At 38.3% G+C, this 144,179-nt stretch overlaps 3 protein-coding genes across 5 annotated transcripts in view; 1 reads left to right on the top strand and 2 right to left on the bottom strand.

Annotated features, from left to right (window-relative positions):
• Window positions 1–37,464: 37,464 nt before the first annotated feature.
• On the bottom strand, window positions 37,465–68,599 carry LOC100376798 (zinc finger homeobox protein 3-like). 2 transcript variants are annotated; one of them, XM_085500356.1, is made up of 2 exons: window positions 68,499–68,599; window positions 37,465–50,288 (listed from the first exon to the last, which is right to left on the bottom strand). In XM_085500356.1, the coding sequence occupies exon 2, from the start codon at window positions 50,216–50,218 to the stop codon at window positions 40,877–40,879; it is 9,342 nt and encodes a 3,113-aa protein (XP_085356482.1). In that variant the 5' UTR covers window positions 50,219–50,288; window positions 68,499–68,599; the 3' UTR covers window positions 37,465–40,876. The 2 variants fall into 2 exon arrangements, 1 of the variants encoding a protein (XP_085356482.1); XR_014929709.1 differs by lacking the exon at window positions 37,465–50,288 and adding an exon at window positions 66,256–66,333.
• Window positions 68,600–69,390: 791 nt separating this feature from the next.
• LOC100376190 (thiamine-triphosphatase-like) lies at window positions 69,391–86,761 on the top strand. Of its 2 annotated transcripts, XM_002741443.4 has the most exons (3): window positions 69,391–70,083; window positions 73,309–73,401; window positions 86,136–86,761. In XM_002741443.4, exons 1-2 carry the CDS (start codon window positions 69,522–69,524, stop codon window positions 73,371–73,373), a joined length of 627 nt encoding a protein of 208 aa, XP_002741489.1. In that variant the 5' UTR covers window positions 69,391–69,521; the 3' UTR covers window positions 73,374–73,401; window positions 86,136–86,761. The 2 variants fall into 2 exon arrangements, with proteins under 2 accessions (XP_002741489.1, XP_006824983.1); XM_006824920.3 differs by lacking the exon at window positions 73,309–73,401.
• Window positions 86,762–127,845: 41,084 nt separating this feature from the next.
• LOC100376343 (uncharacterized) overlaps window positions 127,846–144,179 on the bottom strand; it is a 124,826-nt gene continuing 108,492 nt past the window's right edge. The window contains exons 4-5 of the mRNA XM_002741444.3: window positions 130,008–130,097; window positions 127,846–129,633 (exon numbers count right to left, since the gene is read on the bottom strand). Of these exons, the coding sequence (XP_002741490.2) occupies window positions 128,890–129,633; window positions 130,008–130,097 (834 nt within the window). The 3' untranslated portion in view covers window positions 127,846–128,889. The remainder of the gene's footprint in view (window positions 129,634–130,007; window positions 130,098–144,179) is intronic.

Below are 144,179 nucleotides of genomic sequence, written 5' to 3' on the forward strand. Positions count from 1 at the left end.
GGGAGGGTAATAAGACCAACTGCACCACACTTTGCTCGAGGGGAGGGTAATAAGACCAACTGTGTCACATTTTACTAGACGGGAGGGTAATAAGACCAACTGTGTCACATTTTGCTAGAAGGATGGGTAATAAGACCAACTGCATCACACTTTTCTAGAGGGGAGAGTAATAAGACCAACTGTGTTTCAACTTTGCTAGAAGGGAAGGTGATAAGACCAACTGTGTCACACTTTGCTAGAGTAGCGGGTAATAAGACCAACTGCATCACACTTTGCTAGAGGGGAGGGTAATAAGACCAACTGCACCACACTTTGCTCGAGGGGAGGGTAATAAGACCAACTGTGTCACATTTTACTAGACGGGAGGGTAATAAGACCAACTGTGTCACATTTTGCTAGAAGGATGGGTAATAAGACCAACTGTACCACACTTTGCTAGAGGGGAGGGTAAAAAGTCCAACTGTGTCACACGTTGCTAGAAGGATGTGTAATAAGACCAACTGTACCACACTTTGCTAGAGGGGAGGGTAAAAAGGCTAACTGTGTCACACTTTGCTAGAGGGAGGGTAAAAAGTCCAACTGTGTCACACTTTGCTAGAAGGGAGGGTAATAAGTTCAACTGTGTCACACTTTGCTAGTAGGTAGGGTAATAAGACCAACTGTGTCACACTTTGCTAGAGGGGAGGGTAATAAAACCAACTGTTTCACGCTTTGCTAGAAGGGAGGGTAATAAGTCCAACTGTATCACACTTTTCTAGAAAGGAGAGTAATAAGACCAACTGTGTTTCAACTTTGCTAGAAGGGAAGGTGATAATACCAACTGTGTCACACTTTGCTAGAGTGGAGGGTAATAAGACCAACTGCATCACACTTTGCTAGAGGGGAGGGTAATAAGACCAACTGTGTCACACTTTGCTAGGGGGGGGCAGTAAGACCAACTGCACCACACTTTGCTAGAGGGGAGGGTAATAAGTCCAACTGTGTCAAACTTCCCGAGTTGGTAGGGTATTAAGACCAACTGTGTCACGCTTTGCTAGAGGGGAGGGTAATGAGACCAACTGTGTCACACTTTGCTAGATGGGAGGGTAGTAAGACCAACTGTTTCACATTTTGCTAGAAGGGAGGGTAGAACGTCCAACTGTGTCGCACTTTGCTAGAAGGATGGGGAATAAGACCAACTGTACCACACTTTGCTAGAGGGGAGGGTAAAACATCCAACTGTGTCGCACTTTGCTAGAAGGGAGGGTAATAAGTCCAACTGTGTCACATTTTGCTAGAAGGGAGGGTAAAACGTCCAACTGCGTCGCTCTTTGCTAGAAGGATCGGGAATAAGACCAACTGTACCACACTTTGCTAGAGGGGAGGGTAAAAGGTCCAACTGTGTCACACTTTGCTAGAGGGGAGGGTAATAAGTCCAACTGTGTCAAACTTTCCGAGTTGGTAGGGTATTAAGACCAACTGTGTCACGCTTTGCTAGAGGGGAGGGTAATGAGACCAACTGTGTCACACTTTGCTAGAAGGGAAAGTAATAGGACCAACTGTGTCACACTTTCCTAGAGGGGAAGGTAATAAGTCCAAATGTGTCACATTTTGCTAGAGGGGAGGGTAATAAGTCCAACTGTGTCACATTTTGCTAGAAGGGAGGGTAAAACGTCCAACTGTGTCGCACTTTGCCAGAAGGATGGGGAATAAGACCAACTGTACTACACTTTGCTAGAGGGTAGGGTAAAACGTCCAACTGTGTCGCACTTTGCTAGAAGGGAGGGTAATAAGTCCAACTGTGTCACATTTTGCTAGAAGGGAGGGTAATAAGTCCAACTGTGTCACATTTTGCTAGAAGGGAGGGTAAAACGTCCAACTGTGTCGCACTTTGCTAGTAGGATGGGGAATAAGACCAACTGTACCACACTTTGCTAGAGGGGAGGGTAAAAAGTCCAACTGTGTCACACTTTGCTAGAGGGGGGGGGTAATAAGACCAACTGTGTCACACTTTGCTAGACGGGAGAGTAATAAGACCAACTGTGTCACACTTTGCCATAGGGGAGGGTAATAAGTTCAACTTTGTCACACTTTGCTAGAGGGGAGGGTAAAAAGTCCAACTGTTTCGCACTATGCTAGAAGGGAGGGTAATAAGTCCAACTGTGTCACACTTTGCTGGAGGGGGGTAATAAGACCAACTGTGTCACACTTTGCTAGAAGGGAAAGTAATAGGACCAACTGTGTCGCACTTTCCTAGAGGGGAAGGTAATAAGTCCAACTGTGTCACATTTTGCTAGAAGAGAGAGTAAAACGTCCAACTGTGTCGCACTTTGCTAGAGAGGAGGGTAATAAGTCCAACTGTGTCACATTTTGCTAGAACGGAGGGTAAAACGTCCAACTGTGTCGCACTTTGCTAGAAGGATGGGGAATAAGACCAACTGTACCACACTTTGCTAGAGGGGAGGGTAAAACGTACAACTCTGTCGCACTTTGCTAGAAGGGAGGGTAATAAGTCCAACTGTGTCACACTTTGCTAGAGGGGAGGGTAATAAGACCAACTGTGTCACTCTTTGCTAGAAGGAAAAGTAATAGGACCAACTGTATCACACTTTTCTAGAGGAGGGGGTAATAAGACCAACTGCATCACACTTTTCTAGAGGGGAGTGTAATAAGACCAACTGTGTTTCAACTTTGCTAGGAGGATGGGTTATAAGACCAACTGTACCACACTTTGCTAGAAGGTAGGGTAATAAGACCAACTGCATCACACTTTTCTAGAGGGGAGAGTAATAAGACCAACTGTGTCAAACTTTCCGAGTTGGTAGGGTATTAAGACCAACTGTGTCACGCTTTGCTAGAGGGGAGGGTAATGAGACCAACTGTGTCACACTTTGCTAGATGGGAGGGTAATAAGACCAACTGTTTCACATTTTGCTAGAAGGGAGGGTAGAACGTCCAACTGTGTCGCACTTTGCTAGAAGGATGGGTAATAAGACCAACTGTACCACACTTTGCTAGAGGGGAGGGTAAAACGTCCAACTGTGTCGCACTTTGCTAGAAGGGAGGGTAATAAGTCCAACTGTGTCACATTTTGCTAGAAGGGAGGGTAAAACGTCCAACTGCGTCTCTCTTTGCTAGAAGGATCGGGAATAAGACCAACTGTACCACACTTTGCTAGAGGGGAGGGTAAAAAGTCCAACTGTGTCACACTTTGCTAGAGGGGGGGTAATAAGACCAACTGTGTCACACTTTGCTAGAAGGGAAAGTAATAGGACCAACTGTGTCACACTTTCCTAGAGGGGAAGGTAATAAGTCCAAATGTGTCACATTTTGCTAGAGGGGAGGGTAATAAGTCCAACTGTGTCACATTTTGCTAGAAGGGAGGGTAAAACGTCCAACTGTGTCGCACTTTGCCAGAAGGATGGGGAATAAGACCAACTGTACCACACTTTGCTAGAGGGGAGGGTAAAACGTCCAACTGTGTCGCACTTTGCTAGAAGGGAGGGTAATGAGTCCAACTGTGTCACATTTTGCTAGAAGGGAGGGTAATAAGTCCAACTGTGTCACATTTTGCTAGAAGGGAGGGTAACACGTCCAACTGTGTCGCACTTTGCTAGTAGGATGGGGAATAAGACCAACTGTACCACACTTTGCTAGAGGGGAGGGTAATCAGACCAACTGCATCACACTTTTCTAGAGGGGAGAGTAATAAGACCAACTGTGTTTCAACTTTGCTAGGAGGATGGGTTATAAGACCAACTGTACCACACTTTGCAAGAAGGTAGGGTAATAAGACCAACTGCATCACACTTTTCTAGAGGGGAGAGTAATAAGACCAACTGTGTTTCAACTTTGCTAGAAGGGAAGGTGATAAGACCAACTGTGTCACACTTTGCTAGAGTGGCGGGTAATAAGACCAACTGCATCACACTTTGCTAGAGGGGAGGGTAATAAGACCAACTGCACCACACTTTGCTCGAGGGGAGGGTAATACGACCAACTGTGTCACATTTTACTAGACGGGAGGGTAATAAGACCAACTGTGTCACATTTTGCTAGAAGGACGGGTAATAAGACCAACTGTACCACACTTTGCTAGAGGGGAGGGTAAAAAGTCCAACTGTGTCACACTTTGCAAGAGGGAGGGTAAAAAGTCCAACTGTGTCACTCTTTGCTAGAAGGAAAAGTAATAGGACCAACTGTATCACACTTTTCTAGAGGAGGGGGTAATAAGACCAACTGCATCACACTTTTCTAGAGGGGAGTGTAATAAGACCAACTGTGTTTCAACTTTGCTAGGAGGATGGGTTATAAGACCAACTGTACCACACTTTGCTAGAAGGTAGGGTAATAAGACCAACTGCATCACACTTTTCTAGAGGGGAGAGTAATAAGACCAACTGTGTTTCAACTTTGCTAGAAGGGAAGGTGATAAGACCAACTGTGTCACACTTTGCTAGAGTGGCGGGTAATAAGACCAACTGCATCACACTTTGCTAGAGGGGAGGGTAATAAGACCAACTGCACAACACTTTGCTAGACGGGAGAGTAATAAGACCAACTGTGTCACACTTTGCCATAGGGGAGGGTAATAAGTTCAACTTTGTCACACTTTGCTAGAGGGGAGGGTAATAAGTCCAACTGTGTCACATTTTGCTTGAAGGATGAGGAATAAGACCAACTGTACCACACTTTGCTAGAGGGGAGGGTAAAAAGTCCAACTGTTTCGCACTATGCTAGAAGGGAGGGTAATAAGTCCAACTGTGTCACGCTTTGCTGGAGGGGGGTAATAAGACCAACTGTGTCACACTTTGCTAGAAGGGAAAGTAATAGGACCAACTGTGTCGCACTTTCCTAGAGGGGAAGGTAATAAGTCCAACTGTGTCACATTTTGCTAGAAGGGAGAGTAAAACGTCCAACTGTGTCGCACTTTACTAGAAGGATGGGGAATAAGACCAATTGTACCACACTTTGCTATAGGGGTGGGTAAAACATCCAACTCTGTCGCACTTTGCAAGAAGGGAGGGTAATAAGTCCAACTGTGTCACACTTTGCTAGAGGGGAGGGTAATAAGAACAACGGTGTCACACTTTGCTAGAAGGAAAAGTAATAGGACCAACTGTATCACACTTTTCTAGAGGAGGGGGTAATAAGACCAACTGCATCACACTTTTCAAGAGGGGAGTGTAATAAGACCAACTGTGTTTCAACTTTGCTAGAAGGATGGGTTATAAGACCAACTGTACCACACTTTGCTAGAAGGTAGGGTAATAAGACCAACTGCATCACACTTTTCTAGAAAGGAGAGTAATAAGACCAACTGTGTTTCAACTTTGCTAGAAGGAAAGGTGATAATACCAACTGTGTCACACTTTGCTAGAGTGGAGGGTAATAAGACCAACTGCATCACACTTTGCTAGAGGGGAGGGTAATAAGACCAACTGTGTCACACTTTGTTAGGGGGGAGGGCAGTAAGACCAACTGCACCACACTTTGCTAGAGAGGAGGGTAATAAGACCAAATGTGTCGCACTTTGCTAGAGAGGTGGGTAATAATACCAACTGTGTCACACTTTGCTAGAGGGGAGGGTAATAAGTCCAACTGTGTCATACTTCCCTAGTAGGTAGGGTAATGAGACCAACTGCGTCACACTTTGCTAGAGGGGAGGGTAATAAAACCAACTGTTTCACGCTTTGCTAGAGGGGAGGGTAATAATTTCAACTGTTTCAAACTTCCCTAGTATTTAGGGTATTAAGACCAACTGTGTTACACTTAGCTAGAGGGGAGTGTAATAAGTCCAACTGTGTCACACTTTGCTAGAAGGGAGGGTAATAAGTCCAACTATATCACACTTTGCTAGATGGGAGGGTAATAAGTCCAACTCTGTCACACTTTGCTAGAGGGGAGGGTAATAAGTCCAACTGTATCACACTTTGCTAGAGGGGAGGGTAATAAGTCCAACTGTGTCACACTTTGTCCCAGGGGAGGGTAATAAGACCAACTGTGTCACACTCTGCTAGAGGGGAGGGTAATAAGTCCAACTGTGTCAAACGTCCCTAGTAGGGAGGGTAATAAGACCAACTGTGTCACACTTTGCTAGAGGGGAGGGTAATAAGACCAACTGTGTCACACTTTGCTAGAGGGGAGGGTAATAAGTCCAACTGTGTCAAACTTCCCGAGTAGGTAGGGTAATAAGACCAACTGTGTCACACTTTGCTAGAGGGGAGGGTAATAAGACCAACTGTATCACACTTTGCTAGAGGGGAGGGTAATAAGACCAACTGTGTCACACTTTGCTAGAGGGGAGGGTAATAAGTCCAACTGTGTCACACTTTGCTATTGGGGAGGGTAATAAGTCCAACTGTGTCACACTTTGCTAGAGGGGAGGGTAATAAGTCCAACTGTGTCAAACTTCCCGAGTTGGTAGGGCATTAAGACCAACTGTGTCACGCTTTGCTAGAGGGGAGGGTAATGAGACCAACTGTGTCACACTTTGCTAGATGGGAGGGTAATAAGACCAACTGTTTCACATTTTGCTAGAAGGGAGGGTAGAACGTCCAACTTTGTCACACTTTGCTAGAAGGATGGGGAATAAGACCAACTGTACCACACTTTGCTAGAGGGAAGGGTAAAACATCCAACTGTGTCGCACTTTGCTAGAAGGGAAGGTAATAAGTCCAACTGTGTCACATTTTGCTAGAAGGGAGGGTAAAACGTCCAACTGCGTCGCTCTTTGCTAGAAGGATCGGGAATAAGACCAACTGTACCACACTTTGCTAGAGGGGAGGGTAAAAAGTCCAACTGTGTCACACTTTGCTAGAGGGGAGGGTAATAAGTCCAACTGTGTCAAACTTTCCGAGTTGGTAGGGTATTAAGACCAACTGTGTCGCACTTTCCTAGAGGGGAAGGTAATAAGTCCAAATGTGTCACATTTTGCTAGAGGGGAGGGTAATAAGTCCAACTGTGTCAAATTTTGCTAGAAGGGAGGGTAAAACGTCCAACTGTGTCGCACTTTGCCAGAAGGATGGGGAATAAGACCAACTGTACCACACTTTGCTAGAGGGGAGGGTAAAACGTCCAACTGTGTCGCACTTTGCTAGAAGGGAGGGTAATAAGTCCAACTGTGTCACATTTTGCTAGAAGGGAGGGTAATAAGTCCAACTGTGTCACATTTTGCTAGAAGAGAGGGTAAAACGTCCAACTGTGTCGCACTTTGCTAGAAGAATGGGGAATAAGACGAACTGTACCACACTTTGCTAGAGGGGAGGGTAAAAAGTCCAACTGTGTCACACTTTGCTAGAGGAGGGGGTAATAAGACCAACTGTGTCACACTTTGCTAGACGGGAGAGTAATAAGACCAACTGTGTCACACTTTGCCATAGGGGAGGGTAATAAGTTCAACTTTGTCACACTTTGCTAGAGGGGAGGGTAATAAGTCCAACTGTGTCACATTTTGCTTGAAGGATGAGGAATAAGACCAACTGTACCACACTTTGCTAGAGGGGAGGGTAAAAAGTCCAACTGTTTCGCACTATGCTAGAAGGGAGGGTAATAAGTCCAACTGTGTCACGCTTTGCTGGAGGGGGGTAATAAGACCAACTGTGTCACACTTTGCTAGAACGGAAAGTAATAGGACCAACTGTGTCGCACTTTCCTAGAGGGGAAGGTAATAAGTCCAACTGTGTCACATTTTGCTAGAAGAGAGAGTAAAACATCCAACTGTGTCGCACTTTGCTAGAGGGGAGGGTAATAAGTCCAACTGTGTCACATTTTGCTAGAAGGGAGGGTAAAACGTCCAACTGTGTCGCACTTTGCTAGAAGGATGGGGAATAAGACCAACTGTACCACACTTTGCTAGAGGGGAGGGTAAAACGTCCAACTCTGTCGCACTTTGCTAGAAGGGAGGGTAACAAGTCCAACTGTGTCACACTTTGCTAGAGGGGAGGGTAATAAGACCAACTGTGTCACTCTTTGCTAGAAGGAAAAGTAATAGGACCAACTGTATCACACTTTTCTAGAGGAGGGGGTAATAAGACCAACTGCATCACACTTTTCTAGAGGGGAGTGTAATAAGACCAAGTGTGTTTCAACTTTGCTAGGAGGATGGGTTATAAGACCAACTGTACCACACTTTGCTAGAAGGTAGGGTAATAAGACCAACTGCATCACACTTTTCTAGAGGGGAGAGTAATAAGACCAACTGTGTTTCAACTTTGCTAGGAGGGAAGGTGATAAGACCAACTGTGTCACACTTTGATAGAGTGGCGGGTAATAAGACCAACTGCATCACACTTTGCTAGAGGGGAGGGTAATAAGACCAACTGCACAGCACTTTGCTCGAGGGGAGGGTAATAAGACCAACTGTGTCACATTTTACTAGACGGGAGGGTAATAAGACCAACTGTGTCACATTTTGCTAGAAGGATTGGTAATAAGACCAACTGTACCACACTTTGCTAGAGGGGAGGGTAAAAAGTCCAACTGTGTCACACGTTGCTAGAAGGATGTGTAATAAGACCAACTGTACCACACTTTGCTAGAGGGGAGGGTAAAAAGCCCAACTGTGTCACACTTTGCTAGAGGGAGGGTAAAAAGTCCAACTGTGTCACACTTTGCTAGAAGGGAGAGTAATAAGTCCAACTGTGTCACACTTTGCTAGAAGGGAGGGTAATAAGTCCAACTGTGTCACACTTTGCTAGAGAGGAGGGTAATAAGACCAAATGTGTCGCACTTTGCTAGAGAGGTGGGTAATAAGACCAACTGTGTCACACTTTGCTAGAGGGGAGGGTAATAAGTCCAACTGTGTCATACTTCCCTAGTAGGTAGGGTAATAAGACCAACTGTGTCACACTTTGCTATAGGGGAGGGTAATAAAACCAACTGTTTCACGCTTTGCTAGAGGGGAGGGTAATAAGTCCAAGTGTTTCAAACTTCCCTAGTATGTAGGGTAATAAGACCAACTGTGTCACACTTTGCTAGAGGGGAATGTAATAAGTCCAACTGTGTCACACTTTGCTAGAAGGGAGGGTAATAAGTCCAACTGTGTCACACTTTGCTGGAGGGGGGTAATAAGACCAACTGTGTCACACTTTGCTAGAAGGGAAAGTAATAGGACCAACTGTGTCGCACTTTCCTAGAGGGGAAGGTAATAAGTCCAACTGTGTCACATTTTGCTAGAAGAGAGAGTAAAACGTCCAACTGCGTCGCACTTTGCAACAGGGGAGGGTAATAAGTCCAACTGTGTCACATTTTGCTAGAAGGATGGGGAATAAGACCAACTGTACCACACTTTGCTAGAGGGGAGGGTAAAACGTCCAACTCTGTCGCACTTTGCTAGAAGGGAGGGTAATAAGTCCAACTGTATCACACTTTGCTAGATTGGAGGGTAATAAGTCCAACTGTGTCACACTTTGCTAGAGGGGAGGGTAATAAGTCCAACTGTATCACACTTTGCTAGAGGGGAGGGTAATAAGTCTAACTGTGTCACACTTTGTTCCAGGGGAGGGTAATAAGACCAACTGTACCACACTTTGCTAGAGGGGAGGGTAAAACGTCCAACTCTGTCGCACTTTGCTAGAAGGGAGGGTAATAAGTCCAACTGTGTCACACTTTGCTAGAGGGGAGGGTAATAAGACCAACTGTGTCACTCTTTGCTAGAAGGAAAAGTAATAGGACCAACTGTATCACACTTTTCTAGAGGAGGGGGTAATAAGACCAACTGCATCACACTTTTCTAGAGGGGAGTGTAATAAGACCAACTGTGTTTCAACTTTGCTAGGAGGATTGGTTATAAGACCAACTGTACCACACTTTGCTAGAAGGTAGGGTAATAAGACCAACTGCATCACACTTTTCTAGAGGGGAGAGTAATAAGACCAACTGTGTTTCAACTTTGCTAGAAGGGAAGGTGATAAGACCAACTGTGTCACACTTTGCTAGAGTGGCGGGTAATAAGACCAACTGCATCACACTTTGCTAGAGGGGAGGGTAATAAGACCAACTATGTCACACTTTGCTAGATGGGAGGGTAATAAGACCAACTGTTTCACACTTTGCTAGAGGGGAGGGTAATAAGTCCAACTGTGTCACACTTTGCTAGAGGGGAGGGTAATAAAACCAACTGTTTCACGCTTTGCTAGAGGGGAGGGTAATAAGTCCAACTGTTTCAAACTTCCCTAGTATGTAGGGTAATAAGACCAACTGCATCACACTTTGCTAGAGGGGAGGGTAATAAGACCAACTGTGTCACACTTTGCTAGGGGGGAGTGTAATAAGACCAACTGTGTTTCAACTTTGCTAGAAGGATGGGTTATAAGACCAACTGTACCACACTTTGCTAGAAGGTAGGGTAATAAGACCAACTGCATCACACTTTTCTAGAAAGGAGAGTAATAAGACCAACTGTGTTTCAACTTTGCTAGAAGGGAAGGTGATAATACCAACTGTGTCACACTTTGCTAGAGTGGAGGGTAATAAGACCAACTGCATCACACTTTGCTAGAGGGGAGGGTAATAAGACCAACTGTGTCACACTTTGCTAGGGGGGAGGGCAGTAAGACCAACTGCACCACACTTTGCTAGAGGGGAGGGTAATAAGTCCAACTGTGTCAAACTTCCCGAGTTGGTAGGGTATTAAGACCAACTGTGTCACGCTTTGCTAGAGGGGAGGGTAATGAGACCAACTGTGTCACACTTTGCTAGATGGGAGGGTAGTAAGACCAACTGTTTCACATTTTGCTAGAAGGGAGGGTAGAACGTCCAACTGTGTCGCACTTTGCTAGAAGGATGGGGAATAAGACCAACTGTACCACACTTTGCTAGAGGGGAGGGTAAAACATCCAACTGTGTCGCACTTTGCTAGAAGGGAGGGTAATAAGTCCAACTGTGTCACATTTTGCTAGAAGGGAGGGTAAAACGTCCAACTGCGTCGCTCTTTGCTAGAAGGATCGGGAATAAGACCAACTGTACCACACTTTGCTAGAGGGGAGGGTAAAACGTCCAACTGTGTCACACTTTGCTAGAGGGGAGGGTAATAAGTCCAACTGTGTCAAACTTTCCGAGTTGGTAGGGTATTAAGACCAACTGTGTCACGCTTCGCTAGAGGGGAGGGTAATGAGACCAATTGTGTCACACTTTGCTAGATGGGAGGGTAATAAGACCAACTGTTTCACATTTTGCTAGAAGGGAGGGTAGAACGTCCAACTGTGTCGCACTTTGCTAGAAGGATGGGGAATAAGACCAACTGTACCACACTTTGCTAGAGGGGAGGGTAAAACGTCCAACTGTGTCGCACTTTGCTAGAAGGGAGGGTAATAAGTCCAACTGGGTCACATTTTGCTAGAAGGGAGGGTAAAACGTCCAACTGCGTCTCTCTTTGCTAGAAGGATCGGGAATAAGACCAACTGTACCACACTTTGCTAGAGGGGAGGGTAAAAAGTCCAACTGTGTCACACTTTGCTAGAGGGGGGTAATAAGACCAACTGTGTCACACTTTGCTAGAAGGGAAAGTAATAGGACCAACTGTGTCACACTTTCCTAGAGGGGAAGGTAATAAGTCCAAATGTGTCACATTTTGCTAGAGGGGAGGGTAATAAGTCCAACTGTGTCACATTTTGCTAGAAGGGAGGGTAAAACGTCCAACTGTGTCGCACTTTGCCAGAAGGATGGGGAATAAGACCAACTGTACCACACTTTGCTAGAGGGTAGGGTAAAACGTCCAACTGTGTCGCACTTTGCTAGAAGGGAGGGTAATAAGTCCAACTGTGTCACATTTTGCTAGAAGGGAGGGTAATAAGTCCAACTGTGTCACATTTTGCTAGAAGGGAGGGTAAAACGTCCAACTGTGTCGCACTTTGCTAGTAGGATGGGGAATAAGACCAACTGTACCACACTTTGCTAGAGGGGAGGGTAAAAAGTCCAACTGTGTCACACTTTGCTAGAGGGGGGGGTGTAATAAGACCAACTGTGTCACACTTTGCTAGACGGGAGAGTAATAAGACCAACTGTGTCACACTTTGCCATAGGGGAGGGTAATAAGTTCAACTTTGTCACACTTTGCTAGAGGGGAGGGTAATAAGTCCAACTGTGTCACATTTTGCTTGAAGGATGGGGAATAAGACCAACTGTACCACACTTTGCTAGAGGGGAGGGTAAAAAGTCCAACTGTTTCGCACTATGCTAGAAGGGAGGGTAATAAGTCCAACTGTGTCACACTTTGCTGGAGGGGGGTAATAAGACCAACTGTGTCACACTTTGCTAGAAGGGAAAGTAATAGGACCAACTGTGTCGCACTTTCCTAGAGGGGAAGGTAATAAGTCCAACTGTGTCACATTTTGCTAGAAGAGAGAGTAAAACGTCCAACTGTGTCGCACTTTGCTAGAGGGGAGGGTAATAAGACCAACTGTGTCACACTTTGCTAGGGGGGAGTGTAATAAGACCAACTGTGTTTCAACTTTGCTAGAAGGATGGGTTATAAGACCAACTGTACCACACTTTGCTAGAAGGTAGGGTAATAAGACCAACTGCATCACACTTTTCTAGAAAGGAGAGTAATAAGACCAACTGTGTTTCAACTTTGCTAGAAGGGAAGGTGATAATACCAACTGTGTCACACTTTGCTAGAGTGGAGGGTAATAAGACCAACTGCATCACACTTTGCTAGAGGGGAGGGTAATAAGACCAACTGTGTCACACTTTGCTAGGGGGGAGGGCAGTAAGACCAACTGCACCACACTTTGCTAGAGGGGAGGGTAATAAGTCCAACTGTGTCAAACTTCCCGAGTTGGTAGGGTATTAAGACCAACTGTGTCACGCTTTGCTAGAGGGGAGGGTAATGAGACCAACTGTGTCACACTTTGCTAGATGGGAGGGTAGTAAGACCAACTGTTTCACATTTTGCTAGAAGGGAGGGTAGAACGTCCAACTGTGTCGCACTTTGCTAGAAGGATGGGGAATAAGACCAACTGTACCACACTTTGCTAGAGGGGAGGGTAAAACATCCAACTGTGTCGCACTTTGCTAGAAGGGAGGGTAATAAGTCCAACTGTGTCACATTTTGCTAGAAGGGAGGGTAAAACGTCCAACTGCGTCGCTCTTTGCTAGAAGGATCGGGAATAAGACCAACTGTACCACACTTTGCTAGAGGGGAGGGTAAAACGTCCAACTGTGTCACACTTTGCTAGAGGGGAGGGTAATAAGTCCAACTGTGTCAAACTTTCCGAGTTGGTAGGGTATTAAGACCAACTGTGTCACGCTTCGCTAGAGGGGAGGGTAATGAGACCAATTGTGTCACACTTTGCTAGATGGGAGGGTAATAAGACCAACTGTTTCACATTTTGCTAGAAGGGAGGGTAGAACGTCCAACTGTGTCGCACTTTGCTAGAAGGATGGGGAATAAGACCAACTGTACCACACTTTGCTAGAGGGGAGGGTAAAACGTCCAACTGTGTCGCACTTTGCTAGAAGGGAGGGTAATAAGTCCAACTGGGTCACATTTTGCTAGAAGGGAGGGTAAAACGTCCAACTGCGTCTCTCTTTGCTAGAAGGATCGGGAATAAGACCAACTGTACCACACTTTGCTAGAGGGGAGGGTAAAAAGTCCAACTGTGTCACACTTTGCTAGAGGGGGGTAATAAGACCAACTGTGTCACACTTTGCTAGAAGGGAAAGTAATAGGACCAACTGTGTCACACTTTCCTAGAGGGGAAGGTAATAAGTCCAAATGTGTCACATTTTGCTAGAGGGGAGGGTAATAAGTCCAACTGTGTCACATTTTGCTAGAAGGGAGGGTAAAACGTCCAACTGTGTCGCACTTTGCCAGAAGGATGGGGAATAAGACCAACTGTACCACACTTTGCTAGAGGGTAGGGTAAAACGTCCAACTGTGTCGCACTTTGCTAGAAGGGAGGGTAATAAGTCCAACTGTGTCACATTTTGCTAGAAGGGAGGGTAATAAGTCCAACTGTGTCACATTTTGCTAGAAGGGAGGGTAAAACGTCCAACTGTGTCGCACTTTGCTAGTAGGATGGGGAATAAGACCAACTGTACCACACTTTGCTAGAGGGGAGGGTAAAAAGTCCAACTGTGTCACACTTTGCTAGAGGGGGGGGTGTAATAAGACCAACTGTGTCACACTTTGCTAGACGGGAGAGTAATAAGACCAACTGTGTCACACTTTGCCATAGGGGAGGGTAATAAGTTCAACTTTGTCACACTTTGCTAGAGGGGAGGGTAATAAGTCCAACTGTGTCACATTTTGCTTGAAGGATGGGGAATAAGACCAACTGTACCACACTTTGCTAGAGGGGAGGGTAAAAAGTCCAACTGTTTCGCACTATGCTAGAAGGGAGGGTAATAAGTCCAACTGTGTCACACTTTGCTGGAGGGGGGTAATAAGACCAACTGTGTCACACTTTGCTAGAAGGGAAAGTAATAGGACCAACTGTGTCGCACTTTCCTAGAGGGGAAGGTAATAAGTCCAACTGTGTCACATTTTGCTAGAAGAGAGAGTAAAACGTCCAACTGTGTCGCACTTTGCTAGAGAGGAGGGTAATAAGTCCAACTGTGTCACATTTTGCTAGAAGGGAGGGTAAAACGTCCAACTGTGTCGCACTTTGCTAGAAGGATGGGGAATAAGACCAACTGTACCACACTTTGCTAGAGGGGAGGGTAAAACGTACAACTCTGTCGCACTTTGCTAGAAGGGAGGGTAATAAGTCCAACTGTGTCACACTTTGCTAGAGGGGAGGGTAATAAGACCAACTGTGTCACTCTTTGCTAGAAGGAAAAGTAATAGGACCAACTGTATCACACTATTCTAGAGGAGGGGGTAATAAGACCAACTGCATCACACTTTTCTAGAGGGGAGTGTAATAAGACCAACTGTGTTTCAACTTTGCTAGGAGGATGGGTTATAAGACCAACTGTACCACACTTTGCTAGAAGGTAGGGTAATAAGACCAACTGCATCACACTTTTCTAGAGGGGAGAGTAATAAGACCAACTGTGTCAAACTTTCCGAGTTGGTAGGGTATTAAGACCAACTGTGTCACGCTTTGCTAGAGGGGAGGGTAATGAGACCAACTGTGTCACACTTTGCTAGATGGGAGGGTAATAAGACCAACTGTTTCACATTTTGCTAGAAGGGAGGGTAGAACGTCCAACTGTGTCGCACTTTGCTAGAAGGATGGGTAATAAGACCAACTGTACCACACTTTGCTAGAGGGGAGGGTAAAACGTCCAACTGTGTCGCACTTTGCTAGAAGGGAGGGTAATAAGTCCAACTGTGTCACATTTTGCTAGAAGGGAGGGTAAAACGTCCAACTGCGTCTCTCTTTGCTAGAAGGATCGGGAATAAGACCAACTGTACCACACTTTGCTAGAGGGGAGGGTAAAAAGTCCAACTGTGTCACACTTTGCTAGAGGGGGGTAATAAGACCAACTGTGTCACACTTTGCTAGAAGGGAAAGTAATAGGACCAACTGTGTCACACTTTCCTAGAGGGGAAGGTAATAAGTCCAAATGTGTCACATTTTGCTAGAGGGGAGGGTAATAAGTCCAACTGTGTCACATTTTGCTAGAAGGGAGGGTAAAACGTCCAACTGTGTCGCACTTTGCCAGAAGGATGGGGAATAAGACCAACTGTACCACACTTTGCTAGAGGGGAGGGTAAAACGTCCAACTGTGTCGCACTTTGCTAGAAGGGAGGGTAATGAGTCCAACTGTGTCACATTTTGCTAAAAGGGAGGGTAATAAGTCCAACTGTGTCACATTTTGCTAGAAGGGAGGGTAAAACGTCCAACTGTGTCGCACTTTGCTAGTAGGATGGGGAATAAGACCAACTGTACCACACTTTGCTAGAGGGGAGGGTAATAAGACCAACTGCATCACACTTTTCTAGAGGGGAGAGTAATAAGACCAACTGTGTTTCAACTTTGCTAGGAGGATGGGTTATAAGACCAACTGTACCACACTTTGCTAGAAGGTAGGGTAATAAGACCAACTGCATCACACTTTTCTAGAGGGGAGAGTAATAAGACCAACTGTGTTTCAACCTTGCTAGAAGGGAAGGTAATAAGTCCAACTGTGTCACATTTTGCTAGAAGAGAGAGTAAAACGTCCAACTGTGTCGCACTTTGCTAGAGAGGAGGGTAATAAGTCCAACTGTGTCACATTTTGCTAGAAGGGAGGGTAAAACGTCCAACTGTGTCGCACTTTGCTAGAAGGATGGGGAATAAGACCAACTGTACCACACTTTGCTAGAGGGGAGGGTAAAACGTACAACTCTGTCGCACTTTGCTAGAAGGGAGGGTAATAAGTCCAACTGTGTCACACTTTGCTAGAGGGGAGGGTAATAAGACCAACTGTGTCACTCTTTGCTAGAAGGAAAAGTAATAGGACCAACTGTATCACACTTTTCTAGAGGAGGGGGTAATAAGACCAACTGCATCACACTTTTCTAGAGGGGAGTGTAATAAGACCAACTGTGTTTCAACTTTGCTAGGAGGATGGGTTATAAGACCAACTGTACCACACTTTGCTAGAAGGTAGGGTAATAAGACCAACTGCATCACACTTTTCTAGAGGGGAGAGTAATAAGACCAACTGTGTCAAACTTTCCGAGTTGGTAGGGTATTAAGACCAACTGTGTCACGCTTTGCTAGAGGGGAGGGTAATGAGACCAACTGTGTCACACTTTGCTAGATGGGAGGGTAATAAGACCAACTGTTTCACATTTTGCTAGAAGGGAGGGTAGAACGTCCAACTGTGTCGCACTTTGCTAGAAGGATGGGTAATAAGACCAACTGTACCACACTTTGCTAGAGGGGAGGGTAAAACGTCCAACTGTGTCGCACTTTGCTAGAAGGGAGGGTAATAAGTCCAACTGTGTCACATTTTGCTAGAAGGGAGGGTAAAACGTCCAACTGCGTCTCTCTTTGCTAGAAGGATCGGGAATAAGACCAACTGTACCACACTTTGCTAGAGGGGAGGGTAAAAAGTCCAACTGTGTCACACTTTGCAAGAGGGGGGTAATAAGACCAACTGTGTCACACTTTGCTAGAAGGGAAAGTAATAGGACCAACTGTGTCACACTTTCCTAGAGGGGAAGGTAATAAGTCCAAATGTGTCACATTTTGCTAGAGGGGAGGGTAATAAGTCCAACTGTGTCACATTTTGCTAGAAGGGAGGGTAAAACGTCCAACTGTGTCGCACTTTGCCAGAAGGATGGGGAATAAGACCAACTGTACCACACTTTGCTAGAGGGGAGGGTAAAACGTCCAACTGTGTCGCACTTTGCTAGAAGGGAGGGTAATGAGTCCAACTGTGTCACATTTTGCTAAAAGGGAGGGTAATAAGTCCAACTGTGTCACATTTTGCTAGAAGGGAGGGTAAAACGTCCAACTGTGTCGCACTTTGCTAGTAGGATGGGGAATAAGACCAACTGTACCACACTTTGCTAGAGGGGAGGGTAATAAGACCAACTGCATCACACTTTTCTAGAGGGGAGAGTAATAAGACCAACTGTGTTTCAACTTTGCTAGGAGGATGGGTTATAAGACCAACTGTACCACACTTTGCTAGAAGGTAGGGTAATAAGACCAACTGCATCACACTTTTCTAGAGGGGAGAGTAATAAGACCAACTGTGTTTCAACTTTGCTAGAAGGGAAGGTGATAAGACCAACTGTGTCACACTTTGCTAGAGTGGCGGGTAATAAGACCAACTGCATCACACTTTGCTAGAGGGGAGGGTAATAAGACCAACTGCACCACACTTTGCTCGAGGGGAGGGTAATAAGACCAACTGTGTCACATTTTACTAGACGGGAGGGTAATAAGACCAACTGTGTCACATTTTGCTAGAAGGACGGGTAATAAGACCAACTGCACCACACTTTGCTAGAGGGGAGGGTAAAAAGTCCAACTGTGTCACACTTTGCAAGAGGGAGGGTAAAAAGTCCAACTGTGTCACTCTTTGCTAGAAGGAAAAGTAATAGGACCAACTGTATCACACTTTTCTAGAGGAGGGGGTAATAAGACCAACTGCATCACACTTTTCTAGAGGGGAGTGTAATAAGACCAACTGTGTTTCAACTTTGCTAGGAGGATGGGTTATAAGACCAACTGTACCACACTTTGCTAGAAGGTAGGGTAATAAGACCAACTGCATCACACTTTTCTAGAGGGGAGAGTAATAAGACCAACTGTGTTTCAACTTTGCTAGAAGGGAAGGTGATAAGACCAACTGTGTCACACTTTGCTAGAGTGGCGGGTAATAAGACCAACTGCATCACACTTTGCTAGAGGGGAGGGTAATAAGACCAACTGCACAACACTTTGCTCGAGGGGAGGGTAATAAGACCAACTGTGTCACATTTTACTAGACGGGAGGGTAATAAGACCAACTGTGTCACATTTGCTAGAAGGATTGGTAATAAGACCAACTGTACCACACTTTGCTAGAGGGGAGGGTAAAAAGTCCAACTGTGTCACACGTTGCTAGAAGGATGTGTAATAAGACCAACTGTACCACACTTTGCTAGAGGGGAGGGTAAAAAGCCCAACTGTGTCACACTTTGCTAGAGGGAGGGTAAAAAGTCCAACTGTGTCACACTTTGCTAGAAGGGAGGGTAATAAGTCCAACTGTGTCACACTTTGCTAGAAGGGAGGGTAATAAGTCCAACTGTGTCACACTTTGCTAGAGAGGAGGGTAATAAGACCAAATGTGTCGCACTTTGCTAGAGAGGTGGGTAATAAGACCAACTGTGTCACACTTTGCTAGAGGGGAGGGTAATAAGTCCAACTGTGTCATACTTCCCTAGTAGGTAGGGTAATAAGACCAACTGTGTCACACTTTGCTATAGGGGAGGGTAATAAAACCAACTGTTTCACGCTTTGCTAGAGGGGAGGGTAATAAGTCCAACTGTTTCAAACTTCCCTAGTATGTAGGGTAATAAGACCAACTGTGTCACACTTTGCTAGAGGGGAGTGTAATAAGTCCAACTGTGTCACACTTTGCTAGAAGGGAGGGTAATAAGTCCAACTGTGTCACACTTTGCTGGAGTGGGGGTAATAAGACCAACTGTGTCACACTTTGCTAGAAGGGAAATTAATAGGACCAACTGTGTCGCACTTTCCTAGAGGGGAAGGTAATAAGTCCAACTGTGTCACATTTTTCTAGAAGAGAGAGTAAAACGTCCAACTGTGTCGCACTTTGATAGAGGGGAGGGTAATAAGTCCAACTGTGTCACATTTTACTAGAAGGGGGGGTAATAAGTCCAACTGTATCACACTTTGCTAGATTGGAGGGTAATAAGTCCAACTGTGTCACACTTTGCTAGAGGGGAGGGTAATAAGTCCAACTGTATCACACTTTGCTAGAGGGGAGGGTAATAAGTCCAACTGTGTCACACTTTGCTAGAAGGGGGGGTAATAAGTCCAACTGTATCACACTTTGCTAGATTGGAGGGTAATAAGTCCAACTGTGTCACACTTTGCTAGAGGGGAGGGTAATAAGTCCAACTGTATCACACTTTGCTAGAGGGGAGGGTAATAAGTCTAACTGTGTCACACTTTGTTCCAGGGGAGGGTAATAAGACCAACTGTACCACACTTTGCTAGAGGGGATGGTAAAACGTCCAACTCTGTCGCACTTTGCTAGAAGGGAGGGTAATAAGTCCAACTGTGTCACACTTTGCTACAGGGGAGGGTAATAAGACCAACTGTGTCACTCTTTGCTAGAAGGAAAAGTAATAGGACCAACTGTATCACACTTTTCTAGAGGAGGGGGTAATAAGACGAACTGCATCACACTTTTCTAGAGGGGAGTGTAATAAGACCAACTGTGTTTCAACTTTGCTAGGAGGATGGGTTATAAGACCAACTGTACCACACTTTGCTAGAAGGTAGGGTAATAAGACCAACTGCATCACACTTTTCTAGAGGGGAGAGTAATAAGACCAACTGTGTTTCAACTTTGCTAGAAGGGAAGGTGATAAGACCAACTGTGTCACACTTTGCTAGAGTGGCGGGTAATAAGACCAACTGCATCACACTTTGCTAGAGGGGAGGGTAATAAGACCAACTGCACCACACTTTGCTCGAGGGGAGGGTAATAAGACCAACTGTGTCACATTTTACTAGACGGGAGGGTAATAAGACCAACTGTGTCACATTTTGCTAGAAGGACGGGTAATAAGACCAACTGTACCACACTTTGCTAGAAGGGAGGGTAAAAAGTCCAACTGTGTCACACTTTGCTAGAGGGAGGGTAAAAAGTCCAACTGTGTCACACTTTGCTAGAAGGGAGGGTAATAAGTTCAACTGTGTCACACTTTGCTAGAAGGGAGGGTAATAAGTCCAACTGTGTCACACTTTGCTAGAGAGGAGGGTAATAAGACCAAATGTGTCGCACTTTGCTAGAGAGGTGGGTAATAAGACCAACTGTGTCACACTTTGCTAGAGGGGAGGGTAATAAGTCCAACTGTGTCATACTTCCCAAGTAGGTAGGGTAATAAGACCAACTGTGTCACACTTTGCTAGAGGGGAGGGTAATAAAACCAACTGTTTCACGCTTTGCTAGAAGGGAGGGTAATAAGTCCAACTGTATCACACTTTGCTAGATTGGAGGGTAATAAGTCCAACTGTGTCACACTTTGCTAGAGGGAGGGTAATAAGACCAACTGTGTCACACTTTGTTGGAGGGGAGGGTAATAAGTCCAACTGTGTCAAACGTCCCTAGTAGGGAGGGTAATATGACCAACTGTGTCACACTTTGCTAGAGGGGAGTGTAATAAGACCAACTGTGTCACACTTTGCTAGAGCGGAGGGTAATAAGTTCAACTGTGTCAAACTTCCCGAGTAGGTAGGGTAATAAGACCAACTGTGTCACACTTTGCTAGAGGGGAGAGTAATAAGACCAACTGTGTCACACTTTGCTAGAGGGGAGGGTAATAAGACCAACTGTGTCACACTTTGCTAGAGGGGAGGGTAATAAGTCCAACTGTGTCACACTTTGCTATTGGGGAGGGTAATAAGTCCAACTGTGTCACACTTTGCTAGAGGGGAGGGTAATAAGTCCAACAGTGTCAAACTTCCCGAGTAGGTAGGGTATTAAGACCAACTGTGTCACACTTTGCTAGAGGGGAGGGTAATGAGACCAACTGTGTCACACTTTGCTAGTAGGGATGTCACACATTTCTAGAGAGGTGGGTAATAAGACCAACTGTGTCACACTTTGCTAGAGGGGAGGGTAATAAGTCCAACTGTGTCATACTTCCCTAGTAGGTAGGGTAATAAGACCAACTGTGTCACACTTTGCTAGAGGGGAGGGTAATAAAACCAACTGTTTCACGCTTTGCTAGAGGGGAGGGTAATAAGTCCAACTGTTTCAAACTTCCCGAGTATGTAGGGTAATAAGACCAACTGTGTCACACTTTGCTAGAGGGGAGTGTAATAAGTCCAACTGTGTCACACTTTGCTAGAGGGGAGGGTAATAAGACCAACTGTGTCACACTTTGCTAGAGGGGAGGGTAATAAGTCCAACTGTGTCACACTTTGCTATTGGGGAGGGTAATAAGTCCAACTGTGTCACACTTTGCTAGAGGGGAGGGTAATAAGTTCAACAGTGTCAAACTTCCCGAGTAGGTAGGGTATTAAGACCAACTGTGTCACACTTTGCTAGAGGGGAGGGTAATGAGACCAACTGTGTCACACTTTGCTAGTAGGGATGTCACACATTTCTAGTGAGGTGGGTAATAAGACCAACTGTGTCACACTTTGCTAGAGGGGAGGGTAATAAGTCCAACTGTGTCATACTTCCCTAGTAGGTAGGGTAATAAGACCAACTGTGTCACACTTTGCTAGAGGGGAGGGTAATAAAACCAACTGTTTCACGCTTTGCTAGAGGGGAGGGTAATAAGTCCAACTGTTTCAAACTTCCCGAGTATGTAGGGTAATAAGACCAACTGTGTCACACTTTGCTAGAGGGGAGTGTAATAAGTCCAACTGTGTCACACTTTGCTAGAAGGGAGGGTAATAAGTCCAACTGTATCACACTTTGCTAGATTGGAGGGTAATAAGTCCAACTGTGTCACACTTTGCTAGAGGGGAGGGTAATAAGTCCAACTGTATCACACTTTGCTAGAGGGGAGGGTAATAAGTCTAACTGTGTCACACTTTGTTCCAGGGGAGGGTAATAAGACCAACTGTACCACACTTTGCTAGAGGGGATGGTAAAACGTCCAACTCTGTCGCACTTTGCTAGAAGGGAGGGTAATAAGTCCAACTGTGTCACACTTTGCTAGAGGGGAGGGTAATAAGACCAACTGTGTCACTCTTTGCTAGAAGGAAAAGTAATAGGACCAACTGTATCACACTTTTCTAGAGGAGGGAGTAATAACACCAACTGCATCACACTTTTCTAGAGGGGAGTGTAATAAGACCAACTGTGTTTCAACTTTGCTAGGAGGATGGGTTATAAGACCAACTGTACCACACTTTGCTAGAAGGTAGGGTAATAAGACCAACTGCATCACACTTTTCTAGAGGGGAGAGTAATAAGACCAACTGTGTTTCAACTTTGCTAGAAGGGAAGGTGATAAGACCAACTGTGTCACACTTTGCTAGAGTAGTGGGTAATAAGACCAACTGCATCACACTTTGCTAGAGGGGAGGGTAATAAGACCAACTGCACCACACTTTGCTCGAGGGGAGGGTAATAAGACCAACTGTGTCACATTTTACTAGACGGGAGGGTAATAAGACCAACTGTGTCACATTTTGCTAGAAGGATGGGTAATAAGACCAACTGTACCACACTTTGCTAGAGGGGAGGGTAAAAAGTCCAACTGTGTCACACGTTGCTAGAAGGATGTGTAATAAGACCAACTGTACCACACTTTGCTAGAGGGGAGGGTAAAAAGGCTAACTGTGTCACACTTTGCTAGAGGGAGGGTAAAAAGTCCAACTGTGTCACACTTTGCTAGAAGGGAGGGTAATAAGTTCAACTGTGTCACACTTTGCTAGTAGGTAGGGTAATAAGACCAACTGTGTCACACTTTGCTAGAGGGGAGGGTAATAAAACCAACTGTTTCACGCTTTGCTAGAAGGGAGGGTAATAAGTCCAACTGTATCACACTTTTCTAGATTGGAGGGTAATAAGTCCAACTGTGTCACACTTTGCTAGAGGGGAGGGTAATAAGTCCAACTGTATCACACTTTGCTAGAGGGGAGGGTAATAAGTCTAACTGTGTCACACTTTGTTCCAGGGGAGGGTAATAAGACCAACTGTGTCACACTTTGATGGAGGGGAGGGTAATAAGTCCAACTGTGTCACACTTTGCTAGAGGGGAGGGTAATAAGTCCAACTGTGTCAAACGTCCCTAGTAGGGAGGGTAATATGACCAACTGTGTCACACTTTGCTAGAGGTGAGTGTAATAAGACCAACTGTGTCACACTTTGCTAGAGGGGAGGGTAATAAGTCCAACTGTGTCAAACTTCCCGAGTAGGTAGGGTAATAAGACCAACTGTGTCACACTTTGCTAGAGGGGAGGGTAATAAGACCAACTGTGTCACACTTTGCTAGAGGGGAGGGTAATAAGACCAACTGTGTCACACTTTGCTAGAGGGGAGGGTAATAAGTCCAACTGTGTCACACTTTGCTATTGGGGGAGGGTAATAAGTCCAACTGTGTCACACTTTGCTAGAGGGGAGGGTAATAAGTCCAACAGTGTCAAACTTCCCGAGTAGGTAGGGTATTAAGACCAACTGTGTCACACTTTGCTAGTAGGGATGTCACACATTTCTAGAGACGTGGGTAATAAGACCAACTGTGTCACACTTTGCTAGAGGGGAGGGTAATAAGTCCAACTGTGTCATACTTCCCTAGTAGGTAGGGTAATAAGACCAACTGTGTTACACTTTGCTAGAGGGGAGTGTAATAAGACCAACTGTGTCACACTTTGCTAGAGGGGAGGGTAATAAGTCCAACTGTGTCAAACTTCCCGAGTAGGTAGGGTAATAAGACCAACTGTGTCACACTTTGATAGAAGGGAGGGTAATAAGACCAACTATGTCACACTTTGCTAGATGGGAGGGTAATAAGACCAACTGTTTCACACTTTACTAGAGGGGAGGGTAATAAGTCCAACTGTGTCACACTTTGCTAGAGGGGAGGGTAATAAAACCAACTGTTTCACGCTTTGCTAGAGGGGAGGGTAATAAGTCCAACTGTTTCAAACTTCCCGAGTAGGTAGGGTAATAAGACCAACTGTGTCACACTTTGCTAGAGGGGAGGGTAATAAGTCCAACTGTGTCACACTTTGCTATTGGGGAGGGTAATAAGTCCAACTGTGTCACACTTTGCTAGAGGGGAGGGTAATAAGTCCAACTGTGTCAAACTTCCCGAGTAGGTAGGGTATTAAGACCAACTGTGTCACACTTTGCTAGAGGGGAGGGTAATGAGACCAACTGTGTCACACTTTGCTAGTAGGGATGTCACACATTTCTAGAGAGGTGGGTAATAAGACCAACTGTGTCACACTTTGCTAGAGGGGAGGGTATTAAGTCCAAGTGTGTCATACTTCCCTAGTAGGTAGGGTAATAAGACCAACTGTGTCACACTTTGCTAGAGGGGAGTGTAATAAGTCCAACTGTGTCACACTTTGCTAGAAGGGAGGGTAATAAGTCCAACTGTATCACACTTTGCTAGATTAGAGGCTAATAAGTCCAACTGTGTCACACTTTGCTAGAGGGGAGGGTAATAAGTCCAACTGTATCACACTTTGCTAGAGGGGAGGGTAATAAGTCTAACTGTGTCACACTTTGTCCCAGGGGAGGGTAATAAGACCAACAGTGTCACACTTTGCTAGAGGGGAGGGTAATAAGTCCAACTGTGTCAAACGTCCCTAGTAGGGAGGGTAATAAGACCAACTGTGTCACACTTTGCTAGAGGGGAGTGTAATAAGACCAACTGTGTCACACTTTGCTAGAGGGGAGGGTAATAAGTCCAACTGTGTCAAACTTCCCGAGTAGGTAGGGTAATAAGACCAACTGTGTCACACTTTGCTAGAAGGGAGGGTAATAAGACCAACTATGTCACACTTTGCTAGAGGGGAGGGTAATAAGTAAAACTGTGTCACACTTTGCTATTGGGAAGGGTAATAAGTCCAACTGTGTCACACTTTGCTAGAGGGGAGGGTAATAAGTCCAACTGTGTCAAACACCCCGAGTAGGTAGGGTATTAAGACCAACTGTGTCACACTTTGCTAGAGGGGAGGGTATGGAGACCAACTGTGTCACACTTTGCTAGATGGGAGGGTAATAAGACCAACTGTTTCACACTTTGCTAGAGGGGAGGGTAATAAGTCCAACTGTGTCACACTTTGCTAGAGGGGAGGGTAATAAAACCAACTGTTTCACGCTTTGCTAGAGGGGAGGGTAATAAGTCCAACTGTTTCAAACTTCACTAGTATGTAGGGTAATAAGACCAACTGTGTCACACTTTGCCAGAGGGGAGTGTAATAAGTCCAACTGTGTCACACTTTGCTAGAAGGGAGGGTAATAAGTCCAACTGTATCACACTTTGCTAGATTAGAGGGTAATAAGTCCAACTGTGTCACACTTTGCTAGAGGGGAGTGTAATAAGTCCAACTGTATCACACTTTGCTAGAGGGGAGGGTAATAAGTCTAACTGTGTCACACTTTGTCCCAGGGGAGGGTAATAAGACCAACTGTGTCACACTTTGCTAGAGGGGAGGGTAATAAGTCCAACTGTGTCAAACGTCCCTAGTAGGGAGGGTAATAAGACCAACTGTGTCACACTTTGCTAGAGGGGGTGTAATAAGACCAACTGTGTCACACTTTGCTAGAGGGGAGGGTAATAAGTCCAACTGTGTCAAACTTCCCGAGTAGGTAGGGTAATAAGACCAACTGTGTCACACTTTGCTAGAGGGGAGGGTAATAAGACCAACTGTGTCACACTTTGCTAGAGGGGAGGGTAATAAGACCAACTGTGTCACACTTTGCTAGAGGGAAGGGTAATAAGTCCAACTGTGTCACACTTTGCTATTGGGGAGGGTAATAAGTCCAACTGTGTCACACTTTGCTAGAGGGGAGGGTAATAAGTCCAACTGTGTCAAACTTCCCGAGTAGGTAGGGTATTAAGACCAACTGTGTCACACTTTGCTAGAGGGGAGGGTAATGAGACCAACTGTGTCACACTTTGCTAGTAGGGACGTCACACATTTCTAGAGAGGTGGGTAATAAGACCAACTGTGTCACACTTTGCTAGAGGGGAGGGTAATAAGTCCAAGTGTGTCATACTTCCCTAGTATGTAGGGTAATAAGACCAACTGTGTCACACTTTGCTAGAGGGGAGGGTAATAAAACCAACTGTTTCACGCTTTGCTAGAGGGGAGGGTAATAAGTCCAACTGTTTCAAACTTCCCTAGTATGTAGGGTAATAAGACCAACTGTGTCACACTTTGCTAGAGGGGAGTGTAATAAGTCCAACTGTGTCACACTTTGCTAGAAGGGAGGGTAATAAGTCCAACTGTATCACACTTTGCTAGATTGGAGGGTAATAAGTCCAACTGTGTCACACTTTGCTAGAGGGGAGGGTAATAAGTCCAACTGTATCACACTTTGCTAGAGGGGAGGGTAATAAGTCTAACTGTGTCACACTTTGTCCCAGGGGAGGGTAATAAGACCAACTGTGTCACACTTTGCTAGAGGGGAGGGTAATAAGTCCAACTGTGTCAAACGTCCCTAGTAGGTAGGGTAATAAGACCAACTGTGTCACACTTTGCTAGAGGGGAGGGTAATAAGTCCAACTGTGTCACACTTTGCTATTGGGGAGGGTAATAAGTCCAACTGTGTCACACTTTGCTAGAGGGGAGGGTAATAAGTCCAACTGTGTCAAACTTCCCGAGTAGGTAGGGTATTAAGACCAACTGTGTCACACTTTGCTAGAGGGGAGGGTAATGAGACCAACTGTGTCACACTTTGCTAGTAGGGATGTCACACATTTCTAGAGAGGTGGGTAATAAGACCAACTGTGTCACACTTTGCTAGAGGGGAGGGTATTAAGTCCAAGTGTGTCATACTTCCCTAGTAGGTAGGGTAATAAGACCAACTGTGTCACACTTTGCTAGAGGGGAGGGTAATAAAACCAACTGTTTCACGCTTTGCTAGAGGGGAGGGTAATAAGTCCAACTGTTGCAAACTTCCCTAGTATGTAGGGTAATAAGACCAACTGTGTCACACTTTGCTAGAGGGGAGTGTAATAAGTCCAACTGTGTCACACTTTGCTAGAAGGGAGGGTAATAAGTCCAACTGTATCACACTTTGCTAGATTAGAGGCTAATAAGTCCAACTGTGTCACACTTTGCTAGAGGGGAGGGTAATAAGTCCAACTGTATCACACTTTGCTAGAGGGGAGGGTAATAAGTCTAACTGTGTCACACTTTGTCCCAGGGGAGGGTAATAAGACCAACAGTGTCACACTTTGCTAGAGGGGAGGGTAATAAGTCCAACTGTGTCAAACGTCCCTAGTAGGGAGGGTAATAAGACCAACTGTGTCACACTTTGCTAGAGGGGAGTGTAATAAGACCAACTGTGTCACACTTTGCTAGAGGGGAGGGTAATAAGTCCAACTGTGTCAAACTTCCCGAGTAGGTAGGGTAATAAGACCAACTGTGTCACACTTTGCTAGAAGGGAGGGTAATAAGACCAACTATGTCACACTTTGCTAGAGGGGAGGGTAATAAGTAAAACTGTGTCACACTTTGCTATTGGGAAGGGTAATAAGTCCAACTGTGTCACACTTTGCTAGAGGGGAGGGTAATAAGTCCAACTGTGTCAAACACCCCGAGTAGGTAGGGTATTAAGACCAACTGTGTCACACTTTGCTAGAGGGGAGGGTATGGAGACCAACTGTGTCACACTTTGCTAGATGGGAGGGTAATAAGACCAACTGTTTCACACTTTGCTAGAGGGGAGGGTAATAAGTCCAACTGTGTCACACTTTGCTAGAGGGGAGGGTAATAAAACCAACTGTTTCACGCTTTGCTAGAGGGGAGGGTAATAAGTCCAACTGTTTCAAACTTCACTAGTATGTAGGGTAATAAGACCAACTGTGTCACACTTTGCCAGAGGGGAGTGTAATAAGTCCAACTGTGTCACACTTTGCTAGAAGGGAGGGTAATAAGTCCAACTGTATCACACTTTGCTAGATTAGAGGGTAATAAGTCCAACTGTGTCACACTTTGCTAGAGGGGAGGGTAATAAGTCCAACTGTATCACACTTTGCTAGAGGGGAGGGTAATAAGTCTAACTGTGTCACACTTTGTCCCAGGGGAGGGTAATAAGACCAACTGTGTCACACTTTGCTAGAGGGGAGGGTAATAAGTCCAACTGTGTCAAACGTCCCTAGTAGGGAGGGTAATAAGACCAACTGTGTCACACTTTGCTAGAGGGGGGTGTAATAAGACCAACTGTGTCACACTTTGCTAGAGGGGAGGGTAATAAGTCCAACTGTGTCAAACTTCCCGAGTAGGTAGGGTAATAAGACCAACTGTGTCACACTTTGCTAGAGGGGAGGGTAATAAGACCAACTGTGTCACACTTTGCTAGAGGGGAGGGTAATAAGACCAACTGTGTCACACTTTGCTAGAGGGAAGGGTAATAAGTCCAACTGTGTCACACTTTGCTATTGGGGAGGGTAATAAGTCCAACTGTGTCACACTTTGCTAGAGGGGAGGGTAATAAGTCCAACTGTGTCAAACTTCCCGAGTAGGTAGGGTATTAAGACCAACTGTGTCACACTTTGCTAGAGGGGAGGGTAATGAGACCAACTGTGTCACACTTTGCTAGTAGGGATGTCACACATTTCTAGAGAGGTGGGTATTAAGACCAACTGTGTCACACTTTGCTAGAGGGGAGGGTAATAAGTCCAAGTGTGTCATACTTCCCTAGTATGTAGGGTAATAAGACCAACTGTGTCACACTTTGCTAGAGGGGAGGGTAATAAAACCAACTGTTTCACGCTTTGCTAGAGGGGAGGGTAATAAGTCCAACTGTTTCAAACTTCCCTAGTATGTAGGGTAATAAGACCAACTGCGTCACACTTTGCTAGAGGGGAGTGTAATAAGTCCAACTGTGTCACACTTTGCTAGAAGGGAGGGTAATAAGTCTAACTGTATCACACTTTGCTAGATTGGAGGGTAATAAGTCCAACTGTGTCACACTTTGCTAGAGGGGAGGGTAATAAGTCCAACTGTATCACACTTTGCTAGAGGGGAGGGTAATAAGTCTAACTGTGTCACACTTTGTCCCAGGGGAGGGTAATAAGACCAACTGTGTCACATTTTGCTAGAAGGGAGGGTAATAAGTCCAACTGTGTCAAACGTCCCTAGTAGGGAGGGTAATAAGACCAACTGTGTCATACTTTGCTAGAGGGGAGTGTAATAAGACCAACTGTGTCACACTTTGCTAGAGGGGAGGGTAATAAGTCCAACTGTGTCAAACTTCCCGAGTAGGTAGGGTAATAAGACCAACTGTGTCACACTTTGCTAGAAGGGAGGGTAATAAGACCAACTATGTCACACTTTGCTAGAGGGGAGGGTAGTAAGTCCAACTGTGTCACACTTTGCTATTGGGGAGGGTAATAAGTCCAACTGTGTCACACTTTGCTAGAGGGGAGGGCAATAAGTCCAACTGTGTCAAACTTCCCGAGTAGGTAGGGTATTAAGACCAACTGTGTCACACTTTGCTAGAGGGGAGGGTAATGAGACCAACTGTGTCACACTTTGCTAGATGGGAGGGTAATAAGACCAACTGTTTCACACTTTGCTAGAGGGGAGGGTAATAAGTCCAACTGTGTCACACTTTGCTAGAGGGGAGGGTAATAAGTCCAACTGTGTCACACTTTGCTAGTAGGGATGTCACACATTTCTAGAGGGGAGGGTAATTAGTCAAATTTTGTCCCACTTTGATAGAGGGGAGGTTAATAAGAGATGGGGGGTAATAGGACATATCTTGTCCCAATTTGCTTATGAGAAGAGTAATTAGTCCAACTGCGACGCCCGTTCCTGGAAGTGTTGGTAATAACAAGAACTCTGTCGCTGTTTTTACTGGGGAGCGTAAGAAGACCAACTGCATCACATTTTGTTTGGGAGTGATACGACCCACCACGTCACCCATTTCTAATGAGGGGGGAATAAGACCAACTGTGTAGTTGTTCTAGTGGGGAAGGTAATAAGAGCAACTGAGTTGCAAATACAACTCTTTTTTCGAATTTATGAACAATCTTGTGTAAAAACAATGTAACTAAGAACTACAGCCGACAGAGGGTGATATATGCATGCTTGATATAATTTGTAACTACTATAGGTAAATGTGAGCAAATCATATAATGGAAGCAAAACTCTCCGTAAAGCAAACAAGGTGCCACATTTTAGTTTCAATTGGAATGGACAGAAAGAAGAGCCAGGTGATACTCAACACAAAATCGTTGTATGAAAATACATATACAGCTACATTGGAATAAAAAGTGTAAACAAAGGTTATAGATACGTACACGTGTACGTGAAGAGAACCCTCTACGATTTTAAATAGTAAACCATATTTCAAGAGGAAATATAAAATCTATTGTTAATGGATTGCACAGTAGATAGATCCTCGGCAATATGACTATAGCAATTATAAATCTCGTCTGAAAAATATGGAAATGTCCACCGTTAGGTGCCTGAAATAAACAGGAAGAGGACTGTCCTATATATTTATATAAATGTCTGTTGTTTTATGTTGGTGTTTGAGGATTGAAGGCCTGAGCCGATATAAACTGCGCAAGCAGGCGAGGCCGGGTGGCGAGGGATAATTACAGGTAGAAATATGACTCATGCGATGACTATACTCGTGAATTACACTACATCTTTAAAGCACGACTTTGTAATTGCAGACGTCACGGTGTTATTCACATGCATACGCAGTGATTAAGTCGTGTGACGTCATTGCCAGATAATGAATGTTAAAACATATTTTCAAAATTATACCCTGCTTTATTATCGTATTTTCCATGTTTGGTATACAGTCATACATTATGTTTATAGTGTTAAAAATAAACTATTTAGTGCCGGCGTGACATAATGAACATTGCGTTGGCTAAACTGATATCCATCCATGCGTATGAGTACAGTGGTCAATAATCCAATACCAAATAAACGATTACGTATTAACTATTACTTTACAATAAGTACGTATGTAGTTGAGAATAAATATTGATGTACTGGAATAGCTGATTACGTAAAACAGTTGCTTAAATGACCGAACGCCTGTGGGTGGTCCAGTGAAACTCATAATGTTAAGTACATGATATGCAGCAGAAATAAACCATGAATTCGTCTTTAGGTCCTGTTGCACGTCGAATGATAATCCTCACTTAGTTATATGACTAAGCTAATACGATATTGTGAGTTATAATTATTTGCAATAATATCTAACGGTGTATGTGAATTCTGAGAATTACATACGTAATGGTTTCCGAGAAGATATCTGTAATTAAATAAATGACAAAAGTATAACATATAGTAGAGTATATTTAGAAACACACATAATTTGGTTGAAGCTACTACGCATGATGTATCCTTTCACTAAATCTTATATTTATATTGTATAGACAAGTTGTGTAAACTTAGTATCAAGCAAATATACACAACGAATCATTCAACTTGAAAAACGTAATGTGAACGCACTACGAAGCTAATTTGCATATCCGGGAAATGACACTAGTATTATTTGTTTGTGTAAACTGGCATTTCACGCTAAACTAATCGTTGTCGAAGTTTGTCCTAAAAAATGTATAAAGGATATTCCGTGTAGGTTTTTTCAATGCATTGTTTCTGTTTAGATCTCAGCAACGTGCTTCCAATTTCCAGACATTATTTACAACGACATTCATAAAAAATTATACTAGTTTCATCTTCTGAGGAACTTCAGACCGAGATTGCATGTAGGACAATTATACAATTACGTAAATTAACATATAATGCTACTCGTACGTTTTGAACATGTGCGCATATGTTTGCACATAGCAGTGACAATATATCTATAATTAATCATTTTAATATTGGGCAACAGGATGTGGGTTTTTTTTCATTCATTGTCAATCTGAGTTTTAAGAAAAATGTCAAATAATATGCATGAAATTTCAATTTAGCGGTGGTTTCCATAGACCAGAATAAAAACACATTTCGTTATTAAAAATGGACGACTAAAATAAGAATGTCGAATGTTTAGTACCTTACATATAATGTTTCATCTTACGCACCAATTATGTTTACTCCAATTTATACATCGATTTTCCCCGAATTGAGAATTTCTGTTTCCTAATCTTTGTAACATCGAATGTTAAAGCGCGGTGGTCTTGGCGCGGCGCGTGTTCGAATTTCATGTAAATACTAATGTATTTTACACGCGTTGTATACGTCGCTACGAGTTCCACATCGAACACGACGCGACACGACGACTGCCGCCCTTTAAATACGTAAAATTAACGTTTTTTATTCTTTACTTCTGAGTAACATTGACCTTAAAGTAACTGTCCACAAAAAACATGTCATCCAAATAGAGAGAGTGACCAAGACAAACAATATACACCGGGCACACTATAATAGGCATCAAGTACAACCATGATCTCGTGCGACATTCCATTTTTACAGCTCCATGTATTGATCCAAAGAACATGTATCTGGCACGTTATTGTAACATACTGACTAACAGATGATAATGTAACCCCGGGAAATGTAACATAGTGATTAATACAGATGGTAATGCAACATAGTAACCAAGATAGACAGTCGGTAATATAACATAGTGACGAATATGAAAGTGTCATCCGTCTAATCGTCTGCAACAATATAATTGTATTAGTAACAAAAAAAACAACGTTAGAGACAAGTAGAATGACATTGGGAGAGGCCAATACCAATATTTATCCAACGAGCATGTGACCAATTTTGACCAATAACTGTTTCAATACATTACTGTGACCAATCAACTTGGACAATACAGTATTGTAGTCAATCACTGGTGAGTATAATATTGTGGTCAAAAACTGGTTTCAATACACTACAGTGACCAATCAACTTGGACATACTGTATTGCCCAAGTTCAATTTTTGACCACAATATAATAATCGCAGTGATTGATTACAATACTGTATTACCCAAGTTGATTGGTCACTGTAGTGTATTGAAACCGGTTATTGACCACAATATCATATTCACCAGTGATTGGCTACAATACTGTATTGTCCAAGTCACAAGGTCACAGTAGCGTAATGACTCCAGTTATTGACCACAACATTATGCTCACCAGTGATTGGCTACAATACTGTATTGTCCAAGTTGATTGATCACAGTAGTCTATTGATTTGATTTATTGACCACAATATTATACTCACCAGAGATTGGCTACAATACTGTATTGGCCAAGTTGATTGGTCACTGTAGTGTATTGAAACCAGTTTTTGACCACAATATTATACACACCAGTGATTGACTACAATACTGTATTGTCCAAGTTGATTGGTCACAGTAGTGTATTGAAACCGGTTATTGACCACAATATCATATTCACCAATGTTTGGCTACAATACTGTATTGTCCAAGTTGATTGGTCACTGTAGCGTAATGACTTAGTTTTTTGACTACAATATTATAATCGCAGTGATTGACTACAATACTGTATTGCCCAAGTTGATTGGTCACTGTAGTGTATTGAAACCGGTTATTGACCACAATATCGTATTCACCAGTGATTGGCTACAATACTGCATTGTCCAAGTTGATTGGTCACTGTAGCGTAATGACTCCAGTTTTTGACCACAATATCATATTCACCAATGATTGACTACAATACTGCATTGTCCAAGTTGATTGAGCACAGTAGTTAATTGATTTGATTTATAGACTACAATATTATACTCAGCAGTGATCGACTACAATACTGTATTGCCCAAGTTGATTGGTCACTGTAGTGTATTGAAACCAATTAATGACCAAAATATCATATTCACCAACGATTGGCTACAATACTGCATTGTCCAAGTTGATTGGTCACTGTAGCGTAATGACTCCAGTTTTTGACCACAATATTATACACACCAGTGATTGACTACAATACTGTATTGTCCAAGTTGATTGGTCACTGTAGTGTATTGAAACCGGTTATTGACCACAATATTATACACACCAGTGATTGACTACAATACAGTATGTCCAAGTTGATTGGTCACTGTAGTGTATTGAAACCGGTTATTGACCACAATATCATATTCACCAGTGATTGACTACAATACTACATTGTCCAAGTTGATTGGTCACTGTAGCGTAATGACTTAGTTTTTTGACTACAATATTATAATCGCAGTGATTGACTACAATACTGTATTGCCCAAGTTGATTGGTCACTGTAGTGTATTGAAACCGGTTATTGACCACAATATCATATTCACCAGTGATTGACTACAATACTACATTGTCCAAGTTGATTGGTCACTGTAGCGTAATGACTTAGTTTTTTGACTACAATATTATAATCGCAGTGATTGACTACAATACTGTATTGCCCAAGTTGATTGGTCACTGTAGTGTATTGAAACCGGTTATTGACCACAATATCATATTCACCAGTGATTGACTACAATACTACATTGTCCAAGTTGATTGGTCACTGTAGAGAAATGACTTAGTTTTTGACTACAATATTATAATCGCAGTGATTGACTACAATACTGTATTGCCCAAGTTGATTGGTCACTGTAGTGTATTGAAACCGGTTATTGACCACAATATCATATTCACCAGTGATTGGCTACAATACTGCATTGTCCAAGTTGATTGGTCACTGTAGCGTAATGACTCCAGTTTTTGGCCACAATATCATATTCACCAATGATTGACTACAATACTGCATTGTCCAAGTTGATTGAGCACAGTAGTTAATTGATTTGATTTATTGACTACAATATTATACTCAGCAGTGATCGACTACAATACTGTATTGCCCAAGTTGATTGGTCACTGTAGTGTATTGAAACCGGTTATTGACCACAATATCATATTCACCAGTGATTGGCTACAATACTGCATTGTCCAAGTTGATTGGTCACTGTAGCGTAATGACTCCAGTTTTTGGCCACAATATCATATTCACCAATGATTGACTACAATACTGCATTGTCCAAGTTGATTGAGCACAGTAGTTAATTGATTCGATTTATTGACTACAATATTATACTCAGCAGTGATCGACTACAATACTGTATTGCCCAAGTTGATTGGTCACTGTAGTGTATTGAAACCAATTATTGACCAAAATATCATATTCACCAACGATTGGCTACAATACTGTATTGGCCAAGTTGATTGGTCACTGTAGCATAATGACTCCAGTTTTTGACCACAATATTATAATCGCAGTGATTGACTACAATACTGCATTGTCCAAGTTGATTGAGCACTGTAGCGTAATGACTCCAGTTTTTGACCACAATATTATACACACCAGTGATCGACTACAATACTGTATTGCCCAAGTTGATTGGTCACTGTAGTGTAATGACTCCAGTTTTTGACTACAATATTATAATCGCAGTGATTGACTACAATACTGTATTGGCCAAGTTGATTGGTCACTGTAGCATAATGACTCCAGTTTTTGACCACAATATTATAATCGCAGTGATTGACTACAATACTGCATTGCCCAAGTTGATTGGTCACTGTAGTGTATTGAAACCGGTTATTGACCACAATATCATATTCACCAATGATTGACTACAATACTGCATTGTCCAAGTTGATTGGTCACTGTAGCGTAATGACTCCAGTTTTTGACCACAATATTATAATCGCAGTGATTGACTACAATACTGCATTGTCCAAGTTGATTGGTCACTGTAGCGTAATGACTCCAGTTTTTGACCACAATATTATAATCGCAGTGATTGACTACAATACTGTATTGCCCAAGTTGATTGGTCACTGTAGTGTATTGAAACCGGTTATTGACCACAATATCATATTCACCAACGATTGGCTACAATACTGCATTGTCCAAGTTGATTGAGCACAGTAGTTAATTGATTCGATTTATTGACTACAATATTATACTCAGCAGTGATCGACTACAATACTGTATTGCCCAAGTTGATTGGTCACAGTAGTGTAATGACCCCAGTTATTGACCATAATATTATACTTGCCAGCAATTGTTTACAATACTGCATTGTCCCAGTTGTTAGGTCATAGTAGTGTATTGATCCCATTTATTGACCACAATATCATATTCACCAGTGATTGGCTACAATACTGCATTGTCCAAGTTGATTGATCACAGTAGTCTATTGATCCTAATTATTGACCACAATATTATACTCACCAGAGATTGGCTACAATACTGCATTGTCCAAGTTGATTGGTCACTGTAGTGTAATGACCCCAGTTATTGACCACAGTATTATACTCGCCAGTGATTGACCACAATACTGCATTGTCCAAGTTGATTGGTCACTGTAGTGTAATGACCCCAGTTATTGACCACAGTATTATACTCGCCAGTGATTGACCACAATACTGCATTGTCCAAGTTGATTGGTCACTGTAGTGTAATGACCCCAGTTATTGACCACAGTATTATACTCACCAGTGATTGACTACAATACTGCATTGTCCAAGTTGTTTGGTCACAATAGCGTAATGACTCCAGTTTTTGACCACAATATTATAATCGCAGTGATTGACTACAATACTGTATTGCCCAAGTTGATTGGTCACTGTAGTATATTGAAACCGGTTATTGACCACAATATCATATTCACCAATGATTGACTACAATACTACATTGTCCAAGTTGATTGGTCACTGTAGTGTAATGACTCCAGTTATTGACCACAAAAATGAGTTGGCGAAGCTTGTTTCAAACTATGACTTTGGTACTGGAAGTCAGTATCTACCACACTTGACAAAGGTTTGATATCTGTATAAATGTTTGGAGAACACATTCACTTTTGGCATTTATAGCAAATGAATACCATTCCATTGACATCAATGGGATGAAGTAGACTGTTTATTTATTTTTGCAGGATTGATGTGGCCAAAGTCTTTAATTGTAACTTGTAGCCATGCCAGTTCATTTTAGCCGCTACACTTGGGGGGAGGGGGGGGGGTCAGCATCTTGTGAACATCACATCACCAAAAGTTGTGAGAGGTTTACAAAATGTTAACTGATATTTGTTGGCATTACAAATAAATGAATGAAACAGCATGGCTATGGGTGGAAATTAACTAAGAATATTCACCAAAAATAAAAATTTATTAACTCAAATGCACATTTGTTGAAGAGCAAATACGGTGTGCGAAAGATCACAAAATGATGAGGGATAATCAATTTGGGTTAAAAGAATAAAGAGAAGAAACAAGTACATTTATCATATCACATCATTGCTGTTTTATTACATTGATACCATAAATATAAACTTATCAGCCATAAAAACTAGAAAGGCATTCAAGATCTTCTAAAATAAAAAAAAAAAAACTGAACACGTTACTTTGTGTGTGTGTATATATATATGTATATATATATATATATTGTTGGAGCAACAAACAGTACTTTTGTTCTATTAAAAGCATTAGTGTGTTTTTTTTCTTCTAACAATGCGAAAACAAAAGTGACCACAGACTACATTGTTTTTGTTAATCATAAGGATACTCTTATAGGAATGATCTGAAATGCAGCACTAATTTAATTATAGTTTTTTTCAGAAATACTTGGTATTTCATTCACACAATGCAGACTTCTGCAGATTCAAGGTATTTGTTTTTCTCTCGATTTAATATATCAGATTTTGGTAGAATCTAAAAATAGGATTTTAAAACTTTGATCTCTAAGTTTTCAAACTGTTGTTTTGTTTGAAATAAAATTACAAGTCTGGCCTTAAAAGAGGACAATGCCTTGAAGAATTATGAAAAAAAAAGAAATTTGAGTAAATTTTTTTTTACAAATAAAACAAACCTAAGAATGTTATTCACAATAGTAATATCAATATCACGTTTTCACATTTGTACCACAAAAGATTACAAATTTCCATCTAAAATATACGAATTTTTAAAAACGAGCCTAAATACAATAAACTCTAAACTCTATTTGATAATATGGCACGTGATAGATCAGTTATACTTTGGGAAAATATCTCTATATATTTAAAAAAAAAATAGTGTTAAAATACAGGGGTTATTATCTGTAATATTATTATCAATATTTTAAATTCAAGTATCATTTTTTTTTCAAGAAAACAACACAAGGAGTTGATAAGCCTGGCTTGTGTGATTTACTCAGCAGCACAAGGATTAAAGACACTAGTGCTTCACCCATTCTAGTTTTTCACCACCACACGCACTTTCTACTCAGTTTTTCAATCAATATAATATTTTAAAAGCGATTTTCTATATTTCTCTTCATCTGGTTGCCATGGCAATAACATCCATATAGAGAGGTAGAAAAATATTCCTGTTACTAAAAGTTATTCTCGCTAGAGAACATGCATTGGTCAAAACTAGAATTTGTGAAATTTACACGCCGCTTTACAGATCATTCCAGTGGTAAGAAAAAAAAAATGGTTTGTTATCCTTCCACTGTGTTTAGTTTTTCTAAAAAATACATGATTTTTTTTTTCTCATGAAAATCACAGCATTTCATTTTGTAATCTCGGTTGCTGAAAAATACAATAGATTTAGACAAAAAAAAGTATTTTAAAAATACATCGTACAGCGACATAGAAATAATGTATTTACTGCATTGTAAAGGAATATTAAAACATAAACATTAGCATTTGGCGAGATGGCTAAACATCAATACAACTCTATATAACACTGCTAAAAAATTGGAACTATATGCAATAGACATCACAGAGAAATTATCTTTCACTTTTTTTTTTACACGCGACATTATTCATGAAAATACGAATAAATTTCAGCTGGTTTTTTTTTGTTTTATTTTTAACATTTCTTTTTTTTATCTATCATGTTACAATTTCAACAATTCCAATTTTTCGCATCTTTTAAGATGTCTCAGTATGTATATCATAGACAATGTGATTCATCAGAGAAAATAAAAAATAAAGAAAAGTATTGTACAAAATCACCTTCTGAAATCTTGCTTAGAGCCTTAAAAATAAAAAAAAAGCCTGCCACAGAACAGATACAAATGCACAAGGTGTTTGTTGCACTACAGAAAAAACAAAAAAAAACACAAAAGCTAAAATCGATCACCCGACCGTCATCAACATTGTTCTGTTGTGTAATGGTTATATACATCATTGACCCGCTGCTGTACTTGTACATTGCAACGACCCACTAATTAAACAACAGAATTTATTAATTTAATCAATTTAAAAAATAAATGAAATTTTAAAACTATAAACTAAAGGCAGGCTTCTAAATAACAAGATGTGGGACACATTCCAAAAGAAATGCTTTAAGCAATTTCAAAATTTCTCTACATCAAAGGACAGTTTTTTTGAATAACAAAAAACATTCATTTCTATAAGAACTATATGATTCAAGTACGTGGGAAAATCATTGTAACAAAGCAAGTGATAGCTAAATACTGCACATTGACAGGAACATGTAAGAGTTCAAGTTCAGAAAGATATTTTTAGCAACAAAGTCGCCTGTAATCGTGACATAGAAAATCACATTTTCACATCTCTTTGCACACCAGTGCAAAAATTATAGTATACATATTTCAGTGAAATTTCCTTGTCGATACATGAAGTAACTATTCTCCTGTACAATAGTTTGAAAATCATTGCTTCAAACACACTGGGTTGCAGTCACACACCTACAAATTTATTTGTTTCTACTTTTTAGTGGCATTCAGAATGCCAGAATTCTAATTCAAAATATAGATGTTCTGTTGAAAAAATTTGATAATATATATATATATATTTTAAAAAGCCTCAATTACAGTACACTACAGACCACAAAAAGTACAAGCTTTTTTTTTAATGTTTAAACCAACTAATAGAAGTACAGCATAAATGGGACAACTATGAAAAATCTATGGTAACATCCCACGTATGCTGAACTAGCAGACGCACTCACTTCCACTACAAGTGAAATGCATGCAGTTTTTTTGTTTTGTTTCATTTCTTTTAAAAATACAATATATATCACAAGTTAAGTCTTTCAAGTACTAAAATTTAGCAGCTTTTTGGTTAGCTTCGTGCTTAAGATCAAAATATATAGTCAGCCTTGGTAGGTAGTAGGTAGGTAAGGTCAAAGAAAGTCTATTGTTGTTACCCACGTATACTGGGTAAATCTGCTGGGGGGAAAAAGACTAAACCTGCAATGCTGGCTACAAGACGAACAAAACAAAAATTAATTTTTTTTTTATCTAAGAAAGTACAAATAGAACATAGGATACATATTTATGTTCAGTTTTACAAAAAAAAAAAAAAAATGACCAGAAAAAGTTACATGTAAACATCACATTTCTTCTAAATACTACTATAATGACTGGCAACACCACTTGTGTTCACGAATTCTAGAAACATTCATTCACTTGATTAGATCAGTGTTTTACACGACGATTAGACGACCACAGGCTATGTAATTAATTAATATTCTCCTTTCTCTCTCTCCCAGAATATGCTAAATGAGCAATTAATAATCAACCACTCCATAAAAATAAACTTGACAACATTGTGCCAGTAATGCCTGACTATCTGATATGGTACAAATTACCATTTTCCTATACACTGCACTTGATTCTGGTCATTCAGAAAAAAACTTTCATTTTAAAATTTCCCAACTGCTGGGGTTGGTTGGAACCCGAGTCACGAAAATTTATCAGCCTTTGTCTCAGATTTACTCTTCAATTGAGAAATGGAATGATCTGAAGTGCTGGCCTTGTTGAAATGAACTGCTGCACTGGAGCTGCTTTCTCCTTTACTGTCTGTACTGGATTCCTGAGTAGAGGTGGAGGTACTTGAAGATTTAGATGTTCTATCTTTCTTCTTGCTGCTGCTGCTGCCCTTCTCTGCTTTTCCAATTGTTGGGCTAAATGCAGTGGTGGCAGAGTGGGGACTTTGATGCTGCGATGGAAATAGATGAGACTGGAAACCCATCTGCATAGAGGGATCATACGGGAAAAAAGCCGCAGTCTGATTCGGTGAGTAGAGCGGGTAGACAAATGGAGCTTGGGCGTAATAGGGAGCCATTCCTCCAAAAAAGTAAGACATATAGGCAGCTTCAGCACTATTCATTGATGGGAGAAAATTAGATTGGGATGCTGCGGCCAAGGCTGCAGCATTCTGACTTGTGCTGCTACTACTAGTACTGGCTTCGGCACTCTCTTTCTTCTCTTCTTTAACACTAACTTCTTCCTTAGTGCTGCTGGTGCTAGTTTCTGCTGTGGTCTGCCCAAGGAATGCAGACATTGCTTGTGCCTGTACTGACTGTAGCTGGGCTGCTGAAAGACCAGACATATGACCCTGGCTGAGCAGTGCTGCCTGATGATTGGGAAGGTAACTAGCAGCTAATGCTCTCTGTGCTTCGATAGGATCAGAATGTTGCAACAGCTGGCTTACAGAAGATGATGAATCTGATGTGTCTTTTTCCATCTGCCCACTCACATACTTCTTCACATTGTGGATGTGTGTCTCTGTAAAAACATGATCTCGGATAGATAGTTTTGCAGAGTACTGGACTCCACACAACTTACAGGAGTCACGAGGTCCATCAAAATTGGTCCCTATTAGTCCAAACTGTTTTGCTATGCTAATTTTGGACTTCTTCTCTTTGGCCCGTGCATTCTGGAACCAGACTTGCACCACTCTCTTTGGTAAGCCAATGTCATTACCAAGAAGCTCACATTCGTGCATTGTCGGTGTTCGGTAGTCAGTGAAGCAGCACTTCAGCACCTTCAGCTGCAACTGGTTCATCTGAGTGCGGAACCTCTTTCCACATTCTCTCGCTTGTTTACGTTGTTCAGCATCAGTCAAGTTACTATCTGTAATTCCACTATTTGAGTCATCAGGACCAATGTTGTAGGAGTAGGTGTAGGAGGTGGTTTCAGACATACAGATACTGTCTGTATCATTTACAGACTCTTCTTCATCATCATCTCCTTCCATATCTCTATGCCTCTCCTCATTGCTGAAGCCGGTGCCAACACTTGAACAAGCAGATGAATCAAAATCTTCAGGATTATTCTCGATCAGATCTTTGCTACCTTCCTCTGCATCTTGACTGCTATCATCTTGAGAATCTGAAATCACAATGCAATCTTCTGGTGCTCTACGCATTTTAGCTGACTTATCATCACTCTTAGAACTGGAGCTAGATAGATTTAAAGCTTTTTCACCTTCACCACCTTCATCTACAGACTCAGCTTTCATAAATTCTTCATACAACTTTGATGAGCTTTCTTCAGCTGCAAGCTCTGCATAATCTATAACATCACTTTGCTTCATTAGAGCTTCCAAAGGCTTTCCATTAACTAACTGGTCCCAGTGACGTGCTTTAATATGAGCCTCCAAAGCTGACTTGGCTTTGAAGATAGCACGACAGAAGGGACATTTCTTGTGTAAATGATTAGGTGCTGATAATCTGAATTGGCCTTTTCTTTCACGGGCTCTGGTATTCTGAAACCATACCTGCACCACGCGTTTCTTCAGTCCAACTTGTCTGGCAATCATGTCTAACATGCGTCTGGTTGGGTTGCTGTCTTCTTGGTATTTCTGGTACAGAATCTCAAGTTGTTGAGGCGAGATTGTAGTACGTAAACGCTTGTCCCTATGTTGATGATCTTGATCTGCATTTGATTGTGTTTCTGATGCATTAGAAGCGTCATCTGTTTCAGAGAGTTTCCTCTTGCCAGTTGGAGATGTCTCCGATTTGGGTGTGGAGAAAGCCCCAAAATACTGTTCTGCTGTCAACCCGTTCATGCTACTACCATCAAATGGCATGTACATCATGTTGAATGGACTTGCATGCTGAGGCATATATGATCGAAATGGTTGCATGAAATGGACTTGCTGGTGCTCATGCCACTGCTCAAACTGTGGAAAGACCAATTCACATTTGTCACACTGGTAGTGTACTTGTGGTGGTTGACCAGGCTCTGATTTTATGTCTGACTTCTTTTCTTCACTCTTGCTGGGAATAGGCGTTTCAGCATGGGAACTTGTCGGAGTGGTCGGTGAGGTTGGAGTAGAAGAATCAGCATAACTGTTATTGGAACTGTCATCATCTTTATAACAGTGTTGTTTTTGATGTTTGATGAGTTCAAAGAATCTCTGGAATACCAACAAACATTTGTTGCACTGGTAATTTAGACCGGGTGTGCGACGGTAACGAGTACCACTGTTATCTGTATCAGCTTCAGGTTGAGGCTGGTTCTCAAACATCTTCCTTGCTTTCTGTCTGGCATTCTGGAACCAAACAACAATTACTCTTGGACTAAGGTTCAGCATCTTGGATAACTGTTCCAAGTCATCATCTTTGGGATAGGCATTGTTCTCAAAGAATTCTTGCAGCATCTTGATTTGATAGTCAGTGAATCGAGTACGCCCTGCTCGCTTTGAACTACCACTGGAGCAAGATGTCATGGTCATTGATGATGAAGATTGAGGAGGTGGAGTGTCGGAAGTTGGTGGCATATGCATTGATGTACTACTGATAGGGATAGATGATGTTGGACTGGGTACAATAGATGTTTCTGCAACAGATGATACTATTGTTGTAGTATCAGTCATAATAGTGGGACTGATAGGAGATCTTTCAACTGTGGATTCGTTAATTGCACTGGGTTCTAATTTTGCACTGATCTGGGGTTCAGCTAGAGAGATAGGTTGTGGTGTTCCAATAGGTTCACTACCAACAGATGATGCAGAGCTTTCTGAAGTCACTGTTTCGGTGTCACCCTTCTTTTCAGTGGATGTTGTCATTACATTTGTCTGTGACTCAGGTGGAAGAGCTGTAGAAGGTGGGTTGTTGAAGTTGTAGGGAGAGTCCTTGTTGCGTTGACGCTCTTTGAAGAGAGTATTTCTGAACCAATGTTTGATGACCTTGTGAGGAAGGCCAGACTTCTCAGACATTTCGCAAATTTGGTCTTCACTGGGTGAATTATTTATATCAAAGTGTGCCCGTAGAATCTTGAGTTGCTCATCTGTGATGCGAGTTCTTGCACGCTTTGGTGATTTCTGCATGTAGGCTGTTGGATCGATGTAGGATATGTTCTGCATCGTCTGAAGTTGCATGGGAAGAGAATTTTGTATCATCATCTGGGTTGATGGTGAAGGAACTGCGGGTGGTGGCATAACACTTGTTGTGGCTGAAGCGGTTGCAGCAGATGGTATGATATCAAGCTGTGTTGGAACAACTTGAGCTTGTGGAGTAGCTGCTTGTTGGCTCTGTGATGCCTGAGAAGTTGATACTTGTTGAGCTGAAACTGCACCAGTGTCAGATGGGGTGCCAGGAGCACTTGTCTCTAGCACGGATGTGACCAAATTATTTTTCTCCTCTTGAAGTTTATCATATTCATCTCTGTAGGATTCGGCAAACTTATGAATCATTTTAGTAGGCAAAAATGATTTGTGCACTTGTTCAGCATGTGCTTTGAAGACCCATATACTTGAGAATTCTTTGTCACAGTAATCACATTTGAATTTGTCTTTGGGATCAACATTCGGTGGTAAGCCCTGGGCACTTTCATTAAACTGCTGGACCAGATCAAATCCATAGCTTTCCAAGTAGCTTTTCATGATGGCATAAGATGGACGTGGTGTGTATGTCATGTAGGTCTTTTGCTGGGTGGAAAACTGAGCAGCTGTAGCAGTATCACTTAAGTAGCATTGAGTCTGTTGGTGTTGAATAAGAGTTTCTTGTGACATAAAAATAGAGTTGCAACGGCTACAGCAGTACATTCCGTTGGCAAATCCGGATGACAACATTTGCTGCTGGAAGAGTGCCAGTGTATTGGGATCCATCAATTGTTGTGTGAGTGCAACAGCAGCAACTGCATTTGCTGCAGCAGTATTGGCGGCATCAGTGTTTTGTGCAATCTGAGCTTGTACTAGTTGTTGTGTAGCATCAGCAGCTGCTGCAGCAAGTAATTGCTGCTGGAGACTAGATGTGATCTGTTGCTGTTGATGCTCAGATGCTGATGCAATTGAGCAGGTGATATCAGGGACTTGTCCTATGTGCTGAAGTCCCCCAAAGGCTCCCATGGAGTCTAACTTAGCTGCTCTTGTCTGGTGCAATACTGACCGCATGTGGATGTCTAAAGTTGATCCTTGACTGTACGCAACTTTGCAGATGTTACACTTGTAGGGCTTTTTATCGTTGCTTGGTGCTGGTTCTGAAGAAGAATTTTCATTGACATTCAAGCTTCGCTTTAACTTATGAAGATGTGACACTGAATTGTAGTGCACCAGAAGAATATTCTTTTGTGTGAATGACTCTTTGCAAGTCTCACATTTATAAGGTCGGTTTGGATCCAGATACTTGTCCATAGTATAGGCTGCCTTGCATCCTCTACGATGTTGCAATGTTTTGTGATGATTACTGAGCTCACTCTGTTTGGTAAACCCAACTTTACAACGGTGGCACTTGTATTTACGTGTGGGATCATGGTAAGTTTCTTCAGAAGGCTGAGGCCCATCTTGGAGTGCATCATCATCTGGACCATTCTCTGCATCACAGTCTTGTTCACTTGACAAATCCATTGCCTGGCTGCCTTCATCCTCCAACATAGTGTCAGAGGACAGACTATCTTGAGATTTTTCGTCAAGGGCATCAGGTGTCAGGGCTTGCATGGACATTTCACTCGCAGTTTGCTGAGCAAACACAGAACCACTAGCTAAAGACACAGGAATACCCATACTATTGGCAATCATTACAGCTGCTTCCTGAGATGTGGATGATGGTAAATTCATATACCCACTTGCATTGTTTGCCAAGCTGAAATACTGAGCAACATCAGAGGCTGGTAATTCCAAGTGATTCGTCTCCATGTGCTTTCGAAGGGCTGATAGTGAGCGGAAACTTCTATCACAGATTGTACATTTAGTAGCTGCACGGATCATGTGATATTGAGAGTGAACCTGCAATTTCTCCAATGTTTTAAAAGCCAAGCTGCACTGATTGCATCTATACTTGTAGACATGTCTCTCGGAAACTGGCAGCTGGGGTCGCTTCGCATGAATTTCTTTGAAATGCATTTGTAGAGCTGCTGATGTCTTGAAGTATTGATTGCAGCCTTTCTTCCAGCATAGGAAACCAGGACCTCCAGGAGTTTCTTGCTCCTTTAACGGGCAGACTTCATTCTGGTGTTTGTAAAGACCATCAAGTTGCTGAAACACCTGATGACACTTCTGACATCGATACTGGTCTCCAGACTCAACATCACTTCCCTGATTAGCATCACTAGACTCTTCAATTTTACTAGCAAACATACTTGAACCAGGACTCTGACAGGTGGGACTATCAAGGCCTTGCGACTGGGATGCTCCTGGTGAAAGAAGACTGGTAGGAGACGCACTCGGTGGGTTGCCGGTAGATACCAGCCATTCACTCTGCTCCACGCCAACCATTAATCTTTGTAAGCATTCGCGTGATACACTATGGACCTGTACCAGATGGATTTCTAAGTTAATCTTATTTGTACACATATCTTGACAGAGAGGACATCTCAGTACAGCTTGTGGCTTCACACTGTGTTGTGACAGTACATGAGCTCTGATGCGATCTTGATCAATGCTACTGTACTTGCAGTATGGACATGTGTAGATTTGCGTTGTAGTTGTACGCATATGTGATCCATCAGTACCAGCGGAATCTGAGCTTGGCTTTTTAGGAGATGAATGACTTTGGCTACTAGATGGACTTTTCTTTTCTTCGTTGCTCCCTTCACTGGATTTGTCCTTCTTCGACAGATCAAGGACACCTTCATTTACACCACTGTGACTGGCTGCAGTGCTGTCCTCTGTTTTTTCTGTTTTCTGTCTCTCAAAACCTTCTTCTGTCTTCAGATGTTTCATTGAACGTACATGCTGAATCAGACTGAGTTTGGCCTTGGTGGAGTAATTGCAAATATTGCAGTGATAGTATTTAGATTCTGAGTTGATAGTAATATTGATTTGTTGAAGATGTCTGAATAACTTCAGGCTTGTCTCATGGCGGTAGTTTGCCACATGAGCACGTAGCTTCTCAACACTGTAGGTGTAGTAGTCACAGGCATTGCACTTCACTTGAGTGGGATTGCTGACATTCATATATTTTAGTCGCCATTCATTCTGTGAACCACCTTCTTTGATGTGGTTTACTAACTGCAGTTTCTGGATGTGTTTGTCAGTTTTGCAATGAAGTTGAAAGTTGGCTTTCAGCTGGGTGCTGTAGTTGCAGAGGTTGCAGCGAATGACATCACCAATATGAATCTTCCAGGAGCTATCAGTGGGAACACTCCTGTCTTGATGAATGTGATCGTAGAGAACATCTAAATCATCATTACAGAATTTGTTACATACAGAACACTGAAACATTTTCAATGGTTCATTTTTGGAAGGATCTTCGTCAACTGGTGGTTGATCATCTCCCATTGTAGCTTCAACTTCCATCATCTCAGGTGTGATCTGTCCAGCCATAGCTGCAGCGTACATGGCTTGATCGTATGGATATTCCCCCATCACTGCATGTGGGTCTATGTGAGCATCTGTAGCAATTGAAATTGGGACCATGTTTTGTGCCATAAGTCGATACATTCCCTCATCTGCCTGAAAGTTACCAAGATTCATTTGCAGGTCATGTTGCATCTGAGTGACATTGTGCTGAACTGCAAGCATGTTGTGCATGTGTTTCTCGCTGGTCATGTGGATACGCAGATTTCTGGCAACATTGGTTTCATACTCACACACCTCACATCTCCAGGTTGGCTTAGGTTTTGGCTTTGATGCAGTGGATTCACCAGCTTTAGACTGGGAAAATAGATGTTCAGTGCTTCCAGTAGATACAACAGACGCAGTAGCAGCAGATACTGCACTCCCAGACTGAAGTTCTTGCAAGTTGTTAAGATGCTTGTCAGACTGCATGTGAATACTCAAGTTGCCTTTTGTGGTAGTTGAATAGTTGCAGATTTCACACCGGAAAGGCTTGTAACCACAGGTGTACGTTTCACCTCTTGCTAGGCGGGGGTGTGATTGGTTACTATGACAATAAACACATTTTGTTTCTGCCTCTGGATGTTTCTCTTTCATGTGGGCTTCTAGTGTCTGCTGGTACTTGTAATGCCAATTACATTTTGGACATTTCAAAGTCTTACAAGAGTTGCGCGAGTGCATCATTGTCATATGTCCACCAAGTGACCGAGATGAACCAAGAACCATGTCACATTTAGGACACTCCACGCTACTGGAAACTCTGTTTGAATGGTCATGATGATGATGATGGTGGTGGGTATGATCAGAAGTGTTATAAACAGCTAACTCTTTGGATAGAGAATGCCGCAGTGAATGGTGTTTGTCTGTGTTGAGTTGGTCATCTTCCTCAACTTCACCTGCATTGCATTTTGGTGAGTCCTCAGTGTCTTTGGCAGTACTGCGTTTATAATCAATACAAGTAGAAGTACTGTGTTCACTGGCTAGATCCTTGTTGCTGGATGATCTACTAGAAGACGAAAGCTTCTCCTCTAAGGTGGGTGATTTTGTTTTTGACACCTCAGGTGCCTCTTTTGCAGCAGATGTATCTTCTGGTGTTTCCTTAGTGTTTGACACTGACAGGTTCTTAAAATCAATTAGACTTTCAGCTTTTGAACTTAATGTTCCTTCATTGTTTTCCATGACACCACTACTTGGGCTCATTTCATCATCTTCATAATCTGCAGACAGGTGGTTTACATTCCTCTCCTTTTGTGATATGTTTTTGGGGAGATTTTGCTCCTTAGGAGCGACGGAGTCTCGAGAGTCCTCATTTTGACAGGAAGAAGAGTTGTGACCATGTTGCTTTGGAGAAATCTCGACTGACAGACTGTTGCCCTCAATGTGAGCGGTACTTGTTGTAACAAGTGAAGTGTTAGTACTGGCTGGGACAGAAACTGGATAGATATAGCTAACATTTGGTTGAGAACTACTCAACAGCTGCTGGTAATAACTTTGCCCATTGGTGGTGTAACTACTTGAACTCGTAGCTTGTGTCTTCACTGGCTGAGGCTCCAGGAATGACAGTAATGGTTCTTTCTCCTTTCCTAGTCCTTGAATGATCGCAGACTGATTTTTTCGCGCCATAATGTTTTTCTCTTTCTCATTCAGGCTCAGCTTGTGTTCATTGGCAGCATGCCCAACAAAAGATTTGGCAAAGCCAAATGACAGTTTACAGAGAAAACACATAAGTATTGGTTTAGAGCTATCGAAGATGAGGCTTTTCTCTGCCGGTTTTTCCAATTCGTTCTCTTTACTATCGCCTTCCTTTTTCTTGTTTCCTGTGCGTACATCATAAACACGATAACTCTGCATGATTGGAGTTGTGTTATTTTCAGAAATATTCATTCCAAATTGCGACATATTTGACATGTTCATGAATGTTGGAGTGCATGGAATATGAAGAGCATTTACAATCGGTGGTTGGACTGTCAACTGATTGGTGTGTGAGTTATAGCGCAGACCAAGCCCTTCAAGAGACTTTGGTATACTTGGTGCAATCTCATCATCAGACTCACCAACTTGGTCTATAAGATATGCCGAGCCATCAGGTTGATACACTATTTTACCCTCAAAGTTCTCAATGTCACTGAGTTCATTTTCATCACTGTTATCGTAGAGGTAATCTTCTTCTGGTTTCACTGTGTTGTTCAATGATCCAGAACAACTATGCTCCATATATTTTTGTAAATTGTTGAATCGTTCCATGCACTCGCCGCAAGTTACTCCATTGGTATCCAGCAGAGGGTTAGATGGCACAGAAGGATTTCCATTGCAAGTGGTTAATGATTGTCGCTTCTCCGTTAAACTTTCACTGGTTGGTGGCACTCTGGCTGGAGACTTAGATTTTGGGGTTGAAATTCGTGTTTCGCTTCCTAGTTGTTCGCCATCGCTGAATTCCCCGGACAAGTTGGGAGTATGTGGTACTCCATCCAGAGCGAGGGAATCAATTTCTAGGCTCAATACCTTGGAGGCAGTTTCCATGGTAACATCAAGTGAAATTAACCAATCAAACACCTAGTCATTTCATTTGTTTTGGTATACAATATCCAATCTAGAAAAAAACAAAAGAAAGACCAAGTAAGTAATACATTCATCACAACATGTTATAAAGACCAGAAGTACTCATTGGTCACTGATTTCTAACTATTGATAGCACATTTTTTTTTTTTAAACTTTGAAAATGTTGACCCAGACATATATCAAGAATTATGCTACAGAGTATACTATGGCAGACTAATAAATTTATTTCTGCAATGCCATATGAATATTGTTTCTCAACCAGTCAGCAATATATTCACTTAAGCTATATAAACTTCAGATTGGAGAGTTTAAAGACGACAAAAGGAACTATAATGTGCTATGATAAGATAACAAGATGTTCGCATACAGTACATACACCACTGCTTAAAAAAACAAATTACAAATTATGTAGATTAGAAGCTCAAGCGGAACCATCTTATCAAACTAGACACAAACTAAATAAAAATCTGTTGAAAATAAAAAGATAGTAGGGTACATAGATAATGTACTTTTTCAATAGTGTTGCACACACTTGTATAGATGATATATCTACAATCAAAATAAGTTGTATTTTAATTTTTGGTTTTAACATTCTGTTAGAGATGCATTTTCAATAGAGCAAATATGGTATATGTGAAATAAATAAACCAAGGTTTTTTTTTATATATTTAAAATATTTTTACAAGAAATACAGCAACCACATGACCATAGTAGATATCACCAAACTTACTGGCACAACATATAATGAATTTACAAAGAAATTGATCTACATGGTGTAAAAGCATAGCTTACAATCAATACATACAAATATAGAATTTTTAAGATGGCCATTGGATCAGATCTCCACACAAAATGACAAGTATCTCAAAGTTCTATATAACTATCAACTTGAGTTACCTACGGTAAGTTCAAATTATATTATTCAAAGGCATGGCTGAAAAACAGGTGTGCACAGGCTAAACCCATAATTTGTAAACTGCTCCACCCCTATCGTATGAAGAGATTTTGCAGGAATAAGGCACAAAATAACAAAAAAGTTATTGATTTTAAAAGACACGGTTCAATACTATGAAAACAGATGCAGATATGATAAACATCAGATTACTAGAAATTGACAAAACATCAGTGCGTGTCAACTGTGAAAGACCATCCAACCTCCAAAAATAACTTTATCAAAAAATACATGTTAAAGCAAAAAAATCAACTTAATTACTGATGGAAAATTTCTATGAAGTGGGACTTCATTTTTATTTTTAGGTAAATAAATGATGTGAAACATCACATGGAGTTGGTAGGTGGCGATGACAGCAGCAGTTGTGGTGGTAACTGTCTTCCTTGACGGAGAGTGAACACAATGCCGGACACCACAAATATTGAAACTCCGAGTCAAATTTACTATTGACTAAAAGCCATTCTAATTACGAGTCACAGATGACACCACGAAAGCACCACTTCGATTCCTTTGTTCATCTTTGTTACTCCAGAAAACATGCAAACGAGAACAAAAGCTCCGTAATCCCTTCTAAATACCATACAACATCAGCAACTGTGAAAACAATGCAAAAAACAGCCTTTGCTGTCTAATATGGTAAAATAATAATCATCTATACTCAGTTTGACCTAGACGCAATGGTTATATTAACTTTGTGTCTAAAGCTTGCTATTGATAACAATACAAATTTGGGACTAGTTTTTGAATTAAAATAATGTTGATTTCAGCAGAAACACTCTGAGATGGAATCGATCAAGAACAAAGAACGAGTTGTTTAAGACAAGATGCGTAACAATATGCAGATATCAGTCTTATTTCGCAAGAATATAATAAGTCCTAAATAAAATGGGCAGAAAAACAAGCTATTTTTCATCAAGTTATTACCATTGACTGATTTTCACAATTTTGTTTCTGATTACCTACACTACTTTTTGAAAATGGCATTGTTCAATATTGTGTGTGGTTAAAAGCCTCCTTGAGAGCACAGTCATTCTCCCTGGATCATTTGAATATGAATGTTGGTGTCAGTTGTTCACATTGTTTTGATGGTAGGGCTATTATTTCAACAGAGAAAAAAAAAATCAAATATGGAACCCACTTTCCATATTTGAGGGATTAGCGAGTAAAAACAAATTTCCCAATTGAACATTCAATTTGAATTCGTGTTTGAGTATAAGGGCACTTGTGTAATATTTCCATAAAATAAAAATCTACTTCACCATATCCAAATTATTCAACATTTTTTCTATCTGACCAGTCTGCAGTTCTGTTAGAGACTGAAAAGCGTACTTAAATTAATTCTGTCACTGTAGAAGTTTTTTAAACACCAGACTGATTATTCAATGTTGTAGAGAACTACAGGCTATAACTACACATTACCATCAACATGATTCCTGTAACAAACTAGAATCAGTTAAAGACGATACTAACCCCAACAGTGTTCTCGGACTATGAATAAATACATACAAGTGAAAAATACCCATCCATTTTAAACATGTCAAAAACTAACTGCAGATTATCAGTGACTAAATTTACATAATTACCACAAATTATCCCTCTTTGAGCGAAATCGAAGAAAAAAAAACATGCCAAGTTCACTCTCAGCAACTGAACTGGCAGTCCGCATAAAATCAAAGTTTTCTCCAATTAACGATTATATTGGTATTTCCTAATTTCCAATATACATTTAAAAAGTAGCTATTCTCTGGGGAGGTGTAGCATACTTGAAGATGGTAACACATGCAAATAGCTAAACTAGCAATCAGAAACATGCTACTTTGAGCCAGGTATTTTTTTTTTCACCCTGTGTTTAGGGGCTCAGACAATTGCTTCAGCAATTCAGTAGAAACACTTGAGGCAAATAACGTAACAGAAAGTAGAACACACATTTGTTTAAGATGGAATATATTCTTTAGAAAAAGAGAAATTTCAATTTTTAGCATATTGTAAGAATCGATATTTATTTACCTGTAGGAAGAGTTTCCAGATTTAAAAATACCTAAATATAAATGATCCACAGTAACATGGAGATAATATTTATACTCACAGTACTGAAATATAGATGGGCCTTATTATCAATGATGTTTCAGCCCTGCACAGAACCGCATATTAGAGTGTATATACATGTATTGAAATACACACGCATACATCATATAAACACGCGTACAAGAGCCATTAAAAAGAAAAGCAATTAAAAAGTGAAAAGTATAAAATCCAGTCATTAAGCAAGCCTTTATAGTGCTGTCAAATTAGCATTGAACACTGGCATTTACAGAAATACTGCCTCCAACTAATTTGCAAATATCTAATAAAAAAGTGATAGGAAAGATATGACATACAAGCTTTGCATACTAGGCAGTAGTTGTTATATTTCTATGGTGACTGAAACACAATACATCCTGGAGAGCAACTTGAGACGTGGAGATGAGAGAGCGAACACTGACACACCTAGAGAGATAGATTTCGACAGAATTGTCTCCTCCTCTACAATGCAACTGCAATACTATCATTTTAATCCCTCTAGGGGGAATATAAGACTTTACATTCATCCACTTCATTGTTTTCTCTTGATCTTCACAGCCGCAATCTTATATTTCAACATCATAAATGCATTTTAAATTTTTTTTTCTCTCTCTCTTTATGTTTTCCCCCCCTACAGGCTCCATTGTCTTTTATGGGGACATTATAATGGAGACATATGCAAAGTGTTACGTTGGGCTACATCTATAGATAATTTTGAAATTCAGCAGAGACTTAACAAGCTCCTGACATAATGGGAGAAAATGCATTTCCGTACTTCATTATGAATTATCTTTTGTACATGGATGCACATATGAAAGAAATACATCATATTTTGTTGTAGAAAGGTTTAAATTGGTGTGAACTTATGATCAATAATAATACAAATATGTGACATATAGCATAGCGGTTGGCAAATGTCAAAGCAATTATTCCAAATGAGAGATTTAGATACAGAGAAGAATGGAAGAGTAGGGGGGTGTTGTTGTTGTTCTTTGGTAGAAATAGCCTTTGTCAGTAGAGACATCATTACAGAAATCATTCATTATGAGGAATGATCAAATATAAAATCAGACACTAATCACAGGCATCAGCGGCAGCTACATACAAGGGAAAATAAATTACTCCATTATGTAGATAAATTTGCAATAATTATTGCCGATTTATTTTACTTTAAGTCTGACTGCCGAGTCATCACCCATCTAAAGACATCATGCAGCTTGATAGGCACTGAAGATGAAACACGCAACAACAGATTATGAAAAACACTGAATAGAAACTATACGTGTACTAGGCAATGCGTGATCAATGAACAACGCACAAAGGATACAGAGAGCCCTGTTAAGAAAAGACATTGCTGCTGCAGTGTACTTGTGGCTAAACAATTTTTCCAACACGAAAATAGCTGCGGTGAGATAAAAGCCGACTGCTGGTCACAAGTAAAGTAAGTGGGGAATAGTGAAGTTGCTGCTGCAAATGAATATGAAGAAACTTGAGGACGAAGATGTATAAATTTCAATTAACCTAGTATAAAGGATGCTGCTCTCTGTGTAACATTACTGGTATCAAGTTTGTTCGCTTCATCAAAGCGACTTCCTAAAGACATGAAGCAAATCTGTATGCATGTCAGATCGTAATTTTGATGAAGATTTAAAATGACATCTATAAAGTTTTCAATAGAATGCACGGTGATTTTCCAGCAAATCCGTAAAACAGAAAGAAAAAAAGACCTCATCTCGCTCTCTCAAAGCATGTTCATTTCAGTGCCTTTGTTGTTTTAGATTTAATGGTGTATTAATAGGACTCCGTCTTAACAATTGATTGTGTACAAGGGTCTGAAAAGAAGGTTTTCTTCAAACAATGGTGTATGCATCGTGGAATGCCTTGAACCCCTGTTTCACTCTCACACTTTGTTCAAGCCATTGGTTTTTCGCTCTGTCTGGGCTGTTCCATTGAGCAACAGGGATGACAGCATTTAAAAAAAAAAAGGTCAGCTAATTAGAACGTTTCTTTAGAGTGGGGAGTGACTCGCAGTTTGATTTTTTCAAATGCCAAGAGGGTTTGAATACTAGGAGAATCTTCTCAGCTGTCTACAGAGGCAAATGTACATGTTTTCAACATGATAGCTTGACTGTAATAAAAACCCTCTTTCCCTGCAAGTTATTTTACACTTCCTCCAAAGTGAAAGCACAAGTCATCTATATTTTACTAGATGATTCTGCTATATAAAACTCAAGGTTATACATCTACATATTTTTCGCCTATTATTGTTCGATATGCAACACTTGGAGAGAAAAAAAATCTCATTAATTTTGTTAATGTTAATGAAGGTCAGGGGTCAAATTAATTGTGAATTAATGCACAAACTGTCAACATTTTATTTTGAGGACTACACATTTGTAATAAATACCAAAATTCAGTAACTATTAACCAATCAGGTAACAGTTATATCAAGTGAACAGAAACAAGCAATTTACAACTGAGAGTAGACGACACAAAAAGCATCAGAGAATTGGATGGGTTGCATAGCACATTTGGATTCACAAAACAATACTTGATTTTACATAACAATATTTGTCACTTATGCACTGAAATGAAGCAATGGATGATGTAATCTAGTCAGAATATCATAGTAAAGATTACATCAACTAATGTGGTACCTGTCTGTGCGATGTCATGTGGTACTTGTCTGCGCGATGTCATGTGGTACCTGTCTGTGCGATGTCATGTGGTACCTGTCTGCACGATGTCATGTGGTACCTGTCTGCACGATGTCATGTGGTACCTGTCTGCGCGATGTCATGTGGTACCTGTCTGCACGATGTCATGTGGTACCTGTCTGCTCAATGTCATGTGGTACCTGTCTGCTCAATGTCATGTGGTACCTGTCTGCTCAATGTCATGTGGTACCTGTCTGCTCGATGTCATGTGGTACCTGTCTGTGCGATGTCATGTGGTACCTGTCTGCTCGATGTCATGTGGTACCTGTCTGCACGATGTCATGTGGTACCTGTCTGCACGATGTCATGTGGTACCTGTCTGTGCGATGTCATGTGGTACCTGTCTGCACGATGTCATGTGGTACCTGTCTGCACGATGTCATGTGGTACCTGTCTGTGCGATGTCATGTGGTACGCACCAGAGCAGTGGTAGGTCGTACGCACCAGAGCAGTGGTAGGTCATACCCACGCACACAATGTTGTGCTGTATGCTTATACTCAACCCTGACTAATTTCACATCCTACAGGACTGCATAAATATCATCTTGAATACAATTGAGATAAGATTTTATTGAATGAAAAGTAAGATAGACATGGAGAGAAATACTCTGCCAGAAATATTACCACAAAAACAAAATTTTTATATAAAAGACCATAATGGGGAAAACAAGACTTAGAGTAAAGTCTAGAAAGAGCCTGTAACAATAAGAGGATGAAAAACCAAAATACAATAATGAACTTCTGATGTTTGAATTGTAGATAAAAAAATACTAGAAATACTTGAGAAAGAAGTTAATCAAAACGACCCATATAACCAGAGTCTGCTTTGTTTCAGACTTCATGCGAAGTAGATAAAACCTGAGACATTGCAGCAACAATAACATTAGCAACATTATCTGCCAAGTAACACTTACAGAAATTAGGGGAGATGCACTTCAGGAAACTGTCTCTTCTCCAATTACACTTTTAGGCCCTGTGATCCTACCGACAACGTAGGCAAAAGACAAAGACAGTTGGGGTGAGACTGATCTCCCACTGACTAGTCAATTCCAGTCAAGTTGCGCTTGTCAATCCCACGTTACTCTTCTGAATAGAGGAAAGCGCTCTTCACAAGACACTGTGAATCAAAACTGACAATTATGCTCCTCTCATACTGAGTCCCCCGAAACACAAAGCTGAAGAAGAACAAATACATGTACAAGTCATTGTCTAGGACCTTGGAACATCAAAACGATGAAATCGATCTATGACTAAAGGATGCTTACTTCATCAAGCAGTTTTATTAATAGTGGAATGACGTGCGGGCAACTTTTTAATTTCCCATTTTGCTTGAACGGGTCAACAAAGCCTTGGAGCATTTCACAAGCAACAAGGTTTAAGGAAACGACTATCTCAGTAAAACTGTCATACACACACTACAACACATAATAAATTGACACAGCATCAATATATCCGAGGACAACACAAGGTAACATTTTTTTTTTCCACACCCTCCTCTGGAGTGAACCTTGTTTGCACTAAAAAAGGTCACTCTGGTGGGAGATAGCTGAAATTATTTCCTGGTTCAAACACCAGGGATGAAAATGTAATGGATGCAAAACATATCTTGTCAGAATTTATTAATAAAGTTCATTCAAATGAGATGCACACTGCACATGCAGGTGCAGGTCCAGTTCAATGTGGACCAGACAAGAAGTCAACCTGCAAATGATTTACTGATTGTGAATTTCATAGAAATACACAAATGCACACACAGGTGGGCAATCAAAATATATTTGAAAACCTCCCTAGAAAAGGAAGTGACAAGATCTCTACACAACGGTGATATGAAGCCATGTTTTTTCTTATTCTAAAAACAGTATGATGCAAAGTGTGACTGGTAGCCAATGAAATAAACGGCAATAGGTATGTATGTGCAATATACATACATTGTAGTTATGTGTATAAATGCACCTAGAGTTGTTAACACACAATCTACTTCCTGGATATACTGAGCAATGTATTAATGTTTACATAGCTAGATTCACTACTGTTTTACACTATCAATCATTTTTTTGTGTGTAATTTTTTCTCTCTTTCAATTCACAGTGGTTTAACGAGACTCAGAAATGAACGAGTAAAATGGTGAAAAAGACATAAGCATGAGAATTTGAATGTTACCTCACCAATGAGTGGAGCTTGCCGAGTCAAGTCCATACACCTATACAATTTTCAATAGAGTGTGTATTCAGAGAAATCTTCTGATCACTCCCCTTAACACTACCTAACCAGCCTTATGGTGGGTCATTGTATTCTCATCTAAAGTGGTTAGACGTACATGATGTTTTTCTAGAGATACATAGTGACCTGTTGCTTGGGTCATGAACACTCAGGTCAGGTGACATGCAGTGATGATTTGTCAGGCTACACATACATGTTGACTTCTAACGAATGAACAAAAAAAATGCCCCCTCTCTCTTGTGATAAAATGTAATTTAAACACTTTCCTATAATACACTGATTCCAGAATACCTAGCAAATAACCAAGGTGAGGCAGCTGTTGAGTTAGATTGGGATGATACGCTTGATTATTTTCATTATTGTGCTCTGTACATTTCACAGTTTCAGAAATGAGAAACCATGAATATTGATGACACCGTGACATATGGGAAATTTAATTTTCGCACAAGCCGGAGTGCAAAAAAGTTCCGTATTTATATTTCATAATAGGAGCGTAATTTTGCACAGAGAGCAAACAAGTCCATTATACGAGTTGCGTGAAATGGATGAAAATAAGCAATCACTATCGATATTATTTCTGCCAATCTGCGAGTATGACATTGCAATTATATTTCGTGTGAAATTAAAATCATGCAATAACAAATGCAATGATTGTTTTGTACCGAGTGCTAAAAGTAAAGTATCAAGATCCAAAATGAAACAATCTCAAACCAATTTACTGCGAGCAAGGAGGATGACGCAGATGATCGTCCAAGCGAAAGTGTAGATTATGTCACTTGGATAATGACAAGCGAGATATGCAGTATGTTTAGATAGGAAATTAGCCACAAGTTCTTCCCAGACACACCCTGGTCATTAGAACTGATAACTTTTACTGATAAAATAAATATACCCAACTTAGTCACTGGGGAACCGGATAGCTATCAAGCGAAATAACCCTTTGCTTGGTGCTATAATTGAAACATAAATGGGATATTTGGAAGGCAATTGAGGGGGCACATCATTATCATCATCATCACCATACCACCAACCCCCCTCAATGGCTGGCTCTCGAACAGATGGAGCTGTCATGATGTTGGTAATAACTCGTAGGTCTTGCAGCAGCACATCAGCAACAATTTGTGCAATAGTAAGAGTAGTGATAACAATTCATGCAATTGGTTTTTTTTTTTATGTGTTTTATGTATCTCTCCTCAACACTCGTTGATATTGATAAAAGGGGTAGCAAGTAATCATAGTCGGGGCACGTATCTTCAGCTTAATGAAATGCACCGTTATCATATTTTGCATTAATTTTTCCCAATTTACCCCACGCTTTTATCAATTTCCTTCGAGTTTTCAATTAAAAAACAAAATAGGCTCTGACTAGCGTCTCCCAGAAGAACAAATTACATTTCTAATCTTGATAGAACTTACATGAAAAATCTGGATTAATAAAAAATCAATCAGGTCTATGGTAGCCTCTAAGCCTTAATTGCTCACTGGCCTAATGAAGTGCACGCTCATCTGCTTCCACCTTAACACAATCAATACCTCCCAATTCTTAAGCATATTACAGTGCCCAAGTAATTACGTCAGTAGGTAGTGAGAACATCAATAGTTAAAACCCGGTCTATCGCCATCTTGAATATGTTAGTGATAAAAGCATATAAATTATATAGAACGTGTGAAAAACAAGATGGGCTAGGTAATTAGATGAACTGCTAACAGCTTTTTAGCTCCCTTCCAAGCGAAAATCATGACACCCGGCAAGTTTCTTGCAGGGACCCTTTTCATCCCATGTAGCCATGGCAACAGAAGTGTATAGTATCATTAGTTCTTGAGAGAAGACAAACACAGTGGGGAGATGGAAAGGTCTTTTGAATATACTACAGTGTGACCATAATATTATAAAATACACAACCAAAGGCAGGGTTGGGAAATTAGCATATTTGAGTGGTTTGTCAATATCTAGTGAGTCATGGCTTTACACCGATTATTACAGTGAACAATAGCTTACACTGGCACTATTATCCACTCAATCACACCGAAACTTTACCCCAAATATTTCCCACTTGACAAAAGGCTGAGATCACAGGACAAAAACAACAGTTTTATTTAGATACCCAATGGAAAGCCCATCACCACACTAACATATGACAGTGACACTTTGGTTTGACCTTCAGACAACATGTGCATGACCTGCCCTTGTTCAGTTTCAGACATAAATGACAAGCTGGCAGTTCAAAAAAGAAAAAAAAAGAAAACCCCATTCATTTATGAAGAACTTGCGGAGACCCTCTACCAGCAATGCTTTAAGAATATACACTCTTGAGTTTTAAGTAATCAAACAACAGCGTCCGTCGATTTCAGTGAACTGTGAAGCTAGAAAATCATGGTGTCAACAGTGAAATATGGAGCTAAAAAATCATGGTGTCAACGCAATCATCCACTGAAGTTCAAACTAGCAATGTTTACCTAACATCTAGCTGGGTAAACAGTTCAGCAAATAACCTAGGTGGCAAACACTGGAAAAGTCTGTACAGAACTGGCCAAACAAGGAGGTCAAAAAAAAAGAAAGAGAAAAGGTAGCTTGGGTTTAATAATTCCCCCGAGTAAAGCCATGAGTGTTAATTGTGTAGAATGGCCGGACCACTTTAACTTGGTATGCATGAAGTACTGCCAGACTTGAAAACAATGGCTTTTATATCACTGTACGTGGATGAGTGTATGTCACAGCAAGTCAAAGGCAGGCAAGCATGATAGGCAATCTGACAGGTTATAACAGCCAAAGCGCTGCTGTGCCACGTTAAACGCTAGACAGAGCAACACTTGTAAAGTGTGTGTGTAAGGAAGTAGAGAACGGGAACAAATAATATACCTACTGAATGAAGGTCAAACCTGATGGTTGCTGAACTTGCTGGCAGACGGGGGATCAGGTCACAGCAGCCACAAACCTTTTACACAAATAGTACACAGCACAAAGGTATTCATATAATGCAACTGTCTACCACAATTAACTCCGTGTATTGGTCCTCTTCCAAGCATGTTTCAGATTTGAATAAACAGAGAGCAAGCAAACGCAGGGAGCTGAGCAATTATCACCATGTGCATACATCCCTGTTTAAATTACCAATGAAACTGTATTCATTATTTACATTTGCTAATGCATAAGCTAGGATAATAGTCACTCATTACTGAGGCTTGTTGATTTTCCCTCTGCAAATCCATTAGCCGAACTGGACCAATATTAATTACAATTTCAGGCCACCAGACTAGGTATCTTTTGAAGTCCTTGTATATAATAAAACATAAAAGTCATCTTCCTAGTATAGGATTGGTGATGTATGAAGGTACATAGGTATTTCCATGAACTGAGATGCGGGAGTATGGGTTTCACTGACCACACAAACTCACCGCTGCTACACTGACACTTTATCTAGATCATTTGTTTATAAATTAAAACACCACAGAGATAGAGGTTTACAGTTAGCCTCCCTATTCAAACTGCTATTTGCATATGCAAATAGGATTGGCTTTTATTGCCAGGCTGTCTGTAGCTGGTATTGTTCTCACTGGCAAATCCCACGACCCGCTCTCAGCAAGGGCGCTTTATGCATGATGCTGCACAATTAGGCAAATCACTGTGGCCCCATGAAAAACGTGGCCCATCCTTAATTATGGAATTCTATGGCTATCATTGGAGCACAGATCATTTATTCACAGGCAATCACAAACATCTTTTCAGAAGCTTGGAGGGCACTTAAATGAACTTAATGGTGAATAATTTGCATATGTAAATGCAATTAGCCCCAGCTGCCGTAAATCATGACAAAGGATAGGCTATTTTGCCAATAATACTATCAAGGATGTTATCACCACCGATCAAAGACAGTTCAAAATAAAAGACGGGGGAGGTGGCATTAGTATCTGGTTAACTCCCCGGGGAGGTGACCCTGAGTCTCTACACAGGGGGAGGTTATGTCAGCATAGCTTAACCTATATACTCAGTGTAAAGCCATGCCATCATCCTACCCACCCAACCTATCCACCCCACCCCAACCAAAGTCGGTCTCAGTAATATTTGCAGTGCAATTAATAAATTTTGTCCTTTTATTTTATTTTATTTATTTTATTTTTACTGCTCAAAATATCCAGACTAACCGGTTTGGCAGTAGAAAATATTTTTCACTTGGTAATTAAATCAGTAATAGATCTTTAGAAATCTGCATATCAAAGGCATACAATTAAACAGCTCAACAAAAGGGGCCACCTCTCACACAGGGAATGCCATCTGCATATGCAAATGCAATTAAATTGCCGATTGTGTTTGGTTTAGTGCCCAGTTACCTATTTGCATATGAGCAGATACAGAGAATAAAACTAATTAACTGGCAGGGCGCTGCTATGTCAAAAACAGGGATGTCTGCCTGCTTCAACTCAGCATGCCACAATAAGGTTGTAGGATTACTTTTTTTTTCTTTTTTTTTTTTGCATCATGACCAAAAACAGAGTTGTGAACTCCACTGGTTTTTAATCAATTTTTTTCTTTCATTCTGACAGACTAATGAAAGTCGTTAACAAAGGCCATGATTAAAATCCTTGGTTTTTGTCTTGTAAATCCATGGCCATTGTCATTAAAATTGTAGAGTCAAGCTAACTCACCGTAAACAAAAAAAACAAGAACCCACAAACAGTGCTAAAACTGCAGCTTCAAAAATAAAAGTTAATGTGACATTATTGAAGTGTGGGGGAGGGGGGGGGGGTGTTTACTGGGGCTCTGAACAAAGGTGATTTGAGGACATGAACTGGAAAGGGTTATCATGCCAACAGACAGCCAGAGTTATTTATCTTAGCTGTTGGGCATGGTCAAAAAACCGTGGGAGTTCCCTCTCATCTCCATACATACAAACAAACATACTTCCATAGCCAAATCAGGGAATTGTCAAAAAAAAAAGGTGGTGTCAAAATAGAAACGGATCAGAAAAACAAAAGGTACTGTGAGAACAAAAAAACCCTAGTTTGTTCAGTATAAAGAATGGGTGGAATTTATTGAAAGTGTTTAGTGCGTTGGCAAGGGGGATTATAATAGGCGGCAATGGCAGTGTGAAATTAGACAGAAACTGTACTGTAAACGCAACTCAAGTGTAAGCGTTGGGGAAAACATGGTTTTGTTTTAAATTAAATGAAAGGACGCCAGCACTTGACAGGCAGACTGGAAAACAAAACAAAGGCAGACTTTTTTTTTTATTTCTCAGCAAAGCCTAGAATGAGATTTTTTTTTTTTGTCTCAGTAGACTGGTAGTTTTGATGAATATTTCATGCGACGCAATGTTAGTAGAGTCACTATACAAATTTGGCCTAATGAAAGCAGGAAAGCTTCTGCTTAACTTATGCATTTATATAACCTACGAAAGACGCATGCTATGATTTAAACTGATTCCCATTGGAATTTAGCTATAAGAATCAGCGTATGGTTGTATATTAACTCGGCAGTGTATTTGCTCAAGATTACCATCACAGTGACACAAGGGTCTTTGCATTTTCAAGGTGAAATTTGGAATTTTCATGATATGATAAATCAACTTTCAAATAAAAATATGTATGTGTATAAAACCCAGTGTGTACTTTGTCATCACTCGGACTTGAGACACCTTTTTCGAGCTACATACCATATGCTTACTAAGTGCATGTTTCAAATGACTAAACAAGGTTGATACATTACAAAAATAAAACTTATTTTAATTGGGGTGAGCAAAGTATCAATTAAAAAAAAAAAAACTTGACGGACTGACAGACATGGTAAAGCATCAATTGCAGAATTTATTAGATCTAAATAGGTAAAAAAAAATAAAAAGAATGTGGACTAATTATTAACGTCATCATAAGAATACCTTTTCTCACTGTATGATTTATGATATAAAAAAAAATAATTACTTATGTTAAAAAAAAACTAAACTTACTAGCCATGTGTCACAACAAAATACAGGCCAAGGTCACAGACAAGCATGGCTTCGAAATACATCTCTAGATTACAGAAGGTTTAAAGCACTATTTCCAGTGACCCAGTTGGTGACCATGTTAGCAACTGGACTCACAGTTCGGTTGTTTATATATGCAGGGAGAATCTGTGCCCAAGGTGCCTGTTGTTAAGACTGACAGCCATACTAATTCTTTTCATAAAACAATCAGAGTTCCTCCTGGCTTTTTTTTAACAAGCTCGGCAAGGTTCAAGGCTTAGTGTGACCTTTTCTTTGTTTCTGGTTTGTTTTTTCTTCGGTGATGAAAACATTGGGGCTCATTTGCTATTGATCAAGACCGACCTATCTGTTTGGTGACACAATGAACGGCCGGGATAGTTAAAAGTGTTTTTTTACTACCAGCCATAACGATTTTACCTCATCCTGACGACCTTGCTTTTAATTACAACCTACCCTCAAACTGACAAATTTATGGCTGTTAAAAACATTTTGCCATGGTGTGGTGATCAGTCATATTTCCCTCAATTAGTTTATTTGGCTCTTCCTTCCTGCTGACTCATTTGTTTAATGACTGCAAACAGTGAATCAGTGCTGTTGATTTCAAACTTAATTAATAAGTGTAAACATTTTAATTACACCATGTTTCTGTTTGTTAATGTTGTATATAGTGAAAGGTGGCAACTTGAAAACAGTTATCACCAAGAGATAAAAAAACAAAACCAGTCCCAAACAAATGAATCAAACACAATTAAAAAAAATGGTTGAGGTGAACTTGTACCAACCTGCTAACATTATGTTACAATGCACAAAGGCAGTCGTCATTTCATCATATGGAAAATAACCATGTACTCAAAATGTCAAAAAGAAAAATTAATTCAACACCATGATCCTCTGCATTTATTATTACAGATATATATTTTCAAAATAATTACAAATAATAAAATTAAATTAAATAATTTTTTTTTATATACTTTTATAATATCTATCACTTGAATAATTAGAAGACATCAGATTATCATGAGTTAGTTTTCAATATTTATCCATGGCAGACAACAATCGATTGATTTGTCTGTGCATTTTGCAACTGAATTAATGGCCTGGAATTTGGCAATGAGAATCCCAGAGCCAGTGAACTATTGTCCCAGTCTCCCATGATTTGTATATATTGCTCTCAGAGGCTGACACTGACCAGCATCAGTCTTAATGCCAAGAACATATGGCTGCTGGATTTACCAGCTATGGGGACTGTAATCGACCTCAAGTATTCTTTCCTTAATTAACCGCTGAGTCTGAGACATAATCATAATAAAAATCACACCACTGTCTCCAGTGCAAATTGCAAGGGTTGACATCAGCTCAAATTTCTTCCACCAGGCCTTCCTTGTTTTGGCAGTAAGAGTAACTTGCATGCTGTGCTGATGGAATGAAGTTTACATGAAGTCTAGTGACTTGCACTGCTATCTGACCGGACCTCCAAACATCAACAAACTAAATCTCCATTCCCACATCTCCAGACCAATTCACAGCCTAATATCTTCTCTATTACGTTTTATACATCCAAGCATTTTTTTTTTAACAAGCATATTTTTCGTCCCAAAGGATATGCACAGCCTCACACTGGTGCGGAAGCAGCAAACCAGACCATGATCAAAAGTAGTTTAACACAAACATCAAGTCCATCCTTGTGACAATTCCTGGGCTATTGATCTTGTGGAGCAAGAAAACTTGCCCATTACATAAGAGCCAAGCCGGAAATCAATGCACTTATGTGTGCCAGGCAAATAGACGTTGTACGCAGCCATGCATGAGAACTGATCAAAGTATACACAAGAGTGCAGCCTTCATACTGCACTGCTGGTAGCTTTAGTGGGATATCATATGATAAGGTCAGACTGACTCATGGTTCATCAAACAAGCCATTCAAGTATAAATGACAGCTTCTCATGAAAAAATGCCCATCAGTATTAGAGTGATGCAACAAAAGCATAGTGACACAAACAGTAAACGGAGGGGGAGGGAACAAAAAAAAAATGATGGAGACAAAAAAAATGTTATGTGACACATGTTTGGAAAATAAGATAAAACTTGCCTGCTGCTGCGTTTCAATTTAAACTGTATCATTGCGAGGAATGTTCTATGACCATCCACTGGAACTCGGTGGGATACCTGTGATGAGGAGAAAGTAGGAGGGAATTGGACAAATTTATGATGCTGAGCCAGTACAAGGTTTAGACAGTATCAGGTTGAATATATCTATTACAAAAAAATATGTAACACATGTTTCTAACACTTGGAGTAATTGACAACAATACAGGAGACTGATGATGAATTTGATATTTAATTTAAAAAAGAAATTTTTATATTAAAAAAAAAAATTGCATCATTTATTCTCCTCCCAAGTCAATGGCATCATTTGCATACTTGTCAAAAAACAAACAGACTGATAGATTACACCCAGTATTCATTCTATTGGCTCGGGCAATAAACCTTACAGAGAAGTGTGAAAATGTCATATTTTTCAAGAGTGCTTAGATCATGGAAACCATTTGTAGAGGAAGTCAACACATGTTCTATTTGGATAGTTAAACTGTTCTTTCTCTCCCCCTCCCCCTTGCCCAGGATTAACGCAAAACTATTATTAGTGACATTGACAAAGAAGAGCAGAGTATCGATATCTTGTCTCTTTTGGATAGTAAGTACAATGGATTTGCTCTGTCTCATATTTGGTATCACCTCTGATGTACAAATAATGCTCACTATGAAGCCAATACAGAAGCCACTCGCATATCCCACATTTTATGATGCGCAATCACAACTCCCCACTAGCCGAGCTACAAGTTACAGCCTCATCGAGTCGAGTCACTCATGCGTTACATTGATTTCACTATTAAATGTAGTTAGGGACAGCGGTACAGTGACGGCAGTACACACATGGCAGCGCTACAAAACACCAATCCATCACAGGAATCCACGCTAACAGTTGGTCTCGGATACAACTTGGAGCGTTTCTTAGATCAGATGCCTGTGGTAGGGTTGGTAGGGCACGCATGTTCATGGAAATAATATGCCCATCAATATTTCAGTGTCGTCAGCCCCCAGGGGCATTATGTAAAAACTCAGGCATATAAGCTAAGGTGTAGGCAGCAATCGTAATGAAACAGATATAAAATGCAGTTCAGCATAATGAGGCAGGTCAATCAAAATGGAGAGACTAAAAATTAATTATTGAGTGCACTATCCAATATGTCTTCTCTTTTTTTTATGCTCACAAGCTATATTGTTTTCTCTGCCAAACACAAGGTCACTCCCCATGCTGTGTGACTTGGATTCCCCAAGGTGACAACACTGAGCCCAAAAGCTCAGGAGTGAAATGAAAAATTTGAATGCAAGTGAAAATTCCACTTCAGTAAATTTTGGTAAATTAGCTCAGGCCGTTTCAAACAATATATGCAAACACAATGCATTACTGTGATTAAAAATTTAAGGCGCAAGGAAAAAAATTATTCAACAATGATTGATGGTCTTAGGTTGAATTCACTTGTCCCCGAAAACATACAAAACACGTCTACAAAGAAAGAAATCAACTACCTTCTTAACCACGCTAACAGTTAAGTTGAATGGACCAGATATTTTTCCCCCAGTCGTGAGAACACGATACGGAAGTGACAATACGGAGATACGAACTGTGTTTCTTAAAGAAATCTTTAAAACGGGTAGCAATTTTGAAACAATGATGCCGTTGCGAACTAACGGGCGAGGAGACATTCTTGCGGTTGAATGGGCGCTTTACGTTGTATCTCCACTGGTCCAAAGAGAAACTGACACCACGGCTGAAATGAACACAATCAGATCGCGAAATCCCTCCGTTACTAACTTCGAAATGTACGATAAGACCGGGAAGACACGCTACGGGAAAGGGATTTCACGAAACGTATACACTCAGTAGGTAACGTAAACCCATGAACACAAAAGCAGTGCTGCACAGCGCGGCATGCGATCGACTAGTAGAGACGATCAGTGTACGGCATTTCGGAAACGCCACTGACACGAGTTTCAGGTGAAGCGATTGTGTCAAGAGGACAGCCACTTCGGGTCACATTTTACACATGTTACACATCGAAATACAACCCAAGAAAAACACTAAAGGCAAGTCGAATGAACTGACCATTGAATTTTGTCACATATCACGGCAAAAACGGCGTGGAGGCATCGGAAAACCTTCGACTAATTACCATTAATAGAGACGCTCGTAATTAACGGCGGGCAACAACACGTCGCAATTAAAACATACCCATCAAGCTCGAACACGAACTAACACTAAGAAAACTCACTGTTTGGTTGCTTCAGATTCCGTCATTCGAAGAACTTTCCGCCGCTTGACGAACCGGAGGTCACATGCAATATAAGAACTGAGAAATCGCCGACTCCAACAACAAATGCTAGGTGAAAAATAAAGAGCTAAAAATAACCAAATGAAAATTCGATATTATTATTTTGCTAATTATTCCAAAATGGCTGGGAGGCATCAATGGGCATGCGTAATAAGCGAAAGACAATTTACATCTCATTAACATAAATTCCCACCCTGAGATAAGTGCTTCGCGCAGCGAAATTCGACAATACAATGACGAAAAGCTCACTTAAATTACTATCTCGGATACTGTTTTTTACCACACACAACTTTTTACAGACGATTCACAAACTTTACGCCGGGAAAACCGCGTCAAATCAAATCGGCCACGTGATCACTTTTCGACCTCATTTGCATATTGTATGTCTGCGCGCCGATTTTCCCACCCATTTCCGCCTTGTTAAACTACTCCCCAACTAATTTAAGTTCAGATCAACTTTATGAAGTCTTGATTTCCATTGGCTCGGCGTATCCATTTTGACGGCCGACAGTGATTTGTGCCCATGATTTTGTAAAATCCGCGGGAATCTGTCGCTCAGACGATCCATTAGTCACGTGACATAAATGACCTGAAAAGTCGGCATACCAGTACCTCAGTACGTGAGGAAACCACGCTTACCTCACAGTATCCAGAGTCCCGACCGAGTTGGTGTGCACAATTCCGTATCTGATCACCACAACGAAATCAAACAATGACGTCCGACTGGTTCAAATCTCGGGAACAAATCTTACCCAGTCGCACTAATTACAGAAATGCAAATCACTCAGCTGACAGGTCAAGGGCAGAGGAAGTGACGTAACTATGGCGGGTTACATGGATTTGCTTGTCTATCGTCTGGGCCTCAATTAACCGATAATAGTGTTGTGATCTTATGTTTTGTTGGACTTTTTTGCACAGTTTGTTAGCTGGGATAGAACAACAGCAAATTTGTTGTAAACAAGGATGTCCGAGGAACCTACAAGCGAAACGGGGACTTCAAAAGTGCTGGAGTTAGAGAGAAAATTCAGTATAAATGAGAACAGCGAGCGAAAGCTGCAAGAAGTTGGGGCCTCTTGTTTGCGAGAGAAGTCGTTCGAAGATTCCTACTACGACTCAGTCGATTACCAGCTAACATTATCAGACTACTGGTTACGAAAAAGAGAAGGTAATTGGGAGTTAAAATCACCCCCAGAAAAACGTAAACCCGAAAGCGACGTGGCACAGTATATCGAAACAACCAACGCGGGCGAGATCGTTCAGTACCTGTCTGCCATTTTGAAAACGGATCCAACTCACGCTGGCGACAACGCTGATCAAATTGCAAAATTCGTAGAGAAAACGGGACTGCAGCCATTTGCAGTGTTCAGAACGAATAGAAAGACCTATACTATGGAAGGGGGTTTTCAAATCGACCTCGATGAAACAGACTTTGGCTACAAAGTTGGTGAGATCGAACTTATCGTTCACCAAAATGAAGATGTTGCGGCAGCATTGGAGAAGATCGACACTCTTGCGGAAAAATTAGGTAAGAACAGATCGTTAAAACGGCCGCAAATGTTCACTGACGTTGTCGCATACTACCTAGCAAGTTATCTGTTACAGTTTTAAATGTGTGGTTTGTTTTGCAGCGTGAGAGCTTGTGATTGCGACCCGTTGTACTGTGCGAGATCCCATATGCATATGTCATGGCCTAATGAATGGGTGTGTACAGACTATGTCATTTCATTTGTTAAAAGTTTTACGCGGATAATTTTATTTTGTCCTCTCTAATGAGGAATCACCATTTCCTCCCGTCAGAGCCTTTTTCTATTCGACTCTAGCTTGTCTTTGTTTATTATTTAACTGTTTCGCAGCGTGTGTTTTATTGATTGTTGTGAAAGTGTCAGACACTGTAAAATGTAAACAAAGGGGGAATTATTTTCAGTTTCGCGCCTGGCGTTACGTAACCTCGTCTATTCATCAAGCTGTTTCACACCGAGTCCTAACTGTCGCCAGTTGCGGCTTAACATATGCAGCGTCAACTGAATGTTGATTACAAAAGAGGAAACCCGTTAATTAATCACGCAGTTGTGGAATATAACTGTACTAGAGGAGAATTCTACGCCCATCGGTGCCATGTTGTAATTGACACTTTGCATACGGTGCATTTCAATGATGATGTGTATGAGCTTCATTCATGCAGTGGCAGTGTGATGTTTTACATTTGAAATTGGCCCAGGTCCAAAAAATCTCTGGAGAATGATTCACATAGGGGGATGTTTGTATGATTCTTTCTCACATTAATGTTAATTACTAGTATTTTTCCCCAGGTTGACATATTCAAATCAAGTGTCAGTTTTATGCTAATGAGTATGGGAATAAATATACATTATTTCTTTTGACTGTAAAAAAAGTAGTTGTTTTTTTTTACTTTTAAAAATCCATCTTTAAATTGTCTCCTCCTTTTCCTGTATTTGTACATTCAATAACATGCAGGTCTTGTACTTTACCCAGTATGCAAATAACTTAACATGAACCTTAAATGTGAGGTCAACATGCCACTCTCTACACATTCCTACATTTCTGTTGTGTAGCAATTGCTGCATTGGAGTATCAATTTCAACGGTTGAAATAGAGAAGGGGTTGTGATTGTGATCTGTCACTTCTCTTTCTCCCCTGAAAAAGTGGATCAGTGTTTTTGAAATTTAATTAAATGGAATGTATGTATGCATGTATAAAAGAACAATTTCTTTTTCACACTTAACAATACATGCTTTGATTTGATGATTTGTAATTACATAAACACTTTTATTTCATTGTTTTTTGTTTTTTTGTTTTTTTTTAAAATGATGATCAGGTTCAGATGGAAATATTCACAAAGAATATGATTGTCATGCAAATGCGAGAATGTTCTGATAGTTGATAGTTGTTAATTTCAGTGACAGACTCAGGAGTGAATATTAACGATTATGTTGATTTTCTTTTACACATGATGCTTAGAGTAAATTGAGTGATTTATAAGCAGACCATTCTATCCGTATGAATATTGGATGCTCTTACACAACTTTATGACCACAATTCCACATCCTATGCTTTAAACCATCCTCTTTCCATATCATGCAAAATGTTTAAAAAAAAACATACACACACACACAAAAAAAAATTGTATACACCAATTTTAGTTTTGATAGGAAAAGAAAAATAAACTATTCCAGTGAATTGCTGTTTTTCCAGTCCTGAAAAAATAAACATACCTAGTAAAAAATGTCCTGGGAAGAGTGAGAATGTGCAATGCCGGACATGATTTATGTCTTGTTGCTTTTGTGTGTGTATGTGGTGCATTTCCCAATATTGCTTGGTTGGGCTGTTTGCCATGTTGTCTGATTTCTCCCTATCACCACTGTCTTGCTTATCTCTTTATTCATAACCTATGGTAGGTACATTATCTCCGCAGATCTTGGAATATTGATTACTTGTCAAATTTGAGGCCATTATCACAACACCCCTAGGATTTAATCCCATGTCTTCTGCCCCTTTGTTTATCTCTCCTTTCGGTGGTCCTACTAAAAAACTCGCAAATTATTTCTATTGTTGTTTTTTTTTTGTCTAATCCTCCCCCCTGATTTGGCCTCCCCTGGGTATGTGCTTTCTCAGTATTTGGACTTTAGTTGCTATTATATGTCTGTAAAGAATTATGTTATCTCTACACTTAATCAAGGTATCCAGTAGCTTATTGAGTTTTCTTGTCTGGCCCGTGTGACAAAATTGTCCCTCCATGTGTACTGTTTCCCTTTGTAAACTGTAGTATAATATTTTAGATAATGATATCTCTCTGCGTTTTCTGTTTCTGTGGAATCTTCCTTCAAATGCTTTTTACCTTCCCTGTAAAAAATTGTGAATATGCCTGCCTTGATTAGATAAAGTGCCTGTAATGATTTGATTGAAATGGCTGATATGTAGCTAGTCATAATACTATTCCTATTCTAATATTGTCTTGGAAATTGATTGCCTTCAGCTTTTCTGATTTTGTAAATTATATTCACATACATACATGAAGTATAAGTTAATTAAATTAATTAACAAAACAACAACAACAACAAAGAACAGAATAATTCTGTTTTTGCTTTTTCACAATTTCATTGAATTGTTGGCATGCACTTTCAAGAATGCAGTTTGGAATGTTGCCCTGTTCTACAAATTCAAATAATGATGGCAATTTTTGTGTTCAATCTTAACATGTTTTCCTGAGTTAGGAATGAATTGTTGACGATCTGGTAATCATATTTATGTTCAACAAACCAATATTCTAACAAATAGAATTAATCAAAGCAATTGCGTGTTTGACACGTGATTACTACTAACATCAGCGTAAAACAAATTGGGCTTTTAATCAATATCAAATACTTTGATTTAGTCTGCGATCTCTAGAAATGATTGCGAATGCACAGGAAACAATGGAAAATTATTTTGAGTTCTAATGCGCTGACTGCTCACTGAATATTTCTGTGTTGCATATTTCTGCACAATGTAGCTACTGTTTTATCACCACACCACGTTCAACAAATGTTCATAAATACCTTGTTCTATGGTCAAAAAGATTTTGGAATATACAGGTATTTTTTTTTTCTTCTGAATTTTGTCTGATGTTCATCTACAATATCTATGTCCCTTTCTGAGTTTCTGTTTGCATTTTTCACCTGATAATGTGTGGGTATAGATAATTCAAAATATTTTCTGATGGCCTGTTTTCTCATGGTTTTATGTCTTGTAGAATTTACAAACCTAGAGGCTGAGATTCCGGCTGGTGTTTTACCAGATACTCTGCTTGTTATTTAGGCAGGGGAGAAGAGGTTGTTATCAAAATGTAAGTAAAAGCGAGAGTTGTGCAACACCCTTTCAATATTTTTGTCTTAGTGTTTCTCACTTTTTCTGTAAGGTACTTCACATTTGTCAATTTAAAGTAGTCTCCTATATGGCTTCCTACATAGTATCGGTAAAAGCAATCAAATTATGTAATCCTTTTTTGCTTACCAGCCACATTATTAAAAGCCCAGATCGTAAACTTGACAAGGAAGTTCAGGTTGTTGCCGTGATTGTTAGAGAGCAAAAGACAAATTTCGTAACTCGTATTTGGGATTGGTTTCTCTTGTTTTTGCTTGACAATTGCGCATGTTCAATTTCTCACATGCATGGACTGTGATTTGATTCTAACTGCATGCTGCACACTAGCAAAGATTACACACAGTGTTTGTATAACATACATAATACTGATTGATTCTAACACCAAGACATGTTACTGAAGCTCATTCTGTTAGTTGATCTAATCCAACTTGGCCAATTGATTAGATGGACATCAGCTACACATCACATCAGCTACAAACGTTTATGAAAAAAATACTGGATCCGTCATTGATATATCATAGGACATATTATTAAATACCTTCAATGAAGAGCATCATAATTTTTCCAGTCACAATTTTTGGAAAACGCTTTCAACATTTTTAGTTAATTTTCAACATTTTTGAGCCAAATGAACATAATTCTCCATTTGTTACATAAATCAATCAAAATTGTTGATAGAATATGGAGAGAATTGTGCAGATTTATTTTGTGAATACTGATAAATGACGAGTGCTCAATTTTTTTTTTAAGTGCTGTTAAATCTATACAGTATTGAGATATAGTTAATGCACTTCTGTTTTTTTCTTTTTAGTAGAAATTTAAGGTAAAGTTTCCCTCATTGTTTGAACAATCATTGCTCATATTCAAGGAGTGAGTTCACCCTAGCATGTATGGTTACCTGAGCTGACCTCCCAGTTTAGTGCAGTGTAAATATTTTGAAAACAATCACTGGCATTTTTTTGGAGGGAAAATGATGACTTCTGATCATTGTTCAAAACATGTGGCTGTCATTACGTATGTAAATTTATTCTCACTTTTGTTTTGACACAATGCAACCTGCCAACGTGCTTTCTCAACGCCCATTGTTCAAAAACAAAAAGCATGGATGTGTTTGCCCTTCTAATTCAGCTACTCGTGAATCAAGGGTTTTTCTTGCCCAGCATACATTTTTTCTGTCTCAAATTATAAGAGTTTCAGGGTGTAATACAAACCTATTATTATTATTGTGTATGATGTATGTATTTCTGAACAGAGTCTAGATGATTGCAAAAATATTTTTTGGTTTGTCAATATCCACCATGTAAAGAAGGTGGCACAGGTCAATACTGAATTTAAAAAAAAAAAAAACGTTTTTATTGGCCAATCCGAATATGTTTGGTGGTCATTGAGTATACCTTGTCAACCATAGCAGAAACAGTACTATCTAGTATGTGAATGTTAACAGTCAACCCTCAGTTACCAGTCAACCATAGCAGCAAGCAGAAACACTATCTAGTATGGGAATGTTACCAGTCTACCCTCAGTTACTAGTCAACCATAGCAGAAACACTATCTCGTATGTGAATGTTACCAGTCATCCCTCAGTTACCAGTCAACCATAGCAGAAACACTATCTAGTATGTGAATGTTACCAGTCAACCCTCAGTTACCAGTCAACCATAGCAGAAACACTATCTAGTATGTGAATGTTACCAGTCAACCCTCAGTTACCGGTCAACCATAGCAGAAACATTATCTAGTATGTGAATGTTACCAGTCTACCCTCAGTAACCAGTCAACCATAGCAGAAAGCAGAAACACTATCTAGTATGTGAATGTTACCAGTCTACCCTCAGTTACCAGTCAACCATAGCAGAAAGCAGAAACACTATCTAGTATGTGAATGTTAACAGTCAACCCTCAGTTACTAGTCAACCATAGCAGAAACACTATCTAGTATGTGAATGTTACCAGTCTACCCTCAGTGTTTCTGCTATGATTGACTGGTAACTGAGGGTAGGCTAGTAACATTCACATACTAGATAGTGTTTTTGCTATGGTTGACAGGTAACTAAGGATAGACTGGTAACATTCACATACTAGATAGTGTTTCTGCTATGATTGACTGGTAACTATCTAGTATGTGAATGTTACCAGTCTATCCTTAGTTACCTGTCAACCATAGCAAAAACACTATCTAGTATGTGAATGTTACTAGCCTACCCTCAGTTACCAGTCAACCATAGCAGAAAGCAGAAACACTATCTAGTATGTGAATGTTAACAGTCAACCCTCAGTTACTAGTCAACCATAGCAGAAACACTATCTAGTATGTGAATGTTACCAGTCTACCCTCAGTGTTTCTGCTATGATTGACTGGTAACTGAGGGTAGGCTAGTAACATTCACATACTAGATAGTGTTTCTGCTATGATTGACTGGTAACTATCTAGTATGTGATTGTTACCAGTCTATCCTTAGTTACCTGTCAACCATAGCAAAAACACTATCTAGTATGTGAATGTTACTAGCCTACCCTCAGTTACCAGTCAATCATAGCAGAAACACTATCTAGTATGGGAATGTTACCAGTCTACCCTCAGTTACTAGTCAACCATAGCAGAAACACTATCTAGTATGTGAATGTTACCAGTCAACCCTCAGTTACCAGTCAACCATAGCAGAAACACTATCTAGTATGTGAATGTTACCAGTCTCTCCTTAGTTACCTGTCAACCATAGCAGAAACACTATCTAGTATGTGAATGTTACTAGCCTACCCTCAGTTACCAGTCAATCATAGCAGAAACACTATCTAGTATGTGAATGTTACCAGTCAACCCTCAGTTACCGGTCAACCATAGCAGAAACATTATCTAGTATGTGAATGTTACCAGTCTACCCTCAGTAACCAGTCAACCATAGCAGAAAGCAGAAACACTATCTAGTATGTGAATGTTACCAGTCTACCCTCAGTTACCAGTCAACCATAGCAGAAAGCAGAAACACTATCTAGTATGTGAATGTTAACAGTCAACCCTCAGTTACTAGTCAACCATAGCAGAAACACTATCTAGTATGTGAATGTTACCAGTCTACCCTCAGTGTTTCTGCTATGATTGACTGGTAACTGAGGGTAGGCTAGTAACATTCACATACTAGATAGTGTTTTTGCTATGGTTGACAGGTAACTAAGGATAGACTGGTAACATTCACATACTAGATAGTGTTTCTGCTATGATTGACTGGTAACTATCTAGTATGTGAATGTTACCAGTCTATCCTTAGTTACCTGTCAACCATAGCAAAAACACTATCTAGTATGTGAATGTTACTAGCCTACCCTCAGTTACCAGTCAACCATAGCAGAAAGCAGAAACACTATCTAGTATGTGAATGTTAACAGTCAACCCTCAGTTACTAGTCAACCATAGCAGAAACACTATCTAGTATGTGAATGTTACCAGTCTACCCTCAGTGTTTCTGCTATGATTGACTGGTAACTGAGGGTAGGCTAGTAACATTCACATACTAGATAGTGTTTCTGCTATGATTGACTGGTAACTATCTAGTATGTGATTGTTACCAGTCTATCCTTAGTTACCTGTCAACCATAGCAAAAACACTATCTAGTATGTGAATGTTACTAGCCTACCCTCAGTTACCAGTCAATCATAGCAGAAACACTATCTAGTATGGGAATGTTACCAGTCTACCCTCAGTTACTAGTCAACCATAGCAGAAACACTATCTAGTATGTGAATGTTACCAGTCAACCCTCAGTTACCAGTCAACCATAGCAGAAACACTATCTAGTATGTGAATGTTACCAGTCTCTCCTTAGTTACCTGTCAACCATAGCAGAAACACTATCTAGTATGTGAATGTTACTAGCCTACCCTCAGTTACCAGTCAATCATAGCAGAAACACTATCTAGTATGTGAATGTTACCAGCCTATCCTCAGTTACCAGTCAACCATAGCAGAAACACTATCTAGTATGTGAATGTTACTAGCCTACCTTCAGTTACCAGTCAACCATAGCAGAAACACTATCTACCCCGGTAGTATGTGAATGTTACTAGCCTACCCTCAGTTACCAGTCAACCATAGCAGAAACACTATCTAGTATGTGAATGTTACCAGCCTACCCTCAGTTACTAGTCTACCCTTAGTTACCAGTCAACCATAGCAGAAACACTATCTAGTATGTGAATGTTACCAGCCTACCCTTAGTTACCTGTCAACCATAGCAGAAACACTATCTAGTATGTGAATGTTACCAGTCTACCCTCAGTTACTAGTCAACCATAGCAGAAACACTATCTAGTATGTGAATGTTACCAGTCTACCCTCAGTTACCAGTCAACCATAGCAGAAACACTATCTAGTATGTGAATGTTACCAGTCTACCCTCAGTTACCAGTCAACCATAGCAGAAACACTATCTAGTATGTGAATGTTACCAGTCTACCCTCAGTTACCAGTCAACCATAGCAGAAACACTATCTAGTATGTGAATGTTACCAGTCTACCCTCAGTTACCAGTCAACCATAGCAGAAACAGTATATAACGTAGTTACCATTCTTTTCCCAAACATCAACAAATCTGGGCGCATTTTTTGCCTGTAGTGTTACTATATGTATTAAATAATAATGAAATCGTAGGAACCCAAGAACCATTCTTCTTCCTGTAATTCTCTCGTCTGTTATGCGCAGTTCTGCATTGACATAAAGGTCAGCATTAGTCAGGTTGCTGTCGTTTTCTATTAAATTTTTTCCAGTCAACTGACTCGTTACAAACATGCAACCCTATTATGGTAAGGTGAAACAATAGGGGAGAGCGCATATATCATTAAGAAATTGACATTTTAATAATTCAAACCAGGTGGAAATATACGCATCTTTTGTTTCGGGGTCATTGTTTTTTAAATTATTGAGTATGTTTTAAAATTTGTGCTGAATAATTCATGCTGTTAATTCTGTTAAGACTGAAATGGTATATAATATTTTAGTTTTAAAATTGAAATAATATGAAAAGTTTGCTCATCACATAAATGAAACCAGAAATTGTTAGCATAATATTTATTTGTTGTACAGAATTCCATTGCTTTTTGAACAGGATTGTAGAGAATCTGCTCTTATGTCCCTGACCCGAATATTTTAATTAAAGGGATTTAATTAGGTTGATATATTAATTCAGGATATAACATTCAATGTGCTTTTTTTTTGTATATTAAAATCACAAATTTAAGTATCATAATGAATAGTGTGTGTGGAGTGTGAAGTGGGCTGGAAACAAAATGAAAATGAATGATATTGCTTGCAGATGAGTGTACACGTTCGTTTGTCTGTTGTCTTGATTGTTTAAACAGTGGAGAAGAAATTCAAATATGTTATTTGAATGCTTGGCAACTCGCTTGTATCTCGGCATTTCATAACACATTCATTCTACTGATAACAACTAAGATTTACCACATTTGAAAGGTCGATATAGATACCATCTGCAATTTATTATATTATAAAATGTTGTTTAATAAAGAAAAAACTTTAGAGAAATGAATCAACTTAAATAAATAAACAAGTTTATAATTGTGAAAGACTTTATCTTTACAAAACTTATAGTGATGTTTTGTTTTGTTTTTTATGAAAAAGTAGCACTGGAGACCAAAGAAATAATATACAATGCAGAGGATGCCATATACTTTGAAATTCCGCAATCCATCTGTGTGTTTTCCTTGATGTAAGATTTTGTTTGAAGACCAGTACTCAAATTACCATCTGCGGCTGAATATGTTTCTGAAAGCAGAGAATAAATTGACATGACATAAGTGTTGATAGTCTGAAAGCTTTTGACTTTTTGACTGGTGTCACAGTCGCTGTGTGGTAAAATATGTCTGTGGTATTGCTTCATGGACCCCACCCTCTTCCCAAATACATTATGTAATTCACAGTGATCTGTTTACCATACATGTGTTTTTTGGGGCTTGTGTAACATACGCACAAGTGTAAAATAACTAATCACTGCTCATGTAATATACATACCAGTGTGAAATAACCAATCACAGCATACGTAACATATAAGCAAATATGACATAACCAATCACTGCTCACATGATATATGTACCAGTGTGAAAAAGCCAACCACTGCTCAGGTAACAGACACACCAGGATGAAATAGCTACTTGCTGCTCTTATAAAATACACATCGGTGTGTAAAAGCCAATCGCTGCTCATGTAATACATGTACTCATCACCAATTACTTTATACATCGCAGAACTAGAAACAGGCTTATTCTTGAAATTACTTGTTGGTTGTTCTATACTTTTTGTGCTCTTATGCAGTGGCCATTGCTGACTAATTTTTCGTCCCAAGCCTTGATTTTAGGTATCCTTGCAACGATACAATACGTACAAATCGCTGCCGATACGTTCCATCAAGACAAAAGCGAGGCGTGGAACGCAAATAGTCAGCAATGTCCACCGCATGATAAAAGCGAATTAGCATGTCCATATGAAAAAAAAATTGAGAGGTGGTCGAACTCTCATGCCTGGATAGCCAGGGTATGCATTCACTTTTCTATATAAACATTGTCAATAAATTGCTGCCATGATGTTTATACTATTGATCACAAACACAGCCATCCTGATATTTACAATGCTGACAAGCTGGTGTAGGTTGCTACTTCAGTGAGTTTGGCATATTTTCAGCCAGTACACAGTGGCATTAATAGCACATGTGGTTGATATTTCTCTCTGATAGCCATGACTTCCATGTCCTCAGTAATAGTAAGCACATGTCTCGGCTGTGACAAGTTAAGGACTTGGGCACATGTTCGCAGCATAGTGTAGTTTAAATATTTCTTTATTGCTCATTTAAGCCTTATAAGATATGATGCCATGGTATCAAGTATGTCTAAGCATATCTCTTTGAACAGCAATATTTTTTGCCTTGAACATTCTTCACATTTCTATGTACTTTTCTGTCATTAATTCTTTAATTTTAAATAAATTTTAAATTTAAATGGGCAGATTCAAATTGTTTAAAACAAATATGAAAAAAATAAAGTTGACAAAAGTTTATTTTGGTGTTCAAAGGGTATTAGACGTATTTATCATTGTTTTATTAATATTTTGTTCTATAACACTTGTAAAACTGATTTTAGTGTCTGATATTGATAAAAGTTGGAAATAAAATTGAGGACACACCACTCCCATTTTATAAAATTGCTCTTGCATAAGGACATATATATTGACTGTTTATTGCTGTGATACTGAAATTTATTGCAATCTCTACACTGAGGTCAAATTAAATTATATATTGTATCTTTACACAGCCGGGCAATGAAATTAAGATAAAAAAAAACCTGCATCTGCTAGACAGGTAAAAAGAATCCTATTTAAAAGTAGGCCAAGGGCAGAGTCAATTTTTATGAGAGAGTAAAAGGGAGTCATTTGTGTAGTTTTGATTATCCCTAAGAGATCAACATTGAAGATTTTCTTGAAAATTGTAACCTCAGCCAATGTCAATAAGCACCCTGGTGTTGACTTTCAAAAGGAGATAGTCTTTATCAATAGCTGGTCGTTATGGTAACAGACATACTGATAAGTCTTGTTAGTGACCTCTCAGTTACCTCCAAAAAAGGGTAAAAAACAAAATACCACATTTGATAATCTTCATTTTTTTTTTTTTATTGGGTTGTGATAATGTGTGTGAAGCAGTGTGCGTATCACTCGCTTGCCGCATGGCACGTTGAGCCTGGCCCTAATTAAATATGGCTGCAAAATTTTATATCATCTAGCCGTTGTAATTACATTGAGACAGCAGCAGAGTCGTAATAACTAGAAGAAATCACATCACAATACTTGAATGGGACTGCGCTGATTTCCTGGGGAATCAAAATATATAAAAAAAACAACTGATTAATGCCAACTGCACTAGGCAATTAAGACAAAACATGTTTTTTTTCACTAATGTGCGTTTCTTTTTCAAAGATAATTTTGATTTTCTAAACATGTAATTTTGTAAAACGAAGGGCAGTTAATAAGCCGGTGACCTATTTGCATCTTTTATATTGATTATCAGCTCTCATGCAGAAAATGTCTGCTAGCAGTCGACATCATTAAAATTCTCAATATTTTTTCATATAAATGCATTATTGATATTTCTCACTGTCGTTTTTTTTTTTTTTTTTCAAAAACAGGAAATAGTAAACAGTTCTTTATTATTGAGAATGTATTCTATATCTAAAATATGCAATATGTTTTTTTTTATTAATTCGGTTTTTGGGAATAAGGTTTTGTATGTTTCCTGGAATGATTGTCTTTGCAGTAGTTAGTGTGATTCTAGCTAATTTTTTTTTTTTTTTTTGCGATCCTTAGTTTTTTTTGTTGTGATGTGTCATCTGATGCTTTCTGTTGAATAGCTGGAAAATGAAAAGATTCAGAATGGTGCAAGATGAAGGAGTCAGACTTGTTTTAATGTGCATAGCTAGCATTGCTGAACATTTAATCTCCATAGTGTATAGATCATTCCCACTCATCTTCCTTCCTAACACAATTTAACGCTCACAAATATAAATTTTCACACTTTTAATTTTTAGTTATTTTTATTTTTTTTAAATTTTTTTAGTGTAATAAAAAAAAAAAGGTATTTCTTCGCTGTATTTGACCCACTATTTTGATTCTAATGTGTTGATAAGTGACATCATTTTTGTTTCTAATAAACACTTTTTAATGCCTTCCTTGATAGTATGGGTAGGAATGCATTGTATCTCATTTCCCTTTCAATGTTTTTTTTTTTTTTTTTCCCTTCTTTACCCAAAGTGCTTTGAAGTTTTTCAGTTGTTTTCATCTAAATCCACAGACAATTTAATGCCAGTTTATGATATTTTGTGACAGCTTTCAAACTGCCTGTCGGAGGTCGATTAATTACACTATATACCATATTGCAACAATTTCGGCAAAAATAGTATGTAATGAGGATAGAATTGCTACAGATTTGCCTTTTCTTGTCTTGGAGGAAAATCTTGACTGCTTGCATTGATCAAGGAAATATTATATTTGAGTACAAATTGTACACACGAAAAAAAAATATTTATTTTCATAAGACACTTCTTTATTTGAAATATCGAGTATGTTTCAATTGTAACATTTGTTTAAACCCTGTTCTTATTTATGTTAATGCATATTAATCCCGCTGCATATCAAAAACATTCTGTAATTGCAAAAGATTTTAATTATTCTGCAATTTGTAGTAATTTTTTTTCATAAATTTGCAGTTATGTTATTTAGTACTTTATGTGTAGACCCCCCCCCCTCCCACTACCCCAGATTCTATTCTCTCAGAATGAAATAGATTGAATTAAAGTAGCTATGTTGCTATGTCATTTCGTTCTTTGATTTCAAACATCATGTTCTTTGAAGTCCAGTAATTGGTCAACTTTGAAAACAGCATTAAAAGTAATTCCACATGTAATTGACTTGCTATTTGCACACGTACATTTCTTTACACTGCAAGAAAATCAACCCGTTTGCTTCATTTGAACCGACGTTGTGTAATTTCTTTCATTTAATAAACTAGAATGATTTTTCTTTTCTTTTTAATAATCATTGCGTACCTTGTAATTTAAAGTTACCTCTAACAAAACAAATCAGAATTTTGCTACTACCAATCATGGAAAAATTTAACACTGCAAAAAAAAAAAAAAAAAAAAAAAAAAAAAGGTTAAACAAGGATATGTATGTTGATTCAGGAACTTGGTTGAGTCAGATGACAGTCAGGGAATGCACACTTAACAACATAGCATTAAGTGATAGCTGTTTTAAGGAAAAATTGCTTTCTCTGTCTGGTTTTGGATGCCGGCCACACAAAAGCAGGCATTCATCAGTTTTGATATGAGATGAAACTCGCATATGATCCTCGCATAATTATTACAAAATTCATCGGCACAATAGAGGTGTTTGTCTGCTTCTGATGACTAAATTCTCACGAATGAATAAGGTAGTAAACGTGTTGAATGGTGTGAATGTACTGTTTAGGATGCCAAAGTAACAAAACTTCAGACAGTTTTTTTTAGCTCCGCTGTCGACTTTGTCGAGCGGAGCTTATCATATGAGTGATTGTCCGTCGTCGTCGTCGTCGTCCGTCGTCCGTGTCAATGTTTTACTTTTTCGACTTCTTCTTGAAAACTACAAGCCTGAATGCTTTGATGCTTGGTGTATATGTACCTTGGGTAGACCTCTCTCAGATTTGTTCATTTCATGATGATATCTTCAATTCTCTAATTTTGGTGAATATTTTTGTCATTTTTAGTAAAAAGTGATATTTTCGACTTCTTGTTGAAAACCGCAAGTGCAATTGCTTTGATATTACATATATAGGTACTACATGTGGACCTCTCTCAGATTTGTTCATTTTGTAATGATATCTTTAATTCTCTAATTTTGGTGAATATTTTTGTCATTTTTGGTAAAAAGTGATATTTTCGACTTCTTGTTGAAAACCGCAAGTCCAATTGCTTTGATATTACATATATAGGTACTACATGTCGACCTCTCTCATATTTGTTCATTTTGTAATGATATCTTCAATTCTCTAATTTTGGTGAACATTTTTGTAATTTTTGGTAAAAAGTGATATTTTCGACTTCTTGTTGAAAACCGCAAGTCCAATTGCTTTGATATTACATATATAGGTACTACATGTGGACCTCTCTCAGATTTGTTCATTTTGTAATGATATCTTTAATTCTCTAATTTCGGTGAATATTTTTGTAATTTTTGGTAAAAAGTGATATTTTCGACTTCTTGTTGAAAACCGCAAGTGCAATTGCTTTGATATTACATATATAGGTACTACATGTGGACCTCTCTCAGATTTGTTCATTTTGTAATGATATCTTTAATTCTCTAATTTTGGTGAATATTTTTGTCATTTTTGGTAACAAGTGATATTTTCGACTTCTTGTTGAAAACCGCAAGTCCAATTGCTTTGATATTACATATATAGGTACTACATGTGGACCTCTCTCAGATTTGTTCATTTTGTAATGATATCTTTAATTCTCTAATTTCGGTGAATATTTTTGTAATTTTTGGTAAAAAGTGATATTTTCGACTTCTTGTTGAAAACCGCAAGTCCAATTGCTTTGATATTACATATATAGGTACTACATGTGGACCTCTCTCAGATTTGTTCATTTCATAATGATATGTTTAATTCTCTAATTTTGATGAATATTTTTGTAATTTTTGGTAAAAAGTGATATTTTCGACTTCTTGTTGAAAACCGCAAGTCCAATTGCTTTGATATATTATACATATAGGTACTACATGTGGACCTCTCTCAGATTTGTTCATTTTCTAATGATATCTTCTGTTCTTTAATTGCCATGTGCATTGCTAACAGCGGAGCTATCTCAGCCGACAGGCTGCTTGTTTTTTGTTCAACTGGGTCATTCAAATGTTGGTATCCTATGCTATGTACATATATATGTGACACCAATGTTGTTCTATGCAGACATATAGAAACAAATAAATAGATATTTACCTGATGTGTGTGTTTATAAAATTAATTTCAATGAGAAAAATATTTGCCTTGTACCTTACATGTGCTTTACAATTGCTTTAATATTGTGTGCATGTTTTCCCTTGTACATACTAACACACACCGAAATTGTTTTTATACACACCTCTTAACTTTGTACATCTGTCCTGAGTGAGTACAGAGGTATACCTGCAAGCTTTTCCAATTGTGTACTGTTTCACAGCGAGCAGAATAAACCTGTCTTGTCCATCCTAATCCTAACTCGTATTTTCTTGCGTCACAAAGTTTCTCTATTATTATGTGTACTGTAGACTCGCCTGCTCTGGAGTATATTCGTGATACCTCATAAACTAAGCAGGACGATACCACAAGCAGTATTTGACTGTGAACACACTTGCCTAACTGTGAACACACTTACCTGACTTATGGGTATGCCTGTGGACAAGCTGTGCACAGTTTGCAGTCTACATACATACATACATACAGACTGACATGCCTTGTCTTGAGTATACTTTAGCAAGTAAGCTTCACAAATCATCAATAGATTTCCAGGCATGCACACACATGGTGTTATATCTGAAAGCTTGATTCACACTGTGCATTTGGTGCGCATGCAGTGATAGACAAACACAGACACATGTGATGCTTACTATGCTTGTACTATATAAATAAATGTGAACACCACTTGTATTCTGGCTTTATATTGTTCCACTGCTGTCATGATGACTGTGTTTGTCACAGAGGTTCCGTTGTTTACCTTGGTAAAGCTATTTCAAGGGATGTTTTCTCCATACTGTATTGATTTTAATATCTCCCTTGGATTTATCAGTCCTTCTATCATATAACTAAACTCTCTCTGACTGTAGCAGACATTCCATGAGTGTAATTGTTTAATTTTTTTTAATTCCTATATGTCGTGTTAAAACACTGATTAATCCATACAATATTGGTGTTCTTTGATGCTGTGATGTCATTTATGCAGACAGAATTACAATGATAATTATTACATTTAATTATATTGAATGTACAATTGTTTGCATTCTGTACATCAATTGATTGTTGCATATTGTTCAAATGATACTGAAAGACGTGGTTGTCATCTGTTGAGTTATGGGCTTATATCGGCCATTACATCATCATCTTACCTAGTACTTGTATGTTTGTTTACAGAGTTTTCAAAACCGACCAGGATATTAGGAAAAATGGACGTTTATCTCATGCAACACAACCCTTCGCACTATAATAAGTTACTTGAAGCCCACGTCTTGTTCAACAAACATAGCAAAGCAGTTTAACAGGAGTGATGCCACAATCTCAGATACTTGTATATTGGTTGGAATTTCATCGATGGAGCAGCAGACAATCCCTTATCCGGTATTATTCTTCCAACCATAAAACGAATAATCAAAGAGAAGCCGAGTTTAGGGGCAACGTAGCAATTGATACTGTAGTAGTTACATTGAGATAAACATTTGTCACACACACATCAGTGTGTTAATACAGCGATTAAGCCAGTGTACGCACCACAGATTCTGCTGTAGTTAAAAGGTGCTACAAAGAAATTGATTTTCTAGTATTGACCGCTGTTAATAGTTACCGCCATGGGAGTTTTAAGGAATTTATTCAAGTTGTGATTATGACGTTGTCCTTTGATCTCAAACCAATGTTGGCTCTTTATTATTATTATTATTATTTCAGTACTCGGAATCCACATTCCATTTTTAAATCATCTATGCAAGTATTTTTTTTAAATTTATTTTTACATTTTAGAATGAATATATTTACTATTGCAGAAACAGAGCACTGGGTTTTATTTGATATGCTCTCCTCACATTGGATTGGCACTCGTTTTTATTTTCGAGAAATTATTCTTGGGGCTATTCATCCTTAGTTTGCTTTTTGATGAAATGTGTGATTTCCTATTTTCATTTTTAAAAGCTATGTATCTGTCAAGGGACCCCGATTGCATTACTTTAAACAAAAAAAACCTTCATCAGTGAGACCCCTTGAGATCAGTTCTAAGATGGCATCAGATTAAACGTGGATAAAATGGTTCCTTGGTTGAAGTTCTGTATCCCTTATCTTGTCTGATATGATAAAACCATGTTCATAGCAGAGTATGGGAATGACTATCATCTCTTGAATTAGGCAACAAATATTCACCAAAACAATGACAAACACATGATTCTTTTGTTTTTACGCAACAAAAATTGGCATTTAATAATAATAAAAATTAGAAGATGGTTTAAAATCAATGTTTTTGAAAGCTCATTCTGAATATTTTGATAACTATGAAATTAACACCAAATAAGGCTGGGAACATTGTTAGGATTATGACAGACATTGTATAAGCTTACAAGAGCAGGAAAAAAATAAGATCAGACAAACCATTGTGGCACAGCTAGTATATCTCAGAAATCAGAGGATTAAAATTATTTTTTTTAGATTTTTGGGGGTTTTTTTTGTTTTGTTTTTTTATTTCCCATGAGGGTTTCGTAATCCCACGATTTTGTATGTGCATGGATTCTAAAGAACACGAATCGCATGAGGAAGTTGTTAATGTCAGATTTCCGCCTTTTACGATTTGCTCATATTTTTCTAACTTTTCATCTTGGGATTTCTTATTAAAAAAAAGCAAAAAATGATAATCTCACTGAATTGTAGCCGTTTGTTTTCTTTCTCCTTGTATAATAATTTGATATTCTGCCGTTGCTGTTTGTTCGATTGTTATATGTATTTTCACGTCGATGAGAGAAAAACAGCATTGTCTGTTTCTTTAAATAGTTTTGGATAATTGTGATTCAGCATGATGATGGATGGAGTGTTATGTTCTTTTCTTTCCTGGCAAGTTGACAATCATCCATATGACGGGGAGAAGGTGTGGCATGTGATTTTTTTTATATAATATCTCTTTATCTTTTCTTTTCAATAGCCATCAGAAAAGCATTGTTTCATCAGCACTTTAATCCTGTACACTGTAACATGCTCTACTATGATTTCCCACACAATTGTTAAAAAACAGACTATAGACGCGACACACATATGCAAGTGAAAATACCTGTGTATACGTTTTTTTTTTTTTTTTATAATTAGTAGATTGACAATCATGTCTTTGCAACATGTTACATGTCTCTAGTTGGGAAACACAGTTATGAAAAGCATCAAAAATAACAAAAGATAAAAAAAAAAAAATCCTATGCAATTGTGTTGATCTGAGGGTTTTGTAACAGATTCAAGCGACAAACAGATGTTCACAGAAATAATTGCATAATACATGGATTCTTCTTTGCTTCACAATATCCAATTGGATTTGTAGCGACTGTCTCTGTTGCAGTGAAATGAGAAACTAAATGAAAAAAAAAATTATACAAAAGGTGTCGTAGAGAAGAGTACATGACACAAGTGTTAATTTTCACATGGATGAGACTGGGAGGTGTCAAGGCAATCATATTTTTCCGGGTAAGAAAACTTAAAGCAGTGAAAATCAACATCTCTGTGCAAATTTAAATAAGCGTTGTTTCACTGTTGATTGCTCAAATAAGCAAAACTCTGCGTGACACAAGAAGGAGCAAAATCGACCGAGACGTGCGAGTTAGGTGTAAATAGGTATGGTCAGCGAGTACTGTGCCTGTGTCACTGCGGAGTCGTTAACGTCAGGGGAATCGGCGTAATTGGCCGTATATTGGATAAAAACCAACTCTAGTATAGTTTTGATGCCCAATCACTTGGTAATAAACACTTCAAGTAGCCTACACAAATCACGTTATCAATCTGCGCTGACTCGTTGATAGCTTTTGGTCAACCAATTTTGCCTCCGGCAATAACCCACAACTGATATGCCCTGCTTGCTGCTTGTCTTCCTCTTAGAGAGACTGACTGCAATATTTGGTTAAACGTTTGATTTTAACACAGGACGGTATAATATATGTGATTGCTTTGTTAAATTATATTATATTTTTAAAATAAATGGTATATATATGAAATTATTGCAATGAATTTTAAAATTTATTAAATTCCAAGCAAAATATAAGAATTATATCTTAATATATTTCTTGTCCTCTTTAAATGTGCCAATCTTGCCATATATTAGGCGATAGTGATTTTTACAATGGTGAATCGTACAAAAGACTGTTTCATGGCAAATTTAAGACTTGTTTATCTTTACTCCAATAAATACACTTAAGCTAGATTATATATCTATATTTAGTGTCAGAAAATTCTCTATTTTGAGAAAAGTTTCTCAACACCAACAGGATTAGAAACGTGTTCTATTTTCAAAGAATCTAAAAAAAATAAAAAAAAATATTTATGTTCATTGAAATTACCGCCCTAGTCCTAAATTGGTTTGAAGATTTAAACGGTAGATGAAAGCCAATATTTCTTTGAAACTGTTCCTAGAATTGTGTCTAGATATTACATTTTCAAAGCATTTTTGCAACGCTTCATTTGTTTTCACTATGGCGGTAGCAAAACTACATACTTTGATATTTTCAGAATTCTTTTAATCAAAATGCTGGTAGAGTAAAACAAAAATCAACCCCAGGATAGCTCGTTAGACAAAAAAAAAAATAGTGTGGCCTTGATTACCAACACAAACATGCTCTACGACCATTGTAAAATACAACGCATTTTTCAGGAAAAAAAAAAAGACTACTTTATTTTTAACATCATAGACAATCTTTCTGCTGGTGTCCGTTTATTTTTCTCTTATTGAGAAACATTTATTGTTTTTAGAAAGTGGCAAACAATACGTATACTGGTATGAAAGCATATGGGTATACAATAAATGTCATCTATATTGCCAATTTTTGTTATTTTGAAAATGTAAATGGCTTAGTCTATAATTCAGAGTGCATTTGGCAAAAAGTACTGGTACTTTTCAAGCACCGGTGAAACACTATCTTTTGTTTCCCTGAATCATCAGCAGATGCAATCTGTTTTCTAATATGCATATGCAGCAGCTCATTAATATTTGAGTAGAAATAAAGAAATTGCCCTTTGGCAATTTTGGAACAACTTTAAAAAAAAAAAAAAAAATGCAAGCAATTTATTTCTAGTGTGGAAATCAACCAAAAAATACAGAGAAATCACTGTTTTAAAAATAAATCTGACTAGGATAAATATTTTGCAAGACAATGCTTAAAAATTGGAATTAAGATCTATAAGGTGAAATGTGTTTACATTAAACTGTTCCTTTCTTTGATTTCCTCATCATCTCAATTTTTCAGATTGATTTATGTTCCACGGTGTCTGCTCCTAGTGTCCCCCAGTCTCACCCCTATTTGATTATCATAAATCAACTCACCTGCCTCTAGACCCAACTATTTACCTCTATGTTTACATGGTACAGTAAAAGGTACTATTATGGATAGCATATTGATAACCCATTTAAATGTAGCCTTACCTATCTTTGTAGTTTATGCATGCATTTTACATTGATAATTTTTATCTTTTTCATTCTCATTTTTTTCTTTCTTTTTTTTTATGGCGCATGTCTGATTCATAAATGTTATCAAACGTGAAAGGTTTGCTGAGTCCGCTCATCAGATTCGTAAATTGCTAACTTATTTTCAATCCTGCCTATCTCGTCCTGACAATTTGCTGACTGTCTTTTATAATTTTGTTTTTAAAAGAACGAAGAGATGAATGCAATTAGCAAACGGCCTCGTTTTTTTTTTCCCCCTCGTCTTCTTCACTCGGTGTGCGAATTTAGTAAATTACATTTGCAATCATCACGAAGAAAACACTAGTAAGAAGCAAATTTGCTCAAATAATTTTAATTTTATGAAATTATGTCCCGTTTGCAATTAGAGGAAGGGTTATAATTGCATCTTGCTAATAAAATATGCATTGCTAGCCTGTGCTGTTAATTTGTTTTTGTGCAAATTTGATTGTGAATTGCATGAAGTGGAAAAAAAAAAAAGGGCAGAGGAAAAAAAAAAGTCAGCATGTGTTGTGGGTATTATTTGACACTTTGCTTGGTTGAATAGCTTTAACCTGTACAACATGTCTTTCAGTGTCATGTATATTCTCTGTTATTGTCGCACCAATGTTTGGATCCTAATTTGCATACACATGGCGACTTTGTCTAAGTGGTGAATCCATCAATGGTATTTGCATCTTGTAACCTTGGAAGCAAATTTCCTTTTTCGCTGGTTTGGTCGCAGCACCTTTTGTTTTCATTGTCGCAAACTACCAAAGCTTGACAAATTAAATGCAGCTAATCTTAAAGGAGCTTGTTTTTATGACTTCAGTTTTTGTTGTTCTTAAGGTTTATTTTTCAACTTTTTTTTTTTTAACTACTCATAGTTGTACCCTGATCATGCGTCTGGATGTCCCGATTTCTCAACAAGTGTACAGGTTTAATATGATAGTTTTAGATTTTGATTTCAATTCTCAAATTATTTGAAATAAAAAACAAATGGCGAGGTCAGAAACTCGTCTACAAAAGATCTTGTGTACTGAAAAGGTGACTGATTTGAACTTGTAGATACATGTTCATTTTTATTTTTATTTTATTTTTCAAATTAGAGGTTAATTATTATATTTATTTTGTAATATTATCTAATTTATTATCAGATTTGAAGCTTGTTGACTTGGGTAAAACATTATTCGTCTGGTTTCTGCTAGAATCTTTCAAATCAAATAAGTGATTATCTGTACATGTAAAAGAACAAAGCACAGTTAATAAAAGCTTCTCTCATGACGAGTTATGTTATTCACTCTCGGCACAATTCAAGACCTTTTCCCCTTCCACTGTATATGCATAAACTTGTCTTTGGAGAGAGGAGAGTGATTTTTTTTTTGGTTTTGTGTATTTATTTATTTTTAAAAAAAAAAAGAGATGTTAGTACTGTGACACCAATCTTCTGAAAACTATAATGGAAATCAATAGGCTATTGTCTTGCTGGTTTCAAGGGTGTGGCTAAATGGCTGACACTCAACAACACACCAGTCTGTTTGATAAGATTACGGGTTGTGATATGATAAATATTTATGATATATCTCTGTATGTCTAGGATTCAGGTACATCCCTGGAAATGTTTCTGTCATGTACAGTCACTTTAAATAATTCTGAATCAGTACGACTTGTTGGCTTTGTCGTCATCAGGGGTAAACCTCTTCTTTGTGTTGACAATCGGGGCTGTTCAGCACTTTTGGTGTGTCTCAAGGCTTTGCTCCGCCTGTCTTTGTATTTGAAACAGTGCGTACATATCTTGCTATGATCTCTGCCCTGGTGTTTCTCTCTACTTGCATTCCGTGTACTTAATCCTATGTACTTACAAACCAAAAGATTGCTGGACAGCTTCTTGTCATAGGTTATGATGGTGGGGTATATACACATGTACGTGGTGGAGTAGTCGGCTAACGCACTCATAGTAAAATGACTACTTATGGTTTGCAGACACTTTAAGATTTGTTTACTACCAGCTACATGCAAACAAAATATACTGACCAACCGTGTGTGGAATTATATTTAAGATTTGAAATTCAACTGATTAAAGGAGAGAGGGACGAAGATAGATAATTAGTGGTCGCTAAAGAAATATTGCATCTATCATACGTTAGAATAGGCAACTTAAAATCCATTATACAAGATGGATCATTTTAATAAATTTTAATAGAAGTTCATCATAAGTACTAATCACTTTTCTACCAAATGAACCCCCAAAATTAACGAATGAAATATTTTTGAAAACTAATTAAATAATGGAATTAATTTATAATCATCCTCGTCCTCTAGTATCTATATATGATCTGCTTCAAGATGACTCATACTTAATTGTGTTTTATCGCAAAAATAATCGCTCTTAATGATGTACGAAAGATGATTAGATTTAGTAAGTTAAATTTTTAACAGTAATTAGCAAATTCCTGTGACCTGGGATTTCCAGGTTTGTGTAATTGTATTGGTGGTGCGCCAGTGGTGTGTGGTCAGTGGATACTTTTTTGTTGTTGATTGATAGATGCTTCTCATCGTCCATCTTCATCCATCTGCGTGTACCCAATCAATACAAACAAAGATAGCAAAGGGTTTTAAAGTAGTCATGTGACAACACGATACATGTATGGAGTTCATTGAAATAAGTCTCTTGTATATATCGGCCAGGTGTTCTAAAAAATGGATTCTATGGAGCAGCATCGCTTCAGAAATTAAATTTGTTAATATGTAATTTGGAGATTTTGACAAATTGTAAATAAGAAACTTTTTGTTCTACATCATTTAGTTTTCTATAATTTTTCATATTTTCTGTCATGATGTATTTTACGAAGAATTTACCTTTTCTAGCTATCAGAGACTGCTATTATTTTTTAACACAGTTCCATCACCAGCTGTTATTTGGATAATAGTTCACCGATTGAGAGCATCATATTTGCTCTCACCGCACTCAAGACATTCCTAAACATAAATGGTTGAATTTTTGGTGGCTTATTTGACACTGTAGCACTGAAAGTTAATGAATTGTCTTGGTCTGACTCATCTCATGGCGCTCTGTTGATAGTTGTAACCATTTGTCTATGTCAGAAACGATTCTTACGGTCGTCTCCAACTGTGATATCATTTCTCCCACCCTGTGTGCTGCCTTGTTGTGGTGGTCCAGTAGTGAATAAGAAAAACATGATTATAACTATTTCCAAAAGTAATCAAGACTATGTGATGTGTTATAGTATAGTCCTAGGCTGCCTAATCTAATCCAGAGTTTGATCCAAATAGGGGGGGGGGGGGTCATGGGGTTATTTACTCTGCAAACGTGTCTGTCACTCAGACCAAAGACTTGACTCCATTTTCTGGTTGTCAGATAGAAGCGTCCTCCGCATATGCAGGTGTGATGGACAGCAATTCACAGTAAATTGATTTTCTGCAGTTGGTTGATGTAATTTTAGAGAGGCTTGTAACTTGTATTCCCTCACCGTCTCCTGCCTTGCCAAGCTGTCATGCAGCATAATAAGGTTGCATTTATGGGGGAGGGACCAGGCTTCATCTATTACAATCGGGGTTGGATCTTGTCACCTCCGTGAGTTTTTAAAACAATTTCCTCTTCTTCTCACTCATGAATCATGTGTGAGAATCACGATCGCATATCTTTCTGCCAGTCGATAATTAGCACTCCCTCTTCCCTCCCGAAAAGTCTTCCTTCTTGAGGATTGAATTAAAATGATGCCTTATCTTCAAATTGTTACAGAGTGTCATAATCGAATCTTTGTCGGGACAGTTAAACAAATCATCTAGATGTTGTTAATGATCACAAACAAAAAAGCAATTAAAATATTTAAGATAACAAAAATAGTCTCTCAGTTGAAATTAAAGTTAACTCATTCATAAGTGTATTTTCAACCAAAGATGAAAAATGGCCAATAACATTGAACAAATATGATTATCGAGGACTATTTGCGTGAAGTTCTTGATTGAAACTTGATTGGAAAAAAAAAGTTAAATGTTATTATTATACATCTGTCACCGTAATGCCATAAGTTACAGCATGCCGTAATTTTGCAGTAATTTACGGGGTATTTTTATCCTACCATAAAAGGAAATGCGAATTCCAAATATGGAATGCTTACGCGCATAAGTGTCCTCTAATAATAAAAACAAACATGGCTACCACCAGAGTTTGACTGGATTCAACACAAAGAAGTTCCCTGATTCTGTTCTAAACATTTTCAATTTCGGCATTCCCATGGTGTATTCTTGGAAGGAAAAGATGTATCGATCGATGCGCAGCGGAGGTCGATGCGCCGCATACTGTCTGAGTGCATACTTTAAGGTATCCTCGTAGTAACCTCGTAATATTATACATCTGTCGCTGTATAATTTACAACCTGGAAGTTTGTGGCATCTGCATCTTACCTTATCAGGTAATGATAATTCCAAATAAGGATGTGTGTGGTTTGTGCATATTTCCAACATGGATGGCATGTTACAGAGCAAAATGCTGTGAAGTTTTACGGATTACTTCGTTTTCTACATCTATTGAACACCAAACGGTAAATAATAATAACAGATTATTGTTTGCATCCAAATCAGTACACATGGTCGTATTGACATGTCTGTCATTAAACAAACTGTACTGTCATCAGGCATACTTTGAGTTATTCTTGTAATAGTTTATATTCAGTGCAAAAACAGTTCTCACAAAACTTGTGCAATCTACATTAGAAAACAATGAATAGATAAATTTGAATCATAATAATATTTTATTTCTATTAATAGCCTCAAAACTCATCAATATAAGCATTAAATTCAGATCTGATTAATCTCAGACAAAATTTATTCCAAATCAGAAGCTGTTATAATTTCTTTTTTCCATAACATAAAATATTTTAATAACATTAACTGTAAATATTTATCTGATACAAACTTTCTGGATAGAAAAATTGTCAAATATTTTTATAAACTGATCGGTTACCCCTAAAACAATTACTTTGGCATGGTCAGCTTGGGCTGTAATTTCTTTTAATGACTTGGATAAAAATTGAACGTGTTAGTTAGTTTCCCCCTTGTATTTAACAAATGAATAGACTCTTTCATTGTCGTTATAGGTTTAATATTGATTAGAACAAGCATGTAGATTTCATTGATTCGCAAGTCATTAACAGTGGTGCATATATACTAAGGCGTTGAAACAAATATTATTATAAATTTGACAAATCAGCAGTAAATTTGTGTGAATATGTTAGGATTTGAAGATTATGTTATAGAGTCTAAAATGGTTTTGATAATTAAACATTCTAGGTTGAGAAGGGCTGAGATTGTCTGAGGTTGGTCTCCAAGGTAAAGTACCATACACGGCTGAAAATAAATCAATACTCGTTACTTCATAGCGTATAACTAAATTTGTTTTTCAATTCCATTTCTTTTTAAGGGATACAAATGTATAATGGCTTGATTCAAAAAAAAAAAAAATTAAAAAGAAAAAAAAAGGAACCACCTTGTGTCCCTCAAATTAATAAAAAGTGTGTGTGTTGTATTAGGCTGCACTGTTTAATTGCGGAATTAATTTAGCTAGTTTAGTGCACCGTAATTAGTTAGCTGCATCGACAGCTCATTATCCTAATGGTATATAATAGATTTTATTTTTGTGTTACAGAAATTTTGGCGTCAAAGAAAGTGTCTGGTTATGGAATCGAACTTCCCACAGTCCGATGGTCGCAGTGCCTTTCATTGTTAATTTCACCACAATGTTAAGTGGAACAATAGATGTCATGGTCACCATGGCAACATGCACACACTGCTATTGTTTTTGCATCTTCTTTGTTTTCTTTCATGTTTTTTTTTCCTCCTACTTCTTATATTCTCACTGACCCCAGACATTGTCGTTGTTTTGCTGCCCGCCTCTATTTGTATGTTCGTTTCATTCCCCTACAGTTAATAGGAAACATGCAAATTATTAAGCACACAATTAGAGGCCTATTGTTATAGACAGCATGGGACCTGGCGCGTTTTCAAACGTAGGAACAATGGAAGCGCCGTAAATGAGATACTGCAACAGCATCAAATCTGTGTGTGTATGACGCCACATGTATCGGAGAGAAGAAAAGTGTATACCGAGGTCTTCATACACGGATTAATGTCTGTGCTTCTAATCAAGCATACACGCTGACATATTAATTACTGCCCTATCAGTCTATATAATGTCATATACAGAGTTTTCATTTTTCGAGCACAGCGGACTCCTCTTTTAATAATCTGCTGTGAAGCCAAATTACTCTCTTCCATAATTGAGGCTCAAAATTTAATTAAATTGGAGCAAACTTGGCTTAGGATAGTTCACCACATTTGCCCTGATTTCTATTTCTTCGTTCTCTTTCTTCTTTTCCACCCCCTCTCTTTCTCTCTCTCTCTCTCTCTCTCTCTACCGTTGCACAATTTTCATTAACTTTCATGTCACATTTCATTCAATAATTATTACGACTGTACGTTTCTTTCATCAGCCTCGATAATTCCGTTGATAATAAGATATTCGAAGCCTCAGGCTGTAATAATTTCCACAACAGATTTACCAGCGCATAGTTGTCACATACCACAATCAAAGTCATATTTTTTTTCTTCTCATTATTATTATATATCCCGTGATTTTATTTGCATGAAATACCAGCCTCCAAATGAAGGAGGGAATGTGAGAGAAAAAAAATTGCCCAGAGGTAGAATTAAAGTTACAAAATGAAAGATAAAACTTATCCGTTGAGTAGGCACATGAATTGTTATAAAAGATCCCTTCTGTGACATTTTTAATAAGCACTCCTGAGTTTTTGTTTACAAATATTTGGGCAGGGATTTTGTTTCTTCCCACTTCATTGCCCAGTATTCACACGCCAGCCCTAGGCCTGATTACTTTAGCGAGCGTATTTTTTAATTTTCTCAGGTTTTTTCTCTTAGTGGCTAATAGCAGCAAAGTTTTTTTTTTAATCATGCCAGTGAGCTGATAGCAAGCACAGTTCACTGCTTTTTTATTTATTTTTAAAGCAGTACTGTGTAAAGACAATGAAAACAAAACTCAACAACAACGAGTAAAACTGTCGTTTTTGAGATTTACTTCATGGTACAATGCATATCTTTTAGCATTTCATTACATTATTTTGTAGTGTTATTGAGTCATCACAAAGTGAAAACAAACTATTGATACCTATTGGGATTTCTCTACGAACTGAAATCACACCAGACGTGTCGTTCCATTGGAATGCTGCAATGTAGTGTCCTCACCCCGATGGAGACCTGTCTGAACTTTGTATTAAGTACAGCATCGATTTTGCGGACTTGTAATTTAGTTTTGCTGCCCAGCCTTGTCACATGTGCGTGAATTCTCTCACTTGGTTTTGTCATTATTATTCTGGTCACATAGGAGATTTGATTTGACCCAAACCTAAGCTTATTCAATTCACATATGTTGTAGGAGAAAAAAAAGACTATAAAAAATTAATAACTACGGTACTCCTCAATGGAATGGAGGAACCAAATTTTCATGTCAGGTATGTCCCCATCTTTAATACGATGGATGTTTTCAAACATTTCATCAGAATTTTTCATGGATAGAGAAATTTTTTGGAGAAAGGAGCCGTTATTTCCAGAAGTTTCAAATTCTTGGTTTTGGAATAAATTTTATTATTTACGTAGATGTACATACCACTATGTAACTGCCAAGTTGGTGATTGCAAAGCATTGTGGGTATTTATTTAGAGTTTTAGATAGGATTAAATCTGTACTTGCATAGATTATGTAGAACAAGCTGTTTCGTAAATTTGTACTTATCGCACTGAACTACTTGTTCTGTTTTTACTTATAAACAGATTATAAAAAAATGAAACATTTGACGAAACAAGTCCACGTATGAAAAAAATATTTGTTATAAAAAATATATATATCTGGGTCTCGGCGGGGAACACACAATATAACGTATTGATAATGAGTATTTTGAAAATGAGGCTATTTTACATGCCATCTCTGATAATTGGCATCAGGGAAAATTGCATATGCAAAAATTATTTCTGCATGAACTAAGGTACAAAGATATGCCCCACAGTTGATAATTAGTGCTGCAATTTTTTTCCTCATTGATTTCGCTGATTGCTGACGAACCATTCACGAAGACAGTTGGAGGGTGAAAACTGTTATCTTGTTTGGAACTCACAGAGATGCAGATCATATTCGCCATATTTTTCTCTTATTTTAGTGGCTTTCAAAAAAGAGGAAAATAAAATAAATTTAATAATAATTTCATATTTTTAATCAATTTACTGGAATTATGTCCCTATGTCTCTATTGTATTTGTTTTGTGATTCCTTTATTATTGCCTAGTAGCAGTCACCACCTTCACAGTCGGTTCACTAATTTGTAATTTTGAGCAAGTTGACAAAAAAAAGGAAAAATTGTAGAAAGAACGAATCATCAGTGGGCTGCAGGCAAAAGTCATTTTGTAAAGAGAAATGAGAGGAGGTTGCTGAGTTTGGAATTGTTAATGAGTTTCTTGCCTAACAGCCCAAATCTTCTTCTGTTCGTCAGCAGCGTCATCCATTCAATTGTTAGGCCTGCTAGCTATTTTCCTGTGCGTGTGTGTCTTCGGTGTCCTCTGTATTTATCTCTCCAAATGAAACGGCTCATCACCAAGTTTCCTAAGATTGGTCCCACGTCAAACTACAGCTTGCAGGAAGCCCTACCAGGTATATTCCCTTTGACAAGACGCGGTGCCGAAGATACAAGGGAGAATAATTGTAACTGCCTAATTAAGGTATTGGGAGCAATTAGGACACAAAATTAGAAGTTACTATGTTTAATGCTGCAAGCAGTATACCTGTGACTAGACTTTGCTTCCTGGTCAAGAAATGGGAAACAAACTGAATAAGAAGATGTGATGACAAATGCATATGGCACCAGTAAGCACTACTGGTTCTTGTCAATCACATGAACAGATTGATCTCATTGTTGCGACATGAATAAGCTGAAAGATGCCTACATGGATAGCCGGATCGTTGCTAAGGAGCATGGATTAAGGGCATGGTTTCTCCTCAGGACCGGGTCAAGTTTTTTGTTTGTTATACATATATTATTTACTCATTATGCTGATATTAAACTGGGTGGCAAATTACCTCAAATGGTAAAAAGAAAAAAAAAATATAGAAGAATATCATCAGTGATAATTGGACAAGATGTTGTTGCCATAGCGACCAGAGTGAACAATAGAAATTATGTGATTTGTGCTGTAAATAAATAGGTCTCTATGTGATTGCTTCAATAAAAGAGGGAAAAAAAATTGACATTTAACGATCCTGATCTGACTCACCCCAAGAGCAGAACAGAACATGGATTTTTATCAATAAAAAAAGTGAGAGGATGAAAAAGATAAAGAAGATGAGAAACAATGATGAAAGATTTCATGTAACCATGGCAACCATCAGTAATTATAAGTGGAAAACACAAAAGATATCTGGTTGTAAATTACGCACACCAATTATGCATGTATAGAATTGTAAATGACTGCAGATATTTTGGCAGATTGAACAAACTGATCATTAACTTAACAGGGGTGTTGCATCTCGTCTGAGGGAGAACGAGTTGTTTATTAACACAATCACTTGTGCTCACGGTTTGTAACTACAGTGTTAGGGAACAAAATTGTTAGTATTAAATGCATGGGGTATGGATGTCTAAATTTGTTTCCATGGACACTACTTTGTAATTGACCCACCAACTTTACCGGAGGGGGTGACGGCTGATCCCTTAAAAATGGAAGAGTTCAATATATAAAGATCACCGAGTCAAAGAGACTGTGCTGAACAGAAAGATGAAGATTACAACGGGAATTAAGATAAAGATGAGCGTCATTAAAAAAATCTTGGAAATTATCGATGTAGGCGTATATTGTCCAAATTGCTACATTGTATGAGTAATTACATTCAATGATTGCAAATTATTCTTCTCCTTTCTTTCAGAAGATAATTGAAGAAAAAAAAAAAGTTAAAAAAATGAAGAGTAGGATGTAATGATGGAGAAAAAAATGAATTAAAATGGAAATAGAATCGCTTGCATGATTATCAGTGATTTTCTGTGATTTTGTGCTCTTTTGGTGTGTGAAAGGCCCCTCCATAAGAGCTACTGTCAACTTTCTTGCAATAGCCACTCCCCTCGAATTACCCTTTGTTTGTAGTTCACTGGGAGATGGATTTTTGCAAGTTGACATCCATCTAACTGTATATTTAATAATATAACAGAACATCATAAGAGAATGACTTGTATTTGTGCTAAGAAAATACAAAAAAATAGCATTTTTCTGTATAAGCTGCTAATTCATAATATTAAAGACAAGATGTAGATTTCTTTTTTGTCGTCAATAATCCTTTTTTGTTGGCACTCTAAATGTACAGTTGTTAAAAAAGAAAAAAAAAATTGATTGAAGTCACATTTACTTTAATGAGTTTGAGGTAATTATGAGTGGAAAAAACCCATCCCCATATCTACAGCTGTACACATCGGTTGATATGTCTTTTCTTATACTGGAAACGGCTCCTGTTCCTAATTACTTCAGCAGATTATCCAGGCTTTTATTACGTTTGTTATTAGTAATCAACCAACAGAAGTGGCATGTCAGAAATCCTAACTCCTCCTGTCAATTTCTCACATGGATTTTTTTTTCTCTCTCTCTCTCTCTTTCTCTCTTTGCTTTCGCCTTGTCACCTCAACGTTTAAATTGTGTAAAGCAGCTTTTACATGCTCGGGAAAGCGGATCTGGCGTAATGAGGGTTTTCCTTGTGTGAAATCTCCACATTCTTTTTAATGGCTTCATCCATGCCTAATCTGTATTAAATGTGGCAGTAGCCTGTACACAAATGGAATTAAAGACGTTAATCGTTTGCCATCATTTGAAGGAATAATAAAACTTGTTCACTAAATATTTTTAAACCAATTAATTGGCGCATATGTTTATGTGATCTTTAAATTCAGCTCTATTTACAAACTTATTTCTCTGTTAGATAACAGTTTTATTGTTTTATCAGGATGCATGGTCAGGTAATTATAACATATGTTATTGATTATGGTTACGTACATGTAACTTGGCTGTAACATGATTGGTAGACACCAAGAGAGTGGTGGCCACTGCGGTGCGTCTTTGTTTTCACACGTGCTACATGCGGTGACCCTCCCCCCCCCCATCACCTCATCACTTCGCAGAGAGATATGTAATTTGTAAAATGACGAGAATTCAAAGCAAAACTGAAAAAAATTGTTTATTTCTTAAAACGATTAAAAACTGCATAACTGAGGTGATGTCTAATAAGTCTAATGTGCCGAAAAAAGAATTGTTTTGAGATTTTCCAGTCTCTGAGCTGTAAAACATGATGTAAACATATTACATTACAAGTGTGTTGATCTAGAATTGTTAAAAATACATGTCAATTTCATCTCTGCCACAGCAGTCAAGTATGCATGCATCTTGTATCAATCATAAAAAGGTACCAACTTTGTACATAAAACCAAACTCACTAAGGTATAGACGATTAAAGATTGCCATTGATATTTTTACATAATCATTGCTTGCGTTTATCTGATCAATCGCAGGTCAGAGTGTTAAAAGGGAAAGATGGCGACATTTTAGTATCCAAATCTCATCTGGTTCAAGTGTTCTATAAAATCTTTGTTTTTTGAAGAAAAGAATTTATGAAATATTCTGTTGCATGCAATCATTAATCAATGTAGAATACAATTTTGACGTAAGTTTATTAGTTGAGCCAGTTTTGAGCATAATTCTCGTCTAAAAGTTGACGAGAAGGCATGTTTCAAACGAACAGCCATGTGAGTATTTAACATATTAAATAAATGACTTATTATGTAAGCAGACAAAATAAACAACAAACTATTGGCGGGCCATTCAAATTACAGTCCCATATTGCATTGGTGCAAATCCCTGGGATTGCAGAGCTGCAGTTTAGCAGCATTGCATATCAGCTGATGAAGAATTTATTGTATATCCACTGTCAACTTATATCTCACAAATATTTGGGTGATTTTTTTGTCAAAACTGCAGTTTTCGGCTTTTTCTTGAAAATTGCTGTTCAATGTAGGTGCATTCAGTTGACTCAAGAACAGTACTGGACGGTAGAGCTATCAACATTGACAGGTTACTTGTTGATTGTTTTACATCTAACCTTCTATTTGACCATTATAAAAACGTCTATTTCTTAATATTATACAGTTTAATATTTTACTTGACACTGTATCCTTGTCAGATGCTTTGTTTTTAACAATTAAAAATTTACCACAAGGTAGGAATATCGAGGATTACATCTGCTTTACAAGAGCTGCTATCTAATTTCGTAAAAATCAGCCGAGTTGCTGCCAAGCAAGTATTTTAGCAATCCCAGATTAACTATGTTATCATCTGCCACCCCCACAACAACTACCTAGTCATACCGCTTATAGTGAGGGTGTAAACGGGTTGCAAAATGTAGTGCTATATTCTTTATAATCCGAAACTGAGCAAAGAGATGTAGAAATGGCGTGTATGAATTGAGTGGTACGAACTTTTCCGGCTGATTGTTGTGTAGTATGACAAAGAAAAGTAATCACAAATTAGCTCGGATATGGCATATTTTTTTACTAATGAATCCATACGAGATGTGTTATCAGTAGCAACAGTTTACAACGTCCTGAAGGCTGAGAATATTGCTCGTTTTTTAGAATAATTCCGTCTTCTATTTCTATACTGTCATGTTTGTTGCCTGTAGCAATGTGCATGGAAAACAACAACCATCCAACATCTGACTTGACTACAAAACCACGGCTTAACAATGATTAAAAGAGATCCTCGAACCGCTAAACCCCAAAAGACTCTGATTTCACTTCCTTATTTATCTGATATTCTCCGCCATTAATTAATTACTACCTAGCAGGCAGTCGGAAAGTGCAGCCTCACTGTTGTTATGGAAATGGTTAATCTTAATTAATTTTTTCCATATGTCTTGAGGATGTTAATACTTTGAAAAGTTTTTTTTTTTTTTGTATTTCTCCCCAAAACTTTACAAATGGATGTGTTGTCACTGTTACTTTTTCGTAGAATTTGAAGCTTAGTGGCATAGTGTAGGGAGTGTGTGTAAATGATAGAATGTCAGACTAGACTGGGATATGAATCACTATAACATTAATTAAACTGGTGATGAAGATATGGACATGCGTTGAATGTCTAAATAAGCTATAATGTTCAGTACTACATAACATGTTTTAATTAATTAATAACATACTAGCAGTCCAGACGGATAATGGAATATTTGCACTGTTAATTATTCATCAAAATCATCCAAGTGTTGAGATATATGGGGAGTATTGACAACTGATAGAATGCACACCATCATCGCAATCTGGTTAAAAACTCTTCTGTGTGATGTAACTTGTTGAACCTGAAAAGTGGTCATTTTAATTTCATATCTAAATATGAAGGTGGGCTCTAGTACCATAATAAACATTGAATATTCTCTCCTGAATGAAACCTCACCAGTAAAGAAAATATTTCACCATCATTTCGTGAATGTTTTTGACTCTTCAAAAGTAAACATGGTTGGCTAAAATATAGATTGTTGATTCAACAGAGAAAATATAGTTGACAATATAAATACAAACACCCACCATCCCACCAAATAAATGCTTTTTTCCCATTACTGTTTTTAGCTTATCACTCTCCGCTATGCTTTGCGGATCTTCATAGGAGTAATATTGGCACAGATTATCCAGGATTTTGTGGGTATTAATAAGTGATTGGTCGACCTCATTTTGGTAGGAAATAGTATGGCAGAGGGTATGCACAAACTCAATAAGTCTTTGACTGTAACTGTTTTACATATTTATTCAGTTAAAGGGCGGTGGTTGTCGCGTTGCGCTCTGTTTGATATAGGACTCATAGCGACATACACAACATGTTTATTTACAAAAAAGTTGAACATTCGCTGTATGACGAACGTTACCCCTTAAAATCAAAATGTTTTTAAATCCCGGAGAGGTCACTGATTTTAATAGGGGTTGACCATTTTAAATCCTGGAGAGGTCAGTGATTCCACTAGGGGGTGGACCATTTAAATCCTGGAGAGGTCAGTGATTTCACTAGAGGTGAACCATTTAAATCCTGGAGAGGTCAGTGATTTCACTAGAGGTGAACCATTTAAATCCTGGAGAGGTCAGTGATTTCACTAGGGGTGAACCATTTAAATCCTGGAGAGGTCAGTGATTTTACTAGGGGTGAACCATTTAAATCCTGGAGAGGTCAGTGATTTTACTAGGGGTGAACCATTTAAATCCTGGAGAGGTCACTGATTTTAATAGGGGTTGACCATTTTAAATCCTGGAGAGGTCAGTGATTCCACTAGGGGGTGTACCATTTAAATCCTGGAGAGGTCAGTGATTCCACTAGGGGTGGACCATTTAAATCCTGGAGAGGTCAGTGATTCCACTAGGGGTGTACCATTTAAATCCTGGAGAGGTCAGTGATTCCACTAGGGGTGGACCATTTAAATCCTGGAGAGGTCAGTGATTCCACTAGGGGTGGACCATTTAAATCCTGGAGAGGTCAGTGATTCCACTAGAGGTGAACCATTTAAATCCTGGAGAGGTCAGTGATTCCACTAGGGGTGGACCATTTAAATCCCGGAGAGGTCAGTGATTTTACTAGGGGTGAACCATTTAAATCCTGGAGAGGTCAGTGATTTTACTAGGGGTGAACCATTTAAATCCTGGAGAGGTCAGTGATTTCACTAGAGGTGAACCATTTAAATCCTGGAGAGGTCAGTGATTTTACTAGGGGTGAACCATTTAAATCCTGGAGAGGTCAGTGATTTCACTAGAGGTGAACCATTTAAATCCTGGAGAGGTCAGTGATTTCACTAGAGGTGAACCATTTAAATCCTGGAGAGGTCAGTGATTTCACTAGGGGTGAACCATTTAAATCCTGGAGAGGTCAGTGATTTTACTAGGGGTGAACCATTTACATCCTGGAGAGGTCAGTGATTTTACTAGGGGTGAACCATTTAAATCCTGGAGAGGTCAGTGATTTTACTAGGGGTGAACCATTTAAATCCTGGAGAGGTCACTGATTTTAATAGGGGTTGACCATTTTAAATCCTGGAGAGGTCAGTGATTCCACTAGGGGGTGTACCATTTAAATCCTGGAGAGGTCAGTGATTCCACTAGAGGTGGACCATTTAAATCCTGGAGAGGTCAGTGATTCCACTAGGGGTGTACCATTTAAATCCTGGAGAGGTCAGTGATTCCACTAGGGGTGGACCATTTAAATCCTGGAGAGGTCAGTGATTCCACTAAGGGTGGACCATTTAAATCCTGGAGAGGTCAGTGATTCCACTAGGGGTGGACCATTTAAATCCTGGAGTGGTCAGTGATTCCACTAGGGGTGGACCATTTACATCTTGGAGAGGTCAGGGATTCCACTAGGGGTGAACCATTTAAATCCTGGAGAGGTCAGTGATTCCACTAGGGGTGAACCATTTAAATCCTGGAGAGGTCAGTGATTCCACTAGGGGTGAACCATTTAAATTCTGGAGAGGTTAGTGATTCCACTAGGGGTGGACCATTTAAATCCTGGAGAGGTCAGTGATTCCACTAGGGGTGAACCATTTAAATCCTGGAGAGGTCACTGATTTTAATAGGGGTTGACCATTTTAAATCCTGGAGAGGTCAGTGATTCCACTAGGGGGTGTACCATTTACATCTTGGAGAGGTCAGTGATTCCACTAGGGGTGGACCATTTAAATCCTGGAGAGGTCAGTGATTCCACTAGGGGTGAACCATTTAAATCCTGGAGAGGTCAGTGATTCCACTAGGGGTGAACCATTTAAATCCTGGAGAGGTCAGTGATTTTACTAGGGGTGGACCATTTAAATCCTGGAGAGGTCAGTCATTTCACTAGGGGTGGACCATTTAAATCCTGGAGAGGTCAGTGATTCCACTAGGGGTGAACCATTTAAATCCTGGAGTGGTCAGTGATTCCACTAGGGGTGAACCATTTAAATTCTGGAGAGGTCAGTGATTCCACTAGGGGTGGACCATTTAAATCCTGGAGAGGTCAGTGATTCCACTAGGGGTGAACCATTTAAATCCTGGAGAGGTCAGTGATTCCACTAGGGGTGAACCATTTAAATTCTGGAGAGGTCAGTGATTCCACTAGGGGTGGACCATTTAAATCCTGGAGAGGTCAGTGATTCCACTAGGGGTGAACCATTTAAATCCTGGAGAGGTCAGTGATTCCACTAGGGGTGAACCATTTAAATCCTGGAGTGGTCAGTGATTCCACTAGGGGTGGACCATTTACATCTTGGAGAGGTCAGTGATTCCACTAGGGGTGGACCATTTAAATCCTGGAGAGGTCAGTGATTCCACTAGGGGTGGACCATTTAAATCCTGGAGAGGTCAGTGATTCCACTAGGGGTGAACCATTTAAATCCTGGAGAGGTCAGTGATTCCACTAGGGGTGAACCATTTAAATCCTGGAGTGGTCAGTGATTCCACTAGGGGTGGACCATTTACATCTTGGAGAGGTCAGTGATTCCACTAGGGGTGGACCATTTAAATCCTGGAGAGGTCAGTGATTCCACTAGGGGTGGACCATTTAAATCCTGGAGAGGTCAGTGATTCCACTAGGGGTGAACCATTTAAATTCTGGAGAGGTCAGTGATTCCACTAGGGGTGGACCATTTAAATCCTGGAGAGGTCAGTGATTCCACTAGGGGTGAACCATTTAAATCCTGGAGAGGTCAGTGATTCCACTAGAGGTGAACCATTTAAATCCTGGAGAGGTCAGTGATTTTACTAGGGGTGAACCATTTAAATCCTGGAGAGGTCAGTGATTTTACTAGGGGTGAACCATTTAAATCTTGGAGAGGTCAGTGATTCCACTAGGGGTGAACCATTTAAATCCTGGAAAGGTCAGTGATTTTACTAGGCGTGAACCATTTAAATCTTGGAGAGGTCAGTGATTCCACTAGGGGTGGACCATTTAAATCTTGGAGAGGTTAGGGATTCCACTAGGTTGGACCATTTAAATCCTGGAGAGGTCAGTGATTTTACTAGGGGTGGACCATTTAAATCCTGGAGAGGTCAGTGATTTTACTAGGAGCGGACCATTTAAATCTTGGAGAGGTCAGTGATTCCACTAGGGGTGGACCATTTAAATCCTGGAGAGGTCAGTGATTCCACTAGGGGTGGACCATTTAAATCCTGGAGAGGTCAGTGATTCCACTAGGGGTGGACCATTTAAATCCTGGAGTGGTCAGTGATTTTACTAGGGGTGAACCATTTAAATCCCGGAGAGGTCAGTGATTCCACTAGGGGTGGACCATTTAAATCCTGGAGAGGTCAGTGATTCCACTAGGGGTGGACCATTTAAATCCTGGAGTGGTCAGTGATTCCACTAGGGGTGGACCATTTACATCTTGGAGAGGTCAGTGATTCCACTAGGGGTGGACCATTTAAATCCTGGAGAGGTCAGTGATTCCACTAGGGGTGGACCATTTAAATCCTGGAGAGGTCAGTGATTCCACTAGGGGTGAACCATTTAAATTCTGGAGAGGTCAGTGATTCCACTAGGGGTGGACCATTTAAATCCTGGAGAGGTCAGTGATTCCACTAGGGGTGAACCATTTAAATCCTGGAGAGGTCAGTGATTTTACTAGGGGTGAACCATTTAAATCCTGGAGAGGTCAGTGATTTTACTAGGGGTGAACAATTTAAATCCTGGAGAGGTCAGTGATTTTACTAGGGGTGAACCATTTAAATCTTGGAGAGGTCAGTGATTCCACTAGGGGTGGACCATTTAAATCCTGGAGAGGTCAGTGATTCCACTAGGGGTGAACCATCTAAATCCTGGAGAGGTCAGTGATTCCACTAGGGGTGGACCATTTAAATCCTGGAGAGGTCAGTGATTCCACTAGGGGTGAACCATTTAAATCCTGGAGAGGTCAGTGATTCCACTAGGGGTGAACCATTTAAATCCTGGAGAGGTCAGTGATTCCACTAGGGGTGAACCATTTAAATCCTGGAGTGGTCAGTGATTCCACTAGGGGTGAACCATTTAAATCCTGGAGTGGTCAGTGATTCCACTAGGGGTGAACCATTTAAATCCTGGAGAGGTCAGTGATTTTACTAGGGGTGGACCATTTAAATCCTGGAGAGGTCAGTCATTTCACTAGGGGTGGACCATTTAAATCCTGGAGAGGTCAGTGATTCCACTAGGGGGTGGACCATTTACATCCTGGAGAGGTCAGTGATTCCACTAGGGGTGGACCATTTAAATCCTGGAGAGGTCAGTGATTCCACTAGGGGTGAACCATTTAAATCCTGGAGAGGTCAGTGATTCCACTAGGGGTGGACCATTTAAATCCCAGAGAGGTCAGTGATTCCACTAGGGGGTGGACCATTTAAATCCCGGAGAGGTCAGTGATTCCACTAGGGGGTGGACCATTTAAATCCTGGAGAGGTCAGTGATTCCACTAGGGGTGGACCATTTAAATCCTGGAGAGGTCAGTGATTCCACTAGGGGTGAACCATCTAAATCCTGGAGAGGTCAGTGATTCCACTAGGGGTGGACCATTTAAATCCTGGAGAGGTCAGTGATTCCACTAGGGGTGAACCATTTAAATCCTGGAGAGGTCAGTGATTCCACTAGAGGTGAACCATTTAAATCCTGGAGAGGTCAGTGATTTTACTAGGGGTGAACCATTTAAATCCTGGAGAGGTCAGTGATTTTACTAGGGGTGAACCATTTAAATCTTGGAGAGGTCAGTGATTCCACTAGGGGTGAACCATTTAAATCCTGGAGAGGTCAGTGATTTTACTAGGGGTGAACCATTTAAATCTTGGAGAGGTCAGTGATTCCACTAAGGGTGGACCATTTAAATCTTGGAGAGGTCAGGGATTCCACTAGGGGTGGAGCATTTAAATCCTGGAGAGGTCAGTGATTTTACTAGGGGTGGACCATTTAAATCCTGGAGTGGTCAGTGATTCCACTAGGGGTGGACCATTTAAATCCTGGAGTGGTCAGTGATTTTACTAGGGGTGAACCATTTAAATCCTGGAGTGGTCAGTGATTCCACTAGGGGTGAACCATTTAAATCCTGGAGAGGTCAGTGATTTTACTAGGGGTGGACCATTTAAATCCTGGAGAGGTCAGTCATTTCACTAGGGGTGGACCATTTAAATCCTGGAGAGGTCAGTGATTCCACTAGGGGTGGACCATTTAAATCCTGGAGAGGTCAGTGATTCCACTAGGGGTGAACCATTTAAATCCTGGAGAGGTCAGTGATTCCACTAGGGGTGGACCATTTAAATCCCAGAGAGGTCAGTGATTCCACTAGGGGGTGGACCATTTAAATCCCGGAGAGGTCAGTGATTCCACTAGGGGGTGGACCATTTAAATCCTGGAGAGGTCAGTGATTCCACTAGGGGTGGACCATTTAAATCCTGGAGAGGTCAGTGATTCCACTAGGGGTGAACCATCTAAATCCTGGAGAGGTCAGTGATTCCACTAGGGGTGGACCATTTAAATCCTGGAGAGGTCAGTGATTCCACTAGGGGTGAACCATTTAAATCCTGGAGAGGTCAGTGATTCCACTAGAGGTGAACCATTTAAATCCTGGAGAGGTCAGTGATTTTACCAGGGGTGAACCATTTAAATCCTGGAGAGGTCAGTGATTTTACTAGGGGTGAACCATTTAAATCTTGGAGAGGTCAGTGATTCCACTAGGGGTGAACCATTTAAATCCTGGAGAGGTCAGTGATTTTACTAGGGGTGAACCATTTAAATCTTGGAGAGGTCAGTGATTCCACTAGGGGTGGACCATTTAAATCTTGGAGAGGTCAGGGATTCCACTAGGGGTGGAGCATTTAAATCCTGGAGAGGTCAGTGATTTTACTAGGGGTGGACCATTTAAATCCTGGAGTGGTCAGTGATTCCACTAGGGGTGGACCATTTAAATCTTGGAGAGGTCAGGGATTCCACTAGGGGTGGACCATTTAAATCCTGGAGAGCTCAGTGATTCCACTAGGGTGAACCATTTAAATCCTGGAGAGGTCAGTGATTCCGCTAGGGGTGGACCATTTAAATCCTGGAGAGGTCAGTGATTCCACTAGGGGTGGACCATTTAAATCCTGGAGAGGTCAGTGATTCCACTAGGGGTGGACCATTTAAATCCTGGAGAGGTCAGTGATTCCACTAGGGGTGGACCATTTAAATCCTGGAGAGGTCAGTGATTTTACTAGGGGTTAATCATTTTAAATCCTGGAGAGGTCAGTGATTCCGCTAGGGGTGGACCATTTGAAATTTGGTTTGAAAAACGTTTTTGTTCTTCTGAACACTCAATGATTTCAAATCCCCCCCCCACTCAAAGATAAACAGGAGATTGTCAAACTTGTCACATTAGCTTGAAACTGACAGTTTTTGAGGCATGAAAATCCCTAGATGAATTCTTTTTGACTTATCAACCATGTTTGTATACTTTATCAAGACCAAAGTTCAGCACACATTGATTCTTAAACAAGTGCTATTTCATTATTAAACCACACTTTCAATTCCACTTTTCAATATACTCATAATTCATTTCCCATCATGCTTAGCACTGGTCTCACTTCCTTAGAAAAGTGATTTATATGCTACTGGTAACTGGTTATAAATTTTGTGTTTTATTTTTGCATATTTAGGGATATACATTAGAAATCGGGGGGCATAACCACCAGGTTTACAATAATCCACCCCTTGTATACTAATTGTATAGCACATTCATTATTATTTCTGTTATCTAAATCCAAAAAAGGATACAACATCAATAAACATTATTTATTAATTTCAAAAATGTTACCAGGTGCATGATATTCAACCTTTAACCCCTGACCCTGACTGCATTACCAACTTTACCCCATACCATGAACACATTACCAACTTTACCTTATACCCTGACTATATTACAAAATTTTCCCCATACCCCTGACTACATTACCAACTTTACCCTATTCCCTGACTACATTACCAAATTTTCCCTATACCCTGACTACATTAACACCTTTACCCTATACCCTGACTACATTACCAAATTTGTCCCATACCCCGCCTGACTATATTACCGACTTTACCCTATACCCTGACTACATTACCAAATTTGTCCCATACCCCGCCTGACTATATTACCGACTTTACTCTATACCCTGACTACATTACCAAATTTTCCCCATGCCCCTGACCACATTAACAACTTTACCCTATACCCTGACTACAATACTAAATTTGTCCCATACCCCGCCTGACTACATTACCAACTTTACCCTATACCCTGACTACATTACCAAATTTGTCCCATACCCCGCCTGACTATATTACCGACTTTACCCTATACCCTGACTACATTACCAAATTTGTCCCATACCCCTGACTACATTACCAACTTTACCCTATACCCTGACTACATTACCAAATTTGTCCCATACCCCGCCTGACTATATTACCGACTTTACCCTATACCCTGACTACATTACCAAATTTGTCCCATACCCCGCCTGACTACATTACCAACTTTACCCTATACCCTGATTACATTACCAAATTTTCCCCATACCCCTGACTACATTACCAACTTTACCCTATACCCTGACTACATTACCAACTTTACCCTATACCCCTGAATACATTACCAAATTTACACATATCCTGATTACAAGTCTTGACCCTGAAGTCAGACAACTTGATAGTTGTTTGATCCCTAACATTACTATGTTTTATATGTGTATATATTGCTGGATATGCCTTGCTTTAATATACATCATGTTATCTCTATCATATATACTACAACAAGAGGCACTTAGTATATATCCTCCACCCTCTCCAAAGATAAGCAGTACCATCTTGCTGAACAATCTGTCTGGCGATCAGAGGTTGAATAGGCTGGTTTGTGTATGTAATATCACAGGAGTGCAGAGTTGGAGACAATTTGACCTGAAACGACTGTAGGCATTGTGTTGCTTTATGATTAATACAATCAAGTTTGTAACAGGGTCAGGTTTGAAACTGACACAATGTCCTCCGAGATGAAATTAAATTATGCGCAACCAAATTTAGATAATTAGTTTAGCATTTGTAAATTTCACACAGAAATCTCAACTGTGAGGAGAATGAATAAAAAAAAAAAAGTAAATGTAATTGATGGGACTGAGTTTTTGATTTCTGCTCTGATATTGTATAGATACAACTGATAAGATATCAATGTTAGATACCTGGTGAAGATAATTCATTCTCCACATAAGAAAAGAGAAAGCAGCAACAAAAAAAATTATTGCACTTTTCCTTGGATTATTTTTAGAGGATGAGCCGGGGTGGCAGAGCGAGACTTTTGGCGCCACTCCCCTACCTCTTCAACATAAAAAACTACGTAGAAATTCTCAAAAAATGATTGTGACCTCCCCTCTCATCTTCCGTCTCTGCCACCCCCGAAAAAATATAATATATACTAATTCCATACACAAGGGAAGGATCTGATTTGCATATGATTCATTTTTTTTTTTGTGGGTTAATTGCATTTCAAGAAAAATAACTCATGCTTGAAATTTGTGATTGGAAGCAACTAAATTATGGCCAGTAAATTTGTAAAATAAACACTTTTCTAGGCTGGGTGTTAAACAAACATAAATGAGTATCAGTATTCCATAGGGTCAGACTGTTTTGCCATGTTTTACTGACACTTTGTAAAAGGTCATGGGCCATACTGTTATAAATGACATATGTTTTTTTGTGCAACTGTGTGTAAATTAAATTTTCAACTATTTTTCTTTTTTTTGTGTTTTTCATCATCATCATTACTCACCACTTAAATGTGGATTGATATTAAAACCGTATGACTTTTATTTCATTTTGTGAAATAGTTTTCAACAATGGAAAATATCACATGTTGTTAGTTCTCGCAATTAAAAATGATAGCAGAAGTAATGAGGTACTTTGACGAATTGTTTAATTGTATTTCAAATTACATCATCTACTGTAAAGTACTTTATGTTCACTTGGAATTAATTTTCGCTATTTTCGCTGAAGGAATGATTCAGTGAAAATAAAATACAGCGAATATATCTTTTTTTCCTATATTTCACATTCAACTTGTCAGATATCAGTGAAAATAAATTCCATACAAATCACTCAAAAACACTTTTCAGCGAAAATTAATTCCAGCTAAAATAAAGTATTTTACAGTAGTACACATCTAAATCAGTGAGTGTTTATTCTTAAAAAAATATTTCTTGTGGATTTATTGAACTAAAAGGTCATTTATTTATGTGCATTTTATGTCTTATTTTACATTAATAAAAGTTACATAGTTAAAAAAATATTGTTGTCAACACTTGTGTAATCAACCTTAAAAGAATTCCCTCATTTACGCATGCTCCACTAAATACTCATGAAAATTTCATTTGAATACTTCAAAATAATGTATATAAATTGACTGTTGATTGGATGTAATCATTTTCATAAGAACAAGCTTAAAACTTAATTTTTAATCTAATTAAACCAAAATTAGAAATATCTATCATCGAAAAATTAAACTCATCGTCACTTTTGATTACAAATTATTTAATCGGGTAATGCTATTTGAAAGTAAATATTACTCAAGTACATCCGTGGATGTAGCATTATTTTTTAGGGTGTATTCCAAGACAAGTTTTGCGTTTATGACACATGTCAAAGATGAACTGGACAATACATTCTCGCAAACAGAGGTATTAGTTAAAATTCATACTTTCTCAACCATTATATTTGTCTATAGATCATAAGTATAAATGTTTTTTTGTTTATAAATGGAAAAGATAACCATGCTTTCTTCAAACATAATGAGGAGAAAACTTGATATTAATTTCACGTTATTTTCAAAAAAAAGTATGCATTAAATCTAGTTTACTCATGACAATTCTCTCGTTAAATATTTAGAAACATGCAAATTACACAACAAAGATAGGAATGTCAGAAAATATAGACAGCTCATTTATTCTTAACTAAAAACCTGCTTTAGTACAGACATTACCTTTCCGGGAAAATAAAACATTGTTTTCTTGGAAACTTTGTACTGTATGTAAAGCTAAATTATTAGTTAGCTTTTATGTTTGATTATTTTGCCTGTAGCTGAATGCATTTAATCCAAGTGAATATTCATATTTAACAATATAATGTAGTGTTTCTTTCCCAAATTTTAAATTTAAAACCTAGTGAATACCCTGGCAACAACAAATCAGCTAAAATTACAGACAGTCAAGTATTCTTGACATTATATAAGTTTTAATATTAAAACAAGACATATTCTGATTCTTCTATTTAAAATTACAGTGTTTTAAGATCCCTTAACGTGCCACTGTCTTCACCCAGCTGATTTTCAAATCACATGTGAGAAATCTGTTTTACACTTGTATGATTATACTGTAAACCATTTATTTTCACAATTTTGATATTTTGGGCAAATTCACTGGATTTTAAGTTCACTAATATGCCAATGAAACAATGAGTTCTATTGTTATTTTACATGCTCAAGTGATGGATTGATTTCAACTGCATTTGAGATTTGATGTTTTTTTGGGGGGCAGCCTGTTTGGTGGGATTTTTGGTTTCTTTGAAAGTCTAATTTCCTTTCCCCAGCCAATAGTTATGATCCAAGTATTAAAACATCTGGCTCCTCACCAACTGCTGGTTTCCAAGGCAATATAATTTTAACCGTTTCATGCTCAAAAACCAATCAATTTTGTAAACGTAAAAATTTCATTCAACTCTTTTTCCTTCCAGGTCACCCCATTATGTCCTATCACCATGGTGATTCAAGAAATCAAGGCGACTGGCACAATATTCCAGTTGTGTGTTGCCACAGTGTGGAAATGCATTTTTGTCTATTTCCCCTGAAAAAAGCTGTGATCTATCCTTGTGTGCTTTGGGTTAGCATCATAGTTTACGCAGGGAAGGGGCTACCTGGGAACTTTAATGTGGCATCCCTCTGACATCATTAAAGTCTTCGGAAATGGAGAAGCAATGCATATTAGCATTATGTTTATTCACCATCAATTGTCACAGTTTTCTAATTCACTCCCTCCTTCTCTGTAATAAGTTTTTGAGGTATTTTATTTTGGAAAATAATATTTACACATTGTCAGTTGGTTTTTTGTTAGCTTGCATCATGTCTGGCTTGTAATATTAAAATAAATATGCAGTCTTTCTCATTCCCCACAGACCAAGACTAGTGATTTGTATAAATGTGGTATTTGGAAATAGTCATTTAATTAGTCGATTATACTTAATAGCGAAAATAGTGAAATTAAAACTCAGCAATTAATTATTGCAGTTTGAACCCATTTGAAACATGATTTACACAGGTGCTGTAACTTTGAATTTGTGTTTGTAAACTAGAGAAAGTCAGATGGATGGGATATTTGAGACAAAATTTAATCCACATCTAAAGCATTATGTTAGAATGAAATGAAATTTGGCACTGTGGTATGAATTTGATAATATGGTCATACCGTCTATAGAAGCCTATCTGCAGGTATGGCATTGGTTTCAAGAAAAGTATCTTTGAGTGTGTTTCTATGATTCAATGATGAGATCCAGTTTACACATTTTGATTAATGTATGGGACTTTAAACAAACCAAGAATTACAAATTACAGTATCTAACATTTGTCTTTACATGTATGTATTTTACTGTCAGTGATGCATAATTCTGATGTCCCTAAATTCCATAATTCTAATGTTCTAAATGACATGGACCAGTCAATGTGGTCACTTCTTGAAAAGTGGACAATCACCAGTCAGTGTGGTCACCTCTTGAAAAATGGAAATCACCAGACAGTGTGGTCACTTCTTGAGAAGTGGACATTGACCAGCCAGTGGACATATTGGACAATCACCAGTCATCATTGGCACCTCTTGGAAACTGGGCAATCATGAGTGTGCAGTTTGCCTCTTGACAAGTGTACAATAAACAGTCAGTGTGGTCACCTCTTGAAGAATGGACAATAAATAACAAGTCAGTGTGGTCACTGTTTGAAGGGTGGACAATAATCAATCAGTTCACCTCTTGAAAAGTGGACAATCGCCAGACAGTGTGGTCACCAATTTCCCAATGAAATAGACCAGTCAACATTGGCACCCCTTGAAAAGCCGACAATCAGCAGTCAGTGTGGTCATCTCTTGAAAGTGGACAATCACCAGTCAGTGTGGTCACTTCTTGAAAAGTGGACAATCACCAGTCAGCGTGGTCACTTCTTGAAAAGTGGACAATCAGTCAGTGTGGTCACTTTTTGAAAAGCGGACAATCACCAGTCAGTGTGGTCATCTCTTGAAAAGTTGACAATCACCAGTCAATGTGGTCATCTCTTGAAAAGTGGACAATCGCCAGTCAGTGTGGTCATCTCTTGAAAAGTGTACAATCACCAGTCAGTGTGATCACCTCTTGAAAAGTGTACAATCACCAGTCATGGTGGTCACTTCTTGAAAAGTTGACAATCACCAGTCAGTGTGGTCATCTCTTGAAAAGTGGACAATCGCCAGTCAGTGTGGTCACCTCTTGAAAAGTGTACAATCACCAGTCATGGTGGTCACTTCTTGAAAAGTTGACAATCACCAGTCAGTGTGGTCATCTCTTGAAAAGTTGACAATCACCAGTCAGTGTGGTCATCTCTTGAAAAGTGGACAATCACTAGTCAGTGTGGTCATCTCTTGAAAAGTGGACAATCACCAGTCAGTGTGGTCACTTCTTTAAAAGTAGACAATCACCAGTCAGTGTGGTCACCTCTCGAAAGTGTACAATCACCAGTCAGTGTGGTCATCTCTTGAAAAGTTGACAATCACCAGTCAGTGTGGTCCTCCCTTGAAAAGTGGACAATTGCCAGTCAGTGTGGTCATCTCTTGAAAAAGTGGACAATCACCAGTCAGTGTGGTCACCTCTTGAAAAGTGTACAATCACCAGTCAGTGTGGTCATCTCTTGAAAAGTGTACAATCGCCAGTCAGTGTGGTCATCTCTTTAAAAGTGGACAATCACCAGTCAGTGTGGTCATCTCTTGAAAAGTGTACAATCACCAGTCAGTGTGGTCACCTCTTGAAAAGTGTACAATCACCAGTCAGTGTGGTCATCTTTTTAAAAGTGGACAATCGCCAGTCAGTGTGGTCATCTTATGAAAAGTGTACAATCACCAGTCAGTGTGGTCATCTCTTGAAAAGTGGACAATCGCCAGTCAGTGTGGTCATCTCTTAAAAAGTTGACAATCACCAGTCAGTGTGGTCACTTCTTTAAAAGTGGACAATCACCAGTCAGTGTGGTTACTTCTTTAAAAGTTGACAATCACCAGTCAGTGTGGTTACTTCTTTAAAAGTGGACAATCACCAGTCAGTGTGGTCACTTCTCTAAATGTGTACAATCACCAGACAGTGTAGGCACCTCAATAAAAAATAAGCAACCATAAGTTCATAGAATTTAATGCCATTAAAATCTCTAAGACCTTATTCATAATAGTCTCATTAATTAATGTCTTCTCGTTGATTGTAACGATGTGTGAAATAAATTGTTTGTTTAAATCATCTTTTTAAATGCACATTGCATATAACTTGATCACAGGCCAGTTGTGATAATTAAAATATATATAACAATTTATAAACTTGATACTACTAAAGTTTCATGACCATTAGTCAATGTTTGATGTAATCAACCCTTAATTTAGTGTGAAAATGAAGCTCACATTAGGGTTCATAACTTCAATATCCAAAAATGCTCAGCAAATGAAGAAACTTCAGCTGAATCTCACCACTCTGCTATATATCTGTAGATAACAGTTGTTCATATCTCATACAACCAGGAATTTGTTTGCATAATATTAATACCTTTTCGGAATCCCATGATGGAATCCAAATCCGAGGGATGCAATCTGAATCTGAAGCTAACTTTACACTGATATAAGAGCTGGAGTTCCTTCTTACCTATATAGTTGCAGCAACCACAGACAAATAAAGTCTGGTGAATCAAACTCATTAAAAACAGATTTAATTATAGTTGTTAATGAAGTCTTCATCTCCAATTACATAACTCCAGTCACAGAAACAATTAAATACCGAAAATAACCGATAATTAGGTACCGTAATAGATGTAACGAAAATAATTATCACCGTGCCACCTGAAATGCCCCGACATTAATTACAGAGCATTCATGAAAATTAGTGTTGAATGGATTGAAGTAAAAGGTACATTCAGAGTAATTTGTTGTGCAATATCACTACAATGGCGGGGCTCTAATCAAATGATGGCTGTACAGTTAAATAAATGAAGGTGGGCCTGAAAGGAATTTCTTTTTTCTATTTGCTTTGAAATTTAATCAGTGCCAATTAACTAGCTGATGCAGTTCCCTAAATTCCATGAGCTCAGTCGTCCCCCGGATATGATATTCCCACAATGCATTGCAACAATCATGTGACCTGTATTCTCAAGACCTTGTATATACTGTTAGTAGCTTATCCAGACACTGATAGAACTATGAACAAACTCTTAATTTAAAGTTATGTTCCGTAGAATTGTGGATACTATATTTTTTTCTATAAGGAGAATAGTAACTCAGGTATTATGCATGTCCAAGGATGGATCAGTAATATATATATCGGTATATCAAAATACAAATTTTTTCAAATTTTAGATTTTGGAGGGTGTAAGATATTTATAAAATTGACATGCATATAACTATATTTCACCACAATATAGATATAAATATCACAAACAAGTTTTGTTTGTGTGTGTGTAACAGTTTTGTAGTTTTTAAGTTAATGTCTTGGCTTTACGTTTATGTTTATATACAGTATAATTACCCACATTCCCTTAAAAATATTTTAGGATTGAATTCCAATTTAATTAAATGTAACTTAAGTTCAATTAAACTGTAATTAAATCACAACCCTATAGAGAGTTGCAATTTAATGAAATTTAATTAAACTTTACTTTTCATTGGAGACCTCTGTAGGTGAGGAGGTTTTTTTTTTTATTAAGTTTCACAAAAGTGCTAGACTTCATCAAATATTATTACAAAATGGCTGCCATTCAGGACAGTATAACAAAAATAAAATTTCCACCGATAACAAGTTTAGTGACCCATTTCTGTTCATTTTCAAATTTTCACGAGTCACAAAATTATTAAAAAGAATCAGTGTTGAGTAACTTATAATGTTTTGATTTTTTTATGACATTTCCAATGATATCACTTCTTTTAATTGATTATTTATCAAAAAGATACTGTGGATTGCTTTTATTTCATAAGATGCAAGTTTTAGCAACTCAAAGAAAATATTGTCACTTGTGAAAATTTCACTAGACACTATGAATTTGTCAGCAAAAAGTTATCAAATATTCTTAGCAGGAAAACTGTAATGGCTGACAGTAGTTTCATGTAATCATAGTGTACGACATTTGATCACAACACTCCATATTCAATTGTGCGTTATATAACACTAAGTACAAATACTCTTAATATCTTTAATTTTGGACAGAAAAAATTTGTAGCTGTGAACATTTTTGCAAAATTTGGTTCTCAAGAATGCCATCAAATCGTGGTTATTGGTAACAACAATAAATCATTTTACAATAGAATCTGCTTTATTCAGTATTCAAAATGTAAAAAAAAATTACACAAGTATTTCCTTACTATACAAGTACTATGCAAATATTTTTAGTGATGGTGGACAAACGAACATGCAGTGTATATATAGTATTGTCAAAACGGGTGTGCGTTCATAAAAATTTGACAACTATATATGATTCCGAAATACCTTGAAGCATATAAATACTTCCCATATCGATAACATGTCCAAGCACCTGAATGACGCTCGTGTCCTGGAGTGGTTATATTGACAGCCCTATTCTGGACGGTTATTGAATATTGATAATGTGTTTTATAGATATCAATTGTAAAACAGCAATTACACTCAAAAAAAAAATAGGTGCCAAAAATCGGAAAAAAACAAATAGTCTCTTAGATTAATGAGAGGTGACATAGGTATACATCCGAGGACCATTACAAAGAAATGAATTTCCATATCACAGATTTAATTCAAATATTATACCGATAATAATAAGAGCAATACAAAACTATCATTCACGTAAAATGAAATCAACTAGTGGAGAAACAGGAATCATAAATCACTGTCAAAGCCACACAAAGTAATTATACTTGATGTCAATTTTTAAAAATCCCTTTATCGAAGCATTCAAGTTTAATGGTAATGTTTTTAATATTTACGGGCATTGTAACAACCCTTATATTTTAAGTACGTTCCATTGTATCTCTGTAATTGCTTCCTATCTGCGCAATTCATATGCTAATCTGTGGTGAATGCGGAAGAGTTATTTTTGAGATTTTGCTTTCCTGCACTGAATCGTAACTTGACACCTGGAAGTAGCAGTCTTTGTTGTACCCCTCACCAATTAACCATACCTTCATTACCTTCTGCATTATCTTTCAAAATTGCTTAATTGATTTTCTTTTTCAAAGCGCCGTCCCGAAATGCTTGTGTTAAGCATTTAAATTGGTGCATTCGGACGACCTGATTGCTGTATACGCAGGAATATACGAATGTTAAGTTGTTGATTGGTGGATAAACATCACATGACAAGTAGCGAATGCAAAACATTAGAGACTCTCAACTCAGTTGGGTTATAACATTAACCCCTTTGAGCACCATAACTTTTTGCATCAAAATTTAGATTTCCCTATTTTTAATTAAAAATTTTTTTTTTTTATATCAATTTGCACCAGATTAACATAATAATTAATTAGTTTCAGGTCTTGATCAAAATTCTGAAAAAATTACACGTAACATCACATGAATGGGTAAAACAAAATATCAAAATATTGTATAAATGCGTCTTACTTTGACTATAGACTAATCTGTTATTTAAATAAACACGATCATTTTTAAAAGAGCAAATACGGTAATTGGAGGGATGTTTATATGAATTTATAGATAGCAACGGGTAGGACTATGAAGTTAAATAAAAAAAAAAATCATGGTACAAATAATGACCATGACATTTATGAGTAGCTGTATTGAAAGACTGAACAATGTACATTCAATGACGACACTGATTAAATTTTTTAATTAACAGGACTCGTGTACGTATATGTGCACACATACCATTACCTACCCCACGTACCTCTCATTTGAACGACTAACCAAACAGTCATCTACATGTCAATAAAACAATACACACTCCATGCAATTTCAATCAGAAACCTGTGAAATTGTCACCAGAAATTAATCACACCTTGGCACCATTATTACATACAATATCCATTCATTTTTAGTGTCTCTCATTACGGGTCTTGTACCATTTCTAATTACTTTGCTGTAATAAACTTACTCAACCTTCCATACGCCGGTGAAATAACTACTTTTTTTATTTGCATGAAACATAAAAATAAGAATAACGAAAATTTATTCTTTCCTCGTAATCGCCAACCAAATTTAATTAGCTTTGCATAGAATTTTATTTTCATTGTTTTCGTTATCACAAATCTGTACGCATTTTCCATTCTTTTCAAAATATATTTTGTATTTTCAACAGACCTTGATTATACATACTTTTGAGGATTAACAATCATTCGGTCATACTATTTAACGGTTATCTGTCTTCATGGACTTTTCGTTCATAAATCACGCAAATACTTGTGAAATATTAATTAGGCACATGAAATACGATTGTCTCAGGAACAGATAGAATTTTTTATCATTCATAAATATATAATTAGTTTTTTCTCTCGTTTTTAATATTTATGTAAATAACGTCAATACAATATGTTTAATGTCACTAAAGCAAACTTATAACTATTAGAAAAAAACATTGAAAAGTGAAAAAATGAGGTAGAAAAAGGTATAAATTTTCCTTTTTTTTGTTGCCGTTCCTCACCATTATTGTAAATTACAGTGACTGGTCTTCTGTCCCCAGATACTTCTTCTAGTAAAAAACTAGGCAGATTAAGTTTCGCATGAATTTTTCATGATATTTTAAGTCAATTTGCATCATTTTAATAACTTCGCAACAATCCGTGTTTGGTCTCAGTGGCAACATGAAGAAGAAATCAAACCTACTGTTTAGCCGCGGCGGGAGTGATCCCCATTCAAAAAAAATATTGCATAGATTTGTTGCTACAACATGAATCATCACTATACGATGGAAAATGTATTAAAAGTTGTATTTTGATGTTATTTAAGGTAAATAAGCATTTTTTCCAACTCCATGAAAGCAGAAAATGTGATTTTACACGAGAAAATTTGCATCCAAGTGTATATTACGCATAGTGGGAGAAAATTATTATCAATGTTGAAAACCTTTAACAATATTAACTTTTTCAAGCAGGGTCAATCAGCTAAATGTTTAAATAATTTAAATAATAATACCCGGTAATATAAAACTTGTGACTCTATGATTTTTCTGTATCCTGTCCTACCTCAACGTTATTTTTGCCCAAATGGATGCAATTTCACATTTTCTACATGTACAGTTCTTCGTAATTTTGTGGAAGGCGTCAAAATTTCACCTTTGTGTTAAAATTAAGAGGTAATAACATACATATTTTAGTCATTTTCACCAGGGAATATATGGCTGGGAACATAACTTGTAATAATGTTGTTTGACAGTAAAAATTAGTGAACACATTGAATTATGATTTATCATGAACTAAAATGTTCGTGTGACAAAACAATGATATTCTCTATTATGCCTGTTCAATGATTGTTTTAGTTCGCGCACGAACAATCACTGCATATGTATTATAGTATTTTTTATTTTTCGATGAACGAATGGAAACATTATACTCACACAAAGTACCATTTTTTACTTTGAATAAATCATAATACAATTTGGTTCTCAACATGCTGTATCAAACAACACTATTAAAATCTACCCATAATGCATCTTTTTTAAATGGATGTGTTGAGAGAAGTTGCTTACTTATTGTGAAATTTGAGACAACACACACTCATAAAGAATAACACAACAATGGATATGAAAATAGTTACAGAAATATGATTTCTGAATTTTTAATTCAAAATTTCTTTTTCTACATTTGAACAAGTGATCACTGTATAAAAAGTACAACTCTGGTAGGAAAATAAATTATCATTCTCGTAAGACCTCTGATTCAGCCAATCAAAATGCATATTACAAAGTAAAATACTTGATAAATGGAAAATTTGGTGAAAAAAGAGTTGTGTTTGATATCGCTAAAATAAGATGTCAGGGGGAATGTTAAAAAAAAAACTCTTCAGGGAAAAACTCAAACATCGTAAAAGAAAATATTGATGCAAACCCGCAACACTTAATGATGTCACTGAAGTTTAATTACACAAACACGGGGAAAATGGAAAACATTCCCAAGTGAAAGAATTTACAGTTTTTAAGGTGTGTAATTCAGACTCATTGTCACTTAACCCACTCTAAAATACGAAGTACGTAAAAAGAAAAAGGTAATTCACAGATTCAATGGACGGGAATAGAAAGCTATTAGCGTGGTGCAGAGTTTCAAGGGAGAACCTTTGTCAGGAAAAGTTTGTGAGTTAAGATCATGTGACAAACACACTAAGCTGCAGGTATGGAGGAATTGTAGGTAGAAAGTGAGGCATTGTGGGTAAATGGATAGTTAGCACATTTATACAAGCCAAACTGGGAAGCTGCTTATGATACTCATCAACAAGAGAAAAAAGATCCTTCCTCTGATGTAAATAAACATAAAAGACTTTCCATCTTATCTTTTGTGCAGAGTAAACACAAACAGGTAATGTACATGATTTTCATACTATTATAAATGGATATTACCCACAACCAACACATTTACTACAACTTTGATAATGTGAAAGATTGTTTTGGCTTTCAGCAATATGTGGGAATTTTTAAGGGGGTATGTGTGAAAAAGGCTGAAAAAAGTTTTTATCTGTTACTGTCACAAAGTCCCAACGGTGCTCTCACTATCTCTCTGTGTTTTTTGTCTCCTGTGTGTGCATACATGTCAGGCATGAATGAATGAATCACGCAACAAGTATATATACAGTAGTACACGTCCTAGCTTTAAAACAGGATTTGTGATTTAAAAGAAGGGTAACAGCTACGATTAAAAACGGGTTAAGATACTCAGTCGAATACTGTACTATTATGTAATACTGTAAATGGAAGAGAAATAAAAGAGGGGTGCCAGGTAAAAGAGGGTGTTAGTGCTGTTTTATGATCAATGGGAATGAGGTTATATACAGCTCTCTTACGATCCAATCACAGATGTGCTGTGTTGTGATTTAAACTGGAGGAGGAGGGTCCGTTTGTTTCTATCAAGACACAGATGAAAAAAAAAAAAGAAGAAGACGGGAATAAATGTTTAAATATAGGATTAAAAAAAAGCTGCCCTCCTTTATCCACATAAAAATTGATTTGACTATCATCAAGTCGTATCCATTTCATGGATCCAAATTACACTTAGGATTGGTGAACTAAAATATAGCTGTAATCTGGCTAATATCACACAAAAAAGCCTGGCAATACACACATTTGTATCAGACACACTGACGCAGGCAGCCATATTGCATGTTAATCAAACTTGGTGCAATATGCTTGGGACACATTTAATCGTAGAATTATAAATACTCCATTAAATAGAAGACAATGGTTTTGCGTTAAACAATGCCGAGTGAGTAGTGTGTGTGCCGATTCACAGTGCTAGCCATTGTGACCATATTGATAGAATCTAAAAACAGAATACAGACAATAGTTGACATAAAAGATGAAACATACGATGAAGGGAGTGTGTCAAGCGTACATTTCAATAAGTGTAATAATACTCGTGATAAATTACACGCACAATACAATTTGCATACGATAGGCTAATTAGTACCAGGTCAAATTTGACAGAGGCCTGCTTTGTGTTGATGTTATTTAGAAACAACATGACTATAGCGAAATCAATATGGTATACTTTTTCTTACTCTATATTGGAATTAATTTGCGTTTGTAACAACAAAAAATGAGATAACTGTCATTTTATACTACATTATTGGTCTCAACAGGATGACAAATTCACCACTCAATACACACAATATGACTAGTTAAAAATATACTAATTAAGATAATGAAAAAAAAAGCAATCACGTCTTTTTTGTCACAAAATAATAGAATATAATAATACATACCAAGGTGTGAGTCTTGGAAACATATATACACAATTTATATTTAATTACAGCACATCCTTCATTTGAACATTTCTAGCTTCATTGCTTTTCTTCCACCAAATATACGACTTGATTGAAGTCTATTGTTCACTCACTTTGCAATCTTGTTCAGACAATACACTGTGTGTGTTTTATTTCTTAATATGGGAACCAGACAGACTGTACGTCGAGTTATTTCACCAACAAATCCAGGTATATCATGTTTATATTAATTTCCATGAATGCCCCCCCCCCCCCCCCCCCGGAATGTTCAGGTGAAACAGATAAAAATACCTCTACTTTGTTTGGTCTTAATTTGATATTTTTTTTTTTTTTTTTTTTTAAATGAGATTTATCAAGAATTTGTAAGATAAGGATATGCAGTATTCATAATCATGTACCATGATATGCAATGAATATCTCACGAGAAGTGAACTCACACGATTTGCAAACATTTGAAAGCTATTTCGTTCTTTGCATGTCAATCCACCTAGTAAAGTCACAGAATGCTTGAAAACTACTAAAAATGGCCTGAGAAGAACTCAAACCAATTCTTTTTACAGAATAAAATTTTTAAAAATATAGGTTTTTCTTGAGATTTTGGTGATTATATCCCAATCCAGGTGACTTATTCAATTTGCATATCGCATATCCTAAACATATAAATCCCTGGTTTTAAATGTACTACAGAATTAATATTATTATTATATATTATAAATAAACACAATATGATACACAAAAATTAGACAAATCTATTGAAGTCGTTTGATATCGCTGACACATGGAACCATTTCCTACACACAAGTGAACACCAAAGAAACCAATTTTAGTTTGCAATACAAATCAGGACATCCATCAACAAATGATTTGTTCACAACTGACTAAACTTAAAGTAATTTGGGTAGATTCCAGCACACACACATATTGTAGTATTTCTTAATTATAGGCATATCAATGTATTTAGAAATTGGGGAAAATACATTTCACATTCCACAGTTGTGAACTTGAAATTGGCTATTCAATTCAATAATAACATAAAAAACAAAAAATGTCATTGCATAAATATGAATTACAGGCTTCCTAGACAGGCTCAGAACTTTCCTCAGCCTAACATAGGCTCAGAACTTTCCTCAGCCTTACATAGGCTCAGAACTTTCCTCAGCCTTACATAGGCTCACAACTTTCCTCAGCCCTACACAGGCTCAGAACTTTCCAACAAATATGACAAATGTGTGATAAAAACAGATCATGTTGTCAATATCTCATTTCACAAAATCATATTAAAACAGTTTACACAATATTTTTAGAAGTCACAATCAAAATATAAACAATTTCAATGGACACTTTTATTTACACAGACAATAAAGCAGTTCTGTAAGAATTAATTTGAATCACAATTACCCTGGTGTTTTCTAAGACCTTCAAAAAAAGTAAAAAAAAAAAGTGAATCTTGTATCAATTAAATTGCCCAAGAGAAATCATTCTAGAATGGCCAAGAGTTATGTGATTATTTTATTGAAATTTATGCATGACATAAAACAATGTGAAATCAACATGTAGCTTTGTTTCAAGGATATGCAGAAAAGCAAGATTGGGTGAAAGGTGAAGAGCCAAGAATAACAATTTAACAATAAAACCAATATTGCCGACTTGTATTCTGGTTTTACAGAAAATTTGAAGAACAGAAATGTTTAGTCGGACCTGCTAAATGTGAAACTTTCATAGTCCCACCTTTTTAAAATGCCGCAAATACAAAAATTTCCAAAGGTGTGACTGTGAATATGTGCCAGTTTTATTCAGTTAATTTCAATGTTGGTCGATTAAAGATGTGAAATATTCATATCTTTCGGATATGCTAATCAAATATACATCTAGCAGTATTAACTGATGACGTAGTCTTAGGGATGATCTTATTCCCCTTCCGGGTGAATGCCATTACGAGAATCAGAATAGGGGGATGAATCGGGAGGAAGAGTGAGCACAAGATTTCCTTAATGACAAGTAAAGATGATTATACAAAAAATACGCCAATTTGAAATATAGATTTACAAAGTAGTGTCATTTAGATAAATTATCTTGGCTGGTTTGTGGAAGCGTTGCCGACCGGGGGAAAGTCGAAGACAATAGGAGCCATTTGCAATTATATACGAAGGCCAAGCCACTTTGTTGATGTGTTTTATTCCGAGCCAAGAATCAGTTAACTGCTTAAAAGTAATAGTACACATTGGTTTGACAAAGGATCTCAACTCTGGATGTGCTAATTAGGGCTCAGGCATTACAGGAGCCCCACAGCACCTTTGTCCATCTCAACAGTAACCACACAATGATAATATGCATGTTGAAAGGCGCTAGATAATAGCAGCACGATACAAGAGCTATCTAATACCGTTGTATTAACTAAAGGCTGCCTCTTACACACCTTTGGGGAACTGTCATCTCTAGTAAAAAATTACTTGTGGCTTTTATCATCCTTATCATCATCTTCATCGGCGTACTGGGTACACATCAAAAGCTGTTCTTGATTTTCTATTTTGACTCAGCCATGTGTACTGAAGCTAGTTCTCATTTTGTCTTTTCTTTTGACTTTTTTTTTAAAAACTGCTTGAGGGTTGATTTCAACATAAAAACGGTTCTCATTAGGAGAGCAATTCAATCTGTACCCACACAAGCAAATCATTTTTATGAAAAAAAAAAATTTCATTCACATCTCAGTTCTTAAGAGAGAAACGCAGTAGATGCCCTTTCCTCTTTAACGGTTGGCCGAGCTCGGGAATTTAAGAAAGTAGACGGCGAAACAAAATGATTTTGTTATGCCCTATGCATATGTGTAGTATTCAGCAACATATCCTTTGTATTATTTACACTTATAAACACTAATAATGTTCAGTGATTTAAATGTCTCCCCATGTGAATCGCATTGACTACAGTGTTATTCATTAAAGAACCTGAGACTGGGTACAGTTGGCTCATGCTACGACGAAGGATTAGTATTACAGCCAATTATGACCACCAAGATAATTTACTCTTTGTCAAAAAAAAAATTTGTCTTGGAGGTTGTTGGAATAATAAACAATTCCACAACTGATTTTTTTCCGGTTATGAAGGATAAATAGAAGGATAATTAGGACGCTGGCTATTTACATTTCCCCTTCCCCTACCTACCTAAAAAGTATGTGAACTACATTAATAAGACCAGCAACGAGATGTCATTTTTTGCTTAATGGGTTAAAAGTGTATGAGACTGGCGCATGTGCCTTGGTGTACACTTGGGTGCGATCTTTAGATTCAGCTGAGCCGTTTGTGCTGTGAAATCTTGTTTCCGGAGATTCTATTTTCAATCTAGGCAGGGCGTGATGCTTGGATTTTCTGCCCTTTAGCATGTTGTTTTCCTCTCGTAGCGACACCATCTCCCTTTTCATTCGGATGTACTCCTTGAAACTTTGCTTCTCTATGATTGGTGGTTGTTCTTGCTGTCGGTGATCAAGAAGATCGCGAGTTCGTCTTAACTCTTCATTCAGGGTATCGACAAGAACAAGTAGTCGTTCACGCTCTTCCTGCTCCACTCTGAGTTGCGCATCTTTTTCCATTAACTGCGATTGAAAATCCTTCAACTGTTGATGCTGCAACTCTCCCTTCTTAGACTGTGCTTCTGTTTCTAGGTTCAACTGCAGTAATCTTTTCTTCAACTTATCCTTGTCAAGGCAGCTGTCCTGACTGGCAGAGGTAGCCGTTGCAAGTTCTTTCTCCAACTTGCTTGCTTTAAATTTTAACTCCTTGTTTTTCTGATTGGCATCTTTCAACTCTATGGAAAGAATTTCACATCGTCCTTCATAAGTTTGTAATTTTTCAACATCGGCTTTTAAGCCAGCATTCTCAGTATGCAGTCTTTCATTCTCTTTTCGTAATTCCTCAACCTGGACGAGGGCTTTATCAAACTTACTGTTCAAAGCCTAAGATTGAAACAAAAATTTCAAAAAAACTTTGTAAGAAGGAAGTGAAATCATTAAAAATTAAAGTAGTGTCTACTTTTCTGATTGGTTAACTACTGTCATGTGATAGCAACAGTGATTTTGTCACTGATTGGCTAACTTCTATCATGTGATATGTTAATGATTAATATAGTTTATTCACTTCTGATTGGTTATATACTATCATGTGACAGTCACATGACTCATTGACCTCAGAAGTTTATAAACCTGAAAGTAACTATCTTTGTAAAACACAAAATTACGATTACTATGTTTATTTTAAATTTAAATGTATATTCACATTTGTAAAAAGGACAACAGTAAAAACAATTTCATAAGAAGTAAAGAAAACTTACATCAACCTGCATACTGTGTTTTCGTAATGTCGACAGCTGATCAGTTAACACAGCATTGTGTTTTTCATAGAAATTTAATTGCTTCTGAAGCTAAAAGGAATGATAAGAGGAAAAAAAATGAATTTCAAATTAGCATAGAGATTATGAATCAATATTTCATATATAAACATCAGACAATAATTACGCATGTGCGCATGTGGTAGAGTCATAATTTTTTCTTTTGATTAATGTCACAAGTGAAATTGACAAAAGAAATAAAAGACAAAGGAATATGCAAATCGCAAGCCAGGGAATGATTAAAAATTAAGTAAGGTAATAAAACTGAATTTTAAATGCCAAATTACCATGGTGATGTTAATGAAGCGTTTCAAAGGGTTTCAAGTTTCGTTGATTGTCTTTACATTTTGAAATTAAAAAAAAAAGTAATTATATATATGCAAACAGCAGATGGAGTTAGGGACACGCTGGGGTCATGCCATTAGTGTTGAAATCTGATTTTTTTTTTTAAATATATAATATTAAGTTTATTGTACAGTTTTACAATTAAATTTTTATTATTAAATAATGTAGATAGAGAGCACATTGTAATAATGGCAGTTTTACCCCCAGTTTGATATGCATACGTATGGTGTCATTGGTGTCCCCAGTATTTATAAAGCTTATTGTTTTCAATAGCTGGGTGATACTATTATAACAATAGGTATAACAGCTATGTACCCTCTTTATTCCACTTTAAAATCCTGATGAGCAGAGGGGAATCAATAAATAAAAGAAATGGAGCATTTGATGAGTGGATATTTTTTTTCTTCAAATTATGACAATAGCAACTGTATTTATTATCAAATTTTGACAATGAGGTGACAAAGTGTTGGTTTTACAAGCCTATATTGGTATTTGATTTGACTCGGGATATTAGATTCAGACAAATCAAATATCAGATTATTGGTAGAGGGCAGATTGAGAGGGTTACTTTAAAACATTAACAACTCACAAAGAATTAAATTATTCCTCAAAAATATATGTATATGACTACTTGTTCCCCCTTGAGGCATCGCAGATCTCAGGTCAATGGAAAAAATGAAAAGATCTTTTATTTTATACAGGTCTTTACTTTGTTTTATTAGTAAAAAAAAAAATTAATAATAAAAATAATACGCAGCAAACTATTGAAAAAGTTATTTTTATTTTCTAACGTGCAGTATGTGTATATTACGAAGTAATTGAAATGTTGAGCAATGCAAATCATTGAAACCCACCCAAATGATTTGTTTTACCATACAAATTAGTTCTGATTACCATTATACTATGAATCATGAGCATAATAATATATGCAAATTTTAATGAAACGCAACACACTTTGATGCAGTGAAACGCGATACAAAAAAAAAATGAGCATGATAATAAAGATGCCGTTGTTAAATATTTGATGTGGGTGAGAGAAAGGTAGGCAGGCGGTATTCTCGTCATTATTACGTGAGACAACCGCCCGTACACTTTAATTGTGGTGGCATCTGTTGACCTAATTATACTCCCTTTTTATGAGAACACAGATTAATGGTTACGCACAAAAGCACTGTCGCTTTTCACCTCACCATTTTGCATGATTTGCCTAATTGTTGACCAAGGACTAGCCTTCTAAGGCCAACTGTTCCATATGGATTTGGCTTCTTCCTTTTTTCTCTTTTCTGACATTCCATACAAAAGACAGTAGCATATGTTAACCCGATTTAAGCTGCACTCTTTTGATCTCCGCTGCTGCATCTCGAATTAATATTCCATCGGTATCAAAGAGGATCAAGCAAATGAAAAAAAAAATCATGCAATTTAGTTTTTTCTTTCTCTAATTCTAGTTATTGCACTTACACCCGTATACTAGGCCATTAAAAACACGGCCCTAATGTGGCTTTGATATGTAAATCTTCTCATTTGCACTTCCTTTCACAAACTTTTTGTTCAACTGCTCATTAGCGACATGAGAAATTAAGCCTCATACAAGATGCAAGGCTAGGCGTACAATAGTCTAATTTTGATCATCAACGGTTGCCAAACAACTGCCTTTGACAACCTACCCTATCTGTTGAAACTGATGAATGCAAGTGTAAATTTGGTTTGTAAAGTTAAAACACATGCTAAATGGGCCGTAAGGTGAAATAATTCATCTGACATGTCTCATAGATATTTATTATTTATTTATAACTGTTGATACGCAGCTCACTAGGTAAAAAGAACGGGAAGCGCAGATGATAACATAACAAAATGACACCTTTAATAGCTAATGTCAAACGTAAAAGTAACGAAAAGTTACATTTATTGACAGGATAAAAATGGCAGAGCAAGCCATAAAATGCAATAACTATGATTTCCGCTGAAGTGATAATATGGAGCGAGAAGATGACAAACGAAACATGACAGTGTCTATACTCTCTAGTTAACAGAATGTTACTCACCCTTGTAATAAATTCACAGAAATAATATCACAGTATAACAGGGTAATGTTTATAAATAAACCAAATTTCTTCAAAATATTATGTTTTGGATATTTTATCATCAAACTGAAACTCAGAAAATGAAAATTTGACCTGGTCTCCTTCTTAGCCCATTATATGGCAATTACAATACTTTCAATTTCACTTGCTGTACTCATTTTAAGAATGATAATAATATTTTTCCATTTTTGCATTTCTGAAATGTATAAAATCCCAACATCAACATGCACAGGTCTATTTCCCATTCCCACACACTATATCAGGTCTATTTCCCATTCCCACACACTATATCAGATCTATTCCCCGCTTCCTCACACTATATCAGGTCTATTCCCCGCTTCCTCACACTATATCAGGTCTATTCCCCACACCCTCACACTATATTAGGTCTAATCTCCACACCCTCACACTATATCAGGTCTATTCACCACACCATGACATTATATCAGGTCTATTCCCCACACCTTCACACTATATCAGGTCTATTTCCCACACCCTCACACTATATCAGGTCTATTTCCCATTCCCACACACTATATCAGGTCTATTCCCCACACCATCACACTATATCAGGTATATTTCCCATTCCCACACACTATATCAGGTCTATTCCCCGCTTCCTCACACTATATCAGGTCTATTCCCCACACCCTCACACTATATTAGGTCTAATCTCCACACCCTCACACTATATCAGGTCTATTTACCACACCATGACATTATATCAGGTATATTTCCCATTCCCACACACTATATCAGGTCTATTCCCCGCTTCCTCACACTATATCAGGTCTATTCCCCACACCCTCACACTATATTAGGTCTAATCTCCACACCCACACACTATATCAGGTCTATTCCCCGCTTCCTCACACTATATCAGGTCTATTTCCCATTCCCACACACTATATCAGGTCTATTCCCCACACCATCACACTATATCAGGTATATTTCCCATTCCCACACACTATATCAGGTCTATTCCCCGCTTCCTCACACTATATCAGGTCTATTCCCCACACCCTCACACTATATTAGGTCTAATCTCCACACCCACACACTATATCAGGTCTATTCCCCGCTTCCTCACACTATATCAGGTCTATTCCCCACACCTTCACACTATATCAGGTCTATTCCCCACACCCTCACACTATATCAGGTCTATTTCCCATTCCCACACACTATATCAGGTCTATTCCCCACACCATCACACTATATCAGGTATATTTCCCATTCCCACACACTATATCAGGTCTATTCCCCACACCCTCACACTATATCAGGTCTATTTCCCATTCCCACACACTATATCAGGTCTATTCCCCGCTTCCTCACACTATATCAGGTCTATTCCCCACACCCGCACACTATATCAGGTCTATTTCCCATTCCCACACACTATATCAGGTCTATTCCCCACACCCTCACACTATATCAGGTCTATTCCCCACACCCTCACACTATATCAGGTCTATTCCCCACACCCTCACACTATATCAGGTCTATTCCCCACACCCTCACACTATATCAGGTCTATTCCCCACACCCTCACACTATATCTAGTCTATTTCCCACACCCTCACACTATATCAGGTCTATTCCCCACACCCTCACACTATATCAGGTCTATTCCCCACACCCTCACACTATATCAGGTCTATTCCCCACACCATGACACTATATCAGGTCTATTCCCCACACCCTCACACTATATCAGGTCTATTCCCCACACCCTCACATTATATCAGGTCTATTTCCCATTCCCACACACTATATCAGGTCTATTCCCCACACCATCACACGATATCAGGTATATTTCCCATTCCCACACACTATATCAGGTCTATTCCCCACACCCTCACACTATATCAGGTCTATTTCCCATTCCCACACACTATATCAGGTCTATTCCCCACATCCTCACACTATATCAGGTCTATTCCCCACACCCTCACACTATATCAGGTCTATTTCCCATTCCCACACACTATATCAGGTCTATTCCCCACACCCTCACACTATATCAGGTCTATTCCCCACTCCCACACACTATATCAGGTCTATTCCCCACACCCTCATACTATATCAGGTCTATTCCCCACTCCCACACACTATATCAGGTCTATTCCCCACACCCTCACACTATATCAGGTCTATTCCCCACACCCTCACACTATATCAGGTCTATTTCCCATTCCCACACACTATATCAGGTCTATTTCTCATTCCCACACACTATATCAGGTCTATTTCCCATACCCACACACTATATCAGGTCTATTTCCCATTCCCTCACACTATATCAGGTCTATTTCCCCATTCCCACACTATATCTAGTCTATTCCCCATTCTCACATAGAAATATCTAGTCTATTTCCCATTCCCACACTATATCTAGTCTATTCCCCATTCTCAAATAGAAATATCTAGTCTATTTTCCACTCCCACACACTATATCAGGTCTATTTCCCATTCACACACACTATATCATGTCTATTTCCCATTCCCACACACTATATCAGGTCTATACCCCACTCCCACACACTATATCAGATCAATATTTCCCATTCCCTCACACTATATCAGGTCTATTTCCCCATTCCCACACTATATCAGATCAATATTTCCCATTCCCTCACACTTTATCAGGTCTATTTCCCCATTCCCACACTATATCTAGTCTATTCCCCATTCTCACATAGAAATATCTAGTCTATTCCCCATTCCCACACTATATCTAGTCTATTTCCCATTCCCACACACTATATCAGGTCTATTTCCTATTCCCACACACTATATCAGGTCTATTTCCCATTCCCACACACTATATCAGGTCTATTTCCCATTCCAACACACTATATCAGGTCTATTTCCCATTCCCACACACTATATCAGGTCTATTCCCCACTCCCACACACTATATCGGGTCTATTCCCTATTCCCACACTATATCTAGTCTATTTCCCCATTCACACACCATTATCTAGTCTATTTCCCATTCTCACATAGAAATATCTAGTCTATTTCCCATTCCCACACACTATACCAGGTCTATTTCCCATTCCCACGCACTATATCAGGTCTATTTCCCATTCCCACACACTATTTCAGGTCTATTTCCCACACCCTCACACTATATCAGGTCTATTTCCCCATTCACACACCGTTATCTAGTCTATTCCCCATTCTCACATAGAAATATCTAGTCTATTCGCCATTCCCACACTATATCTAGTCTATTCACCATTCCCACATACTAATATCTAGTCTATTCCCCATTCCCACATATCAATATCTAGTCTATTCCCCATTCCCACATACCAATATCTAGTCTAGTCGCCATTCCCACATACCAATATCTAGTCTATTCCACATTCCCACATACTAATATCTAGTCTATTCGCCATTCCCACATACCAATAACCAGTCTATTCCACATTCCCACATACTAATATCTAGTCTATTCCCCATTCCCACATACTAATATCCAGTCTATTTCCCATTCCCACATACCAATATCTAGTCTATTCCCCATTCCCACATACCAATATCTAGTCTATTCACCATTCCCACATACCAATATCTAGTCTATTCCACATTCCCACATACCAATATCTAGTCTATTCGCCATTCCCACACATCAATATCTAGTCTATTCCCCATTCCCACATACCAATATCTAGTCTATTCGCCATTCCCACATACCAATATCTAGTCTATTCCACATTCCCACATAAAACTCCCCTTGTGGCACATTTTGCTGGCGCTATATTTACTTGAAATAATAATCCTTGGGACACATGGGTACATATAAATTTTCAGTGGCAAATAAAAATAGATATCACAGAGATAAAAGGCCATAGATGCTGGCTGGGATTAGATATATTCAGCGCATAATGTACTATTCCTCAAATGGTTTCATCTATATATATATATATATATATATATATATATATATATATATATATATATATATATATATATATATATATATATATATATATATATATATATATATATATATATATATATATATATATATATTACATCTGAATATATATAACATTACTTTTTATTCCAGTTAAAAAGAATAATTTCAATTTATTATGATTTCTATCCACCATACTGGATTCAGAGGTAATAAAGCCAAGCCATAATGCTGCATTTTTTAACTGGTGTGTGATATTACTTGAGTGGCCAATTATGGTTTCCCTAATGGGATACAGATACAACAGGCCAGTGTTTAAACTTTGGAACTATGATACAGGTAGTTTGAAGCCACAACCACCATGCTGGCATACCAAAGTTGTAAAATTAAAATTAACATATCAGTATTGTCTCGGAATGGGCTTCAATTCCAGTAAAACACATGATGCACATGGAAATCTGTGTCAACCCAATCCTCTGTAAACCAGTCTAAACAAAACCTTGCATAAAATAGAAACCTTTCTAAACTGAACCATGTGTAAACTGAAAACCTGTCTAAACTGAACCATGTGTAAACTGAACCATGTGTAAACTGAAAACCTGTCTAAACTGAACCATGTGTAAACTGAAAACCTGTCTAAACTGAACCATGTGTAAACTGAAAACCTGTCTAAACTGAACCATGTCTAAAGTGAACCATGTGTAAACTGAACCATGTGTAAACTGAAAACCTGTCTAAACTGAACTCTGTATAAACTAGATCACTGTCTAAACTGAACCATGTGTAAACTGAAAACCTGTCTAAACTGAACCATGTGTAAACTGAACCATGTGTATATTGAAAACCTGTCTAAACTGAACCCTGTATAAACTAGATCACTGTCTAAACTGAACCATGTGTAAACTGAAAACCTGTATAAACTGAACCCTGTATAAACTAGATCACTGTCTAAACTGAACCATGTGTAAACTGAAAACCTGTCTAAACTGAACCATGTGTAAACTGAAAACCTGTCTAAACTGAACAATGTGTAAACTGCAAACCTGACTAAACTGAACCATGTGTAAACTGAAAACCTGTCTAAACTGAACCATGTGTAAATTGGATCACTGTGTAAACTGAACCATGTGTAAGCTGAAAACCCTTCTAAACTGAAACATGTGTAAACTGCAAACCTGACTAAAACTGAACCATGTGTAAACTGAAAACCTGTCCAAACTGAACTCTGTGTAAACTGGACATCAAACACCATTTTTTCAGTTCTATCTCCATAAACTTATAAACTGAACAATGTTTTCCTGCACTTTGAAATATACATTGCTAGATAATACTTTTAAAGAGAAAATTAGTAAAATCCTATATATGTAATTCATAAAGTATAGCTGCCACAGCTTGCTCAGTTTGACATACATTTACAGTCAATTAAAATATCCCTAAGAACCTAATAAAAAGATAGCACACATTTTTCCTGGCAATGCATTTTGTACAAATTACATTTTACGTTCTGTCACTTTATGAAAAGAGTGTCGTAATTTTTGAAATAACGTTATTAGCTGATACAAGACAAAAGACGGTTCATCACGATGTAAGTATTTTTTGTTCACCTTTTATTACAAAGCGAACTGCACTGCCACATAAATCATTGTCCTCGAAGATAAAATTAATGATTGCGTGTGCTATAAAAACAATGCCTTCACATGCAATGACTGTATTACACAATTACTCAAAAAGTTTGCTTGATTTCATCCTCTTTCCTAGAAACCACACTGTAATATGAGCTAGTGCTGGGAAGAGGCTACAATGGCTGAAAGATGGGGACTACAGTTACTTCAATATAGAAAGAGGCTGCTACTCAATGAAACTATGTTTCCAGAAAGAGAAGTAATATTCACAGAAAAATTATGTTTTAATTGGAGTAGTTAATTATAGTAATTGATTAAAGTAAACCGTTATCCACAGTAAAAATCCTTAGAGTTATTCATAAAGCACTCTCCACATTAATTAAAAGCAGCCTCTTTTCTTGGCAACAAACCATATCCAGCCATATGGTACCATATGATGCCAGCCTCTTCCCAGGGCGAAAAACCACATGTTATGTACATCCATTTCCTGATGACAAACCTCATCCAGCCTCTTCCAAGGGCACCAACTCATATGGTAACTTTTCTTTCCTGGGTGAGAAACTATAACAAGCTTCTTCCTGGGGCACCAAACCATAAAGTACCATCTTTTTTCTTGGGTAGCAAACCATATCCAGCCTCTTCCCAGGGTGAAAAACCACATGTTATGTACATCCATTTCCTGATGACAAATCTCATCCAGACTCTTCTTTCCTGGGTGACAAACCATGCATATCCAAACCATATCCAGCCTCTTCACAGAAAGACACACCACATGTTATGTACATCCATTTCCTTGGCAACAAACCATATCCAGCCTCATCCCAGGGCACCAACTCACCTCTTTCCTGGGTGACAAACCATATCCAGTCTTTTACCAGGGCATTAAACCATATGATACCATCAGCTTCCTGGGTAACAAACCACATCCAGCATCTTCTCAGGCACCAAACCATAACCAACTAACATATACTGTACGATATACTCCAGGGTGACAAACCATATCTAGCCTCTTACATGGACACCAAATAACACATATGGTACCATATCCAGTCTCTTCCCAGGGTATTAATCAACAGAAATAATAAATTACATACAAAAATGTCATTCTATACAAATGCTTTATACAGACATAATTCTATATCAAAAACTACTTTTCAGAGTTTCATACATATTTTCTGATAGCTTAAAAGTTCATTTAAAAATCACTGAATTGTTCATTTGTTTTTTTTCACCAAATATTAAATTATTTAGATACACACTGTGCAAGTTATGAAAGGAATTTCATATGATCAGGTCTATTTCCCACTCCCACATTCTATATCCGGTCTATACATCTAAAGAATTACGTGAAATTTTCCCAATGAAAAATCAGACAATCTGAGAAAAATTCCTTTTAACTCAAAGCAATTCAGCCATTTTTTTATCAATTTTTTAAAATCAGATATCTCAGTAGCGAACTTGCTAACATTTGGTGAATCCATCCACATTTTTCTCTGTTGTGTGTACCGAGTACTTACAAATTATTTTTTTGTCATTAGTCATTAATGAGTGCAATTTAAATAATCCTAATATGCTCAGGAAGGCTTATAAACAAGATCCTCTGTCAAGGAGACTGTTATAAAAGTATACTTGATAGCTAAGTCTTATTAATTATTCAAGATATCCTCCATAATATGCAAATGAGGTCACCGAAACAACTGCATGTGTCAGTTTCAGATCAATTTTCCATGTTTAATATGAGCTACAACTTTGAGATGTCATCAGGATGAAGAGCAATGTGTCAATGTAAATTAAGGTAAAAAAGGGTAAATTTAGACCCATCAATGGCATTCCTGGATAGAAGACAATAATGCAGAATACATAATATTGCTATGATACAATCATATTAACACACAAATGAATTGTTAGATTTTTGTAATTTGCCAAATTATGAGTATAATTCTCAAGTAAAACAAAGTTAACATAAAATTCTCCATCTTAATAAAATGAAAAAATGGTAGAGAAGAATTCTCAGCTATGAAATTACAGTTTGAAAATCACAGAATCCATTGGTTAATATCTTTAGACAGTACGTACTAATGATGTAGATTTTGATATCCTATTCTTAACAGCATTACTGAGTAGTATTAGTAAAATGAGTCATTACAGTAAAATATCAGACAACACAGATTCCCCTCATCTCAGTAGAAAAAATAAACGATCATTAACTGTGGTAGAAAATATGAACAATTCTCATTAGTGGAAATTCTCTAAGACGAGCTCCTGTCATTAACCCTGGGCAGCTCAATCGTGCATACATTTAACGGGATCAACTTGTGTCCTACAAGGAGTTAAACTCCATTATTCAGCTAGCAAATAGTTTTGACATTATTCTCATTTTCCTCCCATTCAGCGGCTTTGTTTCCTAGTGACTAAGCTCAGCAAGGCATACTATACATGTTGGACCTTTTAATACCTGTCTCACCATCATAATTATGTTGATGTCGTTATCATTTTTATGCGTTGTAATCCAAAGCTTCTCTACTACACCAAGTATGCACAATACTGATAATATCCATTATTTCATACATAGCTGCTATCGCAGAAAGAGGGATTAAAGTCTAGAAAAACTAGAAACACAATGGATTGTTATTTCGTTATTATCTGCAATTATTAAATATCTAAACGAAAATAACAGAGAGCTACTATACGCCATTTTTAATTGCACAAGACATGGTTCAGATGTATATAATTATGGGAGAAGGGTAGAAAGTGGTGGGTTAGGATTGAGGGTTTGAGGTTTGTATAAATTTCAACCGACATGGTTTGAAACATTCTTAAAATTTAAATTATTAACTAGCAATCTACATAATATACTAGTAAAGAAGTCACATGATGAGTTTGCAGCTTACTTTTGGAAAATGTTCATATTCATAAATCTGATTTTACAAATTCACCAATATTAAATACATTGAAACTCAATGGAGCCATTCAAGGGGATAACTGTATACAATTAAGGACACCCATCTACATTTCAGGTTACCCATTCAACTTCCAGAATACCCATTCAACATACTAGATATATACTCACTTATCACTCATTGTATCCCAAAAGATACCAATCCATCCATCCAGGAAACCTACATGATACCCATCCACTTTTCAGGAAACCTACATGATACCCATCCTCTATTCAGGAAACCTATATGATACCCATCCTCTATTCATGAAACCTACATGATACCGATCCACTATTCAGGATACCTACATGATACCCATCCACTCTCCAAGAAACCTACATAATACCCATCCTCTATTCATGAAACCTACATGATACCCATCCACTATTCAGGATACCTACATGATACCCATCCACTATTCAGGAAACCTTTATGATACGCATCCACTATTCAGGAAACCTATATGATACCCATCCACTCTCCAGGAAACCTACATGATACCCATCCTCTATTCATGAAACCTACATGATACCCATCCACTATTCAGGATACCTACATGATACCCATCCTCTATTCATGAAACCTATATGATCCCCATCCTCTATTCATGAAACCTACATGATACCCATCCACTATTCAGGATACCTACATGATACCCATCCACTCTCCAGGAAACCTACATGATACCCATCCTCTATTCATGAAACCTACATGATACCCATCCACTATTCAGGATACCTACATGATACCCATCCACTATTCAGGAAACCTATATGATACCCATCCACTATTCAGGATACCAACATGATACCCATCCACTATTCAGGAAACCTATATGATACCATCCACTCTCCAGGAAACCTACATGATACCCATCCTCTATTCACGAAACCTACATGATACCCATCCACTATTCAGGATACCTACATGATACCCATCCACTATTCATGAAACCTACATGATACCCATCCTCTATTCATGAAACCTACATGATACCCATCCACTCTCCAGGAAACCTACATGATACCCATCCTCTATTCATGAAACCTACATGATACCCATCCACTATTCAGGATACCTACATGATACCCATCCACTCTCCAGGAAACCTACATGATACCCATCCTCTATTCATGAAACCTTATTGTATTTAATAAATTAGGTAGGCTAATTGAAATGGATTTCTACCTAAATGATAACAAAATCCAAGTAGTTACATCATATAACTATCTTGGTATCATTTTTCAAAGTAATGGTAATTTTAAACTTGCCATTGAAAATCTGGTAATGAAAGCATAACGTGCATTAGGTATTCTTAGGCAAACTATCACTTTACATAACCAAACTCTTTCTATTAGTAATGTTTTACAGCTTTTTAAAAGTACAGTCTTACCGATCTTAATGTATGGCTCAGAAATTTGGGGGGCTTTTACCTTCAAGATTTACAAATCTAAACAGGATGATCAAATTGATACAAAAAGATTTGTTAATAATCTCTTTAATGACAGATCACAATTTGAGCAACTTCACATTAAGTTCTGTAAGAGTGTATTAGGAGTGCACAGACGTTCAAGTAATATTGCTTCTAGAGCTGAACTTGGAAGTTATCCTGTTATTACTGAAATATGTGCACAATTATTCAAATACAAGAAAAGAATTGAAAACAACCGTAACACCAGCAATTGCAGTCACTTAGTACATTGTGCTTACATCTCAGAAACCAAAATCAAAGGTAATACATGAGCAACATTTGTAAATAAATTACAGGAAATAACTAAAACTGGTGATGATGATGACAATACTCTGCTTAAGTCAAAATTAAAAGAAATCTATGTTGAAAAAGTTTGGCTACCAACAGTCCAGACAACCCAAAACAATAAATTACGTACATACACTCAGTTCAAACCTACATATAAATTTGAACCATATTTGAATCAAGTAAAAAATGCACAACATAGAACGAGCTTCACCAAATTTAGGATATCTGCACATACCCTACCAATTGAAAAACTTAGATATCAAGGGATACCTCCAGAGGAAAGAAAGTGCCAACTTTGTAACAATGGGGCTATTGGCAATGAAATCCATGCACTCTTATACTGTAACCATACTGGAATAACAAATGCTCGTACTGAATTTCTGAATGCAGTTAGCATTTATAATGAAAGTATCCTTAAACTATCAAAACAACAAATGTTTACAGAAATTTTAAGTTCAAGAGATGGGTTCATTGCCAATAGTGCTAGCAAATTTATTGACAGCATTTTATTTTACTATAAGTAATTTTACTTAGACTTTAGTTATTTATGTATTTTCTTTTGTCTCGTGTGTGTACTTGTGTTTTATTATATTTAATGTCTTTTGACCACAGATAATGTAACAAAATATATTATTTAGTGTCAAATAAAATATACTATACTATACTATACTATGATACCCATCCACTATTCAGGATACCATCTGACACCCATCCACTATTCAGGATACCATCTGACACCCATCCACTATTCAGGATACCATCTGACACCCATCCACTATTCAGGAAACCTACATGATACAAATGTATCCATCCACTATTTAGGATACCTACATGATACCCATCCACTATTCAGGAAACCTATGGTACCCATCCACTATTCAGGATACCATCTGACACCCATCCACTATTCAGGATACCATCTGACACCCACCCACTATTCAGGAAACCTACATGATACCCATCCACTATTCAGGAAACCTATGGTACCCATCCACTATTCAGGATACCATCTGACACCCATCCACTATTCAGGATACCATCTGACACCCACCCACTATTCACGAAACCTACATGACACCCATCCACTATTCAGGAAACCTATGGTACCCATCCACTATTCAGGATACCATCTGACACCCATCCACTATTCAGGATACCATCTGACACCCACCCACTATTCAGGAAACCTACATGATACCCATCCACTATTCAGGATACCATCTGACACCCATCCACTATTCAGGATACCATCTGACACCCACCCACTATTCACGAAACCTACATGACACCCATCCACTATTTAAGAAACCTACATCGTACCTTTCTACTATTTAGGATACCTACATGATACCTATCCACTATTTAGGATACCCTCATGACACCCATCCATTATTCAGGACACCCTTCTTGAAATGACAAGCACTAATTATCACTG

The sequence above is a fragment of the Saccoglossus kowalevskii genome, chromosome 6 (genome assembly GCF_978046115.1).
Source record: "Saccoglossus kowalevskii chromosome 6, keSacKowa6.1, whole genome shotgun sequence".
NCBI classification, from domain to species: domain Eukaryota; kingdom Metazoa; phylum Hemichordata; class Enteropneusta; family Harrimaniidae; genus Saccoglossus; species Saccoglossus kowalevskii.

Coding starts and splice junctions, on each gene's coding strand:
- LOC100376798 (XM_085500356.1), bottom strand. CDS start 50,218: ATGGAAACTGCCTCCAAGGTATTGAGCCTAGAAATTGATTCCCTCGCT.
- LOC100376190 (XM_006824920.3), top strand. CDS start 69,522: ATGTCCGAGGAACCTACAAGCGAAACGGGGACTTCAAAAGTGCTGGAG. Junction 70,084..86,135: donor CACTCTTGCGGAAAAATTAG/GTAAGAACAGAT, acceptor GTTTGTTTACAG/AGTTTTCAAAACCGACCAGG.